General features: G+C 44.5%; 1 protein-coding gene across 1 annotated transcript; it reads left to right on the top strand.

Annotated features, from left to right (window-relative positions):
* The first annotated feature begins 23131 nt into the window (after positions 1-23131).
* On the top strand, positions 23132-105506 carry TRMT61A (tRNA methyltransferase 61A). Its single transcript, XM_068254345.1, has 4 exons — positions 23132-23450; positions 28599-28940; positions 52894-53160; positions 102910-105506. The coding sequence occupies exons 2-4, from the start codon at positions 28610-28612 to the stop codon at positions 103218-103220; spliced, it is 909 nt and encodes a 302-aa protein (XP_068110446.1). The 5' UTR covers positions 23132-23450; positions 28599-28609; the 3' UTR covers positions 103221-105506.
* The last annotated feature ends 22610 nt before the right edge of the window (positions 105507-128116 follow it).

The following is a 128116-nucleotide window of genomic DNA, read 5'->3' as shown; positions in this document are numbered from 1 at the left end:
GGGCACCCAGGAAGCCGACAGTAGAATATTGGTAAATTTACCGATTTCCTATCAAAGTGTATTATATACCAATATTTTACTGTTGCTAAACCTAACCTTACTCGCTCACAGAACCCTCCCGCCTGACGCCTAACCGCCCACCACCACCACACACAGACACAAACACCCTTCCCGACGCCTAACCAGCCCCCCTTTGCACAAACACCTTACCTGACGCCTAATCATACACCCATTCCCGCACAAATACCCTACTTGCTGCTTAACCGGCCCTACCACCTCCGCAAAAACACCGTACCTGGTGCTTAACCCTAACCGTCGCTAGACCCACAAGTTTGCCCAACATAACTTTACCCCAATATTTATCTCCAAACAAGTGTAGCCAGTTTAATTTCCACCCCACATCCATAAACAAGTGTGGCCAGTATAAGCATCCCACCCTCCTACTGCATGTGGGGCCAGTATAAACACCCACCCTCCCCATGGGGCCAGTATAAGCATTCCACCCTCCAGTACCAAGTGGGGCCAATATAATAAGCATCCCACCCTCCCATACCAAGTGTGGCCAGTATAAACACCCACCCTCCCCATGGGGCCAGTATAAAGGTGGGTACACACATCAGATAAAAGTCTTTGGAAAATGAAAGATCGCAGACCAATTTTACCCCCTTCCATGTAGTATGAGGGCCATACTCTACACAGTCTATTCTATGCAGCTTAACTCCTCATCAGATAAAACTGTTTGCAAGATGCTGTACACGAAGATGCTGTACACATGCAACAGATCAGTATGTGCAAAAGATCAGTTCCTGCAAAAGATCCGTTCCTGCAAAATGCATTCATAGTCTATATCTGCAGATCTCCTACACACTTTGTTTAACGGACAATTATCTGCAGATCCAGTGGCGGACACAGGCAGCAGTGGGCCCCTGTGCAAAATAGCAATAGCAAAAAATGGGCGTGGCTATAACCTACGACGCGCGAAGCACGCCGCAGCAAAAAATGGGCGTGGATAGAACCTGCGGCGCGCAGCGCCGCGGCAAAAAATGGGCGTGGCAATGACCGGATAAGGGCGGAGCTAAATGTAATTTAAAGTGATCCCGGGGTGAGAGTGATATGGAGGCTGCCATATTTATTTCCTTTTAAACAATACTAGTTGCCTGGCGGCCCTGCTGATCTATTTGGCTGCAGTAATAAACTGAATTACACCAGCAACAAGCATGCAGCTTAATCTTCTCAGTTCTGACAATATTGTCAGAAACCCCTGACCTGCTGCATGCTTGTTCAGGGTCTATGGTTGAAAGAATAAGAGGCAGAGGACCAGAACGGCAACCAGGCAACTGGTATTGCTTAAAAGGAGAGAAATATGGCAGCCTCAATATTATTCTCACCTCAGGTTCCCTTGAAAAGTGCAACGCAAAGACAGTGGGCCCAGGTTTTGGTGACCCTTTCCCCAGAAAATTCACATAATTGTGCAGGTTTTCTCATGAAAATACACATAATGTGAGCAGATTTGCCCAGAAAATACGTGCAATGATGTCGGCAGATATGCCCAGAAAATACGTGCAATCATGTCGGCAGATATGCCCAGAAAATACGTGCAATCATGTCGGCAGATATGCCCAGAAAATACGTGCAATCATGTCGGCAGATATGCCCAGAAAATACGTGCAATCATGTCGGCAGATATGCCCAGAAAATACGTGCAATCATGTCGGCAGATATGCCCAGAAAATACGTGCAATCATGTCGGCAGATATGCCCAGAAAATACGCGCAATCATGTCGGCAGATATGCCCAGAAAATACGTGCAATCATGTCGGCAGGTATGCCCAGAAAATACGTGCAATCATGTCGGCAGATATGCCCAGAAAATACGTGCAATCATGTCGGCAGATTTGCCCAGAAAACACATGCAATCATGTAGCAAATTTGCCCAGAACATACATGCAATCATGTGGCAGACCTGCCCAGAACATACACCTGCTAAAATAAATAATAAAAAAAACCATTTACTCACCTGCAGCAGCAGACCTCCTGTCCCAGCCTCCATCCAGCGCGCAGCTCCCATGGGTGGTTGGGTGGATAGGTAGCCTGGTGGGTAGGTAGGTAGGCAGCCCTTAGCCGGGTGGGTAAGTAGCCTGGTGGGTGGCTGGGTAGCCGGGTGGGTGGGTAGCCTGGTGGGTAGGTAGCCTGGTGGGTGGGTAGGTGGGTGGTTAGGTAGCTGGGTGGGTGGGTAGGTAGCCTGGTGGGTCTTTAGGTAGGTAGCCTGGTGGGTTGGTAGGTAGCCGGGTGGGTAGGTAGGTAGGTAGCCTGGTGGGTGGGTAGGTAGCCGGGTGGGTGTGTAGGTAGCCGGGTGGGTGGTTAGGTAGCCGGGTAGGTAGCCGGGTGGGTGGTTAGGTAGCCGGGTGAGTGGTTGGGTAGCTGGGTGGGTGGGTAGCCAGGTGGGTAGGTAGCCGGGTGGGTAGGTAGCCGGGTGGGTAGGTAGGTAGCCGGGTGGGTAGGTAGGTAGCCGGGTGGGTGGTTAGGTAGCTGGGTGGGTAGGTAGACGGGTGGGTGGTTAGGTAGCCGGGTGGGTAGGTAGCCGGGTGGGTGGGTGGTTAGGTAGCCGGGTGGGTGGGTAGATGTGTGGGTGGTTAGGTAGCCGGGTGGGTAGCCGGGTGGGTGGTTAGGTAGCCGGGTAGGTAGCTGGGTGGGTAGGTAGTCGGGTGGGTGGTTAGGTAGCCGGGTGGGTAGGTAGCCGGGTGGGTGGTTAGGTAGCCGGGTGGGTAGGTAGCCGGGTGGGTGGGTAGGTAGCCGGCAGGGTGGTTAGGTAGCCGGGTAGGTAGCCGGGTGGGTGGGTGGGTAGGTAGCCGGGTGGGTGGTTAGGTAGCCGGGTGGGTGTGTGGGTATCCGGGTGGGTAGGTAGCCGGCAGGGTGGTTAGGTAGCCGGGTAGGTAGCTGGGTGGGTGGTTAGGTAGCCGGGTGGGTGTGTGGGTATCCGGGTGGGTAGGTAGCCGGGTGAGTGTGTGGGTATCCGGGTGGGTAGTTAGCCGGGTGGGTAAGGTAGCCGGGTGGATGGGTGTGTAGCTATCCGGGTGGGGGGCCCGACTCCTATCCTCCCTCACTCACCTCGGGGCCCCCCTCCCGGTATGCGCGGCGGCGGCGGCAGCGGGCGGGAGAGCAGAAAATCCAGGAAGTCTCCGCCGGGGCTGCAGCAGACACTAGAGGCTGCTGCCGCTTGGTCTCCCATGTCTCCAACTTTGTACACTGCTCGCTACTAAACCAGGAAGTAGCGAGCAGTGTACAAAGTTGGAGACACGGGAGACCAAGCGGCAGCAGCCTCTAGTGTCTGCTGCAGCCCCGGCGGAGACTTCCTGTATTTTCTGCTCTCCCGCCGCATCGCATGAGGGGGAGGGGGGGGGGCGATGTGAGGGGGGAGGACAGGAGTCGGGGCCCCCCAGGTTAAAATAAAAGGTAAAATTTAAAAAAAAAACCTGCAATACTTAATGGGCCCCTGAAGCAGCGGAACTTCAGGGGCCCTCGTGCGGCGGCACGGCCTGCACGGCCGTATGTCCGCCACTGTGCAGATCAGATCCCCAGGATGGATCTTCAGATCGGCAGATAATTGTCTGATCTGCAGATGAATGTCCGTTAAACAAGGTGTGTATGAGATCTGCAGATATCATAGACTATCAATGCATTTTGCAGGAACGGATCTTTTGCAGGAACGGAACTTTTGCAGATACTGATCTGTGTTGCATGTGTACAGCATCTTGCAAAGATTTGTATCTGATGGGGAGTTCAGCTCCATAGAATGGACTGTGTAGAGTATGGCTCTCATACTACATGGAAGGGGGTAAAATTGGTCTGTGATCTTTCATTTTCCAAAGACTTTTATCTGATGTGTGCACCCACCTTAAGCATTCCACCCTCCAATACCAAGTGGGGCCAGTATAATAAGCATCCCACCCTCCCATGCCAAGTGCGGCCAGTATTAGTACCCCACCATCCCATAGCAGGCGTAGCCAGTATATACACCTCACCCTCACATAGCATGTGTGGCCAGTATAAGCTTTCCATCCACCCATATAAGCACCCCACCCTCCCATAGCAGGTGTAGCCAGTATAAGCACTCCACATTTCTATACCAAGTGGGACCAGTATAAGTACCCCACCCTCCCACGGCTCCAGACTGCTCCCAGTGCCATCATTCCACGCTGCTATTTCCCCCCAGTGCCCCCCTCTGTAGCACTGCGCTGGACACTGTGTGCCTGTTCCATCACGCTCCTGTAACTAGGAGCGCTCTGCGCATGCGCAGTATCAGTTTTTACTTACTGCCCAAGCACAAAGGAGGAAGGTATTGTAAATAGAGATGGCCCGAACGGTTCATCGAACCAATTTGTGCCAACATCACTGATTCACGTTCGCGGTGAACTGCGAACTATAAGTGAGTTCGACCCGCCCCCTATACTACATCATTAGGCTCAACTTTGACCCTCTACATCACAGTCCGCAGACATAGGGCAGCCAGGCTACACTCCTTCCTGGAGCCCCCCCCCCCCCCCCCTAATATAAGGCAGCTGCGTCAGCCATTATCTCACTCGGTGTGGCTGCAGTAATTAGAGAAGGGAGAGAGGTTGCTGCACAGATTAGGGAAAGCTTTGTTAGGCTTGTTAGCTTGCTCTTTGCTGATACTTATTGCTAAAAAGCACCCCTCAACAGCTCTTTTGAGAGCTAATGTTCTTGTGATCTGTTTTTTTGTGTGGCCCACTGACACTTGCATATACAGCCCTGTCAGTCAGTCGCAGCTGGCCCTTGCCAATTCCTACTGTGCTCCTGCCAGGCCCAGCACATTCAGTGCCTACCTTTTCACTGCACGTTTGTGACAGCTGCACATTTGTAATACCAGTCACTGCATACCTGTTCATGGTACCTGTGTGTTTGGCAGGCAGCTGCACATTGTATTGATACCAGTCACTGCATACCTGCTCAGTGCACCTGCGTGACAGCATGCAGTGTTACATTATATACCAGTCACTGCATACCTGTTCACGGTACCTGTGTGTGTGACAGCTGCACATTGTATTGATACCAGTCACTGCATACCTGTTCAGTGCACCTGCGTGACAGCACGCAGTGTTATATTATATACCAGTCACTGCATACTTGTTCAAGGTATCTGTGTGTGTGACAGCTGCATATTTGTAATATCAGTCATGCATATCTGTTCACGGGAGTACATTTGAAATCGGCGATGGTAGACTTGGGCGCAGGATACAGCCGGTATATGGCTGATCCTGCTGCTGCACAAGTCGGGACCGTTTCAATAACTATTCCCCCTCCAGGCCGCCATGGATAGTGGGGGAATGAAATAATTCGGCTTCCAGCGATTGCTGGAGGCCAAATTATTGTGTTTTTTAAGCAACCTCGGCTCCGTCTTCTGACGGCGCTAACGTTACTCACTGAGCGCTGCAATAGGAATGATTCCTATTGTAGTCTATGGAGGCGCCGGCTGCGCACAAATCTAGCAGCGCTGAAAAGCACTGCTCTGGTTCACGGTACCTGTGTGTGTGACAGCTGCACATTGTATTGATACCAGTCACTGCATATCTGTTCAGTGCACCTGCGTGACAGCATGCAGTGTTATATTATATACCAGTCACTGCATACCTGTTCACTGTACCTGTGTGTGTGACAGCTGCACATTTGTAATACCAGTCACTGCATACCTGTTCACAGTACCTGTGTGTGTGACAGCTGCACATTTGTAATACTAGTCACTGCATACCTGTTCACTGCACCTGTGTAACCACACATTGTTGTACCAGCAGTCACTGCAGCCTGTTCACTGCACCTGTGTAACCACACATTGTTGTACCAGCAGTCACCTTTTCACCGTTTCACCTGTTTTTTTGGCCCCTGCAGTATTCTGTATCCGGTTATAGTGGAAAGTGGGCGGACACATGCGTCAGTTGGAGACTCATGTGCTGTGGTCAGTGGGCAGGCTGGCATCCACCTGTAGCCTGCTTGCTATCTGCACACTACTGTGTCATTCAAGCTGCACAGACATGCGGACAAAAGAGCACACTATCAGTGCTGTATCTCTATTAACTGGTGAGACCTTTGCTTCCTGTGCAAGCTGCAAGCTTTTGCATGATTATTGCATGCAAATCCAGCTTAAACACTGACTGTGCTCGCTTGCTTAACTACTTGCTGACCGCGTAACGCTGATGGGCGTGGCCGCAGCATCATCCCCAGGACCGCCTAGCACCAATTGGCGTAAGGTCCTGCGGGCCTGTTTTGCAAGAGATCGCGCACGCCGATGCGCGCGCATCCCTGCTTGGATGGCGGAGTTCCACCTTCAGTCTCCCAGTGGCGATCGCCGCTAGGAGACTGTTAGATGGCCATCTATAAACACAGTACAGCACAACTTTTTAAAAAATAAATAAATCGTAACATTTATTTACAAAAAAAGAACATAAATATTTATAAAAAAATAAAAATAAACACTGGGGGCAATCAGACCCCACCAGCAGAAAGCTCTGTTGGTGGGGAGAAAAGAGGGGGAATCACTTGTGTGCTGAGTTGTACAGCCCTGCAGCGAGGCCTTAAAGCTGCAGTGGCCAATTTAACAAAAAATGGCCTGGTCTTTAGGGGGGGGGGGGGGGGGGAGGGTTAACACTGTGGCCCTCAAGTGGTTAAGCATTGAAGACAAAAAATGACTCCCAATTATTGACTGATTTAAAATCCAGTACTATACTTTATATGCTTGAGTATGACCAAATATAATGAAGTAAACTTCTACTTTTCATTCGGAGAATTGCATTTCTCATAAGGTTTTTTCATGTTAAAATAATCTACACTCACTTCACTCCCGCATCCAGGACTTCTCATGAATCACATGCCTCCTTTGGAACTCTCTTCCACATTTCATCTGCCTTGCTGCAAGCTTCCTGTGCACTCTCAAGTGCAGCACAGAGTCTGTCAGTCTTTTCGCAGATCTATGGAAACTAAATGCCCACCACAAAGATTGTGGAAGATGGATCGGGGGATACGCGGCGATGAACGATGTGACAAACGATTGTTCCCCAATCCATCTTCCGCAATCACGTACCTTGGGAACAGTAATTAGCGCGGGGGTCAATGGAGATCGGAACGACCATCCACGATTGGATCCGTCACGACGGTCGTTCCAAACGAATGATTATCTCGTGTAAACACCCATCATTGAACATCGTTTAACAAACCTTTGTTAAAGGATGTTACGTGATATCACGAAAACGGTCATTCATCACTGACGATTCAACGCAAAAATCTTCAGGTAGGTATGAGCCTTGAGGGCTCATTTTTTTTACACAGAAACACAATACCAATCGCGCTGCGAAGCATTTGCGTTTCCTCCTAATTTTCCCTATTGTGATTCTGACGTAATTGGGCTGCGATCCATAAGGTGTATGGGGCGATTGTGGTACATTTATGTTTGAGAAAAACAATGAGCTGGAAGTTGCCATATTGTGGTGAAAATCGTATATCGTTGCAATTGCTATGCAATTTTCTTGCGCTCCTATAAAGTATATGGAAAGTATAGGAGCTCTATCAAATAAAAAACACAGCAGGACGACGATAGGGCTTGGGTGAAAATCGCCCCGCAAACGGATTGCACTAATGAAAACAGTCACAGCGGTTTCCATTCGGTTTACCTATACCAGCTTTTTGAGATCCGCTAGCGATTGGGATCAGATGGCAAAAAGCTGGTAGTGGTAAAGCTAGTATAGGAAACAGAGGCGCCAACAGGATAAAAACAATAAATAAAATGTTTAAAAGCAAACACTAGAAACTGTCTATTCAAACAAATTATGATTGGCATACTTCAAAAATGGGGGGGGGCTGTAACGCGTTTCACAGGTTTGAACCCGCTTCTTCAGGCAATGAAAATAGGAGCATACAACAGTATTTGGTCCGGGTAACACCTGGTGCGTCTGCTTGCAGGAGGTAAGTCCACCACTGCCTCCTAAGCACTTTTAAACATTTTATTTATTGTTTTTATCCTGTTGGCGCCTCTGTTTTCTATACTAGCAAATATTATCTACCTTTGGTGGAGGGGGATACCCCTTTTCTCCTGTCTACAGAGAGCGACTTCTTAATCCTGAGTAAGGACAGGCTAATCTCCTCACCTGCCTACACAGTGGTTGCCTTGGAGGTAACCCTGCTTTCTGAGTATAACTACTGTACTCTTTTCATTGTTACATTTATTACAGTACTTACTACACTATATTGGGCTCTCGGTTTCCCTTTTCTATGACAGTGGAAAAGGGCCCTTACACAGGCAGGGAACACACTATTGGCAGTGTTTTCCCTGTGATTCCCTGCTTTCCATCATAGTGCGTTTTGCGATCGCGTTTCCTGCCTTGTATTCGTTCTGCGTTTTTTTTTGTTTGTTTGTTTTTTTGGGGGGGATGGTCGATGCAGTGGAATTCATTTTACTTATGAACATGTGCATCATGCAAAAAGCAGAAAGTTGTGGGAAAATGCGAATGCCAAACGCAAATGAACACTGACGCGCATTTCCCGAGAGGAGCCATTGACCTGATCAATGGCCAGTGCAGCCATGCAGGTTTTGCCGTCTGGCAAAATACGCACAATTCCAGCAAATGTCTAAATGAAGCTTCTCTATTTAATGCAGCCAAGGATGGATTTTTGCAAAGGCCACCCAGGCCATGACTAATGGGAAATCACTAATTAGTGATTTAGGGCTTGAAATCAATACAAATGAAGGCCATAACCAAAGGCACTCCAAGCCAAATACAGGCCACTTACAGATACTTCAATATTGGTTTCATTAACAACCCTAAAGGGAAAAAAACAACTCAAAGCAAATCTACTGTAATATACTTAAAAAAATAAAAACTGGCTGCCTATTCTACATACAAAGGATCCAGTTTAAACGCCTAACACTATCACACAAATCTCTACATGATCTGTCAACTCCGTACATTTCCTCACTAATCTCCAGATACCATCCCTCCTGGAACCTATACTTCTCCCACGGAACATTATTGTTGTTTAGCTTGGTCACCTCCTCTCAATCTTGCATCCAGGACTTCTCATGAGTGTCACCTCTCCTTTGGAACTCTCTCCCGCAACCTGTCCGTCATGCTTCCAAGCCTGGAAATCTTCAAATGCATCCAGAAAACATACTTCGTCAAACAAGCCTATGATTTGTTATAGCTAGATTTTGAGGCTCACTGCCTCATCCGCTAACCCCTTTGTCTCCTCCCCTAGACTATCCACCCAACAACCCTCTAGAATAGATTGTAAGCTCGTATGAGCAGGGTCCTCCCTCTAGTGTTTCCTGTTTCAGTGTATTTTATCAAATGAACATGTACTAGTATCGGTGCTGTTTTCAAACTAAACGTATTTGTACTATGTGTTGAATTGCCTATGTATCTATGCTCCCTCACTGTTGTCTGTTTTGAGCTATGTAAAGCGCTACAGAAGACGTTGGTGCTATATCAATAAAAATGAATAATAATATATAATAGATAAACTGGATATTTGGGGTAATTGGTAGCCAATTGGGGAGGTGGATGACACGGGCAGCGGAGTACATTGATGGTAACTATAGGTGGTGGACAGAGAAGGTGGAAATAACACAATCTCGGTTTTTTCATGTTAAAGAGACTCTGTAACATAAAAAAACTTTCCCCTGGGAGATACTCACCTCGGGAGAGGGAAGCTTCAGGGTCCCAATGAGGCTTCCCTCTCCCCTGTAGCTGCAGGCAATCCATCGCTGGCTCCCCCGAAGCGTCCCGCAATCCTGGCTCGACAAGCCTGACAAGGCTTGATATTTTTACCTACCCTTACTCCAGCGGGGGCGCTGTTGCGGCTATCAGCACGGAGATAGGCTGAAATAGCCGATCTCTGTCGGGTCCGCTATACTACGCAGGCACAGGAGACTTGCGCCTACGCAGTAGAGCGGGCCGACAGCGATCGTCAATTTCCGCCTATCTCCGAGTGGAGAGCCGATACTGCGCCTGCGCTGGAGCCGGGAAGGTACACATTTACATCCCTGCTGTTTGGAGGGGCACAGCGAAACCGCCGTGGGACACAGGAGGACGGGGAAGCCTCGATAGGATCCGGAGGCTTCCCCCACCCGAGGTGAGTACCCACCAGGGGAGCTTTGATTTGGTTACAGGTTTTCTTTAAGTTTAAGGAAATGGGATGTCATGAATTATACAGTAGAGACAGCAGATAGATAGTTAGGGACTCGAGATAATAGTGTAGAGGGGTCAGAGGCTGGGAAATAGATTTAAGTGTCGTCAGCAGAGAGGTGATATTGAAAAGCAAAAGAGCTTATTGATTGTCCCAGGCCATGTGTGATAAATGGAGAAGAGAAGAGGTCCAAGGACAGAGCCTTGTAGTACACGAACAGACAGCAGGCATGGAGAGGATTAGTATTGGAATAGATTGAAAGAACGTCCAGACAGGTAAGAGTGGATCTCGGATTGCACTAAGCCCTTGATTCCTAGTAACAAGAGGGTCTGAAGAACAGAGAATGATCAAAAGTGTCAGAAGGACTAAAGAGTATTACGGTAGTACAGCACCTCTATGGCCCCAGGGCTTGACGTTACATTAAGGGGCGAGGTTGGGGTGGGATTCATTAAGGCTGGGGAGGAGGGATCTTTCACAAATATATACCATATGTCTCAGTGACTCACAGTTACTCCCGTATCACAGCAATGGGAAAGACAGTCTTTAGATTGGATAGCATTCCAACGTTTGTATAGCTCTTCAGCTTAGTGTAGAAATTTACCCAATGCATAATTGAAATGCTTCTTTTTACAACTGAGAGAAGAATTTCAGGAATGACTCAATACACATGGGAGGAACTCTATCACCGCATACTTAACAATGAAAAAGACGCATCCTGACATTTTCTTAAACTTAGGATACAGAGGCTTAGGGTGAGAACATCAGCCCAGTCACTTTAAAGGACAACTGTAGTGAGAAGAATATGGAGGCTGCTACATTTATTTCCTTTTAAACAATACCAGTTGCCTGGCAGCCCTCTGATCTATTTGGCAGCAGTAGTGTCTGAATCACACCAGAAACAAGCATGCAGCTAATCTTGTCAGATCTGCCAATAATGTCAGAAAAACCTGATCTGCAGATGCTTGTTCAGGGTCGATGGCTAAAAGTATTATGGTGCCCATACACCATACAATAAAAACGTTTGATTTTCCCGTTTATTCGATCTAAATGATCGAATTGAATGAAAGTTGAAAATATTTTTTATTCAATCAAGAAATTTGAACGATTATCCCGTTTTTTCAAGAAAAATCTGATCGGACATGCTGGAAAAATCTTTATATTCGATCTAACGAAATAATCAAACTAAATTATCTAATTATCTATCAAAAATTGTACCATGTATGGCCACCTTTAGAGGCATAACAACAGCAGGATAGCCAGGCAACTGGTATTGTTGAATGAAAATAAATGTCAGCCTCCTTATCCCTCTCACTTCAGTTGTCCTTTAATTCCCATTCTGGAAACACACTGAGTGTGGTAAGGACCACATCATGCCGAGGGGCGTGACCGCGGCGGCAGCCCTAGGACCGCCTAACGCCGATCCGTAAAGTCCTGGGGCTGGCTTTTGCAGGCGATCGCGCGCACATCTCCGCTGGAGCTCCGCCTTTAGTCTCCCAGCGGCGATCGCCACTAGGAGACTGTTAGACAGCAAAACCGCCGTCATTTATGCCTGTACAGCGCTGCGATCTAAGGCAGCAATCTAATCCCCTCCAGGAGATCAGGGGTGATTGACTGGCGGGGGGGGGAGGGCGGGTTTTAAAGAACACAAAAAAAAATAATGACATTTATTATAAAAATATTACAATGAATACTTGTGAGAAAAAAACCACAACCATTGGGGGAGCGATCAGACCCCACCAACAGAGAGCTCTGTTAGTGGGGAGAAAAGGGGGGGGGGGGGAATCACTTGTGTGCTGATTTGTACAGCCCTGCAGCGAGACCTTAAAGCTGTAGTGGCAATTTTTGAGAAAAATTGCCTGGTCTTTAGGGGGGGGGGGGGGGGGGGGGTAAAGCCTGTGGTCCTGAAGTGGTTAATAAGGACAACTCCAGGGATCCCCCTACCCCAGGTATCTGCAGTTGGGATGTCATAAAAATAATCATCCAGAAAAACAGGATTGGATTAATGAAGAACTACCTGCGGATACGCAGAGCTGAGCAGATCAGGTAGCCACAAAAACTGCCACTCCCCGCCGCTCCTGTGGGCCGCAATGGCCCACTTTCACTTGCGTGAACCCTAGGTCACGATGCTGCACTGAGAGACTGTGTGTGTCTCATAGCGTGCAGTGAGACGGGGGTGCGGCAGGAGGCGTGGCCAGGGGGAGAGAGCTGCCCAATGGCAGCTCAGAAAACCCTTTAGGAACGCCCCTGGCGGGCGTTTTAAACAGGGAATTCCTCTCCCCTGTTTACCTCCGAGAGAGCGGCGGTGTGGGGACACAGAGACATGTCATTAGGCAGAGAACATGTCTCTGTGTCCCATCTGCCTTCCTAAGATCCACCTCTGGTTCTCTTTAACCATTACACAATCCAGCCATCATTTTTACAGCACATTTTCACCTACTTTGTTTGTACTTTTTCAATTGCAGAGTGCTGAACAGTTATGTTAACCAGAAGAATAAAAATTCCCTGCTAGAAGAAATCGTGAATTGGATCAGGTGTACAGTCTTATAAAATATGGGTATCATTTCCACTGAATTAGATTCACCAGACTTATTTTAGAAAAATGATGACCTCATATTTCCACACCTGCGGATATCAAACACTAATAACCTGATTCATTCCATTACAGAAACATGAAATAATGAATCTACCACATTTGCCAACATTAATTAAACACAAAAAACACCAGTACATACATATTATGATTCATATGTTATAGTTCCCTGGGTATTGTCCAGGTCCACTTGAAATAAGCTCTTCTGGTACCCACCCACGGTACAATAAAAATGTTTGATTTTCCCGGTTTTTGACCAAAACGATCTAATCAAATGAAAGTTGAAAAGAATCTTATTTTTTCGATCAGGAAAACAAACGATTATCCCATTTTCTATAAAAATCAGATATATTGGAAAATTCTTTATATTCGATCTAACGAAATAATCAAACTAAATGATCTAATTGAAAAAAAATGAAAAAATTGTACCATGTATGGACACCTTTAGCTTAGATATTGAAGAGGAAACATTGTTAGTAGTAGTTGCAGGTGTCTGGCCTTAGTAGCTAACTTTTACACCAATATAGCCCTTTGCACTTTATTTGGTAACGGAGGCAACCACAGTTACTGCATTATGGAACCATGGATGAATTTGTCACTGTGTAATCATGCATGTTGGCAACTGCCTCTTTATTGAGTAATTTCCTGAGATTATCAGTACTTTATTGCACTATGCAATCGGTTTGTTTTATCTTGACTGGTGGTTGGGTATTATAGGATACATGAATTATCTTGATGTTAGGTATTTTATTTGCAAGCACATATTGGGCCTGATTCACAAAGCGGTGCTAACAGTTAGCACACTGGGGAAAAGCCCTTTATCACGCCTAAACTCAGTCAGTTTAGGCATGATAAGTTTAGGCGTGATAAGTTTAGGCGTGATAACTATAGCACCAACTTGGTTAGCACCGCAGTGCACAGATGATCAAAAGTTTTGCACTAGCAAAGTCTGGTGCACTTCGCATAGAGTTTAATGGCGCTGCTTTGCGTGCGGAACTTGCGATCTAAACTTATCACGCCTAAACTGGCTTTTCACCAGCGTGGTGCAATGATTATCACGCCTAAAGTCTCTAACTGGTTTAGCACCGCTTTGTGAATCGAGCCCATAGAGTATTTGTCTTGTATGCTTTTTAAAGATTTTTTTTAACCTGTTTCTGTGTCTATGTACAGCAAAGCCGCTAGTATCCACCATCAGCGGGGAACGCCTGATCCCGGGTTCATGTGCTTGCCGGTTGCTTAGACAACTGGACGAAAAGCACAACCCCACCCCAATACTCGCTGAGCCTCCAGCGATGTCTTGCAGGTTAGCAAAACTTTCATGGGGCCATAAGATGTAGGCATTCTTGAGCAGTGCCACATGCCCCTACCCTATGGATATGAGTTAATTGGGCAATTTAAATTGTTATGCGATCTACACTGCATATAGTCCATAGGCACTTAGAGGAATGCAGAGGGTGGAGGAACACAAAGTTAATGGTGAAGACATCAAGTACCACCCGGGTCCCCTCTGCCCCAGGGCCCCATAGCAGCTGCTATGGCTATTGCTGTGATGCCCTTGGTTTCGGTTATAATGGGAAGTGTTCATGTTATGTGAAGTTTCTACTGGATTTACAGGCTGTCTTGCAGGCCACTGTCATAAAGTGGAGATTTCACTATCCTATTGTGTAGGGTGGATTTTTTAGTATGAGGGCCACAAATTTCAACAGAAAATAACATAACTTTAAAAATGCGGTATGCTCTAGTAATGAGCATTACAGGAAACAGAAGTTCTGTGCAGCATGTATAAAGGAAACGTAGGGCTGTGGTGTTCTACAGACTATAGTTCCCTAATGCAGATACGGTATTACAGGAAACCAGCAGACTGCTCAGAAGAGACCTTCATCTTTTCCAGTGATAATAATAGGACATTTTCAAGGAACTGGTTAAATCCTACTTGAAAACAAAACTGTGTTTACTGACTACAAGTAATGACAAAATATACCGCAGACCAGTCCTCACTAACCTCATGATGCAATACAGCAGGTCCTCAGGTCATGGCAGGGTCGTTTCTAGGAACAGGCATGCAATTCAGTTTTTGCATACAGGATCATCACCATTCACGAAATGTAAACTGCTATCACACCTCCCAACTTTTTCACATAAGAAAGAGGGATACTTAAAGACACGCCTCTGCCACACCTGTAACCACGCCCCCACCACACACCCCTGGCCATGCATAGCACAAAGAATTCAGAACCAAAACATGTTGTTTATCATTCAAACCATGTCATTCCTTCAACCACAATTCCTATCATCATTAGTTTTTCTCCATTTTAACATTTGAAAATAAGAAACTTTTATATATATCAAGTCTTCCCACGCAGCCTGGATCTTCCGTTAGGTGGCCCCAGGGCCGGTTCTCTCATGAAGCAAGGTGAAACACTTGCATCAGGCGCAGAGATTACAGAGGCAGCATGTTTGTAATGTGTTTACACTAACAGCTATCAGTCAGAGTTGGAGGCGAAGCGAGAAGAGAGCAAGGTGAAGAGGCCATCATTGGGGAGAAGCAGCTTGTTGTGCTGTGTGAGGAGTCTGACAGTGAGTGAGGAGGGGGGACGCAGGAGAGCAGCAGTGTTTCATTTGACTTGCACAGCAGAAGGGAGGAGGTGGCACTGCTGTCCGGACTGAAGAGGAATGAGGGTGAGCAGTGTGTTTGTCACAGACACAGCAAGCCAGTGTACTATTGTGTTGAGCTGCAACATGTCGAGTGAGAACATTTAAGAAGAACTTCAGCCTAAACAAACATACTGTCATTAAGTTACATTAGTTATGTTAATTAAAATAGATAGGAAATATAATCACTTACCCACCCTGTTTTAAAAGAACAGGCAAATGTTTGTGATTTCATGGGGGCAGCCATCTTTTTGGTTGAAAGGAGGTGACAGGGAGCATGAGACACTGTTCCAACTGTACTGTGTCCTGATCCCCTCTCCCAGTTGCTAGGCAACAAGATCAGCAACATCATGCTTTGCACAGCATCGGGAAAACCGCCTGGGCAGATTTCTTTGATAGGGCGGAGCTTAGCTTATGTGCAGCTAAAAATGAGGCTTGGGTAAGAAAGACAAAGTTCTAATGCTGTGAAACTGTTAAAGAAACAACAAGCCTTTTCAGTGCTGCGGAGTAGATTTTTAGATTTTAAATCAAGAAGAGTAAATTGTTGGGTGCTGTGCGATCATCCCAAATCGGGGAGGGGGGGAGGCGCATCCTCACATGTTTGCCTCAGGCAGCAAAAAGTCTAGAACTGACCCTGGGTGGCCCATTAATTCCACCAGTTGGGGAATACTGGACATGCGCAGCACAGTTGCGCGCACCCGTCGCACTCCCATTTCCGGGAGAATTCTGAGACTATGGAGTACTACTGTGCAGGTGCAAAACGCTCCTAGCCATGGGAGCATGACTGGGGAGCACGCGATACCGGACTGCGTCTGTGCAGACTGGCATAATTGCCAGGCCAACTAGTGGAGGATGCAAGCGGTGTGGGAAGACGACGAGGGACCAATCAGCCTGAAGGGGGCTGAAAGGAAGCCCCAGGTATGTATATATATATATATATTTTATTTTTTTTACTCACCTCAAGTACACTTCAAACTGAACAGGCAACCCAAGCCTGATCCAGCCTGTACTGTGCTGGTCTGACTCCTACGTAAAGAATGTTTGTTGCTACAGTTTATTACTTGTTCTAGGACTGACTTTTATAAAGCTTCTGCTTAGCAGAACCTTCTATAAAAACTTTTCCCATTGGGACCAATTAAATAATGAATCTGTTGCCAAAATCAGTGAAATCAATCTCAGTAATATGCACTTGTACATATTTTTGATGTGTTTTCTTCTCATCGTATAACTAACCGGCATAGTTCTGTGCTCTAACTACAAGCAAATAGGCCCTTGTTTGTACTTACAGGGGATAAAAAACAGAAGTACTTTTAGAATGCAATGCAGTCAGATGCTTCAGACATCACACATGAACTATCTCCTCATTAGTTACCAGATACCACCGAAGCAGGTCATTTGGGAGTGCGCATAGCGCCTGACCTAGGCGCTGCCATAGACGTAATGTTATTATGTCTATAGCAGCTCTCACACGTACCGCCCCCGAGGCCCAACACCGTCTGCTCATTCACCGGAGGACGCTGTCCTGGCAGACTTCCGGGATTGGCGTCCTCGGCCTTGTCTCACAAGGCATGCATGCGCCCTTAGTTCTTTTATTCCAATGCCGGGGGGCGTGGCTTCTGCACTGGCGCAATCAGTGCTCAGTGCTGTTGCCTCTTTGTGCCAACCGAAGTGTGCATGTCACGCCGTCCTCAGTCCTGTCACGTCAGTCCTTTCAGTTCAGCCCTGTCAGTTCAGCCCTGCCACGTCAGTCTTGTCAGCTCAGTCCAGTTAGTTAAGTCCTGTCACGTCAGCCCTGTCAGTTCAGTCCTGTCACGCTAGGCCTGTCAGCTCAGTCCTGTTACGTCCGCCCTGTCAGTTCAGTCCTGTCATGTCAGTCCTCCCAGTTCAGTCCTGTCATGTCAGTCCTCCCAGTTCAGTCCAGTCTTGTCACACTAGCCCTGTCAGTTCAGTCCTGTCACGTCAGGCCTGTCAGTTCAGTCCTGTTACGTCACGCCTGTCAGTTCAGTCCTGCCACGTCAGTCCTGCCACGTCAGCCCTGTCAGTTCAGTCCCGTTACGTCAGGCCTGTCAGTCCTTAATGTCACAGGAATCAATCCATTTCTCACATTGGCCGCAGCGCAGGGGCCACTTCGCACATTGGCCGGCCAGAACCCGAAGTGGCCGGCCAGAACTAGAAGTGGCCAAACTTCAGGTTCTGGCCGTAACATATACATCCTTTATTGAGACATCACATAAAAACACTTAAAATACAAAATGTAGGAGGTATGGCAAAATACCTTAAAGAGAATCTGTATTGTTAAAATCGCACAAAAGTAAACATACCAGTGCGTTAGGGGACATCTCCTATTACCCTCTGTCACAATTACGCCGCTCCCTGCCGCATTAAAAGTGGTTAAAAACAGTTTTAAAAAGTTTGTTTATAAACAAACAAAATGGCCACCAAAACAGGAAGTAGGTTGATGTACAGTATGTCCACACATAGAAAATACATCCATACACAAGCAGGCTGTATACAGCCTTCCTTTTGAATCTCAAGAGATCATTTGTGTGTTTCTTTCCCCCCTGAGGGGGGAGTGCAAAGCAGAACCACAACACTGAAGAACTTGGCAGCCTTCCAGACACAGGCTGACAAGTCTGACAAGGGAAAGATACATTGATTTATTACAGAGACTGTGATAGTACAAAGTGCTGCAGTAAGCCAGAACACATTAGAATAGCTTTTGGAACTTGTAGGATGATAAAAAACAGGATGCAATTTTTGTTACGGAGTCTCTTTAATACCATCAAATGTCAGAAATAAATGCAGAGCCCTCTAAGAGGGGAAAAAGGTGTTGATGATACAAAGTACATTGTGCAATCAATCTGTAAACAGTAATACTGAAAAAATAGGTGTGCAAACAATCAATCTTAAATTACAGGTAAAGTACACCACAACCGTGTTGTAAAAAGTCGCAAAGATAAAGTGCTGTGCTGAAATATAGAACAGAGACCGTCAACACACCGAGTGCATGAACCCAGCAATATACAATGAATAGGTCCCACAGCGGGGAGAAACCAAAGTGAGGAGTTGAAAAATAGAGTGCAAAAGATCCCTTAAGGCTAGTTACACACCAGGACTTTGCGTTTAGGGGACGTTATAGGGCACATGACGTGCCCCTAACGCAACGTCTGGTGCTCTCTGGTGTGGACGTCGGAGTGAGCCGCGTTGTGCAGCTCACTCTGGGGTCCGTGATGCCGTGATGCGTACTCTTGGACGCATGCGGCATCACGTGGTCCCGTCCGGCCAATCGCCGTACAGAGCGGCCGCTCCAGGAAGCAAACACTGCACGTCACTGAGTGCAGTGAATATTAATTAGCCATGTGCCTGGCCGCTCTCCCCTCCTCCCCAACATGACTGAGCATGTGCAAACAGTCTAACGCGGCTTAGCCGCGTAGAACATACAGCACTTTGCTGCGTTACAATGTAACGCAACGTGGGCAGTGTGAACAGCCCACTTGTGTTACATTGCTGTGCGTTGGGGGAGCGTTACAGGCTGCACCAACGTGCGCCTGTAACGTCCCTGTGTGCAAGAAGCCTAAGGAGAGCCCGCAGAAGCCCGTACCTCTTGCAAGAGGTAATGCACCCTGTATGTATCTGAATCACACCAGAAACAAGCATGCAGCTAATCTTTCTAATCTAATCTCTCAGATTTGCCAAAAATGTCAGAAATACCTGATCTGCTGCATGCTTGTTCAGGGTCTATGGCTAATAGTATTAGAGGCAGAGGATCAGCAGGACAGCCAGGCAACTGGTATTGCTTAAAAGGAAATAAATAGAGCAGCCTCCACATCTCTCTCACTTCAGGTGTCCTTTAAATTTTCTTCTGCATTTTCTCAGGCTCGGTGCACACTTAGCAGAAACCCTAGCATTGCGCAAAATGCTGCGTCTTTGCCGCTAATGGAAGTCTATGGGCCGCAGGAGAAATACGCATATCAAAAACGCATATGCGTTTTCACTGTGTGCGTTTTTAAAAACACTGGTTGTGTTGCATAATCTTAAATTCTCACGCATCAAAAAAAGCACTTAAATAAGTTGACGCATTTGCACACCCATATATACAGAATGGTGTGCAAGGTACAGAAATGAGAGTAATGTGAACAAAGGAGCAAGGCTGTACACAACTGCACCACCAAACCAATAATCAGAAAAATACAAATTTTATTGAACATCAAAAAACCATAAAAACACATAAAAAGGGGTCCTAAGGCTGCTTACACACCAAGACGTTACAGGCGCACGTTAGTGCGCCTGTAACGCTCCCCCAACGCACAGCAATGTAACACAAGTGGGCTGTTCACACAGCCCACGTTGCGTTACATGTAATGCTGCACGTTCGGTGCAAAGTGCAGCATGCTACGGCGTTGGAGCGGCTATAGCCGCGTTAGACTGTTTGCACATGCGCAGTGGGGGGCGGAGAGGAGGCGGGGAAAGCCAGCTACAGTAGCCGCGCACATGGCTACTTAATATTCACTGCACTGGCGGCAGCTGATTGGCCGGCGGGACCACGTGATGCGGAGTGTCTTGCTCCGCATCACGTGGCCCCGCTGGCCAATCAGCGCCACTCTGGGAGACATTATAGGAATCGAGCCGCCGAACGCGGCTCACTCTACCGTCGGCTTTTGCAGCACCATACGTTGTGTTAGGTGCACGTTATGCGACCTTAACGTGGCACCTAACACAACGTCTTGGTGTGCAAAAAGCCTAAAACCCACTAAGTCAAAAACCCATTATAAAGACACATGATAATGCCATGATAAATAATGCTTCACCTCAATGAAATGAATGTAGCCTGAAAGAACAATACACTTTAACCTGAGGCTCAAGATAAGAGCCCCAGGTAAAGAATGGAGACCCGGGTCATACACTGGAAACAGTTGCTAATAAAGTGTAAATAAAAGGAAAATTGGATGGTTGAAAAAAATCAATCACCTAAAGTGCAATAAGGCATATGCTCATAGACATGCTAGCAAATAACGTGATGCAAACAATGAGATGATGGTGAGCAGGTATACAGCTGGCTAACATGTGAATACCAAATGGTATGGCATACTGTACCGACCAGGGACTCCACGGAATGAAGGGTGATGATCTCAGGTGGAGGCATGTGATACTCCAAGCGTGGCGTGATCTCTATGATCACTTCATCAGGAGCTGAGGATTATGGGATATGGGATGCAAATATATCTAAAATTGAATGGCATCATCAGCCGCAGCCTATTAGTGATTACCTGTCTGCTGTGGAGCGCTCCGGCAAATGCTTCCTGTCAATGAGGCGCACGAAGAGCGGATGTACGTCACTACAGGCCGGAAATGCCCGGCCGGTGCACGAACAACTGAGCTACGGTGGCCAGGTGTGTGGGAGCCGCCAGTGCGCATATGTGGATGCGCTTCACAGCGCGGAAACCCCGCTGGAGCGCATAATAAAGGGAACTACGGTAGCCCTAAGGTAAAATTAATCCGGAGCGATCAAAAATGCAGACATAGCGCTACCACTGTGTAAACTTACACAGTGGAGCGCATAAATTAGGTGCGGTGGCCAGAAAAAGCTGAGTTCAACACAATTAACCTATTGTTACAAAAAATTAATTAAACATAAATCGAGGTTATAATAAAGAAATACATAAAGGAATACAAATTGGAAACCTAGATGAGAGTCTAAGACAAAAGCAAAATAAAGCATTAATATATATAGAGATCATTAAAGATATAACTACAATCAGCTGTTATGCATGCCAAGGGGGGCACGAAGGCAGTGTCCATGCATCGAGCAAGGGGCACTATATAAGTTAGCGTCCATATCCATAATATGATGCTTTCCAAAGGTAGTCCCCTTAATAGTAAGACGTTACATGAAAATCTTGTAGACATCTGGTACAGTTGAATAGGGAGAGTCTGTGAAGTACCAAAGGGCAGCAGAAAACGAGTAGGCACAGTCCATAATATCCTCAGAAGGCCAACTTGAGTCCCGTGATGAAAAATGGATCACTCAGAGTTTCTCTTTATTCCTGGATTCGTAACCAATAAGTGCGAGAAAGGATTAGGAGCATACTACTTTATCCCAAATCTGTTACAAATGTGGGTAAACAAATGATCACCAAAATGTGAACACATGGACACTAATCCCACTAGTCTGGGACCTACTCACCTAGGTCCAGACCAGAGGTAGTGATACACATAAATTGAAATAAATTAAAAAGTGCCAACACCCACACACCAAGTGTACACCTGTGTGAGAAGGGGGGGGGGCATCAAAAAAAGCACATAACGAAAAGCAATGGAAACCGCAATGGTATACGTTTTCTATGCGTTTTTTGGGGAAAAAAACACTTTAAAAACGCATCTGCTGTAAAAAAAAAAAAAAAAAAACGTTAACGCAAACGCACACAACATAAAATTAAACTTGACATAAAATGCAGCCTTTCATGTTATGTTATGTGTGCACCTACCCTCATGGATGTTTTTACCCTTGTCAATAAAATACATTGTTAGTCCCCAAGTAAGCAAGGAAATACTTAAAATAACTTTGTTACTAATTTTTTTTAGTACATTTTCAGGTAACCAGAAATAAAGTTATTTTGTAGACCTTTCCTGGGCGAAAACTCAGGAGAAAAGTTTTGTGAATATAGATAATGAAACTTATTTTTCACCTTCAAACAGGTGTAATGAAAAATATTGTAACCTGTAATATTTTGCAACCTGAATGGACTGTGCTTAACTGCGCATGCGCACTTTCTTTCACATTTTCCCGGCTGTCATTAATTGCAACTGCCGCTGTTTAGTTCCCTCCAGGGGGGGTTATTAGTTGCCCACTAGAAGAGGGTTCTGTGTGAGAATAGGGTTAGGTTGGGTTGCTTTTTCTGATACAAATACATTGAAATCAATGGTTAGGTTGCACTTTCTGAGGCCCCATTCACACTACAAATCGCTAAACGCTAACGCAAACGCTGAGCAATTTTCTAGCGTTTTTTTCCCTAGCAATTTCCTAGCGATTTTTCACTGTATAGAGAGCGTTTTTCCAGTGATTAGCATTTTGAGATTTCTAGTTCAATATAAGCCTGCAGAATCGCTCCAGAATCGTTCAGAAAATGCTGCAGGCTACGAGTTTGCGTTTCAGCAAATCGCAAATCGCTTAGATGAGAACATTTCAATATACTTTCATTGTACATAAGTTTTTCAAAATGCTAGCGATTTCCAGCGATGCTGAAATCGCCTGAAAAGCGCTCTAGTGTGAATGGGGCATGATAGCTATAAGTATAAATGATTGCAACCGGTTGTAAAATATTATAAAGTTGCAAAAATGTTCACCACACCGGTGGTAAGCAAGAGGTGTAAATAGATGAAAATGAATGGTTTGGTAACAATTATTTCCACTACTCAAGTGATCATTACAGTGCCAATAAAAAGCTAAAACAGAAAAGTATGTGGTACAGAAAATAGCATTATTATTTAAAGTTGTATCAATTTCTGTACAGCTGCTTTGGCAAACCGTTTACATTTCAGCCAAAAAGCCAGATTGTCTTTTTTTATACATAAAAAGCACAGTTATACCTCTTTCTGATCTGTACATGCGGTGTGAGCTTTTATAAGCACAAGCAGAATAGAGCTGCAGCATCTTGACAGTAGAGAGAACTCTTATGTCATCAAGCAGCGACCCGGAAGCGACTCCACGTGTATCTGAGAGGAAGCTGAAGCGGCTGCTGCTTTGTTGACAGCACCCTGTGTATACATTCATCAATTTTATTGCCATTATTAGCCTTTTACAAGAAGGGGGTGCAGCAAAAAATCAATATACTTGGATTAGACTGGAGGCTGATCTACATTTCCCTCCTGCTCCGAATTTACAGCTCCAGCTCTGCGGGCTGCTGAGCTGATAACAGAGGAGAGAGGAACTGCAGCAACCCCCTCCCACAGGACGACAGGGGGAGAAGAGGAGAGAGAAACAGACACGAGTGCACAGGAAACAGCGTGACAGAGTGCTGTGAGTTCAAAATACTGCTTGTATGCATTGTGTGCTGTATGTGAAGAGTATCTGTGTACAGTCAACCAACGTATGATCTGTATATAGAGGAGGTGTGTAAATGTATGGAGTATCTTAGTTTTTGTGATGTGCATGCAGATATGGACCGTCGGAGCAATGCTTTGCGGCGCTGCTAGATTTGGGCGCAGCCAGCGCCGCCATAGACTGTAATGGGTATCAGTCTATAGCGGCGCTCAGTGAGTAACGCTGGCGCCATCAGAATAGCTGGAAGCCGAATTATATCATTCCCCCACTATCCATGGTGGCCTAGAGGGGGAATAGTAATTAACATGCCCGGACTTGTGCAGATGCAGGATCAGCCATATACCGGCTGTATCCTGCACCCAAATCTACCGGCGCCAATTTCAAATATACTCATGGACAGTGTAGCACCTTCCTTCACCCCATGTAGAGCATTACCAGTAAACCCCCACCCTCCCCTTTAATATAATCACAGAAGTGGGTTCCCATTAGCCATCCTGACCACCCACCCCTCCCATAGTCGCACAGGGTTTTGTTACATCTGGTGTGGGTGTAAGAACATGGGGGAAGAGAGGAGTGACACCACGAAGCAAGTTATCTCAGAACCAGGCACGTAGCGAATGAGTTGAGCACTGCTATAGTCTACGGTATGCGCACAGGATAATTTGGGTGATGACACTCGTCAGACCCCAAATTACTTCTCCTCCTGAGTTGCTATGACTTGGAGGGGGGATCATATTTAGGGGCAGGCCCAACTCACCGGTGGCAGACTAAAAAGTGTGCTGACACCAACCCTAGTGACCCACCCTGGCTGCTCCTCAAAATAGCCCTGCTTGCGCTCTTTGAATGAACTGGTACAGGGTGGCACACAAAAGACCGGCCTTTCCCAGTCACCAGTGGCGTTGTGAGGTGGGTGTGGACCACACAGCTTCTGCCCGGGAGTCACCCCCGATACCTATCGAGGGGTGACTGGTTAAAGGACCGCTGTCACAACAGTCGCAGCCCATGCTCCTGAGGAGGGCTGGCTGTTCATACCTCCTACCAGGCTCTGCGAAACGGTTAGTGCATGTGCAAATATGGGGGATGCGATCAAGAAGGGCAAATTCTTAAGCGTGGGAGGGTGTGCAAAAAGCATATTGAATGTGGGGTAATCTTGCCTCACATTGGTATCGAAAAACTGCTATTGGGAGAGGTCACATTTATTTATTTTATAAAGCACTGAAATTTTCCGCAACACTTAAGAGTATATAGTCATGTAATTGACTGTCCTCAGAGGAGCTCACAATCTAATTCGACCATAGTCCTAGTATAATGTCCTACCATATTATGTATTAACTGTATAAAGCACTGTCATCTTCTGCAGCACTTTACAGAGTACATGGTCTTGTCACAAATTCTGGCTCAGAGGAGCTCACACTCTAATCATAGTCTAATGTCCCACCATATTATTATGTATTTATATAGGACTGACGCCTTCTGCAGCACTTTAGAGTACACAGTCAAGTCACTGACTGTCCTTAGAGAAAATCACAGTTTATTCCCTGCCATAGTGTACCATATATCAATCTGTCACCCACTTCTTGTCAGCAATTACCTACTGCTTTCATCTGTCTCCTGCTGCCAGCTTAAATGAAACCTTAACAGAGAAGGGATATGGATGTTTCCTTTTAAACAATACCAGTTGCCTGGCAGTCCTGCTGATCTTTGTCTGCAGTAGTGGCTGAATCTCACACCTGAAAGAAGCATGCAGCTAATCCAGTGTGACTTCAGTCAGAGCACCTGATCTGCATGCTTGTTGAGGGGCTGTGGCTAAAAGTATTAGAGACACAGGATCAGCAGGAGAGTCAGGCAACTGGTATTATTTTAAAAGGAAAAATCCATATCCTTCTCAGTTTAGGTTCGTTTTAAGTATCACTACCTGCTAGTGCTTACCACTAAAATCTGAGACTTAAGGCTCATACACACATCAGACTATAGTCTTTGGAAAATGAAAGATCACAGACCAATCTTACCACCCTTCATGTAGTATGAGAGCCATACCTACACAGTCTATTCTATGGAGCTGAACTCCCCATCAGAAAAATATCTTTGCAAGATGCTGCACACACAGATGCTGTACAGACACAAAAGATCAGTATCTGCAAAAGATCTGTTCCTGCAAATTGCAATGATAGTCTATGAGATCTGCAGATCATCATACACACATGATTTAACTGACATTCATCTGCAGATCAGATCCACCAGGATGGATTTTCAGATCTGCGGATGATTGCTTGATCTGCAGATGAATGTCAGTTAAATCATGTGTGTATGATGATCTGCAGATCTCATAGACTATCATTGCAATTTGCAGGAACAGATCTTTTGCAGATACTGATCTTTTGTGTCTGTACAGCATCTGTGTGTGCAGCATCTTGCAAAGATTTTTTTCTGATGTGGAGTTCAGCTCCATAGAAAAGACTGTGTAGAGTATGGCTCTCATACTACATGAAGGGTGGTAAGATTGGTCTGTGATCTTTCATTTTCCAAAGACTATAGTCTGATGTGTGTATGAGCCTTTAGCCTAGGCTGTTTATTATGCAGGCCCGCCCATCCCAAGCAGAGATCTACCTGACAGGACTAAAGCTGTCACCACCTGTGATAAATATCAGAGTGAGAAAAGGTTTTACAATGTGCAAACACGGGCTAAATAATCTATACATTTTATTCATCAAGTGATTTTTTTTTTTCCACTCTCTGCCCAGTCATCTTTTCCTATGGTTCCTTGGCTCGTAGCTTCTGGGGGCCCTCAATGTATAACATTTGCACTGGGGCCTGTGGATTTGTATTATACTACTGTATATTATCCTGAACTTGTCATGTCACAGTGTCATCCTTTACTCCTAGTATCAGTCAGCATTTTCTAGAGACTCTATCTGAAAATGCAATGGTTTCCTTTAAAAACATCTCAAGGCAAAAACCCTAAAATACCATCTAATTTCTTAATAAGCGGGTGCTCAAATATTACCTTTTCTTTGATGTGAAACAAGGCTTCTGCTGCTAATATTAATTTTCCACTGTAAAATGTTACGATGACCTTAAGCAGGCAAGCTGAGAAACTTCCTTTCAGACTCTGGGCAGAGCTGCTGCTTGGATTGTCTCATCCTGCTAAGCAGTCTGCTGTGGGTTGGGCACAGACTGAATCTCTCTGAAATTGCAGCCAATCGCACAGATGGTCAGTTATGTAAGATGTGGACAGTGTTTGAGCTCCTGATCAGGTAGTTTAAAAGCGATTCTCTTGAAGTCAGCTAAGCAAGGAGCTTCTACAGAAATAAAAACCAGCCCTGCAATTGCCTGTAGCCTATGATTGAGATACCGTTTTTAATCCCAAATAGCACCAGGAATCCAAGTCTTATTTTGTGTTTTTGTTTTTTTTTAAAGTTGTTTTTATAGTCCATCAGTAGTAGAAGTGGCCAGTGTAAATGGTGCCAGTGCATCCCGTCAGGTCCTTAGCAGGTGCACTTACCGCGCCATTTACACATATGCTGCGTTTTTGGAGTAGTGTGAACCTTGAGACTGCACATACACATTTATCTTATGTTATATGTCACGTAAGGTACATTTTAAACTAGAAAATATAATGCTTAAAGTGAGTCTGAAGCGATATAAAAAAAAGATAATCGCCTAAGGAGAGGGAAGGCTCTGGGGGTCAGATTTATCTAGATTTATCTAGGCTTGTCTGCACATTCTGAAGGAGGAGACCTGCCGTGGCTCCAAAACAATTGTCAATTCTTGTGTTGAAGGAGCAATAAAGGAGAACAATTGCACTTTGAAGCAGGTGTGCTAGCCTAAAACTTTATTGAAGTATCTAGAGTTTCTGAGACAACATATTAGTAGGTTTTTAGAAATGCATGCAGAACTGTCTCAGGCATCTTAAGAAATCATTAGACAGCAGATTCCTTCTAAAACTGTTGTAAAATAGGAGGAGCTAGGAAAGTCAGACAGTGCAGTGTGTGAGGGGAATTGCTGTTGCTGAGGTAACCAACACACCTGCTGTATTGATAGCAGCAGGCTCTGAGGAGGAATTCAGCAGGGGGGAGGGGCACATCACAAATCATGTCTATCCTGCACTCTGCAATCATGTCTAGCCTGCAGTTCTACATCTGTAGTAGTGCTATCAAGCACTTCTTAGGGCTGGTTCAGACGGACGTTTGGAGGAGTCGCGTTCGTTGGCGTCGCGGCGGCAATGCGTTCAGGCTTTCAGCAGCGTTTGGATGCGGTCGCGTTTTTTCTTCCCCTAGGGGGACATTACTCGTCGCGGTTAACCGCCCCTGGAAGCAACATGTAGCTTCCAGGGGCTCCTTGAACGCCAGTGAAAATCGGGACCCAAACGCCGCGTTCGTGCAAACGCGTGTAAAAGCTTGGTACAAACGCTCCCATTCACTTGAATGGGAGCGTTTAACGCCAAGCCCTGAACGCTGGCAGTAAACGCTCTGCAAGCCTCCGTCTGAACCAGCCCTTAATCTGCGCCAGTTTAGGGATGGATTTGCACTTTTCTAAACTGTAGTGCAGCTCTAGAAATCCACGCTAAATTGCCACTATTACCTAGGATTTAAGAAGGTTCTAATTATTATGCAGAACTGTTCTCCCTGCTGGTTAGAGCAGATTAAGAAGAAAAAACGGTTGGTAATGTGTTGTTAAATCTCCCCCTGGGTCCTATAGAGCCTTCCCGTTCTTCTCCTAGTCCCCTCGTTCCAGCACTGGCTCCTCCGCTAGCAGTGTTTGACCGATGCGTCAGAGACTGCTCTCTGCAGGAGGCTTCGGAAGTCTTTGGAAGCCCGAGTGCTCCCGAAGACGGGTGGCTCCATACTGCGCATGCCTATTACGGAACCACCCACCTTTGGGAGCACTCGGGCTCCAAAAAACTCCAGAAGCTCCCCGCAGTGGGGTATTTGAATGGGAGAGCCAGCCCTGGAACGAGCCGACTGTGAGAGGAGCTGGAAGGCTCTATAGGACCCAGAGTCTTCCTTCTACTTAGGTGAGTTACTGTTTTTGTTTTGTTTTTCATTTCGCCGCAGACTCCCTTTAAAAATATTATTTACTGATCACTTTCTTGTAATAATCTCTCCTGTTTTCCCCTCTTCCAAGGATCCCCAGGCATGAGTTTTGCGGAGTACAGAGAGCTGATACAAGATGGCGACACGGCCATTGTCTTCCTGGGTCACGAGTCCATGTTCCCTGTGACCATCCAGCAAGGAGGACAGACGCAGACCAAATACGGAGTCCTCAGACACTCTACTGACCTCATAGGGAAAAAGTACGGCTCCAAGGTGACCTGCAGCAAAGGAGGCTGGGTGTACATCCTGTATCCAACCCCTGAGCTATGGACCATGAATCTGCCTCATCGCACTCAAATCCTTTATTCCACTGACATTTCCATGATCACCATGATGCTGGAACTGAAGCCAGGCTCCGTGGTCTGCGAATCAGGTAATTGTGTTTTATTGCAGTGCATATAGGAAGGTTACTTTGTCTGTTCCATTACAAACATTGCTATATTTTCTGAGCTCTTACCGGAGATAATGGACATAATAGAGCTGTCCTTGGAAGTTAATGCTTGTTATTAAAGCCCGGCAACATTCTAAATATAACATCCTACAGCTTGATAAGTTGAGTGTCCAAATGTTGTGAGTCAAAAAAGGCTTCTGCTGATTAAAGTGTACCAGTGGCGACATCTGACATGATGTGTATGTACAGTACAAAACATATTAATAACCAGGCTGTTTTATTACAGGATCTTCTAAAAAAATTAGCATATTGTGATAAAGTTCATTATTTTCTGTAATGTACTGATAAACATTAGACTTTCATATATTTTAGATTCATTACACGCAACTGAAGTAGTTCAAGCCTTTTATTGTTTTAATATTTGATGATTTTGACATGCAGCTCATGAAAACCCAAAATTCCTATCTCAAAAAATTAGCATATTTCATCCGACTAATAAAAGAAAAGTGTTTTTAAAACAAAAAAAGTCAATCTTCAAATAATTATGTTCAGTTATGCACTCAATACTTGGTCGGGAATCCTTTTGTAGAAATTACTGCTTCAATGCGGCGTGACATGGAGGCAATCAGCCTGTGGCACTGCTCAGGTGTTATGGAGGCCCAGGATGCTTCGTGTTGGGTCTTGCGTCTCTCAACTTTCTCTTCACAATATCCCACAGATTCTCTATGGGGTTCAGGTCAGGAGAGTTGGCAGGCCAATTGAGCACAGTAATACCATGGTCAGTAAACCATTTTCCGGTGGTTTTGGCGCTGTGAGCAGGTGCCAGGTCATGCTGAAAAATGAAATCTTCATCTCCATAAAGCTTTTCAGCAGATGGAAGCATGAAGTGCTCCAAAATCTCCTGATAGCTAGCTGCATTGACCCTGCTCTTGATAAAACACAGTGCACCAACACCAGCAGCTGACATGGCACCCCAGACCATCACTGACTGTGGGTACTTGACACTGGACTTCAGGCATTTTGGCATTTCCCTCTCCCCAGTCTTCCTCCAGACTCTAGCACCTTGATTCCGAATGACATGTAAAAGTTGCTTTCATCCGAAAAAAGTACTTTTGGACCACTGAGCAACAGTCCAGTGCTGCTTCTCTGTAGCCCAGGTCAGACGCATCTGCCGCTGTTTCTGGTTCAAAAGTGGGTTCATGCTTCCATCTGCTGAAAAGCTTTTTGGAGATGATTTCATTTTTCAGCACGGCCTGGCACTTGCTCACAGTGCCAAAACCACTGGTAAATGGTTTACTGGCCATGGTATTACTGTGCTCAATTGGCCTGCCAACTCTCCTGACCTGAACCCCATAGAGAATCTGTGGGATATTGTGAAGAGAAAGTTGAGAGACGCAAGACCCAACACTCTGGATGAGCTTAAGGCCGCTATCGAAGCATCCTGGGCCTCCATAACACCTGAGCAGTGCCACAGGCTGATTGCCTCCATGCCACGCCGCATTGAAGCAGTCATTTCTGCAAAAGGATTCCCGACCAAGTATTGAGTGCATAACTGAACATAATTATTTGAAGGTTGACTTTTTTGTTTTAAAAACACTTTTCTTTTATTGGTCGGATGAAATATGCTAATTTTTTTTAGATAGGAATTTGGGCTTTTCATGAGCTGTATGCCAAAATCATCAATATTAAAACAACAAAAACCACTTCAGTTATGTGTAATGAATCTAAAATATATGAAAGTCTAATGTTTATCAGTATATTACAGAAAATAATGAACTTTATCACAATATGCTAATTTTTTTAAGAAGATCCTGTATATTCCTCCTCTTCCATTTATTTCCTTGCCTAGCTGAAACATTATCCTTTTGCTCACTTGTGTTTACAAGCAAGGCTGAGGTGACTGGAGGATAAGGCAGTGCAGTTCCTAGTATACACCTCAGTGGGAGTGTCTGAAGACTCTGGGAGGAGGGCAGCTAATAAATACACAATGGCCTCTATTCATAAAGCATTCCCGCATGCAGCAATGCTCAAAACAGCTGACTTTACCTACCATTTAGCAAAGTGTCCATTCATAAAAGCTGTTTCCGAATGAAAAGCTGAAATTCCTGAGCAGTGCGGGAAAGTACTGCCTTGTGCGGTGATTATCACAACACGTCACTACATGTCAATTCATAAAGATTAGAGCAAGCGGAATGGTAACGGAGAACACCGACTTTTTAGAAAAGGAGATAAGCCAACGATAACAGGCACACGCTAATGGAGACAGACCTCCCAGGCAGCAGCAGTAAGAGCAAAGCAAACAAGGCGTCCCAGAATACCAAGGCTGTGGGTTCTTTTTAACCCCTTGGGTACCTGTTTTCAGATAAATTTCACATCAGGAAGCCTGCATGTGTAACATTTCTTGAAGTTATTCTAAGCTGAAGCAATTAGATTGTTTAGAAAAGACTATTAGACAGATTCAGCGCAGATTCAGGGCAAGGAGAGGCAGTTTAAAAAAAAAAATGCACATGTAAAGGGATGCTGGGGCTGCCTCCTTTATAGTAACTCTCTCTGCACAGAGAAAATGTATCAACTCTGGCAGTACCGCTAGTTTAGTGTGGGAATTCCCCGACCTTTCATCGCAAGTGTAAACTTTTTTATGAATTGGCACACAAAAGTCTAAAATACAGATGCAATGTTTTCCCTCCAAGATTTTTTCCCCACAAATGTTTTATGAATAGAGCCCAATGAGCAAGAGAAGGGGGGGGGGGGGGGCACAAGAGTCAGGGAGGGTATGAAGTCAGTGTTAGCTTAGCAAGATGGCCACTGCCTAGAATAGGATTTTCTGCTTTTCCTTTTTAAAATTCGCAGGAATCATTACGTGAATAGCACAATACATCTGTTATGTAAGTAGAAGTAGTATTTATCTACTTATATATGTGTTTTTTATTTCTAGGTTAGCACGGGTGTCGCTTGTTCTTTAAAGGGAACCTGAAGCAAGTAAAATAATTTAAATTAAACACATAACGTAGCTGCAAATGGATATTGCATACTTACCTCACCATCAGTTTCGCTCAGAAGCTCACCATTTTCTTCTGACAATGATCCCTTCCAGTTTTGACAATATTTTGTCAGAACTAAAATATACCAGTTGCTGTCAGTTATATATCAGCAGCTGTTACAACTGAATGTGCAATGCATTGTCCATGTTTCCCTATGGCTCAAGTGGGCGATGTGACAGTTTAACAGTGTGCTGACCAGGAAGCTGTTATGGGGTAATGGCCATTTTTTTAAATGGAGGAAGGACAATTCCATTGATCAGTGAACAAATGGGACACAGAAGAGGAAAAAGAGATTGAGTAGTAGACTACACAGGTGGTAAGTATTACCTGTGTAAGGTTATTTAGATTTTTTATTTTCAGTTCAGGTTCTCTTTAACAAACAAAAACAACACAAGGACAGGCGGTATGTATATTACAAGTCAATGACAGTATGTAAGTATAGTGGCAGTAAGCAATGTGAATATTGCTCATTTTCAGTTCTGTGCTGATTATTTTCAAGTCCTATTGTCACGTCCATAGCTATCAGAATATCAGAAAAGGTAAATCCACAAAGCTATCTACAGTATCCATGTCTCCAGGCCACTATGTCGTACTTGATTGTATACCAAGAATCCCAGAGTTAAGGATGCCATACACTTATAGATTTCCAGCAGATTCGACCATCAGATAGATTTCTGGCAGGTGCCTGACAGGAAGCTATCTGATGTGTGCCACACACTAGGAACAGATTTCCAATAGATTTCAGAATTAAATCTATTGGAAATCGATCTAAATGCATTATTGGACCATTAGATCCAATGCAACTCTATGGGCCATCGATCTGCTGCCAGCAGGAGATCGACCTAGATTTTCCATCCTGTCAGATAGATCAAATCCATCAGAATCGAATCGGCTGAAAATTAACCTAATGGGGAATTTCATAGAATTGATTTCTGAATGAACGCGCATATCACCATTGAAAAGATTAAGACTGCGATTTCGTATTGCTATTCTATAGAATCAATCGTTTGATGGCTGAAATCGACCAGTGTATAGGCCCCCTTTAGACCACATTTCCCAATTGCCATGAAACGTAGGGATCGAATCATGCAGGGTATGAAATTGCTCCAAAGAAATCAGACTGCTTCCAGTTATGAGCAATTGCCCATAAAATAGAGCATATAAACACATTGTAAAGTCTCCTCTATTATTACCAGGTACACTCTCATTAGGAGTCAATAGAAGGACATGATGGGCCTCTAACTGAAAGGTGGTGGATGAGAGATTGCTCAAATCACTCCTAAATCGATCCCAGATCGATTTAATTATTGGACAAACCCCCAAAAATGAGGGGGGGGGGTGAGGCACCAGAAAATATTTTGTTAAAGGGACTCCGAGCAGTGCAGAAACTATGGAAAGATGCATATCATTTTAAAGCTCTCTTTCTCCTCTTTCCAATGATATATAAACCACCACCCTACGTCTTTTAGTTTTCGCTATTTTCGCGATTGAAATTGCCGCGGCCGCGATTTCGATCACGAAAATAGAGAAAACTAAAAGGTGTAGGGCAACGATTTAGGTGTCGTCAGAAAGAGGAGAAAGAGAGCTTTAAAATGATATCCATCAAGCCATAGTTATATTGTATTACACAGGACGACACTTTCCCCAGTGTCAGCAGCTCCATTTTGCTGAATGCAGCTGCTGCTGAATGCAGCTTTCTGACGACACCTAAATCGTTGCCCCACGCCTTTTAGTTTTCTCTATTTTTGCGATCGAAATCGCGGCCGCGGCAATTTCAATCGCGAAAATAGCGAAAACTAAAAGGCGTAGGGTGGTGGTTTATATATCATTGGAAAGAGGAGAAAGAGGGCTTTAAAATGATGTGCATCTTTCCATAGTTTCTGCACTGCTCGGAGTCCCTTTAAGTTTCAAAGTCGTTCTGTACCATCTGGTTTCTAGTTTTAAGAGCAGTATCTCTAATCATAGGGGTTTTAGTAGCATTCATCTCAACTACAGTTTTCAGTTAGTTCGCAAGAATGGTCCTATAATGAATAGACCTGTAGGTTAGTTTTTCCAGTGAAATATCTTCCATTTTAATGTATAATGTATAAACTCTAGGTTACAACTACACCGTTGTCACCTTGTGTTTTTTGTTCCTGTGCGTTTGATGCGTGAATCTGGGTTTTGTAATGTCCCTCCCGTCTATCCCCAGCCTTCTTAGATCCGCTCTGAGCGTACCATAATGCACCTCTGCATATTTCATTTTGATAATGGTCTGCCGCTTGCAAGCCTCTTGGTAAGCTGCTGTTCGGAAAGCTTAGTCAGGACATGTGATCTGAGCTCGGCTGGAGGTCACAGATGGTATCTCAGCAGCAGCAGAAAAAGAACATTTTATGAGCAGATTCTCCATCCCTCGCTTTGCTCCTTCAGCTGTGCAGACCTCTTAACCCCCGAGCTTCTGGAGCTGCGGCAGTGGCTGATTAGGTCTGATATGAAATCCTGTTAGACGTTATTTGCAAAGGCCTCGTCAGCTGTGTCAATGTCACGGCTCTCTGTGGAAAATTCCGCCAGTTAGTCAACCCTTGTAGTGTGAATGATGCATTGATTTTTACCTTCTGACCACAAGGCATTATGGGAGTTTCACTTTTTTTGTGGTCTTTTGTACAAAACATTAGAAACCTAATCGGTAAAGCGAAATACCGAAAAGAAAACCAACACTGGATGAGAAAGGAGGCCCAGTAAATGGCAGGTTCCCCTGAGTTGCATCTTTTGTAGACTCTTTTTAACCAACTGCCAGATATTCTTTTTTTTTTTTTTTTAAAGGCTACATGACAGTGCCAGCTTTGTATTAATTGTGTGTATTAAATATCATGTACCCTCTACATGTACCAAAGTCCACATTAGCCGGTAGGATTGTCACTAAGGTTTAAATGAATTCAAGATGTTCGAGAACTGCTATAAATTATGATACAGGATAATAGTAATTAGGAAAATCTAAAATGTTAGTGGACTAATCACATTTTTCAGTGGTCAATTTTCAAGCTGCACAAATTGGCAGAAACCTTTACATAACTCCACATTAGTTTGGCCCTAACCTCCAATTTTCGATTCGCGTACTTCTGCAAAAGTCCGGTTCGCGCGAACATTTGCAAAGCGCAATAGACTTCAATGGGGAGGCGAACTTTGAAAACTAGAAACACTTATGCTGACCACAAAAGTGATGGAAAAGATGTTTCAAGGGGTCTAACATCTGAGTTTTTGCATGGATGAGTGGGATAGATGGCAAAAGTCCTGGGGAAAAATCTGGATTTGACACAAAGCAGCGTTTTAAGGGCAAAAATCACATTGCATGCTAAATTGCAGGCCTAAAGTGCTTTAAAACATCTTGCATGTGTATACATCAATCAGGGAGTGTAATTAGAGTACTGCTTCACACTGACACACCAAACTCACTGTGTAATGCACCGCAAACAGCTGTTTGTGTAGTGACGGCCGTGCTGCACTGGTGTGCACCATGGTGAGAGTGCAGGCCGTGATGGTTTTCAAGCCCATATGGTCGCCGAGCTGTGGTAGCTCAGTGATAGAACAACCGTGACTGTCCAGCTGATCAAATTTGGTCTGTCCACAATAAAGCAACGACCTTCTTATCTTGGGTGTGCCCCCCCCCCCCCCCCCTTCCCCGAGACACTCCTATCACCGTCGGTCATTGCTTCATTGTGATATGCAAGCCCCTTCACCGCGGCAAGGTAATAACAAAGGGCAATTGGCACATGTACATGCCTTTTTGTTTTGTCGTTGCAGGTGCAGTACAGACAGAAAAATTAGGCAGACATGTACACGCACCTGAAAAATGTATTATAGCGGCCTTAAAAATTCAGGAATCTTCCTGGTGTCCTGGACCCTGTAGGTGGTGGCGGAGAAGGCAGTCAAGCGGCCTGCAGGCAGAGATGCTGTGTGCGGGGACTGACTTAGTCTTCGAGTGGGCAGTAGCCTCATTCATTTTGATAAAGATAAGGTACTGAACACTTTTGTGACTTAGGCGACTTCTCTTCTCAGTGACAATGCCCCTAGCTGCGCTGAAGGTCCTTTCTGACAGGATGCTTGAGGCAGGGCAAGACAGAAGTTGGATGGCAAATTGTGACAGCTCTGGCCACAGGTCAAGCCTGCGCAACCAGTAGTTCAAGGGTTCATCGCTGCTCACAGTGTCTACATCCACACTTAAGGCCAGGCAGTCGGCTACCTGCCGGTACAGGCGTTGGTGGAGGATGGATCCGGAAGGGCTAAGGCGAGGCGTTGGACTAAAGAATGTCCGCATGTCTGACATCACCATGAGATCGCTGGAGTGTCCTGTCCTTGCCTGCGTGGACATGGGAGAAGGATTACTGGCAGTGGTACATTTATTGCGTTGTGCTGTGACATCACCCTTAAATGCATTGTAAAGCATAGTTGCCAGCTTGTGCTGCATCTTTTCTGCCTTCTGCTGATTTGGAAACATCTCCGACACTTTGTGCCTATACCCAGGGTCTATTAGCATGGCCACCCAGTAATTGTCATTCCCCTTGAGTTTTTTTATATGGGGGTCCCTCAACAGGCTGGACAGCATGAAAGACAACATCTGCACAAAGTTGGATGCAGACGTACTATCCATCTCCTCTTGCTCTTCCTCAGTGACGTTAGGTAAGTCCCCCTCCTCCTTCTCCCCCCCCCTCCCCAGCCACGAACAATACCATGGGAACGATGAGCAGCAGAAGCCCCCTGCGACGCCTGCTGCGGTTGTTCTTTTGCCGCCTCCTCCTCTTCCAAATAAAGACCTTCCTCATCATCCGAGTCTGACTCCTCCTCCCCACACGACTCTTCCTCCTCCCCCTTCCTCTGTGCTGCCGCAGGTGTTGAGGAAACATCTGGTTCTGATGAGAATTGATCCTACATCGCTTCCTCCCGTAACTGTTCCTTTTCACGCTCCTCCACAGCTTGATCCACCACTCTACGCATGGCACGCTCCAGAAAGTAAGCGTTACGGGATCAAGTCGCTGATGGTGCCTTCACTGTGACTCACCAGGTTGGTCACCTCAAACGGCCGCATGAGCCTGCATGCATTTCGCTTGAGTGTCCAGTTGTTGGGCCAGAACATCCCCCATCTCCCCAGAGTGTGTCATTCTACTGTAGTTGTAGAGGTGCTGGGTGACGGCTTTCTCCTGTTCTAGCAGGCGAGAGAACATAAGGAGGGTCGAATTCCAGTGAGTCAGGCTATCGCAAATCAGGTGTCTCACCGGCAACTTGTTTCTCCGCTGAATATTGGCAAAGCGTGCCATGGCCGTGTAAGACTGCCTGAAATGCCCACACAACTTCCTGGCCTGCTTCAGGACGTCCTCTAAGCCTGGGTGCTTTGACACAAATCTTTGACTAGATTCAGCACGTGCCATGCAGGGTACACCGTACATGTGTCAGCTTTCCCAAATTCAAAGCGGAAATGAGATTGCTGCTGTTGTCCTACACCGCGTTGCCAATCTCCAGCTGGTGCGTGGTCAGCCACTGATCCACCTGTTTGTTCAGAGCAGCCAGGATAGCTGCTCCAGTGCGACTCTCCGCTTTGAGGCAAGACATGTCTAAGATGGCGTGACACCGTCGTACCTGGCATGCAGCATAGGCCCTGGGGAGCTGTGGCTGTGTAGCTGGAGAGGAGATCGACGACGACAGCGAAGAGGATGTAGCAGGAGGAGAGGAGGTGCAAGCCGTGGAGGTGTCACAAGTTGGTCCGCTGCACAGCCACGTACTGCCTGCTTGCCATCGGTCACCAGGGTGACCCAAGGGGCTGTGTAAGTAATGTACTTGCCCTGACTGTGCTTGGCAGACCAGGCATCCGTGGTCAGGTGGACCCTTGACCCAATGCTGTGTGCCAGAGATGACACCACTTGCCTCTCAACTTCATGGTACAGTCTGGGTATCGCTTTTTTAGAGAAATAATTGCGGCCTGCTATCTTCCACTGCGGTGTCCCAATGGGCAAAAATTTACGGAAGGCCTCAGCGTCCACCAGCTGGTATGGTAACAGCTGGCGAGCTAAAAGTTCCACCAAGCCAGCTGTCAGACGCTGGGCAAGGAGGTGACTGGCAGACATTGGCTGCTCAAAGATTTCCCTCACGGACACCTGACTGCTGCTGTGGGCAGAGGAGCAGGAACCGCTCAAGGTCAGAGGCGGAGTGGAGGAGGGTGGCTGTGAAGGTGCAAGGGAGAAAGCGGCTGAGGATGCTGCACCTGAAGGAGGAAGAGGAGAAGGAGGGTGGCTTTTCTTTTGTGTGCTGCTTTTCCTCAGGTGCTCTTCCCATTGCAGTTTGTGCTTTTTCTGCATGTGCCTTCGTAAGGCAGTTATCCCTACGTGGGTGTTGGCCTTTCCACAGCTCAATTTTTGGAGGCAGAGAGAACAGATGGCATTGCTCTGATCTGAGGCAGACGCATTAAAAAATTTCCAAACCGCTAAGCCCCCCTGGGGTGATGGCACTATGGTGGCATCAGCAGTTGACGTTGAAGGGCAAGTTGGCTGGCTGTCCATAGGTGGAGATACATGGCGCCAGACACTGCCACCAGCTGTTTCTGAGGACGAGCTCCCCCTGCTTTTTTCAGCAACTCGTCTCCTCCTACTCCTCTCTGACTCCCCCTCTGAACTGTCCCCCTGTTCATCTCCTCTATTGGGAACACACGTGGCATCCGTATCATCATCATCATCATCCTGCCCAGCTTTGCTTGCCTCAGACACCTCCAAAACTGCACCAACAGCAGATACTTCATCATCCTCCTCTCACAAGTTACGTCCGTAGTGTCGCCTAACTCAGATATATGAGGTGGTGTAACTTGCTTAGCGCCTTCATCTGGTTGTAACAATAATGGCTGTGCATCAGTGATTTCCCCACCAAATAACTCCTGCGAACTGTCAAATGCAGCGGATGTGGTGCTTTGTAGTAGCGCTGGTGGCTGCGGAAGATGAGGTGTTCTGTGTTAAATAGTCAACCACGTCCTGACAATCTTGGGAGTCTGATGGGACGTGCCTTCTTTTGAGCACTGTACTTTGGTCCAGGGCCGCACGAAATCACGAAATCACATCAGCACGACCTCGCACAGACCTGCCGGGGTGGCCTTCCTCTGGGTCTACCTCTGCTTCTACCTATTTTGTCCAAATCGGGGGGGGGGGGGGGGGGATGAAGTGAAAGGTATGCACTGACTTGAATAATACAATGTGCAGTTAATAGGTATGCACGGAGTGGTATATCGCACTGCGTGCACTCACGTAGGTAGGTGGGTGCACTGAACACATCAGGTAGGTATATGCAGTGATGTGTATTACAAATGTGCACCTGTCACACACACGTACTGTGAACAGGTACAGTGACTGGTGGTATTAAATATCACACGTGCACTCACGTAGGTAGGTGGGTGCACTGAAGTGAACCACAGGTAGGTATATGCAGTGATGGGTATTACAATGTGCACCTGTCACACACAGACAGGTTCCGGACAGGCACGGTGACACTGTGTGCGCTCACGTAGGTAGGTGGGTGCACTGTGAACAGGTAGGTATATGCAGTGATGGGTATTACAATGTGCACCTGTCACACTCACAGGTAGTCACTGAATGTGCTGGGCCTGGCAGTGGCACACACAGTAGGAATTACCAAGGCGGTCTGTGCAACACAAGTGTCTGTGGGACACACACACACACACACACACACACACACACACACACACACACACACACACACACACACACACACACACACACACGGATCACAAGAACAAGATTAGCTCTCAAAAGAGCTGTTGAGGGGTGCTTTTTTTTTTTTTTTTTTTTAGCAATAGGAATCAGCAAGGAGCAAGCTAACAAGCCTACAAGAGCCTAACTAAGCTTTCCCTATAGGTCTCTGAACAGCAACTTTCCCTTCTCTAATTACTGCAGGCACACGAGTGAGTGAAAAGCCTGACGCTGCCTGCCTTTTATAAGGGGGGGGGGGAGGGCCTCCAGGAGGGAGTGTAGCCTGATTGGCTACAATGTGCCTGCTGACTGTGATGTAGAGGGTCAAAGTTGACCCTAATGATGTACTATGGGGGCGAATCGAACTTCCGGAACCACCGAAGTTCGCCGGCGGACCGTTCAGGCCATCTCTACTCCACATCAGTTTGAAATTATTTTCATACCTTAAAGAAAACCTGAACGGAAAATGAAAAGCCAAACTAAACATACACACGTCATACGTACGTTCTGCATAGTCTACTCATCAATATCTTTCTCCTCTCATACTTCCTGTTTGTCCACTGTGATCAATGGAATTCTCTGTCCTCCGTTTTATAAATGGCAATGACCTTGTAACAGCTTCCTGGTCAGCTAACAGTTAAAGTGTTACATCATCCATTTGAGCCATAGGAAAACATGAACATTGCCTTGCACATCAGTTGTCCTTTCAGTTATTACTGGTAGCAACTGAATATATAGCTGACAGCAACTGATATATTTCGGTTCTGACAAAATCTTGTCAGAACTGGAAGGAAGTGTTGTAAGAAGAAAATGGTGATCTTCTGAGGGGACCTGACGGTGGTGTAAGTTTGTAATATTCATTTGCAGGTACATCATGTGTGTATTTTAAATCATTTGACTTGGTTCAGGTTCCCTTTTTTAAACACAGTCTAAAGCCTAAAAAGTTACCTGTTTTTAATAGCCAGTCCTCTTCAGCATTGCCTTAGCTGAAACGCCACATCCCCACGACAGAACGAGGATTTCATCACCCCAAAATCCCCAGGGCAAAATTCGGGGCTCCTTCCGGGAAGAGGCAGAGCTTTGTGCTGTAGCTCTGCCTCTACTCACGTCAATCTTCACATCTCTGCCTCCTCCCACCCCTCTGTCTTCTTTCACATAGAGGGGCGGGGAGATTGATGCAAGCTGAGGCAGAGCTACAGCGCAAAGCTCTTCCTCCCCTGGGCAGCAAAATGCATGCTTCTCTTTAATTCTCATAGAAAGTTGACGCTGAGCCAAAACATTGTACTAAAATGCCTTTAAACGTCTGTGGCAAGGGGATATGGGGAAACAAAAACACCGAAAGACATTGGCGGCAGGTGAAGGTAAAAAAAGAAACGCCTAAAGACGTCTGTAGCATATGGAAGCCCATTGATGTCCGCGGGAGTCCAAGGGTCAAATGACTCCATTTTAAATATCCCTTGAAATTACAAACATTTTCTTCTCACTCAATCATCTGAACCCTGCATGTAAGTAGTAAACACCCAGGAAGACGAGGGCTATTATCTGATTTACCAGCAGCAAATTCAAATAGAGGACCTTCAGAACTGGGCTGTCACAGCAGCAGGCCGGTGTTCATACTCCACAGACTATGGGGATGATTTAGAGCTTATTCTCACCATAGATTGCATTTGTATTCATTTTTTTTTTATACCCACTGCATTTCCATCCACACTTCTGTGGGGGAGATAATGAGAATTTCACAGTGATTGCGTCTTAGCACAATTTAATGCTTTTTTTTTTTTTTTTTTTTTTATCGACTTTCATGGTTTAGAATGGAAGCAGTAAAACACATCGAAGTGCAGCATGCAGTCATTTTGCGCAGTAACAAAAGATGCGGTGCGAGTGTCCTACTGCAGCAGAGCCCGGGGCAGGACGTTTGCATATTACCCTGAGGCAGAGTGCGCTGATGGGGTAATATGCGTAGCTCCGCCCCCGCTCAGTAACCTACTCTCAGCTGGACAGGAAGTACATCACTGAACTTTCATCACTATGTGCCTGCTATTCCTCACCACAACCGCGATTGCTTGTTCACACATAACGCGTCACCATAGACTTGCATTGCTGCATAACCCGTGCAGTAGGCGTGGATCATGTGGGAATGCACTGCTGGGTTTCCATCGGTCTTGCAGCAATTTCGCTACTTGCAGGGCTATGGAGTAGGAAATCATTCAACTTGGAACCAATCAATATGAAACCACTGACTCCAGGTACCCAAAAATTGCTCCGATTCCTTGACTCCACAACCCTGGTTCTGATGCTCACCTGTCCTTCAAATGAGCCCTCAAGACTCACCTTTTCATGCTCACCTACCCCCATACATCAGCACCATAATACGTTCTGCTGGGCACTAGAGGGGTGAGATCAATGAGATGCAAATTGTTCTGAAATTAAGCAAATGTATGCAGTTTAAAAATGGACCAATCAGTTTAAACCCAGGTTTAAATTGATTGGTCCATTTTCAAGCTGCATACATTTTGCATAAAAATTTGCATCAACTCTGAACAATTTGCATATCTGTGATCATCCCTACTGGGCACCCTCTCAACAGATTGTCTATACCCCCAACCTTTAGATTGTAAGCCTCTGGCAGGGCCCAGTCTCCAGCTTGATTATGCAAGCTTACTGTCTATCACCCCTCTTGAGGACTACAACAGTCTCTATTTTGACTGAAGACACTGAACTACTGTTATCAAATAATTTGCATGATCTTGTTTTGTTGTGAGCTCCTTGCATGTCCTACCTTGTATGTTAAACACCCATGTATCTATTGTGCAGCACTAGTAATATGTTGGCACTTTATAAATACAATAAATAATAATAATTATTGTTGATGCTTTCGGTGGTGGATGGTAGTGAGCCATGGAGGGGACATGGGCAGTCTGACTGGACTGCGTTTACACAGCCTCATATGCGGCAAGTGCCACAGTAACTAGGCAATCTGTTAGTTACTACATCTTTCAGGGCTTTTAAAGAGACTCTAACAAAATTTTGAGCCTTATTTTTTCTATCCTATAAGTTCCTATAGCTGTTGTAATGTGCTCTGTCTTACTGCAGCCTTTCCTAGTTGCACAGTGGCTGTATTATCTCTGTTAAATAATCTAATCTTCTCTCCTCTGTCGGGCTCAGGCAGCCAGACTGGAATGTGCTGTGCTGCTTGTGATTGGATAGAAGTTATACACACCCTCTCCAGGCCTCTGCACACTCTGGGCCATATGCAATTCACGTTTTCACCCGAGTTTTCTCCTAGGTGACATTTTGAAACTTGACAATAAAATGCCTTTTAAGCCACTAGTAAGCAAGAAAATGCTCAAAATAATTTTGATAGTACTATTTCACATACTTTTTGGTACTTTTTTTAGTTGAAAAGTGCTGAAAAGCTATTTTAAATCAGATGAAAAATTATCTCCTGGGAGAAAAGTCAGGTGAAAAAGTGAATTGCATATTGCCTCTGTATGACTCACCCACTGAGCTACTCTCAGCCTATCACTTGCTATGTCTTTTGTTTGTAAACCCTGCATAAAAATGGCAATTGCAAGCCAGGATCACAGCAGGGAGTGGCAGAAACAGCACAGAAGGGCCCAGGAGAACATAATGAATAGAATGGTATGCTTTTTATTGTAAGAATTTTACAGTACAGATTCTCTTTAAAGCGGACCCAAACCAAATTTTTTTTAATTCAAAATATTTAGTTGCACCACTCTGACACATACAATGATAAATAAACACTCCTTCAAGCCTATGAGCATTTCAGTGAATCCTTTTCACCCTTCTCTTTGCATAACTAGGGTTATACAAGTGGCAGCCATTAGCAATTCCTCCTTTGCTGGACACCACCTACTCCACCAGTTTGCTGGATTATTTCCCGGCAATATGAAAGGAAGGGAGGGGTTTCTCCAATAAATGTAAAATATTTTATATTTGTCATCATGCAGCTGAAAAAAGGCTGCTATTTATTATTATAATTTAGAAAATAGTATTTCTGAAATCTTGTATTTTTAATTTGGGTCCACTTTAAAAATCGTGGTTGAGTGTAGGTTATGTGCTGGTATTTCTTCTTTTTTAATGTAGTGATGAGCGAATGCGCAGTGTAAGTTCTTCACAGCTGAGCGCTTATTCTTAATTACGTGCAATTTGTCAGTGAGATGTGGCGGGGAGGAGGAAGCAATAACCGTTGAGTCAAAGTGCAATGTGTATAACCGTTATCTGTGCATGATTGCATAGGAGAAGCATGCATGCTGAGGTAAATGTGGGCTCCATGTTTAGCCACAGTGCGTCTGATTTTCGAAGGTTATCCTGGTCCTGAAAATATAAGTGATGCAGCAGAACTGACCCAGAGTTATTAAAAATGTATTTCAAATATTTTGCCGTTAGGTGGTAAAGTTTTGAAACCCTCAGATCAGTGGTAAGTAAAAAATGCCGATATTTTCGCATTAATATTTTCTAAAATGTTAATTTCGACCTTCAAGCCAAAATGCCATAGAAAATCATTTTGTTATGAGTTTGTGATTGTTCGCAAATTTTTTATTTTTTGCTAAAAATAGACGATTTTGCGCTTTTTGCAGTTTTTGGCGGTAAACATAAAGATTTTTCGCAAGTTCATTTCCTTTGACCATTTTGCAAAAATACAATTTATTTTAGTATTTTCTCGAAATCGCAAATAACATTTTATATGCGAAATTGACTGGCATTTTTTTCACAAGAAAATTCAAGGAAATGGGATCATTTAGCATCGCGCGGTCACAGTCTTCTACGGTCGATTGCACAAACCCGGCGTTCCGATCCCGATTTTCCCCGTAGTTTCAGGCAACCCTGGATGCTACATCACGAGGGTTAATTTACCGCCACGTCTTCATGTCCCCTTGCAGAGACAAAAAACGCAGATCAGGACGCCGATGATCTCCATAGCACCGCCCACCCCCCGAACAAGATGTCACAGGACGAGGCGGCTTCCGGCTTCCTGCCGTCCGTGTGAACCGGCTCTAAAAAAATATGTCAGCCTCCATATGTCTCTCACCTTGGGTACCTTTTAAAGTCACCAGGAGTGCATGAAAACAGACAGTATGCCTTTGAGTCAGTTGTCCATTTACTTTTGAGCCCCTGAAATGAAAGGATTGTGTTTAAAAAAAAAATGCTACAGTTGCCTCGCTTTTTTATGCAATCGCTTTGTTTATTCCACTAAAAGCTGAAAGTCTGCACTTCAACTGCATCTGGGTTGTGTTATTTAAAATTCAATGTGGTAATGTACAGAAACAAAATTGGAAAAAAAAAGTTGTCTCTCCAAATATTAATGGACCTAACTGTAAGAAGAAAGCTACAAACCCCCATGTATGCAAGCCCTGCAGCTAAAGAGTCAGAAGGCAATGTCACAACAAAGCAAGTTAAAGGGAATCTGAAGTGAAAATAAACTTCTGAAATAATGAATTGTATGTGTAGTGCAGCTAATAAATAAAACATTAGTCGCACAGATAGCATCTCATATTGTTTCCAGTACAGGAACAGTTAAGAAACGTCACTTATTATCTGTGCAAAAGAGCTTCTCTGAGCTCTCTGACTAATTTAGTCAGAGAGCAGTGCTATTTTCTGAAGCACTAATACATCAAAGAAACAGTGAAAGACCACTTTAGATAAGATATTACTGCAGAGAAGTTCAAAGGGTCATTGGCTCTGCTCTGTATCAGATTTTAAAATGCAGAGTGTTTTGTAAACTGCAAATATTAGAGAATGATGCAATATTATGAAAAAAATAAATAAAAAAAGCTGCCTGTATATACTTGCATATAAGCTGACCCATGTATAAGCAGAGGGGTACCCTCTTTTCTCTCAGAAACCACGAAAAAGTTATTGACTCGCATATAAGCCCCTGCCCCACCATAGCTCCCCTACACACAATAGCTAGATGTGCCCCCATTACAAGTCGTCCCTTCACCCCATAGCCAGATGTCCCCCAGGATCATACAGCTGTGTCTGAAGAAGCCACTAGATGGTGTCATAGATATGAGGCACATCAATTGCCACACAGGAAGAATCCCGATCATTGCACCGCTGACACATTGCTTGCATGCTCCGCTACACAAGCCAGTGACACAGGTAGTCTTAAGCAGCACACGCCGCGCACCATGTTGCAAGGGGCAATGACACAGCAGGGCGCAAGCGGGTAAGAGCAGGATCACTAGTGCACAATTCTTACGCTCCTCTGCCAGTAGCAAAACCTGCTCCACCATCTGTTTTTCTCAACTGACTCGCATATAAGCCGGGGGGGGGGGGGGGGGGTGGATTTTCTGCACATTTTTATGCTGAAAAATTAGGCTTATATGCAAGTATACAGTATATACCTGAAAATAAAACGACTGTTTTCTTTGCCACTAATTTTCTATTAATTATCGGTACTTACACATGCAATTCATAATATCATACTTTTTTTGTTCGCTTCGGTGTCCCTTTAATCCAGCGCCAGGAAGGTACAAGAACAATGATTGGAAAAGAGCCGTTATGGAAGGTGGAGCAATGAACATTTACTCAAACCAACGTCTTGGCATAGCTACAAATACATTTTTAAATCCTTATATACCGCAGCACCTTTTCACCATGTGATGACGCAACTGATTATGGGAAGATGCAGTTCTGTCGCCTTCCATAGGAGTCTTTCTTTTCTTGGCTTTAGTTCATCCTTAGCTTACATGTAAACTATCGGACAGCGGGGGATGTAGCAAGCTAGTGTGGCCATAATCCCGTCTTACAAATATAATTGGAGTTTTATAAATACTTAGTTACTGACCAAAGGGGATTAAACGCAAAGCAATGCTGGAAGATATACAATACGTATGCGTGATTGTAAACCTTGGCTGCTCTGCATCAGTGCTTACAAGGAGCCAATCGCAAGCTGAGGTGTCCACAGCACAAAAACACACAATGCTGGCAAAGACCAGTCTCCTAAGCCTCATACAAACCATCATGTTTACTCCAAACACTGCATTCGTGAATAGCAGAACTTGCTAATGGCTTTTTGCTTTACATGGGATTAATAGGTAGTTTTTAGCCTACTGCATCAAATAACATTAAAGAGGCCCTGTAATGACTTATAGTAGAATGCACTAAATTATTCTGGGTACCCACTTTTATGGTAATTTTCCTGGTTTTCAGTATCAGAAAGCCTCTATCTATATATTGGTATGTAACTGCCCTTGCAGTGATGTTTAGCCCAGGCCAGGGCTGAACAAACTTTGAGCTGCCCAGGCCACATGCTGTGGGCCGCATTCCTGCAATTCTGAAGTTTATAGTGTGCTGCAATTGCAGTTTGTTGGTGTAAAATTTGATTAAGGAGACTCTGTAAGATCAAAAAGTTCCCCTGGGGGGGTACTAACCTCGAGGGGAAGCCTCAGGATCCTAATGAGGCTTCCCACGCTGTCCTCTGTCCCACGGGGGTCTCGCTGCAGCCCTCCGAACAGCGGCCGACAGATCCGACAGCCTGTTCAATATTTACCTTTCCAGGCTCCAGCAGTGGCGCTGTTGCAGCTTTCGGCTTCGAAGTAGGTGGAAATACCCGATCTCAGTCGGGTCCGCTCTACTGCGTAGGCGCCGGAGACTTGCGCCTGCGCAGTAGGGCAGACCCGACGGCGATCGGGTATTTCCACCTACTTCGGAGCCTACAGCCGCCAGAGCGCCTGCGCAGGAGCTGGGAAGGTAAATATTTACAGCGCCGCTGTTCGGAGGGCTGCAGCGAGACCCCCGAGGGACAGAGGACTGTGTGGGAAGCCTCATTGGGACCCTGAGGCTTCCCCCTCCCGAGGTGAATACCCCCCAGGGGAGCTTTTTGACGTTACAGGTTTTCTTTAAAGGATACCACAACTGAAATGTGACATAATGAGATAGACATGTGTATGTACAGTGCCTAGCACACAGATAACTATGCTGTGTTCCTTTTTTTCTTTCTCTGCCTGAAAGAGTTAAATATCAGGTATGTAAGTGGCTGACTCAGTCCTGACTCAGACAGGAAGTGACTACAGTGTGACCCTCACTGATAAGAAATTTCAACTATAAAACACTTTCCTGGCAGAAAATGGCTTCTGAGAGCAAGAAAGAGGTAAAAAAGGGTAATTTCTTATCAGTGAGGGTCACACTGTAGTCACTTCCTGTCTGAGTCAGGACTGAGTCAGCCACTTACATACCTGATATTTAACTCTTTCAGGCAGAGAAAGAAAAAAAAGAACACAGCATAGTTATCTGTGTGCTAGGCACTGTACATACACATGTCTATCTCTTTATGTCACATTTCAGTTGTGGTATCCTTTAAGGAGCGCACTTCTCTGCTATATTTATAGTTTGTACACTTGTAGCGGTGTAATCGTCCTGTGCGGAGCCCAGGGCAGCACATGCGCACCGCACCATTCTCTGGTGCATAGTTCCCTGCGGCAGGGTGATATGCGTGGTCACACGCGCACACACACACACACACACACACACGCTCAGTGATATGCTCCCTGCTGGACAGGAAGTAGGTCACTTAAGTTTTGTCGCTTTGCAACGCCGTTACCGCGGTCACTCTTTCACACTTATTGTGTCACCATAGACTTGCACTGCTGCATAATCTGTGCAGTAGGCACAGACCATGCAGCAACGCACTGCAGAGTTTGTGGTGGCCTTGCGTCAGTTTTGCTGCTTCCTGTATTGCCATAATATGTAAATCTCTATAGACTTACATTGCTCTCACGTTGATTGGCTTGATGTCTGCATTTCTGCTCCTGGACTAACAACCGACCACATTTCACTCAATTGCCCTCACGAAGAGCTGCGACGGCTACAAAACCCAGTAAGTGTAAAAATAATCTAAACGCTCCCTCAAAACTATCCCTAACTGTAGGCGCTGAAAAGATCGACTTATGCGCTGTTTATATGTGAGATATGACCTGTTTTTATATTCAATTTTCTCGGTTGCTGGTAGAATTGGCCTTGTTTAGTTCTGGATTTAGTTGAGCTATAACTTTGGAAGTACCATATGTACTATTTGCATTGTGCAAAGGAGAGGATGTGGAAATCGTACTGTCTGCACTCATCCACTGCCAATTATCAAATGCGTATGTCCAGCTTTACTCAGGTCATTTATTGTTCCGCCGTGAGTGCTGGTTTACTCCCGGACAGAAAGCAAATTGCGATGATTTTTCATTTTAATTCCTGTTTAACAGAATGAGAATTACAACGCAATCGCCCCCCGAAGCAATGCATGCCGCGCGTTTGCGATTGATACAAATCACAAATGCTACGGTGAGAACGATCCTATAGTGATACATTAGTGGCAGCACTTTGCTGATCACCGACGATCAGCAAAGCACTGCAGTGTTCTCCCAGGATCCACCTAGCTAATTTTGGTAAGCACCCGGCTGCCAGCAACTCGTCCCCTCATCCTCTAATGCTGTATGCAGAGATGCACTGGCCCTGCATCCCCCATCCCCCCCATCGCACTCCACCTGGCTACTTTTTCATGGCACCAGGCTGGAAAAAAATACTGGGGAAAACGCTAACTTGAAAAGCACTCAAGTGTGGCCCAGCCCTTAGTCTGGATCTTTACATGCTATTTGCAATCTTCTAGCGTGACATCTCAGGAGTCACATCAGACATTGCTAGGCATTCTGAAAGGCTTCAGCATGATGTTTTGTGTTCCTCCAGTTATTGTCCTGAGAACAAGGGCCGGCCTGTATCTGAGCCACGCGTGTGTGTATGCAGAGCCATTCAGGCAGGCTTGGCCGTTGACACACAAACTGTCTTTTTGTTTAGCCAGTAAACAGATCGTTTAGTTCCATTAATTTGGCCATCTATATATTGATTCATTTCTTCCCCCGGCCTTGCCAAAGCAAATTTACTGCAGGCCTGCATATCTCTGAAGAAACCGTGGTGAGTGTATAAATTATGCATTCCTGGCTGATGAATAGAGCGGGGGGGTTAACTAGCGATGCCGGTCCTCCTCTCAGTCCTGCTTTTATAAAGGGTATTAAACTGCAGCTACACCCATCAATATAACATTATGTTAAATAACTCAGCCCCAGAGCAAACATTAATATTACAGAGACCTCTAATATGCTCTTCTCTGTCCTTGGATCCTTGGAACTGCTGTGCCTGCTTCTGGGCAGTGAAGGAATCTATTGACTGTAACAGTTAAAGAGGAACTTTAACCAAGGATTGTACTTCATTCCTATCAGTAGCTGATACTCCTTTCCCTACCAGAAACCTTTACTTTTTCTCAAATAGATTATCAGGGGGGCCTGTATGGCTGATATTGTGGTAAAACCCCTCCCACAGTGTGATGTCATGACCATGGTCCTGACAGTTTGCTTTCTGTGAAAATTGTTGCATTGTGGGAAATAATGGCTTTTTCCAACTGCCAAGCAAGCCGTATCTCTGTGCATAAAACTCTCAGTAATGGACATTCTGTACAGATCAACTGGCAGGACTGAAGATGACAGCACCAGCGATACATTTCAGAATGTAGATCAGGGAGAGGAAAGATTTTACAATGGGCAAACACTATCTTAAAATTATTATTGTAAAAATAAACATTTTAATTCAATGTTATTTTCACTACAGTTGTTCTTTAAACTCCAGAAAAAAACATAATATGCAACACTATTAGACTGGTGTGATGTCAAGCTTGAGTATTAACCCTTCCAGTACCTTGGAAACCACTCAAATGCTTTTAGCTGTTAATGTTCTAACGCTTTAGACCATAGCTGAAATTTGAGAGTAATTCCACTTGAAAGTGTTGTTGCGCTTATTCTTGCAGTGTACCTTTTTATATTCTCTAACATTTGTAACCTTTTACACAAACACACCCCTAACTGTCCTCTCCTCTCCTGCAGTGACCTATTTCTCACACACGGCTCTAAGACTCCAGTAGAGTGGCCTCATTCTCTGCTATTCCCTCCCGGGTCCCAGTTGGCTTGCTTCTATTATTATTATTTATTTTTTTTTAGTGTACCAATAACGTTTATTGCATGAGATACATAACGCAGCATATTTAGAAACCCCAAAGGAAAAAGTACCAAAATGGTATCACAATAATAATAATAAGTCAGCAGGTTATTGACTAGAAAACCACCATGACAAACGTTACACCTATACAGCGTCAATGTACCATATCTGCGTATGCATGCATAACAAACCAAAAAAATATAAAACCGCTATAAGAACCAAATATGAACATATGCTACCTGAATCTATAAATGAGAAGTGTACTAAACCTGACCTGTGACCTAGAAGGAGAATATTTATGTTCAGAATTCTTGCTAATAAAGTATTAAGGTGTCACACTGATCTGTCCCAGGGTCTGCTGTTCCTGGAGCACAGTGCAGACCGCTGTCTTCTTCCTCCTTTGTCAAAGCACAAGCCTCCTACACTCCTTTGTGCACGCAGCAGGGGGTCGGAGCTTCAGAACTGGGCAGAAGGCCAGGGTTATCTAAAACCTAGTCAAACAGAGCTCAGCAATGTTTTGTCATTTCAAACAGTCACAGCGTGTTGCAACACTGTTGTGTTCTGTCAGTCTAGTCAGCATTTGCCAGTTTGTCGGTCAGTTCTGTCAGTTGTCAGACCGCCGGTCAGTCCTGTCAGTTGTCAGACCGCCAGTCAGTCCTGTCAGTTGTCAGACCGCCAGTCAGTCCTGTCAGTTGTCAGACCGCCAGTGAGTGCTGTCAGTTGTCAGACCGCCAGTGAGTGCTGTCAGTTGTCAGACCGCCAGTGAGTGCTGTCAGTTGTCAGACCGCCAGTGAGTGCTGTCAGTTGTCAGACCGCCAGTGAGTGCTGTCAGTTGTCAGACCGCCAGTGAGTGCTGTCAGTTGTCAGACCGCCAGTGAGTGCTGTCAGTTGTCAGACCGCCAGTCAGTGCTGTCAGTTGTCAGACCGCCAGTGAGTGCTGTCAGTTGTCAGACCGCCAGTCAGTGCTGTCAGTTGTCAGACCGCCAGTCAGTGCTGTCAGTTGTCAGACCGCCAGTCAGTGCTGTCAGTTGTCAGACCGCCAGTCAGTGCTGTCAGTTGTCAGACCGCCAGTCAGTGCTGTCAGTTGTCAGACCGCCAGTCAGTGCTGTCCGTTTTCCATCCTACCCTCCAGACCCTGTTGCTAGTGTTTCCTGTCAGCTTCCTCCTACCTTTTCTCCCCTTACTGTGTGGTTCGCCCTTCTGTTCTTCCTGTTCTCAAAGTAGTAAAAGCAGTGTAGCTAGGTAGGAACTCCAACAGCAGTGCAAAGAGCTGTGGAAGGAAGGAACATACCACTGTTCCTGGTACATCCTTGTAGGGAGAGAAATGTTTGAAAAATGGCAGTTGCTTTTGTTGGTCCCCACCAGTGAATGAGCTGTTCGGGATCTCCGTCGCTAACTACACAAGATGAGATGCCCACTGATTAAGTTATGTGATGGTTCTACTTAGTTTTTTTTTTGAATTACCTTTTTTAAAATACTTCTACCCCATACTGTATATACTCGAGTATAAGTCTAGAAATGTAGGTCTGATTCACTTCATAAAAGTATAGGGGTCAACTTATACACGAGTCACATGCAACACTGAGCACACTGAGTGATGTGTGTACTAATCGTGACATTCTCATTTGCAGCAATGTACCCTGTGGTAAGTGATACTTTGAGGAAAGGAAATGCCAAGAAAACCCAGGTGTGAAAGTCCTGCCAACAACAATTAACAAGTAAAGGGGCGGGGGGAAATACTGGGCTGCATAAAAGGGAGTGAATAATTGCAGCACTTGGGGGCTTGGAGGAGGTATTGGCTGCACTTAAAGAACAGTTAATGGCTGCAATACTGTATGCAGTGCAGTCATTAACCCCTCTTGAGCCCCAAGTGCAGCCAGTAACTTTTCTGGGTAGACTTATACCTGAGTCAGTAATTCCAGCTGAAGAGGGATGAATATTGGAGTCGACTTATACACAAGATCGACTTGTATTCGAGTATATACGGTACTTGTTTTAGAAATCTTGTGACAAACTTAGATTTGTGGTGTCGGCCAGTGCAGTTTAGTGAGAGGCTGATAAGCAGCTAACTGTAATGTCTGTCTGGAGGTCAGCTGGGTATAGAGTCTCCTGTGTGTAAAAGCTGCATGACATGTTAGAGTTGCCTTTGTTACATCTTCTGTTCTTTCTGTTTAGGTACAGGAAGTGGCTCTCTCTCACACGCCATCATACGGACAGTGGCACCCACAGGCCACCTGTACACTGTGGAGTTCCATCAGCAGAGGGCCGAGAAAGCCATGGAGGAGTTCCGGCAGCACAAAGTGGACCATCTGGTCACGGTGAAGAACCAGGATGTGTGTAAGAACGGCTTTGGCGTGTCTCATGTGGCAGATGCCGTGTTTCTGGATATCCCGTCACCATGGGAGGCCATTGGTCATGCCAAGGATGCTCTGAAGATTGAAGGTAGGATGAATAAACATGAGTGGAGGATGTATGAAGAAGTTGCTCATGTCCAACAGACAGGGCAGGATTTACCATAAGGCTCTGTAGGCACATGCCTAAAGGCACCTGGTGAAAATGCAGTTCCTCCCTCCTTCCATATGCAGAGTCCGAAGGAAAGCATAAATGAGTTTACTCTCGGCATTCATCTGACGAAATCTCCCTTCAGTCAGGGGCACCACTTGCTACTTAACACTGAGGTTACCTTTGGCTACCTAATCCTAAGGGACACACGTAGCTTGCCTATGCCGAGAAAGGAAAGTAAGGGAGGAGTGACAGCTGGGACAGCCAGCACCCTTGCGGTGCGATTCTGCAGGAATTTGTGGGTTCATGGAGAGTGATATCTAGAGTGCCAGGACATCTGTGCCTATAAGCTGCAGTGATGTAAATCTGGGCCTGCCAACAGGTGTTTGCATTATAGGGCAATTGATTCTGAAAAAACACAGTAAATTATCAAGTTCCTAATACCATTGATAAAAAGTTTGTTTGTACCTAAACTCTATTCTCAAAGGTATAGGGCTCTCTTCCACTTTGATCTTGGCTGGGATCACCAGGCAGAAGGGATCAGAGGGCTGCAGCAGTCACCTGACCTGAAGTGAGTGGGATTTGGAAGCTGCCATATTTATTTCCTTTTAAACACTATCAGTCGCCTGGCCTCCTGCTGATCTCATGCATCAGTGGTGTCTGAATCACCCACCTGAAACAAGCATGTGGCAAATGCAGTCCAACTTAAGTCAAACCTATGATCTGCATGCTTGTTCAGGGTCTATGGCTAAAAGTATGAGAGGCAGAGGATCAGCAGAACAGCCAGGCAATTAGTATTGTTTAAAAGGAAATAAATCAGCCTCCATATCCCTCTCACTTCAATTGTCCTTTAAGCAATCTGATAAAGGAGTTAAAGGACATCTGAAGTGAGAAGAATATGGAGGCTGCCATATTTATTTCCTTTCAAATAATGCCAATTGCCTTGCTGTGCTGCTGATCTCTTTGGCTGCAGTAGAGTCTTAAAGCCAGTGGTTACCTATTTAAAAATAAAAAAGTCAGATACTCACCTAAGGAGAGGAACGGCTCGGTCCTAATGAGCCTTCCCTCTCCTCTCCCGGTGCCCTTGGTGTTGCGCTGGCTCCCCCGTTCGCGTCCGCCGCCGCAGGGACTTCGCCCTCTATGAGTGCGTCATAGAGGGCACTCGCGCATGCGTAGTATGGAGCAGCCCGTCTTCGGGAGCCCGAGTGCTCCCGAAGGCTTCCGAAAGCTCCCTTCGGCATGCGGAAGTGGCAGTATTTGACCGAACTGGTCGAATACTGTCACGGGGGATCCTGCGCGGGACCGGGCACCGGGAGAGGAGGGGGAAGGCTCATTAGGACCGAATGTCAGAAACACCTGATCTGCTGCATGCTTGTTCAGGGTCTATAACTAAAAGTATTAGAAGCAGAGGATCAGCAGGATAGCCAGGCAACTAGTATTTCTTAAAAGTAGATAAATATGGCAGCCTCCATATCCCTCTCGCTTCAGTTTTCCTTTAAAATAGGGCTTTGTGGGAGGGGTGTCAGCTGCCACTATACTGGGGATTCCCAGAACGGCAGAGCAGGGAATCCCACTGCCCTGGTTACTGTGATTCACAAGATATATGTACAGTGTAGATCACATGATACTGAGTGACTCCTTGTATATAAATGGATCAAAGTTTCCTTTGTGGTTTGTTGCAGTGAACATCACCTGGATATTTTTCAGAAACAAGCATACATCTTTGGTTTTATTTTTGTTTTAAAAAAGTGATTTTATCTTAGTGTGAGTAATGCCCATGGCACTGCTGTGGAGTCGAGGAGTGGGAGCCATTTTGGGTACCTGGAGTTGGTGGTTTCATAAACTGAGGAGTTGGAGTTGCATGATTTTTGTACCGACTCCACTGCCCTGGCCCATGGCTGGTCTAGCAATAAGGCACAGTGACATTTATACCACACCTCGCCTCATTTTTTTCTGTTCTGGACACCAATGAAGCCAGAAAGAGATGCAGCATTTGGATTTCTGGGCAGTTCCTCTAAAGTGTAGCTTTGCTGGAGAAGTTTATGCGATTCAGTGATTTTCGCAAACATTACTTCACCCCTTCCAATCCATTTTCCTGATCATCCACATCCCTCCCAGCACTTAAAGGGGCACTACAGCGAAAAACTGTAAAATGTAAAATATGTGCAAACATATACAAATAAGAAGTATGTTTTTTCCAGAGTAAAATGAGCCATAAATTCCTTTTCTCCCATGTTGCTGTCACTTACAGTAGGCAGTAGAAATCTGACAGAAGTGACAGGTTTTGGACTAGTCCATCTCTTCATAGGGGACTCTCAGCAAGGCTTTTATTCTTTATAAAGATATTCCCGAAAAAGGATTTAAACAATGATGCTGGCCAGCTTCCCTGCTCCCTACACAGTTTTTTGGCAGTTGGACAGAGCAACTGCCATTCACTAAGTGCTTTTGAAAAGAAATACATCCCTGAGAATTCCCTATATAGAGATGGACTAGTCCACAACCTGTCACTTCTGTCAGATTTCTACTACCTACTGTAAGTGACAGCAACATAGGAGAAAAGTCGATTTATGGCTCATTTTACTCTGGGGAAAATGTACTTATTTGTATATGTTGGGGGCCGCACGGTGGCGTAGTGGTTAGCTCTCTCGCCTTGCAGCGCTGGGTCCCTGGTTCAAATCCCAGCCAGGGCACTATCTGCAAAGAGTTTGTATGTTCTCTCCGTGTCTGCATGGGTTTCCCCCGGGCACTCCGGTTTCCTCCCACATTCCCAAAAAAACATACGGATAAGTTAATTGGCTCCCCTAAAATTGGCCCTAGACTACAGTACTTACACTACATAATATAGACATATGGTAATAGTAGGGATTAGATTGTGAGCTCCTTTGAGGGACAGTTAGTGACAAGATATATATATATATATATATATATATATATATATATATATATATATATATATATATATATATATATATATATATATATATATATATATATATATATATATATATATATATATATATATATATATATATATATATATATATATACTGTACAGCGCTGCGTAATATGTCGGCGCTATATAAATACTAAATAATAATAATAAAATAATAATAATATGTTCGCACATATTTTAAATTTCGCAGTTTTTCGCTGTAGTGCCCCTTTAAGTTTCTCCAGTGTGCTGTGAACTTATATCGGCATCATAGAGAAATTAAATTGATTATTCCATTTTACAAGGTGGGGGAAGGTGCCCCAGTGTGAGTGTAAACTACCAATTTGGGAGGTAATAAGGAACAGTCTTGAAATGAAGGTTAAAGAGTAATTGACTGGACACCAAAAACAAATAATGCGTTTCTCTAGTTTCTCCCGCTTCTTCGGGTTAATAACTCCGTGTCTTTATTCTCAGTAGTACGGGTAAGAAAAGCGCCTTTAATCCATTTGGATGAATAGTTTTTATAATTCTTTTTCAGGTACCATATAGGAACGTTCGATTTTTCTGAAAATCAGAGAAAAACAATAGAATTTGAAGCAAAGTTTTTTTTTTTTTTTTTTTTTTTTTTTTTTTTTTATTATCGAATAGTATTTTCTTACACAACCTACCATACACTATACGAATTCACAAACAAATTGCCCAGATTTTTCCAACATGTCTGATCAGATGTTTATTGAAAAATTCAGTCATTGTGTTTTTGTTTTTCCACAATCGAAAAAAAGAGTATTTCTGATTTTCTCTATTTGGTCGTTTTGGTCAAACGTGAAAATTGAATGTTTTTTAATTGTACCGTGTATGGGCACCATTAGTCCGACACTTTAATCTGAAGGGGCTGACACTGACGGATTTTATCTGGCAACAGGGCTATCTAGTGGTAGCTGGTTTCCCTATATTGGTATGTGTCCAACATCGGTCCTATGAAGGAAAATTCCAATAAAGTACATAGTCGGACGTAGGGTTGGAGAGATTGAAGCTTGGCTTTCCTTGCATCGTGTCGCCATGGCAGCTCCAGGTGTACTGGAAGGGAACTGAATTGGATGCGGCTGCACGGGAGCTGTGAACAGGTATTACATCTACCTAACTGCAAATAGTTGCCATGGCTGCATAATTCAGCAGGCCTAGAAAATGATAGCTTACTGTAAGCTGCGCTGGAGAGGAAATGTCAGGAACATTAAATGGTTACTATTACTTTGTATTTATATCGCATTGACATCTTCCACAGCGATTTACCCAGTGCAAAGTTATGTTATTAAATGTCCCTGAGAGGAGCTCACAGTATAGTCCCCACCATAGTCATTGCCTCAGACTCTCTCTTCACACTACATGGGAAAAAAGACTTTTTATTTTTATTTATTTATTTATTTTTGTCTTGTTTTGCATATCAGAGTACATGGCAAAAATGGATCTATCGACGGATTCTATCCATTAATAAAAAAGGAACCCAGCCTAGTTTTAACCACTTCTGATCATGGCGATGCATATCTATGCCCCTGAAAACTTCACTTGTGAATCAGGAGCCTAGATATTAGTCTCTGCTTTTTTTACCGTCGCCGTGCACAATCGTGGGAACCATCCCGCTTGCCTCCATCCCGCTGGCCCGTGATCAGTGAATAGGAACATGTGTTCCCAAAGCCAATCAAAGTGTCTGCAACAAATGATTACAGGCATCAGCAAGGGTTCTCTGATTTAGTCTAGTGCCCCTCCCCCCAATAGTATTCCCTGGTCATCTAGTGATCCACCCGGCCCCAAATATTTACCCCTAACGACACGTCTGACTCACACTGTACAGATAACATCCAGAAGCAACACGGAAACTGATAGAGTAGTAGCGGATTCTACACAGACCTGTGTGTGGCCAACTGTTATCAGAAGCAGCCCATTCAAGGTTAAGCTAATCCAAAGTAATACGAATCTTTAAGCTGTGAGCTTCGCTCTGCGTTTTCACGAATCCCAGAGACATAATCTGTTTTTTTTTTTCTTTATAAGTGCCATTTCCAGCAATGCTGAAATCTACTTTCCTCTCCACCAGCAGAATCCATTAAGGGAATACATTAGATTACAATGAGTCATCCAAGTCCCAATACAGATTAATTTCAGGCACTTACAGCTTTAAATAAAACACTGCGGGGCCTGAAAACTGTAAAGCAGGGAAAACCAAATTACTGCTGTAAGGAGGGGGAATACCGAGGCTCGGTTCCCACTATACTGCAAAACGCACCTTTTTTGTGTCCGTTTTGCTACAATGGAGAAACTGAAAGTCGACAGGACACTTGTCAGTCCACAAATAACCCATCGGATTTGTTGCATTAAATGGAACGCAAATTTGCAACCTGCAAGATTTCTCCTGGACAGAGGATGCATTTCCCATAGAAGCGTATGGTGGAAGCATATCTGCTCCAGTCTCAAACCGGACCACAATGCATCATCGGAGCGGACACTACACTGTCCACAATGTCCCACGTATGTTTGCATGTCATATTTTGGTATATTTTGAATAGAGATTAGGGTCATTAGGGTCCCTTCTGCGAAGATGACCTCCAGTGCGGTGGAAGGGTCTAGTACAAAATTGTCTGCATGCAAACTGTTTTGGAAGCTAGCATCCATCTGGATGTACATTGTACAATGTACACATCCACTGGTGTAAATTGGTAGCACCTATTTCAGATGAAATGGGTGTAGTTGTGGCATTATGAGGCTCTGTACACCTATGCTGATAGTCACTCATTCAAATGCAGCCTGGTTTAATAAGCGCTGCTATTCTTCTCTACTGACAACACTGTCCACTCCTTCTGGCCTTTGGAGATCCAGCTTACGTTACCTAGCATAAAGCCACTTAGAGCAGGAAAGGGATTCTGGGAGTGTTCTCATTCATTATTAGCCAATGTGGTCATTTTCACATTCCAAAAATTCTCATTAAAAAAAAAAAAGTCCTTTTTAGTTTTTCTATTCACATTTTGCAAAAATGTTCTACTCTGGTAATTTTTTTTTCTCTTTTTTTTCTTTTGCTTCGAAAATTTTTTTTACAAAGCGTCTTGGATTACCAGAAGGGCAAAAGCAAAGCCTCACATGGTGGAAGGAAACTGTTAGACATCACATCTATACTATGACAGATGGACAATGGTGCTCTTGGAACACCCTCATGTTCTGGGGTGGATATCCAGTAGTTGACGGGTGGTTGTGTTCTGTTTGGCTATGTTGGTGTCTTTTCAGTATTCTTATCTATTCAGGCTATTGTTAAAAGTAATGGCACCAATACTGAATGTTTTAAGGCAGTTTTACACTTATTTTATTTGTTGCGGTGGGGATGCTCCAGCCACTTTGCACCGCAACGCAAAAAGAGTAAAGTAAGTCACTGGGATTCCCATTGGTCCACGCATGTGCTATTTGAAGCACCGTGCGCCTGTCGATCATATTCCTGCGTCACCCATTCACTCCAATGACGTCCACCGCCGCGGAAATCATAAGATAGTGGACTGTAGATTTTGCGTTGGCTCGGCAGTGGTTCGGAAGCTTCTGGCGCGACGTAAATCGCGGCCGCATCAATTTCAATCAAAAATAGTGACAACTAAAAGGCGTAGGGCGGCGGTTTATATATCATTGGAAAGAGGAGAAAGAGTGCTTTAACCTCCCTGGCTGTATATTAAAAACCGCCAGGGGGCAGCGCTGCCGTTTTTTTTGGTTTTTTTTTTTAAATCATGTAGCGAGCCTAGGGCTCGCTACATGATAGCCGCTGCTCAGCGGCATCCCCCCAGCCCCTCCGATCGCCTCCGACGATAGGCGATCAGGAAATCCCGTCATGGACGTCGTGACATCTAAGGGAGTCCCGATCCACCCCTTAGCGCTGCCTGGCGCTGATAGGCCAGGCAGCGCAGTGGTCTAAGGGGGGGAAGGGGTCTGCGGATAGCGGCGGGGCGGCGGCGATCGGTGTGCTGACGCAGCTAGCAAAGTGCTAGCTGCGTTCAGCAAAAAAAAATTACGCGAATCGCCCCGACAGGGCCTGAGAGAACCTCCTGCGCGGCTTACCCCGAACTACGTTCGGTGTTACCGCCAGGAAGGTTAAAATGATATGCATCTTTCCGTAGTTTCTGCACTGCTCGGAGTCCCTTTAAGGATCACTTTAACTTCTTCTTCAAGCATGAAGCTGCACGTTAAGCCGTGCAGACCTTGTTCATGCCGAAATACAGGATATTATAATCTCCATGCCAGGGATGAATGATGGCTGGATGGGGGTTTGATTACATTACCCAGCATATGCTGCTTCTCTTTACCGGGTTAACCTTTTCACCCAAAATATAGGTAAAAGGCTGCGCATCCCTGACCCAATACTGTACAATTGAATGGTTAATCGCTGTGGCGCACACCGCCCCCCCTGGACTAAAATGTACGCCCGCATCCAAACAATGCAATACTGGTCTATGGAGAAATTTTAGCTTCCATCATAGTTTTGCATGCAAAAATATAGATATACTGGACATCTGCACCAACGTTGAGGTAAATCTCCAGAGCAGATGTCCTAACACTAAACTGACCTAAGTTAAAAGCAAATGTCTTTACCCTGGCAGCTGCTATGCTAAAATGTGTAACTTACATTCAATACAGACAGCAGGAAACAAAGCAAGCGCTCACCAATATGGGCCGCATCTGAATGACTCACCACCTCATATGCACCGCTTAAATAGCTCAAATACACACTCAGCAATCAGACAGATGCAAAACATATGCAAAACTAAACTAAATACTTACCATGCAAAACAGGATAGCACAATGGGTGCTGCTAGCCTGGTAGTTACAGAACTGTGGATACAAAATATAGGTAAAAGGCTGCGCATCCCTGACCCAATACTGTACAATTGAATGGTTAATCGCTGTGGCGCACACCGCCCCCCCTGGACTAAAATGTACGCCCGCATCCAAACAATGCAATACTGGTCTATGGAGAAATTTTAGCTTCCATCATAGTTTTGCATGCAAAAATATAGATATACTGGACATCTGCACCAACGTTGAGGTAAATCTCCAGAGCAGATGTCCTAACCTTTTCACCCGCTGAACCGTAACAGAGGCGCACAGACCCTCTGGGAATTATTCCTACTACTTCAGGCTTATTCAGGCTTTATATGGTGGTTAAAGGGAAGGTTCAAGCAAAAAAAAAAAAATGAGTTTTACTTACCTGGGGCTTCTACCAGCCCCATGTAGCCATCCTGTGCCCTTGTAGTCACTCACTGCTGCTCCAGTCCCCCGCTGGCAGCTTTCTGACCTCGGAGGTCAGGGCCACATTGCATACATTTTTACGCATTCCAGCTAGTGCAGGAACAAAAATTTACGCGTTGCACCACTAACGCGTAAAAATGTATGCGTTAATGTTCCTGCACTAGCGGGAATGTGTAAAAATGTACGCAATTCGGCCCTGACCTCCGAGGTCAGAAAGCTCCCAGCGGGGGACTGGAGCAGCAGTGAGTGACTACGAGGGCACAGGATGGCTGCATGGGGCTGGTAGAAGCCCCAGGTAAGTGAAACTCATTTTTTTTTTTTTTGCTTGGACCTTCCCTTTAACAATTAAAGTACACCTGTCATGAGAGAGATGCGACCCTGGCCACTGCTCACTACCTTCTGAGGGAAAAGGCTGTAATGTGGTTCTTTTGTCAGCAAGGTCTAAATGACCTCTCTGGAATGAGTATGCAGATCAGGTGTTCTAATACTCCCGGTCTACTGTACATATAGTTCTCTATACAAGATTTTGGGACGGGGTTTTTTTTGTTTGTTTTTTGCTACAGTAACAAGCTTATCTTGAATGAAAAAAAAAAAACAGAAACTTCCCATTTCAGATAAGGACACTATATCCAGAAGGTAATTTAATTCCGAAGAAGGTGCTTCAGGTGCACAGCGCCTGACTTGGGCCCCGCTTTAGCAGTAGTGCTATAGTGTGCTCCCTGCGCATGCATAATTTGGGGTTCCGGTGATGGCCAGACCCCAAATTACTTCTCCCTCTGAGTTGCTATGACTCGGAGGGGAAATAGTATTTTGCCTGGAATTTGAGCGGCAGCAGGGTGAGCCATCATTTGGCTCACCCTCGCCCAACTCACCTGCGCATGCAAGCCTAGTTTGCGCCTTCATCATGTCAAGGCTGGACTATTGCAATGCACACTATGCAGGCTTTCCAAATAAAGGCCTACACCACCTGCAACTAGTATAGAATGCTATCGCAAGACTGTTAACAAGCCAACCCCGGCATTGACACGTAACACTGATCCTCTGCTTACTCCACTGGCTACCCATAAATGCATTCAAATCCCTACACGACACTAGGCCCTGGAGATCTGAAGTGTTTGTTGCAACTGTGTCACACCTCCCACAACCTCAGATCACAATGATCCAATAACTTGACCACCCCCCAGAGTCCAACTAAAAACCTTTTGGAGCCAGAACTTTCTGTCATGCTGCCCCTACCCTGTGGAATTCCCTGCCAAACTTAATCAAGACAGCTCCAACCCTGGACATGTTTAAATGAAAACTGAAAAACCACCTGTTTAGTCTATTTATCAAATAACCTTTCCCTCCTGTACACATCACTATGTACTGATCTGAGACAAGCTTATGTTGTTTGGGTCCTACTGGAGATAATCGATTTGAAAATGTTTCGTGATTGTTTATGACCTAACCATGAAAAATGGAGTTTCTCTATACTGTTTGCTCGGTACAGCCAGCACATCCTTATCTTCATTAGTGCTGTGGCAAAGTCGACAATGTTGTAGCAATTTGTTGCTATGTGTGTCGTGGTGACAGATTGCCACAGCATTCTTAATTCATTTAAATGTAGGTTATTAGCTGTCCACCTCGCTAGCCGTTCTCCACTGAATCACTAACAAGTGCGAATCCGCAGCGGTCTGTGATGGCGACATTGCTTTCAGCAATGCTCCGTTCTGTTATTTCCTGAGAGCAATCCGTAGCCTTGAATCATTGCTACAGCAGCAACTCTAGCAAGCTACAGATCACTAGTTGCTGAGACTTTAGCCCGCTACTAACCTGTACAACAATTCAGTAAACTGAAGTCCACTTCATTATTTTTCTCTTTTTTTTTTTTTTGATAGTAAGCTTTTAAGGAAAGGACTCACTCCCCTATTGTTTCTTGCTGCTGACATATGTTTGGTTAGACAACTGTTGATGATCATTCATTCACATTTATGTGGTTTGTTACTTTGATTATGTTTTACATAGCATTTTAGTAGGGAGGCTTTTCAGCCCCTTACACACTCCTAGGAGTTCTGAAAAGGTTTCAGTATGAGCTTACCGGGTAATAATATAACTATTTTTTGTTATGCACCCATGTTTGTACATACCATGTAAAAAGATAGGGTACTTCCGTATTAGCCCATCGACCTAAAAGCTAATTGGCTGATTTGACAGCTGGTCAGCCACCAGTCAGGTCTGGATTTGTACTTTTTACCGCCCAAGGCCACTGTCACCAGTCGCCCCTCCAGTATAGTTAGCCAGATGACCCCTCCCCCTTCCCTCCAGTATAGGTAACCTGATAACTCTCCCCCCCCCCCCCCCAGTATAGGTAGTCATATGACCCCTCCCCCTCTTTCCTCTAGTGTAAGTAGCCTAATGACCTCCCTCAGTATAGGTAGCCAGATGACTCCTCCCCCTTTCCCTCCAGTATAGGTAGCCAGATGACTCCCTTAATCCCACCTTTTCCCATCCCCCTTTCAGTATAGGTAGCCAGCTCACCTTCACACTGCAGCAGCCATCAGTGTCACTTATTTCTCCACTCGTCTCTAGTGGAGAAGCTTCCTCTTCCTTCCCATCTCCAATGCACTTGGAACAAAAAGGAAAACCGAGAGCCCAATATAGTGCAATAAGTCTAACAATTGTTGGCGAAATAATTAACAGATGTGGATATACTCACAAACACGGGTTACCACATAGGCAACCACTTGAAATGCAGGTGGGGAGCATTAGAACCTGACCCCACTCAGGTTTAAGAAGTCGCTCTCTGTAGATAGAAAGAAGGGGACAGTCCCCTCCACCCAAGGTGGACTATATACTGTGCAAATTTGGACAGAGACGCCAGGCAGGTTAAAATGATCTAAAAACAACTAAAAAGGAGGAGTACAGGTGGACTTGCCTCTAATACGCATGTCACTATTGGACCTTTTTGAGCTTGCACTCCTTGCCTGATGAAGCGGGTTATACCTGCGAAACACGTTGCGGAGTGCCAAAATAAATTATCTGTGATTTGAATAATCTCAATTGTCCATCATTTCAGGAGGTAAGTCCACCTGTACTCCTTTTTGTTTTTAGATCATTTTAACCTTCCTGGCGCCTCTGTCCAAATTTTCCCATCTCCAATGCTTTGGTGCCCTTGCTTCTGTGGTGCCCTAGGCCATGGCCTAGGATGGCCTTGGCCTAAATCCGGCCCTGCCTCCAATAACTCCGCTCCTGACACATATCTGAATACACCATCTGTTGTGGTGTCGTCAAGCTCTCAAGAAGCTCCAAAACCCCAGACCACTCCCTAGTTGTCTCCAATCATCCTATGCCATGGGCTCCATACTCCTATCGAGTTGTACTCATTTGTCTTCAGGAATGCTTGCTAACTGTTCCTACACCATGTTCCCCGAAACCTTTGAGAAACTGTAACCAAGGATTAAACTTCATCCCAATCAATAGCTGATGCCCCCTTTCCCATGAGCGGGGGCGTAGCAATAGGGGTTGCAGAGGTAGCGACCGCATCGGGGCCCTTAGGCCAGAGGGGCCCCATGGGGCCCTTCCTAAACCAAAGTATTAGCTGTTCATTGGTCCTGTGGTGGTAATAATCACTTCTATAGATACTTTGAATGGTAGTAATTATTAACACACTGTTCCCCATCCCCTTCTTGCACCTCTAATACTGTAGATGATCTTGGCAGGTGTATCAAGTGTTACGTATAGAGTGCTTGGGGGGGCCCAATGTAAAACTCGCACCGGGGCCCCGAGCTCCATAGCTACGCCACTGACCATGAGAATAGATAATCGGGGGTGGGGAAGGGGTCTGTGTGGCTGATATTGTGGTGAAACCACTCCCACAGTGTGCATATGTATATCTAAACAACAACCTTTTAGCCCATTGCATTGTGTGTTGTGGTTATAGATAATGGCAGTTGGTGCTGTCTCTCTTTTTATTTTATTTTTTTTTCATGTCTGCCAGTAGTAAAAATGATGACCTGCAGGCTAATTGTGGATCAAACAATATAAATTAATAACCAGCACATGGCGAATATGAATCATTTCTTGATCTCTCTCATTTTTTAACTTCTCACTTTGTAATACATTGATTTATTTTTTTCCCCTGCTACTACTTTTTGGCAAAGTTCCTCTTTATGGTGGCCATACATGGTACAATTTTTTCATACAATTTTACCATTTCTATGTAATATAAGGGAACTGCCTGAATTATCCTTTTAGTATATTCATTTCATTTACCCTTATACTACATAGAAATGGTAAGATTGTATGAAAAAAATTGTACCATGTATGGCCACCATTAAAGTGAACCTAAACCAAGAAAAAGAGTTTCACTTACCTGGGGCATCTACCAGCCGCCTGCAGCCATCCTGTGCCCATGCCGGTCTTCAACGATCCTCCGTTCCCCCGCCATGGCTTAGTTTCGTTTTCTGGGCCACTGCGCCCGCACAGCCCTGGTAATGCGCATCCTTGTTCACGCTCCCATCTGCAAGATCGTCCTGCGCAAGCGCAGTACGAGGTTTTTCTCGTACTGCGCCTGTGCAGGACGCTCATACCGACGGGAGCGCGAACAAGGATGCGCATGGCCAGGGCTGTGCAGGTGCAATGTCCCAGAAAACGAAACTAAGCCATGGCACGGGAATGGAGGATCGCTGAGGATCGGCATGGGCACAGGATGGCTGCAGGGGGTGGTAGAAGCCCCCAGGTAAGTTAAACTTTTTTTTTTTTTTCCAGTTTTGGTTTAAGTTCAGTTTAACTTCCTCAAAGGAAACAAACTGATTTTTCCAGGATCTGGCAATTGTTTGCGTAGCAGCTAAGTTTACAAGTTTCTGCTGCTGTCTACTGAAATCTTATATTTTAAAATACAAAAGAGCAGCCTAAGAGTCTTTTGAAACTGTCTTACCTGTAAGTTGTCTAATAAGCCTGTATATTTGAGGCCAGAATCTCGTCTCAGCTATGCCAAAACTTTATATAAAGCTGTAAAATGCTCAATCTGCACTGCTTCATAGCACCGCTGCAAGTTTGGAATCCTAAGTCCTCCTTCCTGTTTGTAAATATTAAGGGTAGCCCAAGGTAAGTGGGAGCGGGACTTCTCCCAGACAAAAGCAAGTAACTTGTTCTGGAGAGTCCTCAAAGTGGGGGGGAACTAATCATTTGTCTCATTAAGGGATAATAGTTAGCCTGAAATAGCGTCAAAGAAGCAGTAAGGTGAAATCCTAAATACTCAATAGAGGACGCCTTCCAGGTTGCTCTGTTGTAGAGCCAACTGGATAGTGTTGCTCAGTGGATCATTGAGAGCCTCTGATTTGCCAAGATTAATTCCCAACCTAGAGGTTTCCAAAACCGTAAATGGTTCTGGGATAGAGTTCAAGGGGTCGGAAAGAAAGTCAAATCATCCATGAAAAGGCTTACCGTAATTTGTGATGCATGCAGGCAATTTTAATACCAGATAGCCTAGGATTACTACTGATTACCAGTGCTAGGGGCTCAATTGCTAATACAAAGAGGATCGGAGAGGGAGGCATCCTTGACGTTTTGTCACGATAAATATTAAAAGGACCTGCTGGAAGGTTTGGCGGGCAGAGGAACGATGGGGCACCATTTCAAGTACAGAATCGCTTGCCCAAACATAATCTGTATGGAAGAGTCATCAGTAGGGAGCCTTTCCTTCACACAAGTAAATCTCTGAGGTGTAAAAAACACCAGGAGCCTGTTGAAAACAAGAGGTCGAAACTGATGAAATAAATCTTTGCCCACAATCACCGAAGGTTTCTTTAGAAAAAAAATAACATAGTTTGATAGAATAAATGCCTCACTAAGTGTTAAACTTGGCAGTAAATCCATGATACATTAGGGTTGTGCGGGTAGGAAACCAATTACAGGTACAGGTAGGAATGGATGCCACAAAACATTAGCAAATTCTGGCCACAAAATTTTGAACATTCAGCCAGGAAGCTCAAGCTGAAAAAAGGATGGGTTCTAAAATAAGAAAATCTAAAAATACGCCATGAGCCGCTTGAAAGTAAACAAAAAAAAGAACTGAATCCTATTGAAGGGACCCTTGGCTGCATACAAAAGATGTGCTAATAGGGAGGTGATTAAATGCCACAATTTTCATTTGCGGTGCTCCTATGTTTTTGAAGTTCATAACCTGATACAAAAAGGTGCAGTAAAAAAGCCACATCAGAAATGTGGATCCAGGTAAACTGATGCAGAACTAGTCTTAGGCCCTAAGGATGCACATTAATTTCTCAATATTGCTGGCTGATCGATGTTAAGATTTTTGGCTTTTGTTTGCTGCCCAAATCCTGACCTCCTCAGGTATCCAGTATCTCTGTGAGCACCTGTACCATGTTGCGCCAGGCAGGCACGTGATATCACAACTACATGTGCCTGGTGCCGGTCACTCGCTGTGAGGAAGGGAGAAGGGGGGAGCAGCAGCAGCAGTAGTAGTAGAATTCCCAATAGATTTTATGCTGAAATATAATGAAAATTGCTGTGCAGTGTTTAATCTAGCCATTCATCAAGTAGTGTACGGCCAGCTTAAACAGGAACGTTAACTACTTGAGGACCTAGGGCTTTCTACCCCTTAAGGACCGGCCACTTTTTTTCCATTCAGACCACTGCAGCTTTCACGGTTTATTGCTCGCTCATACAACCTACCACCTAAATGAATTTTGGCTCCTTTTCTTGTCACTAATAAAGCTTTCTTTTGGTGCTATTTAATTGCTCCTGCGATTTTTACTTTTTATTATATTCAGCAAAAAAGACATGAATTTTGGCAAAAAATGATTTTTTTAACTTTCTGTGCTGACAGTTTTCAAATAAAGTAAAATTTCTGTATACATGCAGCGCGAAAAATGTGGACAAACATGTTTTTGATAAAAAAAAAAACCCATTCAGCGTATATTTATTGGTTTGGGTAAAAGTTATGGCGTTTACAAACTATGGTGCAAAAAGTGAATTTTCCCATTTTCAAGCATCTATGACTTTTCTGACCCCCTGTCATGTTTCATGAGGGGCTAGAATTCCAGGATAGTATAAATACCCCCCAAATGACCCCATTTTGGAAAGAAGACATCCCAAAGTATTCACTGAGAGGCATAGTGAGTTCATAGAAGATATTATTTTTTGTCACAAGTAAGCGGAAAATGACACTTTGTGAGAAAAAAAAAAAAAGTTTCCATTTCTTCTAACTTGCACCAAAAAAAAATGAAATCTGCCACAGACTCACCATACCCCTCTCTGAATACCTTGAAGGGTCTACTTTCCAAAATGGGGTCATTTGTGGGGTGTGTTTACTGTCCTGACATTTTGGGGGGTGCTAAATTGTAAGCACCCCTGTAAAGCCTAAAGGTGCTCATTGGACTTTGGACCCCTTAGCGCAGTTAGGCTGCAAAAAAGTGCCACACATGTGGTATTGCCGTATTCAGGAGAAGTAGTATAATGTGTTTTGGGGTGTATTTTTACACATACCCATGCTGGGTGGGAGAAATATCTCTGTAAATGACAATTTGTTAATTTTTTTTACACACAATTGTCCATTTACAGAGATATTTCTCCCACTCAGCGTGGGTATGTGTAAAAATACACCACAAAACACATTATACTACTTCTCCTGAGTACGGCGATACCACATGTGTGGCACTTTTTTGCACCCTAACTGCGCTAAAGGGCCCAAAGTCCAATGAGTACCTTTAGGATTTCACAGGTCATTTTGAGGAATTTCGTTTCAAGACTACTCCTCACGGTTTAGGGCCCCTAAAATGCCAGGGCAGTATAGGAACCCCACAAATGACCCCATTTTAGAAAGAAGACACCCCAAGGTATTCCGTTAGGAGTATGGTGAGTTCATAGAAGATTTTTTTTTTTTGTCAAAAGTTAGCGGAAAATTGATTTTTATTGTTTTTTCACAAAGTGTCATTTTCCACTAACTTGTGACAAAAAATAAAATCTTCTATGAACTCACCATACTCCTAACGGAATACCTTGGGGTGTCTTCTTTCTAAAATGGGGTCATTTGTGGGGTTCCTATACTGTCCTGGCATTTTAGGGGCCCTAAACCATGAGGAGTAGTCTGGAAACGAAATTCCGCAAAATGACCTGTGAAATCCTAAAGGTACTCATTGGACTTTGGGCCCTTTAGCGCAGTTAGGGTGCAAAAAAGTGCCACACATGTGGTATCGCCGTACTCGGGAGAAGTAGTACAATGTGTTTTGGGGTGTATTTTTACACATACCCATGCTGGGTGGGAGAAATAACTCTGTAAATATACAATTGTGTGTAAAAAAATCAAAAGATTGTCATTTACAGAGGTATTTCTCCCACCCAGTTTTTGTCACAAGTTAGCAGAATTTTTTTTTTATTTTATTTTTTTTTAACAAAGTGTCATTTTCCGTTTACTTGTGACAAAAAATAAAATTTTCAATGACCTTACCATTACCCTCATGGAATACCTTGTTGTGTATTCTTTCCAAAATGGGGTCATATGTGGGGTTTGTTAACTGTCCTGGCAAGTGGGCAGGGTGCTAAATTGTGAGCACCCCTGTAAAGCCTAAAGGTACTCATTGGACTCTGGGCCCCTTAGCGCAGTTAGGGTGCAAAAAAGTGCCACACATGTGGTATCGCCATATTGGGGAGAAGTAGTACAATGTGTTTTGGGGTGTATTTTTACACATACCCATGCTGGGTGGGAGAAATAACTCTGTAAATGGACAATTGTGTGTAAAAAAATCAAAAGATTGTCATTTACAGAGGTATTTCTCCCACCCAGCATGGGTATGTGTAAAAATACACCCCGAAACACATAATACTACTCCTCCCGAGTACGGCGGTACCACATGTGTGGCACTTTTTTGCACCCTAACTGCGCTAAGGGGCCCAGAGTCCAATGAGTACCTTTAGGCTTTACAGGGGTGCTCACAATTTAGCACCCTGCCCACTTGCCAGGACAGTTAACAAACCCCACAAATGACCCCATTTTGGAAAGAATACACAACAAGGTATTCCATGAGGGTAATGGTAAGGTCATTGAAAATTTTATTTTTTGTCACAAGTAAACGGAAAATGACACTTTGTTAAAAAAAAAAAAATAAAAAAAAAATTCTGCTAACTTGTGACAAAAACTAAAATCTTTTATGAACTCACCGTGCACCTCACATAATACTTTAGGGTGTCCTCTTTCCAAAATGGGGTCATTTGTGGAGTCTGTCCTGGCATTTTAGGGTCTCTGCAATCATTACATGTATGGCCAGTATTAGGAGTTTCTGCTATACTCCTTATATTGGGTATACGGGTAATGCACTCTGGGCTGAAAGGAAAAATGAACGGCAAACATACCTTGCTCCACATCAATGGCAGATCTTCCTCCACATCAATGGCAGTGATAACCTCAGGAGAGAGACACCCCATGCCACCCTGCACTCAGTGTGAGCCACCAACTTATGTGACTGGGCCTCAGAACTTTAGTATACAGCATTATGCCTGTAGGATACAGCAATATGCCTGCCAATAGAGATGACTCTGTGTGGCATTAAAGCATCATCATAGGCCCAAATCACATATAAACCGGGGGTGTCCACACTCGGGAAATTCAAACATGCCGTCTTATATCGCCAACCCAGGACAAATCAGCAATATCAAGCATGGAAACCGATCCTTCTTGCCACTTTTATGCTTACCCGTTCGGTTTTCAAGCTTACCTCTCCTCTCCCTGCGACAATGTGCGAAAGACCACTGAGTGTGTGCCTACTCCTGTGTCTGGAGTTCCCTAGGTTCTAATAGTGTACCTGCTCGTGGTCCCTCTCAAAACACGGCCCTACGCATAGGCCAGGCTGGTCAGGACAGCGGGGACAATAAAAATTGGTGTCATTCCTTCTTCCAGTCCTGCTGCAGACACGACAACGTTTTCTTCGGATGCGTTGACCTGGGGCACACGGAATCTGATAGGCGTAATGCCTACCATGCAGTCGGCTAGTTGCATCTGGGGGGGGGGGGGCTGGCACCTCCTGGATACAGGATGTCCAGAATGATCTGTTCCTGAAATTGGAGGAAAGATCCAGTTCTCCCAGCCTTACTGTAGAGAACAAAGCTGTTGTAAACTGCCAATTGAATCAGATAAAAAGACACTTTCTTATACCAGCGTCTTGTTTTCCGGGTAATTAAATAGGGCGCTAACCTCTGGTCATTGAAGTCCACCCCTCCCATGTTGACATTATATTCGTGGACGACAAGGGGCTTTACAATGACCTTAGTTGCCCGTTGAATTTGGACTGTCGTGTCTGTGTGAATGGTGGACAGAAAGTAAACGTCCCTCTTGTCCCTCCATTTCACCGCGAGCAGGTCTTCAGTACGCAAGGCGGCCCTCTGCCCCCGTTGAAGTCTGGTGGTAACGAGCCGTTGGGGGAAGCCCTGGCGACTAGGCCGCGCATTGCCACAGCATCGGATTCCTTCTAACTTTAAGTGCTGAAAGAGGGCCACACTTGTGTAATAATTGTCCACAAAAAGATGGTACCCCTTCCGGAACAAGGGTGACACCAAGTCCCACACAACCTTTCCACTGCTCCCCAGGTAGTCAGGGCATCCGACCGGCTCCAATTTTGAGTCTTTTCCCTCATAGACCCTAAAACGACATGTATAGCCTGTGGCCCTTTCACAGAGCTTATACAGTTTCACCCCATACCGGGCGCGCTTGCTTGGGATGTACTGTTTGATGCCAAGGCGCCCGGTAAAGCGTAAGAGGGACTCGTCTACGCAGATGTTCTGTTCAGGGATATAAGCATCTGCAAATGTTGAGGACAGGTGGTCTATGAGGGGCCGAATTTTGTGGAGCCGGTCATAAGCAGGGTCTCCCCTTTCATGACAGGTTTTGTCGTCGTTGAAGTGCAGGAAGCGCAGGATGGACTCAAATCGTGTCCTGGACATGGCAGCAGGGTACAAGGGAACATGATGTACTGGGTTCGTAGACCAATACGCCCGCAATACATTCTGTTTCATTAGTCCCAAGTGAAGGATAAGGGCCAAAAAGATTTTAATGTCGGAAACTTGGACTGGTTTCCACCCGAAAGGCTGGGCATACATGCTCTCCGGGTGCTCGGTGATGGGGGGGGTTGGGTGTGGCGGGAAGTGGGGTCTCAGAGGCAATCAAACAATCACGGGACAATCGAAGCCGATCACGGGACAATCAAATACAATCGCAGCACAATCGAATACAAGCGCAGCACAATCAAATCTGATGCACTCGGAAGGTGATGGGGGGTGGTGGTGGGGTGGGGGTTGGTGGGAAGTGGGGTCTCAGAGGCAATCAAACAATCACGGGACAATCGAAGCCAATCACGGGACAATCAAATACAATCGCAGCACAATCGAATACAAGCGCAGCACAATCAAATCGGATGCACTCGGAAGGTGATGGGGGGTGGGGGTGGTGGTGGGGTGGGGGTTGGTGGGAAGTGGGGTCTCAGAGGCAATCAAACAGTCACGGGACAATCGAAGCAGATCACGGGACAATCAAATACAATCGCAGCACAATCGAATACAAGCGCAGCACAATCGAATACAAGCGCAGCACAGTCAAATACAATGCACTTGGACGGTGATTAGGGGGGGGGGGTCTGAGGGCGATTTGAGGGGGTGGGGGGTTGATCAGGAGCCCGCACGGGGCAGACTGAGTCCTGATCTGATGAGAGGCAGACACAGGGGGTTACTGATCAAAGATCAGTTAGTGATCGCTGGGGAGGACAGATGTAAACAAAGAGCAGGGGATGTAATCAGGAGGGGGGTATGAGGGCAATCGAGGGCCTGGGCAGGTGATCGGTTACCCCCGCGGGGCAGTTAGGGTCTGCTCTGATGGGTTGGGTTGCTGAGGGGTGATGGACAGGTGATAGACAGGTGATCAGAGGGGGATCAGAGGGGGATCAGGGGGTAAGGTAGCTGTATACAGATGTATACAGTATACAGGGGGGTAGTCTGGGATGGGGTCTGGGGGTGATCTAAAGGTAGGGGGGGGGATCAGGGGTGACTAGGAGGCAGTTAGGGACCTAAACTAAGGGGCAGCGTCGCTAGTTAGTGGCAGGTGGGGGGGGGGGTGGGGGTTTTGCAAGGGTGCTAGGCAGGGGTCTGCTGGGGTGATCAGGGGGGGTATGAGGCCTGGGGTGGGTGATCAGGGGGGCTGTTAGGCAAAAAAACGCTGTGTGTGCTCTACTTACAAAGTGCTTCCGCCTCGCTGGTGGTCTCTGCAACAATGAGACCACGAGGCGAGGAGGAAGCACGTATAAGGCACTTTGTTTACCTAACAAAGTGCCTTATACATCCTGATTGGGCAGCTATGCGGATTCCTCCGCTCGCCGGCTCTGCTAAGTGGCCGGCGAGCGGAGACAAAATGCCCAAGTAACGATCCCGGGCGGAGGATCGCGTCACTGATGACGCGATCGCTCCGCCCATGCCCCTACAAGGACCGCCTCCAATTGTCAATACGGCGGTCCTTGCGGGGTGCACTTCCCGGCCGCCAATTGTCAATACGGCGGTCGGGAAGTGGTTAAACTTTAACCAGTGAGTGAACTTCACCCTAATCAGTAGCTGATTCCCCCCTTTCTCATGAGAAATCTTTACTTTTTCTCAAATAGATCATATGGGGGGGGGGGTGTTGTCTGTATAGCTGATATTGTGGTGAAACCCCCTCCCATACTGTGATGTCATGATCATGGTCCTGATCGTTTCCTGTCTGTGAGCCTTGTTGCATTGTGGGAAATGGCAGCAGTTTCCAACTGCCAATCAATCAGTATCTCCCTATGTGCATATATCTATATATTAAAAAGAAAAAAAATTATCTTTTAGCCTATCACATTGTTAGGGGGTGTGGTTGTAGATAATGCCAGTTGCGCCACTAGTATAGATGATTACACGCCGGCTGATTGAGGATAAAACAATATGAACGAATTACATGGCGAATATCAATTTCTTGATCTCTCTATTTTTTAACGTCTTACTTTGCCATGTATTCATTTCTTCTCCCCTTTGCCATGTTGCATTTTATCACCGTTTCCTGCAATAATTATTCACTACTTTTCATTTAGGGCCTGAGCACACTTGCATATTGCTGAGCAGATTTCAGCACCGCGTCTCAGTGTGCGATAGGGAGGGATATCATTGGACAGTCGACAAACAGCACTATCTGATTGGCACACTTCTGTGCTGCACAGCTGTGCGTGTACCCACAGTGCACTGCTGCATGCATTTCTTTGTGCACGGTTATATACGATTGGGGTCAGCGCTGCATCGCAGGTGCTGCACGCTTCCCTTATAACAGGTGTACTTCTATAATTCTATGTGTACGGATAGAAGTGGGTTGACTGTTTCCTCGGGCTCTGTTCTTCATCCGTAGACTCCCTCTTAATTAATGACTCTCAGCAGCGGACTTCTCTTTTTTGGCATCTGACCTTTTCACTGTAGTAATGCAGAATCTCTCCAAATTAATTCCCTATCAATCTTGCTAATTAGCTGCTCTGAGAACACTGAGCGGAGGAGAAAGTTGGCCTTACTTTTCACATGAGAAACAATTCCAGTATAGTGCGCAGCTGTGGGGTATGATTTTATATCATTTGCGGTGAAATAGCAGGAAGTTCATTACATGTGCTTTGATATGAAAGACGCCACACTGATCGAATGGAAGAGAGCAACGCTATTCCGGAATCACTTAAAGGGAAGTTGCGTTTTTAGTACTAAATTGACATAAGCAAAGATCTGTTCTAAACACTTCTCGTTGCGGTTTAACCCTTTAGCAGCCAATTTATTTAAAGCGGTAGGATCAGCCATACTATGCAAGGGAAAAAAAACACGTATATAAGTAGATAAATACTTGATCTACTTACATAGCACATGTATTATACTGTCCACGTATTGATTTCAGTGAATGTTATACAGTAAATTACGAGAATTCTGTTCCTGGTGGGGGCCATGTCTTTTGCCCACAGTTACGGCTAACTCGTGATGTCATTTCTGCCCTTTACTTTTTTTCTTGTCTCCTTCAATTGCTGAGTCACCTCAGCCTTGCTTGTAAACACAAGTGAGTAGGGGATTAGGTTTCAGATAAGAAGCTGGCAGGGAAATAAAGGGAAGAGGAGGAATAGATTATAGATAAAAAGAACCCCCAGCATGCAATTCTTTGGCACGACTACTAAAGGGCCAGTGTTCCTTAAGTATGTGATAACTCCAAATCATAACAGCAGAAAAACTTTTGAAAGTTTTGAATGCAGGATTAGCATCTTTATCACTTAATACACTCAAACCAGTTGCTGTTGAAATTTGATTTTTATGGTGACGATACCGCTCTCCAGTTTTTTTTTGTATTTCTTATTTGTTGCATTTCCTGGCTTCTAATTGGTACTGCTGTAATGTATATTTATGGCCACTTATCACTAGGGGGCAGTGTGAGACAATAACAGAGGACTTCTGCTTTCAGTTTCAATATTTTCTGCTAACAGAGAGATCAAAGCATTCCAAGAATTTGCAGCACATCGAGTTCTGCCGACTGAGGTCAAAAGTGCGATCATCTCAAATGAGATAACTCTTTTGAAGCTGCTAATGCATTAATATCCTTAAAGGGATCCTTGGGTGGAGAGGAGTATGGAGGCTGCCATCTTCATTCCCTTATAAAGCATACCATTTGCCTGGCTGTCATCCTGAACATTGGGCGTTATATGATTTGAGTCACACACCTGCAACAAGCCTGCAGCCAGTGAAATCTGAGTCATATTATCTGATCTGCATGCTCATTATGGGCCAGTGACTTACACAATATATTTAGCATAGCTTTTTTAGTTAGGGAGCTTTTTGGTCCCTTTTTAATATCCTAGTGCAGTTCTGTCTAACTTGAGTCCTCCACGGTCTGGGTGCCCAGTAGGTTGATCGCGACCGCCTGCTGAGAAGATTGCGGCTGCCTGCTGAGTTGATTGCGGCCGCGTCCCGTCATAAGATTTTGCTGCCTTAGCAGTATCGGGGAGAACAGGGGAGAGGCGCGGCTAAAGGGGAGACGTGGCTGAAGGGGAAAGGAGCGAATAAGGAGACAGGTCTCATCCCCTCCAGGCTGTGTGACTCACGCAGTGCCACCTCCCCTCCAGTCTGCCTGCGTGCGCAGCGTCTCCTCCCCTCCAGGCTGTGTGACTCACGCAGCGTCTCCTCCCCTCCAGGCTGCCTGCGTGCGCAGCATTTACCCCCCTCCAGGCAGCCAATCAAGTGTGGAGCAATGTGGGCAAATAGCTTCAGGAGGATTCTGAAGCTATTTGCTATGTTTAAAGGGGAAGGATTGTGGAGCTGCAGCTAATCGCTCTGATTGGCTGGCGGTGGGGGGGAGCAGGGGAAAAGAATAAAAAAAGGCTTTTTTTTTGTTGTTGTTAAAAGTAAATATTTACATAAAAAAAAACACAAATGTGGAGCGATCAGACTCCACCAACAGAGAGCTCTGTTGGTGGGGGGAAAAGGAAGGGGGGAGGGTGAAATCACTCGTGTGCTGTGTTGTGCGGTCCTGCAGCTTGGCCTTAAAGCTGCAGTGGCCAATTAGGGGAAAAACAGGCTGGTCTTTAGGGGGGTTTAACACTGTGGTCCTCAAGTGGTTAAGTTCCATCCTTGGTTAAAGTTCCTCTTTAAGCCCCTGTTAATATCCTAGTGCAGGGCTGTCACACTCGAGTCTTTGAGGGCCATATCCATGCTAGGGTGTACGATAGACAGAAATGTGTTCTACTTGACCTTTCCTAATTCAATCCATCCGTCAATTAATTTGAGCTGGAATGGAAAAAATGTGTGAGGACCTCGGCCCTTGAGGAGTGGAGTTGGGACATCCCTGTCCTAGTGGTTCTTGGTCACCATGAACTATCTGGGTACTCTGTGCTACATGGTCCACCTCAGTGTTCCCCAACCCTGTCCTCAAGGCCCACCAACAGTGCATGTTTTGTAGGAATCTACAGAGGTAGTTAATCCGCTCTTCTGAGACACTAATTACCCCACCTGTGAATGTTTGTGGTTTCCTGCAAAACCTGTACTGTTGGTGGGCCTTGAGGGCCAGGTTGGGGAACTCTGGTCCACCTCATAGAGCCATATTAATCCATGCCTTCCACTGAGGAGGAGCAGTCGCTCCAAAACGATATGCTTTCTGGATTAGTATAAAATCTTTGCGCTCCCAACAGTTGTGGATGTGTGTTTGGCTCTGAGGGAGTTACTGGCCTATTCGGCAGTGATGCTTCACATCAGATTCTTCTTGCTCACATAAAACAGAATAACAGCAAATACCTGCAAGTACCTTCTGAAAGAGCTGCAGGCCACATAAATCCCAGCTGCTATCCTGAATCTCTGAGAGCTTTGTGAATGTACAGGGAAGGCTCTGCAGTATGTCCGCTGCTTACAGACACCTTGCAGCAGCGGCAGGGGGGTTTATTTATAAACCTCACCCACCCCAAGAGCTTTCCTTGTATGCAATAATGGAATGTTAGGATATTTGCCAGGGGAATGTTGTTCTGAAATGTACAGGTGATAATCTCCTCAGCATCCTCCACACGTTTCCCGGGACGTCTGTAATCCTTGACGCCGTGGAGATGAATAGACAGCTTGACATTTCCAGCACGGCAGACATTTTGGATTGGTTGTCTTCTATTCAGCTGCCTTTTCACTATATCTCACTAAACAGAAGATGGAGCATGCGTTGCTCCAGCAGGTTCCTTGTATTGTTTTCTCAGGGCTGGTTGTCTGTATTTATCAGCTGCTGATGGCTTTTGGTTTCCTGTGTACCTGACCGCAGGTGGTGCGGCGAATCAGACACATTAAAACGCTGCTACCGATGCCTGCCTCTATAATCGCCCTCTCAGAGGCTTTCATCAGACACTTGTCATCTCAGAGCCATATCAGCCTGATGGGGCCAAATGTCTGAACTGTCACTTACGCCATGAGCTCAGTCTAGAGAGCATCTGGGGAGAAGCGGCGACAGTCACCCTCCTGGCCAATCTCATCACTGCAAAGGTCACGCGCTGGTTTGTAGAGCGTTACAGAGATAGAGGTCAAAAAAATAAAATGGAATATTCCATGCAGACTGCTCCATACACAGGTATAATGCAGTAGGTGCAAAAAATGTCTCCAAGTGGAACGAAGGTGAAATAAAGTGGTCAGGCTAGCATAAAGAAATTGCATTAAAATGTTAAAGTCCTACTTATCATGATTTAACTGCAACATCTGACAGTCTCTGAATGACCTTGTAAGCTGCTTGCTGGCATTTTCCTGTTCATCTCAGTGTTATTTTTATGCAGAGGAGCTCTATTGCGGAAAAAAGCCGGACTATTTTCATCAAAAGGAGTGGGGGAGTGATCAAGAATGATCCACTACATGTTCATCTTTCTACCCAGAGGATACCCATTTAGAGGGTTAAGACTGTGTAGAGTCACCTGCCAGTTCATGAAAAGGATTGTCTGTCAACTGAAAGGATTGACAGACTGCTTATCTAGAGGAATGGAGAGTGTGAAAAGATGGCCCTCCTCCTCACTCCCACCTTGCGCAGTGAGTAGCGCAGGGAGCTGCATAGAATGTACCTGTTCAGCATTATGTCCGGTCTTCTCTTTCTCCTGGCAACCATTCACTCTATGCTGCTATACTCCAGCTCCTGAAGCATGTCCTGTGATCAGGAGCTGGGTTTATACAGCATAGAGTGGCTGCTAGGAGGAAGAGGAGAACACAGCAAGAACAGGTAAATATTACACGGCTACCTGTTCTACTCTGCAGGGGAGAGGAGGGAGTGGTTAACTGGCCAACAGGAGGGTGGGGATCCAGGGGCAACAATGGCAATGCTACTGGGAGGCTTGGGGGGGAGGGGGGGGGACAGGAGAGAGGGTGTTTTTATGCCCCTGCTCCAGCCTCAAACCAATACCGTCGTCTCTAAAAGTGGGAGAAAACTAGCCTATTGAAAGACAGTCCATTGTTGGATGCAGCTCTCTTAAAAAAGAAACTCCAACCGAGAATTGAACTTTATCCCAATCAGTAGCTGATATCCCCTTTTACATGAGAAATCTATTCCTTTTCACAATCAGACCATCAGGGGGGGCTGTATGGCTGATATTGTGGTGAAACTCTGAGTACATAGTCTTGGCAGTGTTCTGTCTGTGAACCCTGTTGCATTGTGGGAAATAGCTGTTTCCAATTTGCCAAAACAGCAAGCAGCAGCTACATCACCTGCCAGCAGTGAAAATGTCATCATGTGATAAATGTCAGAATATAAATCAGGGATTTAAAATATTTTACAATGGACAAACACTGACTAAATCATTTATACATAATTATTGTAAAAATGAAGCACTTTTTTGATTACATTATTTTCACTGGAGTTCCTCTTTAAAGGACCACTATCACAAAAACAAGTAGGCATTTCAAATCTGACAGAACCGACAGGTTTTGGGACAATCCATCTCCTCATAGGGTATTTCAAGGGTTTGCTTTGTTTTCAACAGCATTTCCTGAACAGCAGTTTAACTGCCAAAATAGCAAGATACCTGCCGGCCTCCCTAATCACTTGCACACTATTATGTCAGTTAGATTTTGCAACTGTTGTGCAGGAAATGCTGTTGAAAACAAAGAAAGCCCTGAGAATCCCCCTTAAAAAGATGGACTGGCCCAAAACCTGTCATCTGTCACATTTTAACTGCCTACTTTTTTTGCGATAGTGGCCCTTTTAGCCTTGTACACACGTCAGATAGTTCTTGGCCAAGGCGGGTGGATGGGGCCACCTGCTGCAAGTGTAGCATGTGTACGGTGGCCCACAATTCTTTCTGATGTGTTGGCAAGACAAGCTGATGGTTGTGTTCTCCTTACCTTACCTGCTCTAGGTCTCTTCATTGTGTGTCGAACTGTTGGCCCTCCTCCCCCTTACATAGCTATACATTGTGCCACAAGTTCTGTAGGGTATCAGTGCGTATGTACAGAACTTGACACCGCTCTCTGCCGAATAACTGCCCATCGCCTTCCAGTGTGTTTACAAATCCCCTTCTTTCGGGTACGGTCTTTTGGGTAGGTCCTCACTTGCCCCTTAAAACTGCTTCCGTCCATTGAGATGTGTATTCCACAAGATATAGGAAACTTATCCAGGAGATTCTGGGCCGGGTGGAAAGGATTATTATTAATTAGTATTTATATAGCTGCATCATCTTCCGCAGCACTGTACAGAGTATATTGTCTGGTCACTCAGTCTAATCCCTACAATACTCACATGTCTATGTATGTATCATGTAGTGTATGTATTGTAGTCTAGGGCCAATTTTGGGGGAAGCCAATTAACTGATCTGTATGTTTTTGAGAAGTGGGAGGAAACCGTAGTGCCCAGAGGAAACCCACACAGACTCCGTGCATATAGTGCCTTGCCTGGGATACAAACTAGGGACCCAGCGCTGCAAGGTGAGAGTGCTGAGCTGACCACTACACCACTGTGCTGCCCGGATTGGGTCAGATACTGGAACCCAACATGATCTGACATTTCGGGGTGAATTCATTATGCTTGACTCATTGAATGCAGCGCGATAGTGATATATCGCTACCGTGATACTCCACTAGCGCGGACACTGCTACGTTAATTATTGCACCGCATTTACAAGTATCGGCCATTGCTGAGGACCGCAGGCTACACTGTAGCGCACATTGCATGCCCTCGCTACATTGTCACGTTACTTTCATTAAAACGCATACGAAGATTTAACTTGCACTGTTTCAGCGCATTAAAGGGGAATGAAACCCAGCATTTCTTTTTTACTCTAAAAGATGATTTACAGCATATTCTATACTACCACCATTTTTTATTTTTTTACTAGAGCAGTATTCAACTAGTTAAACACATGACTTACAAGCTCCCTGCAGGGAAAGGGGGACGCATCTGAACTGGAGATAACATTATCTTATGTTTACTTAATTGTATCAAGTGAGGAATGTAAACAAGTCTCTGACTGTGCAGACTTTCCTGGACACAGACAGACACTCAGAAAGCACGTCTGCCTACATTACAAGATGAATAAACCAGCTATGAATAACATGCAAAGGCAGCTCTCAGAGCAAAAAAATTGTACTTTGGGAATTTGTAATTACTAAATGAATGATACTTCTGCACCGAAGCAAATATACCTGTATGGCATATAAAAATTAGGAAAACCATTTTTTTATTGAATATTATGTCAGAGTTTTATACCGATTTAAAGAGAACCTGAGGTGGGGTTCTGACAATGCTATTTGCACACAGAGACTGGGTCTGCCTATACTGCCCAGCCTCTGTTGCTATCCAGATCCCCCCTAAGCTCCCCCTGCGCTCTGCTATCCCACATAAATCACAGCCACGCTGTGCGGGCTGTGTTTACCTTTGTACTGTCAGTCTCTGCGCTTTCCCCGGCTCCTGCATAGCTCCGGTCCCCGCCTGCGTCCCTTCCCTCCAATCAGCAGGGAGGGAAGGGATGCGGGCAGGGACCGGAGCTATGCAGGAGGCGGGGGAGCGCGGAGACTGACAGTACATAGGTAAACACAGCCCGCTGCAACACGCTGCGTGTCGACAGCGCGGCTGTGATTTATGGGGGATAGCAGAGCGCAGGGGGGGCTTAGAGGGCATCTGGATAGCAACAGAGGCTGGGCAGTATAGGCAGACCCAGCCTCTGTGTGCAAATAGCATTGTCAGAATCCCACCTCAGGTTCTCTTTAAGTATAAAGAATCTGCGCCTATATGTAGGAAATTGATCAAGTCATTATGTTTGCTATTCCTTGGAGCTTGCAATCTAATCTCTGCCATGGACAGATGTCCCTACTAAAGAATGACGTTTTCCTTTTCATTTTATTTTTTGAGGGCGGTTAGGGGGCAATTTGTTTTTGATAAAACACAAAAACACTTCACATTATTTTTCAGAATAAATGACTCACAAATGAATCTTTAATTGCGGAAGATAACACGTGTATTCTGTGATGGGAACAGGTTTAGATAGATGTAGATGAGTTGTAAAATAACAGATTTTCCAGGCTGTGGTCAGTAAAAGGCTGGCGTCCATCCACTAATACTGAACGCAATGAATGCTTCAATTCCTCCTCATAATTAATGCAATTCTATTAAGACAAAGAGAGCATTGTATTGTGATATTTAAATCGGGCGTTTCCTACAAGCCTTGTAACCCGCTAATGATTGTGCGTCCGCAGGGTGTCTGCAACATGCAGCGGCACTTATCACATTCACTTAGGCCTTGTTCATTGGTGTTAGAAGACTTTCTCACCCTCGCCGAATGCTAAGTGTGGTGGAATGAATTAGGCTGAATAGTTGAGGTTACATCTTGGCATCCTATGATGTTTGGGTAGACTGAGCTTCCAATGATTTTTTTTTGTTTATCAAAGCTTAATAATCCTCTGTAATAAAATCCCTGTGTCCCTGTGTAGCGCTGTCCCTGTGTAGCTGAGTCCATGCTTTTTGCTACTGCGCATGTGCGCAGCACGGACCCGGACAGCAGTTGAGACTGGAGGACGGGGCCAGTGAGCCGTGCGGGCGTGTGCGCGGACAGATGGGTGCGAACAAGTGGCGGGTGTGCGCACGGGCGTGGTTGGTGCGCACGCATGCGAAGTTTAAAAAAACAGACCTAGAGCCTGTTTTTAAACGGGCTTGGGTCTACTAGTATACAATAATATAACATTTGTAAAGCACTTTTCTCCCATAATAGTTATGTCTCAGATCAAGACAAGGTTGCAGGCTGGGCTGTGTAAGGCTCCCTGCACACTGCAAATCGTTTTCGATTTGCAATTCCGATTTTCCCTGAATGCAATCAACAGAAAAACAGAGGAAAAAACGCAACATGCAGTAATGATTAAAAATCGGAGTCGCATGCAGTGTGCAGGGAGCCTTACACAGGAAATAGTCAGGTCTTTATAATGCCAGACAGAACAGGTGGTTTTTCAGTTTGGACTTACAGTGCTGCCCATAATTATTCATACCCCTGGCAAAATTTGACTAAAGCTACTTTTATTCAACCAGCAAGTCATTTTTTGAAGGGAAATCACATAGGTGCATACCTCCCAACTTTTGGAGCCAGGAAAAAGGGACTCTAAGACACGCCCTGCCACACCTTTAACCACGCCCCCATTTTTCAAAACCACGCCCCTTCCTTATACAGTTTCCCCCTCCATCCTGTGCAGAGATTGGCGCATGGAGCAATGTCAGGCAAGCTATTTAAAGAATAATCACAGCACACATATGTGATAAAGGATATAAATTATAGTAAACTGCTCTACATGAAGAGTTATAAATATATTAAATAAGAAAATAAAGACTGACACGTGCAAAATATTAAATACTTTATTTCTGGCAAAAAACTTCACGTCAGAAATGTTCACAGTGCCTACAAGTGCATAACTCTAGTCCCAGAACTGTAAATGCATAAAATCACACAACTATCCCTAATTAAGGATCTTGTATAACCCACAATATGGGTTATTAATAAAAGCAATAGCACAGAGGAATGCAACCAATATGATTGATCCATACAGTTTTTCTAGCACTTCACAAGTATATTGAAAGATAAGATATCCACCCCACTATTCAGATGCAGATAGCCAGGGTAGAGATCCCTGTCTCGCTCTCTCTACACTTCACAGAAATTCCTTGATGAGCCTGAAGTTTTATGTTTTTGTGCTGCTGATGAAGTTCAGCGTGAGGCAAAGCTGCAGAGTGTGATGTAATGCATTTATTTTAGTGTTCTCTGCATAGACTCTGGGCAGTGAAATCGTTAACTGCAAACTCTCCTGCTTTGTGAAGAGGTTGGGACATTTGACCAGTGTCCCGTGATAGAAGCTGCAAATCGTTAGTGCCACAGGGAAAACGTGACACTTTGCCGGTCTGTAGGTGATAAGATGATGTACAAGAGGCATTATTGTGGGGAAAAAATAACCATTTTTCAACTTATTTACATTTGAGCAAAAAATGTCCAGTCCAAAATTATTTATAACCTTCACAAACTGTCACAGTCTTTGGGAAAATTCAAAGTTCGATACCATTCCAAATAGCCCAAGCAGTTCTAAAGCATCCTAATTAATTGGGAACAGCTGATTTAATCAACACAACAGCAGCTGGTGAAAATCAGCAGGATGTCATGGATAAGACAAAAGAGCTCAGTGAGGCTATGCGGCTGCGCATTGTGGCTGCTCACAAGTCAGGAAAGGGCTGTGAGCGCCTGTACCTGTAGTGTAATGGTTAAGGCATCTGCCTCTGACACAGGAGACCTGGGTTCAAATCTCTGCTCTTCCTGTTCCAGTAAGCCTGCATTTATTCAGTAAGGCTTGGGCTAGACTCCCTAACACTGCTACTGCCTACTGAGCGCGCCCTAGTGGCTGCAGCTCAAACGCTTTGAGTTCGCCAGGAGAAAAGCGCAATATAAATGTCGTCTTGTCTGCCACGTGGCGTATGTGTGATGTCACTAGACTCACCTGGTGACACCTAGTACAGGCAATCGCGGTGAAGCTGAACACCGGAGGTGGCTAGGACAGGTTCCTGGGGGAACAATATAGAGGCGGCCAGGCAGGCGACGGAAGCGGCAACAACCCTATGCTGATTTTTGATAGATTTTTATGCTGAACTCTATCGGAAATCGGTCTGCAGTGTATGGGCTGGCAACATCCCTCTCTGTTCAGATTGATCAGTGAGGGATCCGCCTCACGGCCGATCTGCCCATTCATCGAGAGATTTACGGCTACCTCTACAGCATACGCTGCCTTCTGTTCTCCAGCACATTTTCAGTGGAAGGTTGTGGGGAGGTGACTCAGTGGAATCACGAGACCAGTCACACACACACAAGGACAAGACACAGAGAGGGAAAACGCAAGGAGACGATAGTGTCACGTGTATGCTGTTCACCTTACCTTTGTTATTGATTCTTACACGCTTGTAAAAATGGGTCATGTGACCTCAGGAGGCTGTCTAAAGACAGAGCTGTGCTGTCCTTGTAATTTCAGCACAAAGATTAAAGGGATTTATAATATTTGTTTCCACTGCAGCTGTCCTCTATTTAAAAAAAGATATCTTCCTCTCAGTTCACTGCAGTTCTGTATAATCAGCTGCACAGTGTGGATGTAAGGCCTGCTTCACACTGCAGTCAAAATCGTTGTGCGGTACATTATAATTCTGGACTCCTGGACATATTATACGTACATAGGACGTCCTATGCAAAACAGACTCTAGTAACCCAGGTTTATTGTCATTGACAGCCCATCCGCTGCCCTCATGCGCAGCAGAATTCCGGTGCTATGTAAACCAAGCTTTGTATGTCAGATTTGTCATAGACATCTGGTTTAAAGGATACCCGAGGTGACATGTGACATGATGAGATAGACATGGGTATGTACAGTGCCTAGCACATAACTATGCTGTGTTCCTTTTTATCTTTCTCTGTCTGAAAGAGTTAAATATCAGGTATGTAAGTGGCTGACTCAGACAGGAAGTGACTACAGCGTGACCCTCACTGATAAGAAATTCCAATTATAAAACACTTTCCTAGCAGAAAATGGCTTCTGAGAGCACGAAAGAGATAAGACGGGTCAATAGTTCATAGATTTTAGCTCTGGCATACTTCAATGAATGTGTCATTGAGCAAAAACAATAAAAAGGTTAAAACTTAAAAAAGTAGATTTAAACATAAAATAAAACTGTGGAATATCTTAAAAAGTCATTAGGAGACGGAAGATAGATGCAATCGATTATTTCATTGGTTTATTTTCGCCTCAGGTGTCCTTTAAAGAGAACCCGAGATGCTATCTACACACAGTCTGCCTATACAGCTCAGCCTCTGTTGCGATCCAGATCCCCCTTAAGTTCCCCCTGCGCTCTGCTATCCCCCATAAATCACAGCTGTGCTGTGCGGGCTGTGTTTACATCTGTACTGTCAGTGTGCTGCTTCCTCCGCCTCCTGCATAGCTCCAGTCCCTGCCCGCGTCCCTTCCCTCCAATCAGGGAGGGACGTGGGCAGGGACCGGAGCTATGCAGGAGGCGGAGGGAGCAGTAGACTGACACTATAGAGGTAAACACAGCCTGCTGCGACACGCTGCGTGTCGACAGCGCGGCTGTGATTTATGGGGGATAGCAGAGCGCAGCGGGGGCTTAGGTGGGATTGGGATAGCAATAGAGGCTGAGCTGTATAGGCAGACCCAGCCTCTGTGTGCAGCTAGCATTGTCAGAACCCACCTCGGGTTCTCTTTAAAGTATTAGAGGCAGAGAATCAGCAGGACAGCCAGACAATGTGCATTATTTAAAAGGAAATAAACATGGCGGCCTCCATTTCCCCATAACCATCAGTTTTCTGTTATGGGCATTTATTGCCTAAGTTTGCGTTTTTTCAGGTGCATTTCCGTTTGTGTTTTTTAATCAATATTCATATATAACAAGTAAAAATAAATCATTTTCAAATTCGTTTTCACTTTCTGTGGGCAAAAAATGCATGTGTGTTTTTTTTTTTCACCATAGGAACGCATTGCATGCAGAAGGCACCATCAACAAGTACATGAAAGGCTTACCAGCCCACAATAGCTTGAACTCCAAGGCCATAAATGTCTGTAATTAATCTAGGGCTCTCCTCTGGTATCTCTGGTCCCCAGTCAGATCTTCAAATGATGTCACAGGTAGCACAATCAACATTACTCAGCCCAGTACGTTAATATAGGGTGAATAAAACAAGCATAATGGTCGAAGTGTAGACTGTTTAATAATTGACTTCAAATATACACAGTAAAAAGAAATAAAAATCACATATGGGGCCCTATGAAATTGGGAACCCCAGAAGTAAGGTGCGCTTTATAACAAGGCCACAACAGGCAATGGTAAAAGGTGTCTCCCGTCTCCTTCCCAGTTTAGTGATTGGCTCAATGCTGGTGCAGTGGTCCTGACCGCTAGACCATCGTTGCCGGTAACTAAGTGGGCAGCCGTGATTGGCAGGTCTGCACTCCGCTCAGCAGCAGCCATGCTGGAAGCCTCTCTCCTCCGGCTCTCTGTGGCATCGGCAGCCTGCCCAATCAATAGCCTGCCGATGCCACCCTCAGCCTGGTCAGCTGCCAAGTCACAATAGCAGTGACTGGAGGTAGCAGACCTAGGCAGTTATGGGGGGTTCGCAATCACAATGTGGGCAGACAGTGGGGCTGGACTGAATTGTATTATTTATTTGGACCATAAAAACGCACTGACTTTTCCCCCCACTTTTGCATCTTATGGTCCGAAAAATACGGTATATGCTGACATTTATTATATTTGATATCTTTTATGCATGCTGTTGATTTCATACAGTTTTCCAGTTTGCAGTTGACCCATCAGATCTTCATACATATGGTGTGGTTGCTGCAGGCCACAGACTCCTGATTTTTGTTCTCTTGTACAGAAATGATCTGTGAATAAGTTCGGTTAGAATGTCATCGTCCCACCCATCTTGGTGGAAACAAACACTTCGCTCTCTGTTCCTTCTCCATCTGAGCCTCGGGAAGAATTAGTCATTATGACTTAAAGGAAAGCTTTCATAGTATAAATATTCTATGTAGACTCAGTTTTGGTGTTTTTATTAGTTTAAGCAGAACTCAGAACCATGTGATCTCTTTTATCTGGTAGGCTGTGATTTTGCTGTAGTAGTTTCCTGATAGCACACCTAAGAGAAGTGACACATGATTATGTCCTGTGTGGCTGCACAAAACAGCAGATTATTTTTACTGAGATTGGAGGGTTAATGGGCTATACATCAGACGATGTATGGGCAGATTGACCAAGAGATGGATCTCTCTCTGATTTGAATACAATTAGAGAGAGATCTGTTGCTTACCCATACACTGCAGGCCAATTCCAGAAATTTCTCAGGAATTGGCCTTGATGGCCTTGATGGGATTGGAGCATGATCCTTTGGGCGAAAGTTTGAGGTCGAGTTCTGTGCATACGCTTCGCTAGCCTAGAGGCTAGTGACACCTCTGTTACTATGAAGGAACAACACGTGGCGCATAAGAGTGACTTCTGATGGGCTGGATGAGTGCCAGAAAAGTACGCACAGGGGTAACTTGGGAATCGGATGTCGGGGGGTGGCTCCCATACGTAGGGTAGAGTATTACCCACGGTGGTCCTGATCAGTTATCCCGGCTTAGTTCAGTCTGGCATGTGTATGTAGCCTTAGGTTAAGGTTAGCCTAATTAAGGTGGCATAAGGTTAGGTGTTTATAAAGAGGATTAGCATGAGGCATTAATAAGAAAGGATTGAGCTAGGTTCCAATAACAATGTATAGGGAAGCATTTGCAAACTTATGTCATTGTCAAAACCAGAACTCTACATATGCTGGGGAATAGCTTAAAGAGGAACTCCAGCCTAAACAAACATACTGTCATTAAGTTACATTAGTTATGTTAATTAAAATAGATAGGTAATATAATCTGTTACCCACACTGTTTTAAAAGAACAGGAAAATGTTTGATTTCATGATGGCAGCCATCTTTTTGGTTGAAAGGAAGTGACAGGGAGCATGAGACACAGTTCCAACTTCCTATGTCCTGAGCACCTCGCCCAGTTGCTAGGCAACGTGAATAACAACATAAGAAATCCCATCATGCTCTGCACAGCATCAGGGAAAAAAAGCCCGGGCTTTTTTTCTTTGATGGGTGGAGCTTAGCTAAAAATGCAGCTAAAAATGATGCTTTGGTAAGAAAAACAAAGTTCTGATGCTGTGAAACTGTTGAAGAAACACCAAGCCTTTTCAGTTCTGCAGAGTAGATTTTTAGTCCGGAGGTTCACTTTACCCTCCCTTTGTGTGGGGAGAAAGCTATGGCAGAAGTAATGTTGGAGAGCATGGCATTCTGGGATCAGTGCTGGGGTTTCTGGGATGGACAACAGGTGGATGAGGGAGGAAGCTCAGACAGCCTGCTGCTTACTCTCCCTCTCCCTCCTATTCCTGTACTACAAGCAGCTTGTGTTGTCTCTCCCATCCACCAGTCATGTCCAGAGCTGCCTGACAAGGACAGGAAACAAGATAAGGCCAGCATAAGATGCAGCTATAACACTGAAAAACAAATCATTTTGCAAATTAAAAATTATAAAGTTTACATTTTTTGCTGAATGTAAAGTGTTAGAGACACTTATACAATATCTACAATATTAGACTTGTGTCTCTGCTCCTAATGTTTTATTTCTTAGCTGTACTACACATTCAAATCATTACATCATAATTTTTTTCCGCTTCAGTGTTTCTTTAAGGTACACACAGGCCCATTTTCACATATGGGCAGGGCAGGTAATCACCCAGGGGGTAGTGGCAGAAGGGGCAACAAGGGTGGATGCAAAGGGCAGTGGGGAGCTCCAGGAGCAGCCCATGTTCTTCCTCCTCCCAGGTGTCACGTCTCAAAGAGAACAGCGCCCCATGTGTTGACGTGACGTATTACACCATCATAGAGGGTGCTGTTACCAGTGATATGGGACGCTGAAGAGGAGAAAGAACATGGGCACATATGGGTCCCCAGAGAGGTGAGTTGCTCAAGAAAAGCCTGATAGCGATGAAAATTCAAAGGGTCATTACTTCTGTTTGTATTGAAACTGAATAAACAGATTTTACATCAGACTGCCATGGCTATTGTTTTGAATTCAATCTGAAAATCACATGGCCCCTGGAGCACTGTAGATAAGTATGGCAATTTTTGGCTACATGCGGGTCTTGCGGGTAGGAGATGAAAGAAAAACAACATTTTGTGAAAATTGTTTTGGCTTAGAAAAGTAGCTACCTGACGAGTGGGAGATGTTATTGGCGAATTACCCTGGTATTGCTGCATTTTTTTCCATTTAGTCACTTGGCGTTAATCTAGATTGTTTCTCAACGGAGTAGAAATGTGATGGGCTGAACAATCATTTCCTTGATTAGACCAGCAACAAATCTGTGGATTAGACTTTGATCAAAAGCTCACGCTAATATAAGTAGAATAATCCAGCCCCTTCCTAAATTGTTTCCAAAAAACCTAATTAAAAATGTTTCTTACTGCTTATCACAAAATATACCTTAATATGTTTTAAAATGCCTATAGATATCTTATAAACTACAAAAGTTATTTAAAGTGAACCTGAGATGGCACGGGGGGGGGGGGGGGAGGGGGATCATACCTGGGGCCACCTCCCACCCCCTCCAGGCCAGTCGCTCCCTCGCCGCCCTCCTCCCCCTCCTGGATCCTCCAGTGCAGATAGAGTCCTGCCACGCATGCATTCTGTGCCTGTGCAGTGGCACTGAAAGTTCTTGACTACGGGAGCGTGATGGGGGGAGGAGTCGTGCCGCACATGCGCAGTACACCTCAACTGGTGAAATATAACGGGGCATCTGCCGGAGGATCCAAGAGGCGGAGGATGGTGGCGAGGGAGCGATCAGCCTGGAGGGGGCTGGAGGAAGTCCCAGGTATGTATAAAACTTTTCTCTTTCCTTTCATCTCAGGTTCTGTTTAAGAACACAAACTCCACACCCATACATATTTGTTGAACATTTTAGTTCAAAACCATAGGAAATATGGAGATATTTCCACCATTGCAGCTATATCGATCTCCAGACCTTCCTGTAGACTTTGCTCCCATTCACAAGATCAGCAGAGAAGTCAACCACTGATGGTCAGAGATTGGATCTGGCCTGCTGCCAGCATTGCAGATAAATGCCAAGAGTTTTCCATGTGGTTCAGGTCTGGTAGGTGCAGGCCATTGGAGTTATTCCATACCAGACTCCATAAACCATTTACAGTTTTGGCATAGAACTAAAAATATAGTAAAGTGGCCTTAAAGGGATACTGTAGGGAGGTCGGGGGAAAATGAGCTGAACTTACCCGGGGCTTCTAATGGTCCCCCGCAGACATCCTGTGTTGGCGCAGCCACTCACCGATGCTCCGGCCCCGCCTCCGGTTCACTTCTGGAATTTCAGACTTTAAAGTCAGAAAACCACTGCGCCTGCGTTGCCGTGTCCTCGCTCCAGCTGATGTCACCAGGAGTGTACTGCGCAGACACAGACCATACTGGGCCTGCGCTGTGCGCTCTTGGTGACATCAGCGGGATCGAGGACACGGCAACGCAGGCGCAGTGGTTTTCTGACTTTAAAGTCTGAAATTCCAGAAGTGAACCGGAGGCGGGGCCGGAGCATCGGTGAGTGGCTGCGCCAACACAGGATGTCTGTGGGGGACCGTTAGAAGCCCCGGGTAAGTTCAACTCATTTTCCCCTGACCCCCCCTACAGTATCCCTTTAAGTACTTAAGTACCAGGCAGTAGAATTCTGACAGAAGTGACAGGTTTTGGACTAGTCCATCTCTTCCTAGGGGATTCTCAGCAAGGCTTTTATTCTTCATAAAGATATTTCCTAAAAAGGATTTAAACAATGATGCTGGCCAGCCTCCCTGCTCGCTACACAGCTTTTTGGCAGTTGGACAGAGCAACTGCCACTCACTAAGTGCTTTTGAAAATAAACATATCCCTGAGAATCCCCTATAAAGGGATGGACTAGTCCAAAACCTGTCACTTCTTTCAGATTTCTACAACCTACTGTAAGTGACAGCAATATAGGAGAAAAGTAATTTATGGCTCATTTTACTCTGGAAAAAAATCTACTAGTTATTTTTATATGTTTGCACATATTTTACATTTTACAGTTTTTCGCTGTAGTGCCCCTTTAAGAACCAGAGACTGCTGGTACAGAAAATGCAGAAGTCGATGAATCGCTGCACATACCTGCCGCCGCACGTAGGGAACCTAGGCCACCCAGTCTGCCGTCTCTATGACGGCAGAGTCGTGACTTTAGAGAAAAGATAACTGGGTCTCCACCTGGATTTTGTGCAAATAGCTTGTGTTTTATTCACATCAAGAAGGCAGTCATGTGAGCCAGTCAGGTGCCGCTTTCATTGGCTCCTGACCGTGTCTATCAATGTAAGCCTATGGGAGCTTACATAGATGGACATGGCCGGAGCCAATGAAAGCGGCACCTGACCGGCTCTCAGGGTTCTGCAGTCATAGAGACAGGCAGGGCGAGCGAGCCGCGTCGGGAGACCGCGGCGAGATTGGCGGATGTGCGCACCGACGGTGAGTTGAAATCTACGCCCTGCCAGCCAGATCCGCATCAAAACGGCATAGATTTCAAATAGCGTTGTCCGAAAGTATTTAAAGCAAACCTGAAGCGAATATAAACTTATGACATAATGAATTGTATGTGTAGTACAGGTAAGAAATAGAACATTAGTAGCAAAGAAAAGTCTCATTGTTTTCCAGTACGGAAAGAGTTAAAAAAATAAACTTAAGACGTTATCTATGCAAAAGTTCTTCTCTGAGCTCTTTGACCCCTTACAGTCCTGTTTTCTGAAGTACTTAAACAGCCAAGTAACCGTGAGAGACAGCTTGAGACATGGTTTTACTGCAGGAAACGGCAAAGGGTCATTATTTCTGCTTTGTTTTATAGATTAAAAGACAGAGTGTGGTTTCTAAACTGCAAATATGACAGAATGATGTAATGCTATTAAAAAAAAAAAAAAAAAAAGCTTCATAACTCAAAATAAAAATGGGACTCTTTTCTTTGCTAATAAAGTTCTATTTGTTATCCGTACTACACATACAATTCAAAGCACACTGTACTGTAGAATGTAGAATTGTATGATGTAGTATTAAGATTTCACGTTTCTCCACATTGAAATGATGGGACCTAAGCGACCCATGATAAACATCAGACCATTATTCTCTAGAGCTGGCACTTTGCATGTCAGCAGATGGTGTTTTCCTAGCCTTCACCAAATTCAGATTCTACAGATTCATCTCCCAAGGCTGATGATTCATCACTCCAATGGTGGTGGGCGCTTCACCCCTCCAGCAGATGCTTAGCAATGTAAATGTAACTCTGGGTGTTTCAAGTCCTGCCACATAGAGCCACATTAATTCATGCCATGAACCAATGAGGATCAGTCAATCCGAAACAGTCTGTATACATTATTGTGGCTCTATGAAAGTAACAAGCCGACACATCATTGCACTCCAGCGGATCTGAAGGTGTGGCTAGCTTACAAGGACAATAAAGGATGATTTGCTTATTCAGCAGTGATGCATTGTGGGAGACCTCATATGCTCACTCCAACCTGAATTATCGCAAATACATTCTTTTTTTAAGAAGGCAAACTTTTGTTTTAAAAACGATGATTCAGTTGTTGCTGCAGGCAAAGATGCGAGAGCCATGCAACACTGATCCTGTAGCTGGAGGGAACTCTGCTCTCGCCGCCAATTTTTACACAATCCCAGTTGCCTGGCGTCTTTCTGATCTTTCTGGCTGCAGTAGTATCTTAATCGCACACCAGAGAAACAAGCATGCAACAAATCTAGTCAACTTTCAGAGCTCGTTCACACTAGGGGCGTTTTCTGCCTTTTTTCAAGCACAGGGGATTTTTTAAAATCGCCCACAAAACGCCTGTGCAATGATTCTGAGAAGGTTCATATCCGTTCGTTTGCGGAACGCAAAGCGGTGCTTGTACCATTTTTGGGGCGATTTTGCTCTAATGGAAGGTATAGGAAGAGCACCGGTTTGTGCAGCGATTGTGTTCGTGTTTTTAAGAAGAAATGCATTGTATTTCTTTTCTGCTTCAAAGAGTTCACTTCCTGACTGATGTCAGGAAGTGACAAAACGGAATCGCTCTGCAAAAGCGCTATGCACAAAATCGTAGTGCGCAATGGAGCGTGAGGAGGGGGAAGAAAAAAACGCTAAAATCGAAAATCGCTGCCATCAGCGATTTCAATTTTAGATGTGAACAAGGCCGCAATCAGAGATCTTATCTGCATGCTTGTTCAGGGGCTATGGCTAAATGTATTACGTTGAAGCAGATAATCAGTATGACAGTCAGGCTATCTGCATTGTTTAAAATGAAATATATATGGCAGCCTCCATATCTCTTTTACTTCAGATGTCCTATAAACAGACTTTCAGAGGCTTTTTCACCATCTGCTATGTTAACATCAGTTTTCAGCCTCTTCCATGCATTGCATTGTGCCTGAGGCAGGGGCGTAGCAGTAGGGGTTGCAGAGGTAGCGACCACATCGGGCCCCTTGGGTCATAGGGGCCCCGAAGGGCCCTCCCTCAAGCACAATATTAGCTCTTTATTGGTCCTGTGTTGGTAATAATCACTTCTGTGGATGCTTAAAATAGTAGTAATCATTATTAACAAACTGTTCCCCAATCCCCATCCCTTTCTTGAACCTCAGACGCTGTGGTAATCCTTGGCAAGTTTTGGTGCGCCATATCAGTCGTTATGTATGGAGTGCTTGGGGGGGCCCATGTAAAACTTGGACTAGGGCCCGTAGCTCCGCCACTGGCCTGAGGGAAGAAGGATATGGAGGCTGACATGTTTATTTCTTTTTAACCACTTCAGGTTTTGGGGCTTTTATGACAATTTTGGTATCAGCTGTGTCGCTTTTGATACAGCAATACATTTTTATTACCTATGCCATAAAAGTGATACGTATATTTTTTTCTTTCAGGACAATCTAGGCTTTCTTTGGGTAATTTTTTTTTTTTCAAGTATTCTTTAATTTCACAGGCAATCTGTTAGAGAAAATTAGGCGTAAATGCAAAAATGACACATCTTTTCATGTTAACCGCTTCCTAACTTTTACATGTCAAATGCCAAAGTTTTAAAACACCTCAAACTACATTATTTGGCTCGTGCCGGTTTAAACAATACCATACATGCCATATTTCATCTTTACTTGGGCATGTAGCGAACCATTAGCGATAGCCTGTGCGTCCGTAGCGACTGCATGCGATAGCTAGGGCGCACAGTTTGGGGACCCCAGTGCTGTGTGTATATGTGTATATATATATATGTATATATATATATATATATATATATATATATATATATATATATATATATATATATATATATATATATATATATATATATATATATTTTTTTATCTATCATGCATTGCTAGGCAACAACATAGCGATGCATCTATACAGCGTGGTGTCCCTGAGCTATTGCCATAGTGATCGCATCCGATCGATATTGGCGGCAGTCATTACAGGTGTCCACGAATATTACGCTATAGCTAGCGCAACGGTTTTACTGGTTTGGTAGGGGTTAAAACGTTTTAAGTTGTTATAATGCACATTGTCCGGCTGTCCCGCTGATCCTCTGCCTCCAATACTTTAAAGAGAGACTGACGCAAATTAAAATCCATGTTTTTAACATTTATTTATGTTAAGCACTATAGCTAGTGCTAAAAAGCTGCCTCCCCGCGGCAAAACGAGTGGTTTATACCCCCCAAATCCCCTGCGGGGAGCGCTTCCTGAGTGAGGCAGAGCTTAGGGCTGTAGCTCTGCCTCTTGTCGCATTAATCCCTGCTGATTGCCACCTCTCCCCACCCCTCTGTCTTCTTTCACTCAGAAGGGCGGGGGAGAGACGGGGATCCGCGGTGGATTGACACGAATGGAGGCAGAGCTACAGCTCAAAGATCTGCCTCCCTGGGCAGCAAAATCCACAACCAAGAAAGTCGTGGATTTTTGCCCTGTGATTAGGAAGATATAAACCCCTTCTTTTGCCGCAGGGATGCGGCGTTTTAGCACTAGCTATAGTGCTTAACATAAATAAAAGTTAAAAACATGAATTTATACTCCCTTCAGAGTCTCTTTAAAGGACAACTGAAGTGAGAAGAATATGAAGGCTGCCATATTTATTTCCTTTCAAACAATACCAGTTGCCTGGCAACCCTGCTGATCTATTTGGCTGTAGTAGTGTCTGAATCACACTAAAAACAAGCATGCAGCTAATCTTGTCAGATCTGACAATCATGTCAAACACCTGATCTGCTGCATGCTTGTTCAGGGTCTACGGCTGAAAGTATTAGAGGCAGAGGGTCAGCAGGATAGCCAGGCAACTGGTATTGCTTAAAAGGAAATAAACATGGCAGCCGCCATATCCCTCTCGCTTCAGTTGTCCTTTAAGCCATAGACCCTGAACAAGCATGCAGATCACGTCTATACATGTCTATGTATCTGACAAGATGAGCTGCATGCTTGTTTCAGGTGTGTGATTTAGACCCTACTGACCAGAAAGATCAGTAGGACAACTGGTATTGTTTAAAAGGAAATATGGCAGCCTCCATATACTTCGCTTCAGTTGTCCTTTAAAGGGAACCCAGGTTGAGAGACATATGAAGGATGCCATTTTTTTCTTTAAACAATGCAGATTGCCAGTGTCTATTGCTTAAAGGGACACTTAAGGGTAAAAAAAAGTTTAGGTTCCCTTTAAAGGGAACCTGAGGTGAGAGGGATACCCTTAAGTGACCCTAGTATTAGAGGCGGGAGATCAGGACAGCCAGGCAATGTGCATTATTGAAAAGGAAATAAACATGTCAGCCTCCATAGCCCTCTCACCTCAGGTTGCCTTTAAAGGGAACCTAAACTGAGAAAGATATGTTTTTTTTTTCCTTTTTAAAATAATACCAGTTGCCCGACTCTCCTGCGGATCCTGTGTCTCTAATACAGGATCTTCTCAAAAAATTAGCATATTGTGATAAAGTTCATTATTTTCTGTAATGTACTGATAAACATTAGACTTTCATATATTTTAGATTCAAATACACACAACTGAAGTAGTTCAAGCCTTTTATTGTTTTAATATTGATGATATTGGCATACAGCTCATTAAAAACCCAAATTTCCTATCTCAAAAAATTAGCATATTTCATCCGACCAATAAAAGAAAAGTGTTTTTAAAACAAAAAAAGTCAACCTTCAAATAATTATGTTCAGTTATGCACTCAATACTTGGTCGGGAATCCTTTTGCAGAAATGACTGCTTCAATGCGGCGTGGCATGGAGGCAATCAGCCTGTGGCACTGCTCAGGTGTCATGGAGGCCCAGGATGCTTTGATAGCGGCCTTAAGCTCATCCAGAGTGTTGGGTCTTGCGTCTCTCAACTTTCTCTTCACAATATCCCACAGATTCTCTATGGGGTTCAGGTCAGGAGAGTTGGCAGGCCAATTGAGCACAGTAATACCATGGTCAGTAAACCATTTACCAGTGGTTTTGGCACTGTGAGCAGGTGCCAGGTCGTGCTGAAAAATGAAATCTTCATCTCCATAAAGCTTTTCAGCAGATGGAAGCATGAACTCACTTTTGAACCAGAAACAGAGGCAGAAGCGCCTGACCTGGGCTACAGAGAAGCAGCACTGGACTGTTGCTCAGTGGTCCAAAGTCCTTTTTTCGGATGAAAGCAACTTTAACATGTCATTCGGAAATCAAGGTGCCAGAGTCTGGAGGAAGACTGGGGAGAGGGAAATGCCAAAATGCCTGAAGTCCAGTGTCAAGTACCCACAGTCAGTGATGGTCTGGGGTGCCATGTCAGCTGCTGTTGTTGGTGCACTGTGTTTTATCAAGGGCAGGGTCAATGACAAGAGAAGACAAATAACATTTATATTGCGCTTTTCTCCTTGCGGACTCAAAGCGCCAGAGCTGCAGCCACTAGGGCGCGCTCTATTGGCAGTAGCAGTGTTAGGGAGACTTGCCAAAGGTCTCCTACTGAATTAGTGCTGGCTTACTGAACAGGCAGAGCCGAGATTCGAACCCTGGTCTCCTGTGTCAGAGGCAGAGCCCTTAACCATTACACCATCAGCCAATTGCAATGAAGCTAGCTATCAGGAGATTTTGGAGCACTTCATGCTTTCATCTGCTGAAAAGCTTTATGGAGATGATATCATTTTATTATGGTATTACTGTGCTCAATTGGCCTGCCAACTCTCCTGACCTGAACCCCATAGAGAATCTGTGGGATATTGTGAAGAGAAAGTTGAGAGAAGCAAGACCCAACACTCTGGATGAGCGTAAGGCCGCTATCGAAGCATCCTGGGCCTCCATAACACCTGAGCAGTGCCACAGGCTGATTGCCTCCATGCCACGCCGCACTGAAGCAGTCATTTCTGCAAAAGGATTCCCGACCAAGTATTGAGTGCATAACTGAACATAATTATTTGAAGGTTGACTTTTTTTTGCTTAAAAACACTTTTCTTTTATTGGTTGGATGAAATATGCTAATTTTTTGAGATAGGAATTTTGGGTTTTCATGAGCTGTATGCCAAAATCCTCAATATTAAAACAATAAAAGGCTTGAACTACTTCAGTTGTGTGTATTTGAATCTAAAATATATGAAAGTCTGTTTATCAGTACATTACAGAAAATAATGAACTTTATCACGATATGCTAATTTTTTGAGACGATCCTGTACTTTTAGCCACAGCCCCTGAACAAGCATGCTGATCAGGTGCTCTGACTGAAGTCAGACTGGATTAGCTGCATGCTTGTTTCAGGTCTGATTCAGCCACTACTGCAGCTAAAGAGCTCATCTGAACAGCCAGGCAACTGGTATTGTTTAAAAGGAAACATCCATATCCCTCTCAGTTTAGGTTCCCTTTAAAACCTGTGAGGCTGATAACTTTAAAACGACCACATTTGAAAAAGATGTAACCTAGAAATGTCTTACGTTGTTTCAGTTAAATTCCCAAATTAAGGAGAGCCCTTTAAGGGATAAGGTTTTCAGAAGAACAAAGCTCATTTCAGGAAAACAAAACCAAATCACTTCTGACTATGGCTCAGTAATTAACAATAATTCTCGCTGTTCCTTTGCTGTTTGCAGGAACAGAGAGGCTTATAGTTCATTTTGGAAGCGCTTTGCTTCCTAGCAGTGCACAGCGGCTGAGACATTCTTCCCTTGGTTGGCTCTGTATAGTCATCTAATTAGCAGTCGGCTGCAGATTGATTGCAGTGCATGCTGGGAGAATCAGTCACACACATAATGTTATATCCTCAGAATGTGCTGCCGCACAGCTCACAGCGGCGAGGCGTCAGGATCCGCCGCTCTGCACAGCAATGAAGCCAATGATTTTGTTTAGGTTTGTTTAACTTCTGATCCGACTCCCAACATAAGAGGCCAGGCACTAGTACCGGTATACACTGTTAGATTAAATGGTAGCTCTGATAAACATCTCCCTGATATTGTTTACCGATAACCACCTTGCATGAATTAATATCTAATCAGATTTCAGCATATAATCTAATTAAAGCAAACCAGAGCTGAAAATTAAAAGTAAAAATAAACATATACACTTCATACTTGACTCCCTATATTGTCCACTGTGATCAACTGAATCCTCTGTCCTCCATTTTGAAAATGGCCATTACCCTATAACCGCTTCCTGGTCAGCGCACTGTTAAACTGTAATATTGCCCACTTGAGCCACAGGGAAACATGGACATTACATTGCTCATCAGTTGTCCTTTCAATTATAACTGACAGTAAGGGCCCGTTTCCACTATCACGGTTTCCACCGCGATTCCGCAGAGTTTCCATGCACATGAATCGCACGGAGAAACTCTGCCATAGGGGATAACGGCGCCGCGGCCGAATCACTTGCAGGAGCGATTTGGCCGGAACCCCCTGCAGAATTCGCGGCGGCACGGCTCATGGGATTCGCCTGCGATCCCGCTCAGTGCGGCGTGCGTCTGAGAGACGCACGCCGCACTAGTGGAAACGAGCCCTAACTGATCTATTTCAGTTCTGACAAAATCATGCCAGAACTGGAAGAAATCGTTGTAAGAAGAAAATGGTGAACTTCTGAGAGGAACTGACAGCGAGGTAAGTATGCACTATTCATTTGCAGGCACATCATGTCTTTTAAATAATTTTACTCAGTTCAGATTCCCTTTAATTATTGTTAGGAATTTACCCCCCCCCCCCCCCCCCAGCATTCTTCACATTTATGCATCCCTATTCTACCCCCTCCCCTTCCTACTATGTATCTCCATACTACACTCCTTGGCCCTATGTAAATCTATCTGTGCATCCCTTTTCCTTTACACCCTCAGGCCCTGCACACACTACCTTTGTTTTCCTGAAATTAAGACACCCCCCATAGGTAAGCCCTAGCAGCAATTGTGAGCATCCTCGAAATGTAAGCCCAACCCCAAATGTAAACCCTAGCGGCAGTAAGGGGAAAAAGTATGGCAACTTGTGTCATTACTGGAGCCAATGGTTTTGCGGATGGGACCATGGCTCTGTTATTGGGCCAATCGCTGCACTCGCTGATGCTCAGCAAGTGCAGTGATTGAACCGATAACGGAGCTATGCTCCCAAGTGCAAGACCAATCGGCTCCAGTAATAAAACAAGTTGCGGTACTTCTTCACCGCGGTACTTCTTCACCATAGGTTGAAACTCGGGGTTAGAGGAGGATGCAGGGAGACAGTAGAAGACAGCGGAGGACAGTCATAGGGGGTAATCTGGACACAGGAGGACAGGGGATAGAGGAGTACACGGGTGGAGAGAGGGATACCAGGACACTAAAGGTACAAGGGGAACACCGGAAGACACAAGAGGTGGATCCAGCAGAGGAAGAGGTGGCACAGTGGGTAAGACAGGAAGAGGCAGGAGGACACACACTTGTGTTCATAGAAATATAACACCTCCCCTAAAAATAATCCCTAGCACATCTTTTGGAGCAAAAATTAATTTGAGACACTGTCTTATTTTCTGGTAAACACAGTATGCATCCTCTCTACTTTGCCTATTTAATCTTGCATGACTTCTAACAGCCATTACACAGTTAATGCAGTCAGATCATTAAAAAGACTGTTAGGAGAGGGATTACTGTACCCATCAGTAAACCTGGTGACAGATTGGTCATTGTCCAAAATTGAAATGTACCATTTTGATGTCTGGGAGGTGTTTTTTTTTTTTTTTTTTTTTTACAACATGCCAAGCTATAGTAAAACTTGCTGATTACATTATAGAGAAATGGGGTTTTAGGGCATTTTTGGGAACAAATTACATAGAAATTGTGTTGTACTGCTATTACATGAATTACTTGGGGAGCATAATGTGAAACTTTTCACTGTATTGTTGTATACAGTATATATAAAGGTTAAACTTAAATACCAAGCGTGCATACCAGCAGCTAGTGTAATAATCTATACTGAGTACTGACTGGCCGGAAGTGTGGGAGGAGCTGCAGTCAGAGCTCCTAACCAATAGGTGCTGGGAAGGGAGGACCTTGCACACAATTAAACTATGACCAGTTATAGCTCTGACAGGTGCAACATGCAGGGCACTGCTGAATATGTCAGCACTAGCACTGCTGTTTGCTTTTAAAGGGAGTTGTAACATCCAAAACTAAAAAAAATTACCAAATAATTGTTAGTGCCCCAAAAATATGTCCCTACATCTTGGTGCCTTTGCCTAACTGTGGCAACTGAGCAGTGTCAGTAGGACTGTGGGGAGGTTGTATTTTTTTTTTTTTTGTACAGTAACAAGCTTATCTCAGCATGCAAATAAGCTAAAGAAGGTAATTGAATCGCCCTTCTCGTGGAAGAGTTTACACAGTAATGTAAGCCTGTTGTCTAGGTGAAAATGGATGGACAGTAAGTAGGGAGGGAAATTTAACATTAAAGTTTCATTCCACTTTAAGGACAGAAGGAAAACAGAGAAATCCACCCTGTATGTATTTAGAAAGTTTAATGTGTCTAATTCCCCCTCATGTGTGACTAAGTTATAATTTGATCTCTTAGCTGTGACAGCTGACTGCCACGGCAGAACATCTAATTTGTAAACACAGGATGTTTACAATATGTCTGCTTCCATGAAAGCAGGAAGAAGACACACTGCAGATTTATTTTAGGATTTGTACAGTATCAGCTGTAACAAATGTTTTTTGTTTAAAGAGGAGCTGTCAGCCATACTATCTCAGAAAAAACAACAACACGTATATAAGTAGATGAATACTTGCCCTATTTACATAACACATGTATTGCACTGTTCATGTTTTGATTTTCGTGATTTTTCTACAGTAAAAAAAGAGAAAATCCTTCTTAGCATTTCCCATTTTAAAAATGGCTATTTGAAGCCAATCCTGATGTCATTTCCTCCCTTTTCTCCTCTGCCTAATTTGCCCGCCCTTCACTATAAAAAGTGCTTTGTCTCAGCATGAGAAATATTGGCCAATCAGAGAGGAACAGGTGTGGGGAGGGGAAAACAGGAGGGAATGAGGCTTCAGACAATCAGACTGTATTAGTTAAGTCTGAGGGAAAGTAGAGAGGCAAAAAAAGGACAACCCTGCATGCCCTGCAACTTCCTTTTTGTGTACCAAATAAGTCAGGTAAACTGGGAAATGGTCCTTTAGCAACTAGAAAAGTCATAGTGATTTTTAACTTTTAGCTTGCCTGGTTAGCATCCTTATTTGTTTACCAGATAAAAATAAAGAATTGATTTTTTATTTTATGCCTGACAATTACACTTTAAAGGTCATTTTGCTGTTGCATAGCTTTTAGAGCAGAGAGGAAGTTCTGAGTTCATATCCACTTTAATTTTGGTTATTGTGGGCTTTCATGTGAGCAGATGTAACTAGAATTTGTGAATCTGGTTTGTGGATGTAACCTTTTAAATGTTTTTTTTTTTTCCCAGGTGGCAGAATCTGCTCCTTCTCACCCTGTATAGAGCAAGTTCAGAGGACCTGTCTAGCCCTGGAGGAACATGGCTTTACGGAAACCAGCACCCTGGAGGTTCTGCTTCGGGTCTACGACGTTCGGACTATCAGCCTGCAGCTCCCCGACTTCGGAAAGCCAGCAGAGGTGGAGAAGGGGGACGGCCCCGATAAATCCAGACCGGTACCCACTCCTCAGCCGGGTACCGCTCAGTTTAAAAGCGGGGTATCCCCCAGAGACATGGTGGGTCACACCGGGTACCTGACCTTCGCCACCAAGAGCTTATCCTAGGAGTCACTCTGGCAGAAGCAGCTCATCTTTGAGTGAGAAGCTCCATATATAGCCAGACGCAGCTGAAGAATGCATTTATGTAAACAGCATACTGGCTGTGAATGGCAGAGACAGAGCTGGAAGAGTTTCAGCGTGCCTGGGCTGCTCTGCCAAGCACTGAACACACACGCTGCATCCTTCTCTCCTCCTGTCATTAATAAAATGCCTCTTGTTTTCTATTATGTCAGTTTGGTGGTAACTGTGGCTAAACCCTTAAAACCTGATGATGCTCCGGTACCTCTGAGACGGGCTCAGTGCCAGGCTGTTCACCACTGCACTGCAGATGTCTGTACACTGCTTCATCCTGCGCTGGCCTGTGTTTGGCTCTGTACACCTGCAATACTGTCTAATATTAAAGGGTCACCCCAATTCTAGCTTTTGACTTTGACTTTTGAGTGCTGAAGGCAAAATCACAATTATTAACCTTGTTTAGGAGGAGACTGACTAACTAAAACGTAACTTTTAAAGAGACACTGAAGCGTAAAAAAAAGATGCTATAATGATTTGTATGTGTAGTACAGCTAAGAAATAAAACATTAGGAGAAGAGACATAAGTCTAATATTGTTTCAAGTACAGGAAGAGTTAGGAAACTCCAGTTGTTTTCTATGCAAAAAAGCCATTTAGCTCCACAACTTTCAAAGTCGCAGAGAGCTCTGTCTTCTTAAGCTTGTTATCTCAACTGTCAGTCACTGAATTTTCTTATTTTCTCCAGAGGACAGGTCAATAGTTCACAAGACTGCTCTGTAAAAACATTTACAATGCAGAGTAGTGTGCTAACCTCAAATATTAGAGAATGATGCAATGTTATAAAAAACACTATATAACTGAAAATAAAAATGAGAATATTTTCTGTGCTACTAATGTTCTAGTAATTATCTGTACTACACAACCAATTCATTATATCATAATTTATTTATTTTTTCGCTTCAGTGTCTCTTTAATAAATATGGAAAAAAAAATTTTTTGCTAATCATTGACAAAATGAAATAAATGGGCAGTGGGTTGGGAGTAAGTCTGCATCTAGTATCCCCGTCACTTAACTATTTCCATCCCCTTAAGGACCAGAGACTGCTGGTACCATAAAAGGCCGCCTCCTGACAAATCGCCGCACGTACCTTCCGCTCTCACCGGTCACATCGCTCTTTCATCTCTGCAGGTCCCTCTCTATGACAGCAGAGCTCTGTGCGCCACTCAGGAGCCGCTTTCATTGGCTCCTGACGCTGTCCATCAATGTTAGCTAATGGTATTGGCTTACAGCGATGACAGGGTCAGGAGCCAATGAAATCTGCTCCTGACTGACTTATACAGCTCTGTTGTCATACTGACTCAGGGTGAGTGGGTTGCGGCGGGGACAGAGCGGCAGGACAACGCAGCGACGATTGTTGAAATCTACCTCTTGTCAAAGCCGCGCAGCCACAAGCATGACGTAGATTTCAACCTTGCAGGTCCAGAAGCGGTAAAGCATGCATGTCAAACCGCAGCCCGCGGGCCAAATTTGGCCCTCAGAGCCATTAAATTTGGCCCTCAGAGTGGTTTCCCCACTTTGCATTATGTATGGCCCACTCTAGACCATCAGGGAAGCTATATTGGAGGTGAAGCCCTAGAACACCAGGGAAGCCATATGGGGAGGTAGTGGGGAAGCACTAAACACCAGGGAACTTTATAGGGGAGGGTGGGGGTCTCTAGACACCAAGGAACTGTATAGGGGAAGGAAGAACCACTAGACACCAGAGAACTTTTATAAGGGAGGAAGGTGGCCAGTAGACCTTGAGGTTGGCCTGCGACTAGATCCCAGTGTGCAGTGTTTGGCCCACTTTGTATTTGGGTTTGACACCCCTGGGTTAAGAGGTACCTTCACAGCTCACACTGCCAAATGTAAACAAAATACAACACCCTACATGGGAAACTACATGTTTCACCCCCTCAAAAGGGGGGCTTTGTCAGGGGGTAACAAATCTGCTCAGTGCCAGGGTGCCTAGTACTAAAGTGCAAGAACAGTACAGTACATTCACATAATATCACAAAGTAATAGTCTGTTGGCTTAATCAGCAGCTAGAAAAGTTATGTTTTAGTTTCATTCTCCTCCTAAACAAGATCAATAATTGTGATTTTGTCGAATTCAAGAAGCTTGTTTTGATAGAGTGCTGAAGGCTTCAGCCCTTAGATGTATTTTTATTGTCCTCTTTTTCCCTGTTGAGAAGTATTCCCTGTTTTTTTATGTTCAGGAATAAAAACCTCACACGTTGCCTAAGCTTTTGTATTGCTGTCTGTGTCCCATGGAGTTTGCCGTGACATTTAGTGATGGTCCTAATATTTGACCATTATGCAAATTTCAGTTTGAGAGGAAATGGGACTTTGCAGGGAAGAATCATACATTTCCAGAGCTAATCCATTACCGGTACTGCTGATCTGTCGGCCAATCGTGTAGCAGCACCTGAATCTGATTGGTCCTATGATTTCTCAATATTTGCAGTTCTGTGCACCAATACTTGAAGCAACAATTTATAATGTAGCAAACTAATAAAAGGCCACAACTTAAAGCAAACCTTGAAGCTAAAATAAACTTAAGAGATATGTATGTACCGTACAGCTAAGATATAGTTGCAAAGAAAAGTGTTTCGTGTTGTTTTCCAGTACAGAAGGAGTTTTTAAAAAATCAGTTATTTATGCAAAAGAGCTTCTCTGAGCTATTCGATCCAATTTGGGTCAAATACAGTTCTTTTTTCTGAAGCACTTAAAGGGAACCTTAACTGAGAGGGATATGGATGTTTCCTTTTAAACAATACCAGTTGCCTGGCAGTCTCTTTGGCTGCAGAAATGGCTGAATCACACACCTGAAACAAGCATACAGCTAATCCAGTCTGACTTCAGTCAGAGCACCTGATCTGCATGCTTGAGGGGGTGTGGCTAAAAGTAATAGAGATACAGGATCAGCAGGAGAATCGGGCAACTGGTATTATTTTAAAAGGAAAAATCCATATCCTTCTCAGTTTAGGTTCCCTTTAAACGGTCAAGAAACAGAGAGAGACAGTTTGAGATAAGGTTTTACAGCAGGAAAGTTCAAAGGTCATTATTTCTGCTTTGTTTTATAGCTTAAGAGTGTGATTTTAAAAATGCAACTGTGACAGTACGATGCAATGTTTTAAAAAAGCTATATAATTGAAATAATAATATGAGACTTTTGTTTGCCAGTAATGTTCTATTTATTATCTGTATTACACATACTATTTATTATATCATAAGTTTTTGTTTCACTTCAAGCTTGCGTTAAGGAGAAAATCCAAGTATTATAATCTTCTCTTGACTGAAAGATGCCCCTAAACCATATATGTCAAACTCCGGCCCGCGGGCCAAATTTGGCCCTCAGAGCCATTAAATTCGGCCCTCAAGTGGTTTCCCCACCTTTCATTATGTAGTGGCCACTCTAGACCACCAGGGAAGCTATATTAGAGATGAAGCCCTAGAACACCAGTGAAGCCATATGGGGAGGTAGGGGGGAAAGCACTAAACACCAGGGAACTGTATAGGGGAAGGTGGGGGGGGGGGACTAGACACCAGGGAACTGCAAAGGGGAGGGAGAACCACTAGACACCAGAGAACTTTATAAGGGAGGAAGATGGCCACTAGACATTGAGGTTGGCCTGCGACTAGGTCCCAGTGTACAATTTCGGCCCGCGACTAGATCCCTGTGTACAATTTTGGCCCGCAACTAGGTCCCAGTGTACAATTTCGGCCCACTTTGTATTTGAGTTTGACACCCCTGCCCTAAACCCTCCATTATACTAAACTACAATGTCATCCCTTGGGTCACACCTGACGGCTACATCCTTGTTCCCATAGACACAGAACATTTATATAGCGCTTTTCTCCTGGCGGACTCAAATCGCTAGACCTGCAGCCACTAGGGCGCGCTCTATAGGCAGTAGCTGTGTTAGGAAGTCTTGCCCAAGGGCTCCTTACTGAATAGTTGGCTTACTGAACAGGAAGAGCCAGGATTCTAACCTTGGTCTCCTGTGTCAGAGGCAGAGCCCTAAACCATTACATTATCCAGCCACTGCCATAGGCAGTTTTCCTGTGTTCATGTGCTGCGTGGCTACATACCATATATCCTCGAAAGTCGACCTCGTGTTTAAGTCGACTCCCAACATTTGACCCTCTTAAGCTGGATTTTTTTATTGACTCAAGTATAAGTCTACCCAGTAAAGTTAATGGCTGCACTTGGAGACCAGGAGGGGTTAATGACTGCATTGTATACAGTATTGACAGTATTGAAGCTATTAACCCCCCCCCCCTGCCCCTTTCCTTGTTAATTTGTTGTGGCCAGCACTTTCAGACCTGTGTTTTCTTGACATTTCCTTCATCAAGGGTAAATTGCTGTAAATGGGAATGTCATTAATAGTTACACACATTACTCAGTGTTGCCTGTGACTCGTGTATAAGTCGACCCCTACACTTTTTAATTTAGTGAATCAGACTTAAATTTCTAGACTTAGGCTTTGTTCACATTGCGTTCCTTCCGCATGTCCGTCCGTGTTGGCCGGTTTTTGAAGTGTTTTTTTTTTTCCATTTCTCACTTTTCAAACCACTTTAGCAGAGCAATTGCATTTTTCCATTTCCTGACATTAGTCAGGTAGAAAAAAAACAACGTTTTGTAAGAAATAATACCTTTTAATGGTTAACTAATAGAGTTAAATGATGCAAGCTTTCTGGGATCTAGTCCCCTTCTTCAGGCATATGTCCATCTGGAAATATGCCTGAAGAAGGGGACTAGATCCCAGAAAGCTTGCATCATTTAACTCTATTAGTTAGCCATTAAAAGGTATTATTTCTTACAAAACGTTGTTTTTTTTCTACCTATATAATTTGTTTGGCTAACACGGTACAGAAACTTTTTTGCTACTGACATTAGTCAGGAAGCGAACTCTTTGATCCGGAAAAGAATAAATAAAATGTATTTATTCTTAAAAATACTCACGCAATCGCTGCACAAAGCAATTTTGTAGTAGTTTGCGTTTTCTTATACCTTCCATTGAAGCGGAATCGCCTCAAAAATGGCCCAAGCACCGCTTATCTGAGCGGATCGTAAAAGATGTGACCTCTCTCATAGGGAATCATGACACAAGCGCTTTCAGGGAGATTTTGAAAATCGCCAGCACTTAAAAATTGTCAAAAACGCCCCTAGTGCAAACGGGCAATCATAGTCGAGTATATACAGTAAGTCAGTGCAGTGTCCCCATTCCCTCAGTCTTGTGTGATTAGACACAGCACCTGACTGTAGCTGCACACAGCTGGGACTTGTCTTTCCCTCCTCTCTTCCTTATTTAGAGAATGAAGTCGCAGCTTGTACAATGGCCACATATGGCAGCGTGCTGGCTGCGAGTTTCTCCATATTAGTATATACAACTGTAGTGTGTTTGGGGCCGCTGTCATTTGTTATATGTTCTGCGCCTGGAAACACAGTTATTTCTGCAGCCAGGTTGTGTTGTCAAGCATGGGAACGCCACGCACGACGGGAATACTGCGCCTCGTTCAATAGCACCATTTATTGCACCGTAGCTGACAATTAATCTGTACAACTGAAATCCGGGCTGAGCTAATCTGAGCCGAGGTTAAGCCCATCCCTTTATCTTAATGGAGAACTTTTGCAAGTTAATGTTATAAAAAACAAAAAATGTCCTTCCCATTAAAGTCTGAATTCAGGTAAGAATTTCCAAATCTGACAGTAAGCTCAAATTGCTTTTTTTTTGCCATCATGACATCAGTACTTTATTAAGCCTCATACTCACAACTGACTTAAAGGACAACTAAAATGATAGGAATATGGAGGATGCCATATTGATTTACTTTTAAACAATACCAGTTGCCTGGCAGCCCTGCTAATCTGTTTGGCTGCAGTAGTGTTTGAATCACACCTGAAACAAGCATGCAGCTAATCCAGTCAGATCTGATAAAGTCTGAAACATCTGATCTGCTGCATGCTTGTTCAGGGTCTATGTCTAAAAGCATTATAGGCAGAGGATCCACAAGGGCTGCCAGGCAACTGGCATTGCTTAAAAGGAAATATATATGGCAGCCTCCATATCCCTCTCACTTCAGTTTTCCTTCAGGGCTAATTCACACTTCTTTTTAATTTTATTCAAGATCTGGTTCTAGTAGACAGAATACAGAGTAATGTAGTCATCTTTGCAGATGATAAAACATTATGCAAAATTATCAACACCAAGACTAATAGTGACATATTACAACAGGACCTTCACAACGTGGCCATATGGGCAGGCACATGGCAGATAAAATGTAATGTTGATAAATGTAAAATCATGCACCTTAGACGTACCAATGGTAGATCATCATATAAAATAAATGGCATACAGCTGGGAACATCAGACTTGGAGAAGGACTTAGGAATACTGGTTGATAACAAGTTAGGTCATCGTACACAATGCCAAGCAGCGGTAGCTACAGCAAACAAAATTCTGGGATGCATAAAAAGGGAAATAATATCTTGAGATGCTAGTATGCTACTCTCTCTGTATAAATCACTTGTGAGGCCACATCTGGAGTATGGAATACAGTTTTGGGCACCACACTATAGAAAAGACATTGACCTTCTGGAACCGGTACAAAGACGGGCAACTAAATTAATCAGAGGGAGGGAAGATCTCACTTACCAAGAAAGGTTGGACAAACTGGGCTTATTTAGCTTGGAAAAAATGCGAGAGGTGACCTGATTAACATGTATAAATACATCAGAGGGCAATACAAAAGCTTGGCAGATGAGCTTTTTGTCCCTAGGGTTGTACGACGGACAAGGGGACATGATTTGTGTGTGGAGGAAAAACGTTTTTTGTCATCTATTTAGAAAGGGGTCCTTCGCAGTGAGAGTGGTTAAAATCTGGAGCGAGCCGCCAAACAGATCTACTCAACCCCATTATTCACGCTGCTCCCCCACCCGCCATATGACGTCACACATGCGCCGCTCGTCATCCCTCTTTGGTGCCTCTGCATAGCAACACAGCGTGTCGTCAGCTGACACACGTGTGTGTGTGTGTGTGTGTGTGTGTGTGTGTGTGTGTGTGTGTGTGTGTGTGTAGTGTGTGTGTGTATAGTATGTGTGTGTGTGTGTGTGTGTATAGTGTGTGTGTGTGTGTGTATAGTATGTGTGTGTGTATAGTATGTGTGTGTGTGTGTGTATAGTATGTGTGTGTGTGTGTGTGTATAGTATGTGTGTGTGTGTGTGTGTATAGTATGTGTGTGTGTGTATGTGTGTGTGTGTGTGTGTGTGTGTATAGTGTGTGTGTGTGTGTGTGTGTGTATAGTATGTGTGTGTGTGTATAGTATGTGTGTGTGTATAGTATGTGTGTGTGTGTGTGTGTGTGTGTATAGTATGTGTGTGTGTGTGTGTATAGTATGTGTGTGTGGGTGTGTATAGTATGTGTGTGTGTGTGTGTGTGTATAGTATGTGTGTGTGTGTGTGTGTGTGTATAGTATGTGTGTGTGTGTGTGTGTATAGTATGTGTGTGTGTGTGTGTGTGTGTGTGTGTATAGTATGTGTGTGTGTGTGTGTGTGTGTGTGTGTATAGTATGTGTGTGTGTGTGTGTGTGTGTGTGTGTATAGTATGTGTGTGTGTGTGTGTGTGTGTGTGTATAGTATGTGTGTGTGTATAGTATGTGTGTGTGTGTGTGTGTGTGTGTGTGTATAGTATGTGTGTGTGTGTGTGTGTGTGTGTGTATAGTATATGTGTGTGTGTGTGTGTGTGTGTGTGTGTATAGTATATGTGTGTGTGTGTGTGTGTATAGTATGTGTGTGTGTGTGTGTATAGTATGTGTAGTGTGTGTGTAGTGTGTGTGTGTGTGTGTGTGTGTGTGTGTGTGTGTGTGTGTGTGTGTGTGTGTGTGTGTGTGTATAGTGTGTGTGTGTGTGTGTGTATAGTGTGTGTGTGTGTGTATAGTGTGTGTGTGTGTGTGTGTGTGTATAGTGTGTGTGTGTGTGTGTGTGTGTGTGTGTGTATAGTGTGTGTGTGTGTGTGTGTATAGTATGTGTGTGTGTGTATAGTGTGTGTGTGTGTGTGTGTGTGTATAGTATGTGTGTGTGTGTATAGTGTGTGTGTGTGTGTATAGTGTGTGTGTGTGTGTGTATAGTATGTGTGTGTGTGTGTGTGTGTGTGTGTATAGTATGTGTGTGTGTGTGTGTGTATAGTATGTGTGTGTGTGTGTGTGTGTGTGTGCGTGTGCGTGCGTGCGCTGCTCAACGACTGTCAAAGGGATGTAGGCACTGCATGAGTGATTGGCTTTACAGGCAAGAGACAATGCTGCTAATATTCAAGACCTGATGAATCTGATTAGAGAGGGATCTATTGCTGGCCACACTCTGCAGACGGGTTTCAGCATGAAATCTTTTTTTTTTTTAAATTGTCCTAACGCCGCTGCCTCTGAAGTGTATGTGTGGCCTGTGGTGAGTGTTACAGGCCCACCGGTCACACTGGTGCAACTCCTGGGCTCCTCCTGTGTCCAGTGTCTGTCACTGCGAGCGCATGGAGTGATGTCAGTAATGGTAATTCTGGTTCATCCTTTGAACTTAGGGCCGGTTCACACGGCCACTTGGCGACTTTCACCGCCAAGCGTCCAGGACTCGTCAAAGTGATTTATACAGAGAGAGCAGTATACTAGCATCTCAAGATATTTCTCTTTATGCATCCCAGAATTTTATTTGCTGTAGCTACCGCTGCTTGGCATTGTATACGATGACCTAACTTATCAACCAGTATTCCTAAGTCCTTCTCCAAGTCTGATGTTCCCAGCTGTATGCCATTTATTTCATATGAGGATCTGCCATGTTCTGCCTGCTCCAGAAACAAAGCAAAAAGAAGATCCATTCGAGCCCCTTCCCCTCACACTTTGTGGCAGTAGCCAAGTATGATTTGTACTTTATATAAATAATGGGCAAAAGTTAATCAAAAGGATCGATTCAATTGGAGATTAAAACCACAATATTTATTGACATAATAGCAGACTCTGCATGCCATATACAATTCATTAGACAACCAGTAATAGCATCTGACAATCAGGAAGTGAGGAGCACATACAACCATAAACCGCAATAGCAAAATCCATATATTGGACAGCAGATGAAATGCATCGGACATCTCTACGAGGACCGCCTATGAGAATATAGCTCATGGTGCTGCAAGTAGAAACTGTCTATATGGTGCATTATTTACTGCCACTTCTCTTGCATCCACTTTTTTCACTTCATTTGAATCTGCTGATGTACTCCGTAATGGCCACTGTGTAATTGGGTTCAGCAGGGCATTTTCTAGGCTAAGTTGCAGCCAGGACGAGGGTGTAAAAATTGCGCCCCCACCCCATGAACTCGCGAACCCTTACTCTTTATGGACAGTCACACAGCCACAGGTCACAAGTAGATCTGCCTACTTACTAGTGACTAGGGTTGATCAAAGTGATGCAAATACTTCCAAATGTTTGCAAATTGTTTTGGAAATGTACAGGGCCGGATTTAGGCCAAGGCCGTCTAGGCCATGGCCTAGGGCACCACAGGAGAAAGGGCACCAAAGCAGCAGGATAAACTGGTGTAGCATTTGCAAGCTTGCAAATGCTGCAATGCAGGGCGATCAAGCAAGCGCCTGACTGTGGTACTCTGCTGCTAACCACCTGTGCAGCAGCCACCTTGCTCTCTGTGCATGTTTGCATTGTTGCTGGCGGATATGGACTTGGGCAGCATTGGAGATGGAAAGGAAGAGGAAGCTTGTGCAGTGGAGATAAGCGGATACATGAGTGACACTTATGGCTGCTGCGGTGTGAAGTCGAGCTAACTACCTATACTGAAAGGGAGGGATTAAGGGGGGATTCTTGCTACCTATACTGAAGGGGGGCGGCTGGTGACAGTGGCCTTGGGTGTTAAAGATTACAAATCTGGCCCTGGAAATGTATGCAATTTGAAAATGAACCAGTCAATTTAATCTAGGGTTTAAATTGATTGGTCCATTTTCAAACTGCATACATTTGCATACAAATTTTCATACATTTTGGAAGTATTTGCATCACTTTGATCAACCCTACTAGTGATTAGCCGCTCATCCAGGAGGCAGCAGGGACCAGGAAAACACACAGACGAAGAGAGCCCGGAAAGCAGACTCCTCCATGAGCGCCGCGCACTGAAAGCCTGCAGTACCGCTACAGGACATCAGGTGTCATCACGCGGTGGTGATGGGATGATGACTTGATGTCTGATGCAGGCAGCCCATGAGGAGTCAAGGAAGGTGATCGAGCTGTTAATCTTCTTCTTCCATTAGGCTGCACTGCGTGTCACCAACTCCCTAGCGGTTATGTCCTTCTACCTGCGCCACCCTTTTTCGACTTGCCAGTTTGTGCCCAGGGCGGTCGCCCTGCACTGCCCAAGAAACGGCCCTGGGGTTCAGTGAGTCTTATAAAGTAAGCCTGCCACTTCCTTCATACAGTATACTATCCTCATACAGGGTGGTTCTTAGGCGCGAAGTAGCGCCTGACGACACTGGAAATTTGGCCACAGACGGCGCAACAGGCTCTAACAGACAGTGATTTTGGCGCCATCAAAAGACTGAGCCCAAATTACTTTAACCACTTGACGACCGCAGTATTAAACCCCCCTAAAGACCAGGCTATTTTTTACTTAATTGGCCACTGCAGCTTTAAGGCCAAGCTGCAGGGCCGCACAACAAAGCACACAAGTGATTTCCCCCCCCCCCCTTTCTCCCCCCACCAACAGAGCTCTCTGTTGGTGGGGTCTGATTGCTCCACAGTTGTTGTTTTTTTTTTTATAAATATTTTTTTAATAAAAATGCCTTTTTTTTTTTATTTGTATTCCCCTGCTCCCTCCCCCCGCCAGCCAATCAGGGTGATCAGCTGTCATAGGCTTCAGCCAATCACTGCCTAGCCTATGAAGGGGACAGCCGTGTCAGCTCCGACCCCCAAGCAGGAGATGTGCACCCAGCCAGCGTGCGATCTCCTGCATTAGCTGGCTCCAGGACCTGACGCTAGTTGGCGTTAGGTGGTCCTGGGGCTGCCGCCGAGGCCACGCCCATTGGTGTGGAGTGGCCATAGAGTAGTTAAAGTGTACCTGAGACAAGAAGCGTCTCCGGTTCCATACTTACCTGGGGCTACTGTCATCTACTTCTGTCCCCTGCAATTCAGTTTGAAAGCCTGGCCTAATGGCGCTTCATCGAGCATGTGTGGCCCGGCCAGGCGCGCTTCCCCTTTGCACTCCGGTCCCTGGGAGTGTTCTGCGCCTGCACAGTTGTTGTTGTTGTTGTCGGCCTTTCTCTTTCTCCAATTAGAGAAGCGCAAATGACGTCTTGTGCTAGGGGGCGGGACAATGTACAGGAAGCCGGACTTCAGGAGACCCAGCAAGTATGTTAAACTTTAAAATCGCCCACAAAGTCACTGCATAATAGCACTAGAAAAGCGATTCAAAAGTCATTTTGCAGCACTCCTATCTCTTGTATTCAAGTGCAATCACTCCAAATATGCTGCAGGACCCACAATTGTGATTTGGCCAAATTGCAATCACGGTTGTAGGTTTACTACCATTGGCTTTTACCAGTGTAGCGCCTCTGAAAATGCTGTAGTGGGCCTTAGGCCTTAAGCCTAGTACACACCTTCAAATTTGATTGGCTATTTACTGACCAATTTTACCACCTTCATGTAGTACGAGAGCTTACCTATACAATCTGCTCATAGTACACTATTCAAAATCTGTTGACCCTCATAGTACACGAAGGTGGTAACATTGTTCAATCATTGCCCAATCAAAATTGAAGGTGGGTACCAGGCTTTAGGGTCCATACACACATTCAATTTTGATTGGCCAATTACTGTCCAATTTTACCACCTCCATGTAGTGTAAAGGCCAATGGAGTCTAAGGGAATCTAAACTGAGACGGATATGGATTTTTCCTTTTAAAATAATACCAGTTGCCCGATTCTCCTGCTGATCCCGTGTCTCTAATACTTTCAGGCACAGCCCCTGAACAGGCATGCAGGTCAGGTGCTCTGACTGGAGCCAGACTGGATGAGCTGCATGCTTTTTTCAGGTGTGTGATTCAGCCACTACTGCAGCTAAAGAGATCAGGACTGCCAAGCAACTGGTATTGTTTAAAAGGAAACATCCATATCCCTCTTAGTTAAGGGTCCCTTTAAATACTATGAACAGATCGTGTAGGTAAGCCCTCATGCTACATGGAAGGGGTAAAATTGGCCGATCATTGACCAAACAAAATTGGATGTGTATACCAGGCTTCATGCTGGGTACGCACAATACGTTTTTTTTACTCGATTTTCCACCCGATCGATTTTTCCGCTCGATTCTGCGCTTGATTTTCTTATCTTTAACTCGTTTTTCTTATCTTTTTCCATTCACTTCTATGAGAAATCGTGTGCAAAATCGGAATATCGGACATGACAGGAATTATCTATCGAGCGGAAAAACGTATCGTCTGTACCCAGCATTAGCTTACATTGGAGTGAATCAAAATTCATTACAGTAAACTATGGAAAGTCCTACTTGCTGCACAGAAGTCGTGTCTCATACATGCGGTTTACGGCTCAAGTATTACTGAACACAGTATTTCTGCTGCTGAAGATGCAGTTTGTGATGGTCAGAGATAAAGGAACTTTTTCTTCACACCTCTTGTTATGTTCCGACTGATAAGCTGCTTTGCTCAGGCATCCATGTGTTCACAGATAATGCCTTACTCATGGCAACTGTTATGCAAAACATCCTTTTCCCCTGTTCCCTCCAAATTCATTCAGATAAGCTGGCCAGCTTGCGAGAGAGAGCTTCTACAGCTAAGATCTATTTAAGAATTTTTATGAAAAAATATTAATATATATCTCACATCATTCTCCTTTTAAGCCGGTTTTAAAGTAGAAAGATGCACAAAACTAACATATGACGCTGCAGCAGAGTGCGCCGACAGGGTCATATGCATAGCGCCGCTCGCCCCTCGTTGCCCGGTAATGTGCTCCTTGCTGGGCAGGAAGTACGTCACTGAGATTCCTGGGTTTCCCCAGAGTTGAGTGCCACACCGCCGCTGCCAACATTTTACAATTCCTGTGTTGCCCATACACTTGCATTACATTACTCGCCGCAGAAGTCAGCTGGTAACGTGCTGTTGACTTTACGGCGGCTCAGCAGCCGATTGGGCTTTTCAGACGGAACATGACGCCATAAGTGTGCTAGGCCCCATTGCCTTGCATTGCTGTTGCATTACCCTGAGGTAAAACAGGGTAACGAAATGCAATTTTCCAATGCAAGTGTAAAAGGTGCCTGAGGGCTCTTACACAGTGGGACGTTGCGTTGCAGGGGACGTTAAGGTCGCATAACGTTCCCCTAACGCAATGCATGGTGGTGCTAAAGGTGGACGCTACATAGAGCCGCGTTATGCAGCTCTTGGTGCGCCGTTTTCGTTCGATAGAACCGGCAATGATTCATATGAATAATTGCTAGCAGGCAGAGAACCGGCAATGATTCATATGAATCATTGCTAGCAGGCAGAGAATCGAGAATGATTCATATGAATCATTGCTAGCAGGCAGAGAACCGAGAATGATTCATATGAATCATTGCTAGCAGGCAGAGAATGATTCATATGAATCATTGCTAGCAGGCAGAGAATGATTCATATGAGTCATTGCTAGCAGGAAGAGAACCAGCATTGCAGTGCAGTGAATATTAATTAGCCATGTGGCTAGGCAAAATAGCGGACTCTCCCCTCCTCCTCTCCTGCACACAAAAAACAATAAAACAACATTACTGAGCATGTGCAAACAGTCTAACGCGGCTAAAACCACGTACAACGCACAGCATGCTGCACTTTCATAGAACGTGCAGCGTTACAATATAACGCAACGTGGGCACTGTGAACAGCCCATTGATTTTTCATTACTGTGAGTTGGGCTGCGTTACAAGCTGCTCTAACGTGCGCCTGTAACGTCTCACTGTGAAAGCAGCCTGAAAGTAAACCTGCAGGGCAAAAAAAAAGGTCCAAATTTGGGTACTTACCTTGGAAGAGGGATGATTCTGGGTCCTAAAAAGGCTTGCCCCGTCACCCTTTCTCCGCTGTTCCAGTGCTGAGACCCCCACAGTGCAGACAGCTCGCATCCGCACAGTAGCACAGAGACTAATAGCTTTTTCCTCCAAGCCCGAGCAGCGGCTCTGTGCTACTGCACAGGTGTGAGCCATCTGAGCCTGCACAGTGCAGGCGAGCTCCATGAAATTTCGGGGGTCCCAACACTGAAACAGAGAGAGAGAGGGACGGGAAAACGGAGGATTCAGTGAACCTCAAATGCTAGCAACTTATAGACTTGTCTGAAAAGATGTTTTGAGAGTATGTTTGAAGGTCTCCAGGCTCAGAGCATGAAGGACAGGCTGTGGGAGAGAGTTCCAAAGGAGAGGGGCAGCTCGTGAGAAGTCCTGGATGCGAGAGTGAGAAGAGGTGACCAAGCTAGAGGACAAAGGGGTTCTCCTGGGAGGAGCGGAGATTCCAGCGGGGAGGTATCTGGAGATTAATGAGGAAGTGTGCAAAGGTGACAGCTGTTAGAAATACATAGATATAAATTAACTACTTGCGGCACCAAGTAAGACAAGAGTCCCCATGTCAATGATCGCCAGCATCAATGAGATGCCTGCAGTCATTGTAATAACTGAAGTAACACGTCCACGCATTACTTCCTGTTCAGGTACTTATAGTACACTCAGGAAAATAATACCCGAGAAATAAAAGACCTACACATACACCTACACATACATTTAAAATTAACCCCTTACCTCCCACACTCTCCCATAGTTACCCAAATTAAACTTTTGCATAAAAAAAATGACAATTAAAAAAAATACATAAATGGGTACCTTGGGGGTTGAACTTTTTTTTATATGTACTGTATGTGAAGAGGGTATATTAATGTTATTTTTTAAAATATGGGCTTGTAATTAGTGATGGATCTAAAACTGAAAAATGTACCTTTATTTCGAAATAAAATATTACCCATACATTATACTAGGGAAATATTTTAAATGTAGCAATATATGGGCAAATAATGTGTGGGTTTTATCCACAGTTTTCTTATTATTCCCATTAAAATGCATTTAGAATAAAATAATTCTTAGCATAATGTACCACCCACAGAAAGCCTAATTGGTGGCTGAAAAAAACAAGATATAAATTATTTTGTTGTGATAAGTAGCTATAAAGTTATTGGCGAATGAATGGGAGGAGCGTTGACAGGTGAAAAGTGCTCTGGTCCAGAAGGGGAAAAACCCCTCAGTGGTCTATTGGTTAAAGAGACACTGAAGCGGAAAAAAAATTATGATATTATAATTTGTATGTGTAGTACAGCTAAGAAATAAAACATTAAGATCAGATACATCAGTCTAATTGTTTCCAGTACAGGAAGAGTTCCTCCAGTTGTTATCTCTATGCAAAAAAGCCATTAAGCTCTACGACTTTCAAAGTCGTGGAGAGGGCTGTTTTCTGACTTTTATTATCTCAACTGTTCCTGAACTATTTACTTTTTCTCTGCCAGAGGAGAGGTCATTAGTTCACAGACTGCTCTGAAAGAATCATTTTGAATGCTCAGTGTTGTGTAATCTGCACATATTAGAGAATGATGCAATGTTAGAAAAAACACTATATACCTGAAAATAGAAATATGAGAATATTTTCTTTGCTGCTAATCTTCTAGTAATTATTCATAGTACACAACCAATTCATTATATCATATATTTTTTTTTTCGCTTCAGTGTCTCTTTAAGTATTTACAATGCCTCACAAATGTTGATGCATTTCCAGGAGGGTTAGAATAGACTTGAAGCGTTTGACCTTTTTATCCTTTCATCTCTTTAAAAGCCAATTGATTGCTTAAAAAAGGAGAGAAATATGTTTCTCATTACACGCAGCTACATTTCTTTCATCACAAAATCAAAGGTTAGGACATTAGCATTTGTATGGAGCTCTTCTCGGTGCTGCCTCCCTTCCGGGGACTCCTCAGGATAGAGAATGAGGTGTTGCCAGAGTTACGCAACAGCAGATGAAGGGGCTGCAGTCAGAGCAGAAAGCAGGCCGGAGGATGGAGAGCCCAGCCTGGAAAAAGCTGCTTATGCAACGCAGAGAAGAGGCTTCACCTAACTGCGCACTGTTATATAAGCCGGGATTATTATGCTCTGCGGTCATCGGCAAGCTGACCTTTCCTGACTGCGTCCGGCAGCCCGGGACATGAATCCGGCCTTGGGGCGGAGGTGTCCTCCCGCTACATGTGTCTGCTGAAGAGCAGCTCTGACACAGAATAAATATGATGTATAACAGATTGACAGTGTATGAAAAGCTTCCCAGATATTTCTGCCTTCAGGACATTCCCTTGCTTAATAAGGCAAATAGAGCAGATCTGAAATAAAAAAAAAAGCAAAAAAAAGTTAATTTTAATCGGTGCCTCAGAAGTGCATGATCTCAGCAGAGTTCAGAAAACGTCTGTGTGGGAGGGCACTCTGTGGAACAGGAAAAAGGGCACTGCCATAGGCACCCCTTATAAAAGCCGAGATTTGCTGCAACAAAGGAAAATTTGGGTGCCAAGAGCCTCGGCATAGGTAGAGGGAGGGTTAAGGGTTAAGCATTGGTAGAGGGACAGTTAAGGGTTAGGCATTGGTAGAGGGAGGGTTAAGGGTTAGGCAAAGGTAGAGGAAGGTTTAAGTGTTAGGCATAGGTAGAGAGAGGGTTAAGGGTTAGGCATTGGTAGAGGGAGGGTTAAGCATAGGTATAGAGAGGGTTAAGGATTAGGCAAAGGTAGAGGGAGGGTTAAGGGATAGGCATTGGTAGAGGGAGGGTTAAGGATAGGTAGAGGGAGGGTTAAGGGTCAGGCATTGGTAGAGGGAGAGTTAAGGGTTAGGCAAAGGTAGAGGGAGGGTTAAGGGTTAGGCAAAGGTAGAAGGAGGGTTAAGGGATAGGTATAGGTAGAGGGAGGGTTAAGGGATAGGCATAGGTAGAGCGTGGTTTAAGGGTTAGGTTAAGTTAAGGGTTAGGCATTGGTATAGGGAGGGTTCTGTGTGAGAATATGGTTAGTTTAAGACATAATAAAGTATTGGTAAAGATTGCTGATATTTTACTATTAGAATTAAGTAGTAGAATATTGGTAATTTTACCAATATTCTACTGGCAGCAAGCCCCACACCCTTTTTGCCATGAATGCAGCATTCTGACGTCTCTCCCCCTCCCAACTGACGGCTGGTTTTCAATCACAAGCAGAGACATTTATTTAGACAAGAGATGTAATAATCAGAGACGCATTTTACAGCTCTGCATGCGATTCTGCATATGGCCAGGAGGGGGGCGGGGGGCAGGGGCACACCTCAAGGCTGTGCTCCCAGAGGCTGGTGCCTTCTAAGCCTTTGCCTCGGCACGGCTCAGATCAGAGGTGTAGATAGCAGTACATTGCTCTGACCCTGAATTTTCTACAGGAGCAAAGTCAGTCACTGGTGTCAACCAGGAGGAGAACATACAGCAATCTGAACATCAACATTTCAGAATATAATTAAACCAATGTGTAATTATAATAGGCTATTAAACTCAGGTTGGCCAAACGGACAGCAATACTGTTCCACTTCAGTGACCGGAGATACATACAGTATTAAAGAATAATTGCTGAAACAATAGTCTGGGCACTATACACCTCCAGCACTGCTGTGGCACTGCCCGTTGGTCTGACACCTTCTCCAGTTAGTCTCTGCAACCCTCCCCCTTAGGTGTGTGCAACAGGATTACTCACATTTATTTTCTTGATCTGTTATCGGCTCGTCATGTCTGATGAACAGTGAATTGGGCTGTCTTTTTTTCCCTGCAGTAACTAGCTTTGAATTTCCCACAGCAGGAAGCTACTTCCTTGTCCTCCCCCCTCCCTGCTCCATACAAGAGAACAGACCGCTCGGCTGTGTGAGATGCACTGTACAGTTGAGCCCAATTGCTGAGCCCTGCAATTGTTTGCTTTTAAACTACAATAACACTCTTCTTTGGTATGGTTCACATGGACGCTTGCCGGACGGTAAACCCCCACGGCGCTCATTGTTTAAATGCTGCCCATTCAAGTGACGCTTGCAGAAAAGCACTGTGGGACGCCGGTTTAAACCAGGCCACTTGGACGGCGGTCCTACAACGTGTGATTTGGTTTCTACATCACTATGTTCATATGTATACCATGTAACTTGTTTTTGGTACCATCTTTTAAATTAAGAATCTTGGAGAAAAAAAAAAACTTACATTTTTGGGAAAAGGAATAAGTGCAGTGCTACGAATCAGACCGAGAGGAATACAGAGAGCAGAGAGGACAGGGACACCTAGTGGCTGCATGGAGGGCCGGAGAGACCCAACATGGAAAGAGGCCCCATTACTGCAGCCGCACTGATCTGTAGCTCTGAGTGGCAGAGCACAGGAGGGGGGTCCGGGGAGGAAGGAAGAAGTCCGGGCCCCTTATAGCTGGGCATGGGTATAAGGGGGGCTGAATGTAGGGAGGGGAACCCTCCTAAAAGTTTTGCAGGGGGCCTGTTAGGTGTAGTTCTCAACAGCCCTGGGATGTTCATTGGGTGTAGAGTAGGGATGGTCAGTGAGTTGCAAATCATTTCGAGTTGATGCAGCATTATGCACATTTTCAGTGTAACTTTATGCAGCTTGAACATGAACCAATCAAATCCTGCTGAGGTAATATTCGACTGGTATGGACCAGTCGAATATTACCTCAGGTGCACAAATTTGCATACAAAATTTGCATAATCCTGCTCAGAAATTATTTGCACCTCATTCACCATTCTTAGTATACTGATTTTAATTAGTGATGAATCACGTGATCAAGGCTATTGTAGACCAAAATGAAAAAACTTTTTTGAAATTTATCAGCACAAAAAGTAGGTTACTACACACCTGCCTGTTGTCTGTCTTTGATAGAATGTAGCTAAATAACACAAGTGACTAACGGCAAGCAATGCTGAAATACTGTAGTCCTAATGGCAGTTTGACAAAAACCACTTCCCTTCTGCAGAATCTAAGATGGGTCTCTAAGGTCTGAGTAACAGGAAACCAAGGATTTGCTGACATATAAGGTATAAAATATCTCACTTTACTAAAAGGCTACATAGTGAAACATAAGCTTTGTATATGGACAATTCTATCTATAGCTTTTTCAGTTTTTACTTTAAATGGGCTTATCAGTGTGTACAAGGCCTACATGAAAATAGTAAAATTGGTAAATCAAAATTGGATATGTGTGTACCTTTTGAGCTATCCCATAATATACAATCTTTAAAAATTGAGTGAATATAATTTGGATGGATACTTTAGGTAGCTGGTGAAGCCCTGGTTGGAGAGTGATACATGTTGCGGAGGCCAGCGTGTGGAGCCTCTCTAGTTGTAATTAGGAAAACTGGGATACCAAAAACCATATCCTTAATGGTGTGCATCAACACCAGCAATATAACCATGTGTGAACAAGGATATATAATAGAAAATATTATTGAAGAGACAAAAAAGTTTGAAGATGATCTTAAATGTTAATGTATCAAAAAGTTATTTTGTAAAAACAGAATTCACAGATCTTCAAATGGATTCATCTTTGTAAACAACATCCCATTGTTAGATACAGAAAACATATGATGAAGTATGCAATTGTTTAGAAAGGCGACAACGTCGACTTGTATCGCAAAAACCTTCTTCAGGCCTTTAGAAACAATTGAAATAATCTGTAATGCACAGGGCAAAAATACATACAATGGATACCATCTGGGCAAAATCAAGCCAGGAAACACCACTTAGACTACTCTTGGACACAGCACACAGGCAAGATGGACCACGGAGGAGTAGACCACATCTCCCTGGTCCATCTTGCCTGTGAGAAACTTCTCCTTCCATGCTCACCACTCTGCATGGGGGAAGGAGGAGGGCATTGGGGGAGGGAAGAGAGCAGCCTCTCCATCATTAGGTGCCTGTAGGCTCGAGCCTCAGTGCCTACATACTACATTTATTCCTGCTTTCAGTACTGTATTTGGAAGGAGGCTATCAATTTTCTCAGGGTATATATTAATACATCAGGTCTTGTCTGTCTTGTGATTTACTATTCCAGTGAAATCTGTGGATGATGTAATGATGCTTATTGTTGTTCAAGGGCTGAGCTGTGTGGACTTTGCCCAGACAAACTGCTGCTGAGTTACACAGGGTGTGTTCTGCGGTCTGTGTTCACTCTGAAGGAATGGTATGTTGTGCTAGTCCAGCTAATTCCAGCTTACACAGCTGCTTTTTGGTTGGCCCTTCTCCATGACCACTGAGCACCCAACAGCTCTTTGTTTTGCATTGACTTTATGGCTCTAGACTTCAGTGTAATTCTAACCAGTTTTCTCGAACATGAAATGGAGTTGGGTGGGGTGAGGTTGGAACCTCTACCAGGTTCTATTTCTGTCTGCCCAGCTTAGGCACAGTTTCCATCACTTCCTGTTTTGACCTGGGAAAGCTTTGTAGTGGTGGCATAAACTTTGTGAAAAGCTTCACCGATATTCAAACCCTTCACCACTAAATGAAAAATGATTCCTCTTTGTATCCCCATCTGAGAGATTTTGCCTAACTTCCTCTTCTCTGTGACCCTATAGGTAGGACAGGAAGTGAGGTAAAATCTCAACCGGAAGACAGAACTTCTTCATGTTCTCTGTGACCCCATAGGTAGGGCAGGGAGTGAGGTGAAATCTCAGCCAGAAGACAGACAGAAGACCTAACCATGTGTTAGAATGGCCTGGTCAAAGTCCAGATCTAAATCCAATCGAGAATCTGTGGCAAGATCTGAAAACTGCTGGTCACAAACGCTGTCCATCTAATCTGACTGAGCTGGAGCTGTTTTGCAAAGAAGAATGGGCAAGGATTTCAGTCTCTAGATGTGTAAAGCTGGTAGAGACATACCCTAAAAGACTGGCTGCTGTAATTGCAGAAAAAGGTAGTTCTACAAAGTATTGACTCAGGGGGCTGAATAATTACGCACACCCAACTTTGCAGTAGCTGATACCCCCTTTTACATGAGAAATCTATGCCTTTTCACAAACAGACCGTATGGGGGTGCCGTATGGCTGATATTGTGGTGCAACCCCTCCCACAAAGAAATTCTGAGTATGTACTCTTGGCAGTTTCCTGTCTGTGAACCCTGTTGCATTGTGGGAAATAGCTATTGTGGGAAGTAGCTGTTTTTCCAACTGCTAAAACAGCAAGCAGCAGCTACATCACTTGCCAGCAGTAAAAATGTCACCATGTGATAAATGTCAGAATATAAATCAGAGATTTAAAATATTTTACAATGGGCAAACACTGACTAAATCATTTATACATAATTATTGTAAAAATGAAGCACTTTTTTAATTACATTATTTTCACTGGAGTTCTTCTTTAACCACTTCAGCCTTCAGTCGTTTTTCACCTTATGCATCTGAGCAATTTTCACCTCCCATTCATTCGCCAATAATTTTATCACTATGAATTGATCTATATCTTATTTTTTCCACCACCAATTAGGCTTTCTTTGAGTGGTACATTTTGCTAAGAATTATTTTTTTCTAAATTCATTTTTACAGGAAAATTAAGAAAAAAAATGGAAAAAACATCATTATTTCTCAGTTTTCAGCCATTATAGCTGTAAAATAATACATGCTACCATAATTAAAACCTACACATTTTATTTGCCCATTTGTCCCGGTTATTACACCATTTAAATTATGTCCCTATCACAATGTATGGCGCCAATATTTTATTTGGAAATATTTTCCTTTTTGCGTCCATCACTATTTACAAGCTTATAATTTAAAAAATATTAGTAATATATATCCTCTTGACATGCATATTTAAAAAGTTCAGACCCTTAGGTAACTATTTATGTTTGTTTATTTTTTTATTGTTTTTTTTTTTTTAGTTAAAAATTGTATTTGGGTATCTTTTGGGTGTGGGAGGTAAACCATTAATTTTAAATGTAGTTTATTGTACATATAGTTTTACCATTTGGCCACAAGATGTAAACAGACATTTATTTAAAATTCCATCCTATAAGTGAGCACTCTCGCTTACAGAAAGTATAAGGAGGACGTGATTTTTTTTTCTTTGTTCAGAAAGACCATGGCTTCTCATAAGAAGCTGTCGGTCTTTCTACCGGGACTTAGAGCAATGAATGGCAACCATGTTCCCATTCATTGATCTCTGGGCTAACTCCCTGCTGGCGCGGGCGTGATCGAGTGTGGAAGCACACAGCAACGCAGCAGCAGCCTTTTGGATGTGACAGTCATGTCCAAAAGGCTAAAAGGGTTAAGCTAGGCCCATGCCACACTCCTGATCACGCCCCCACCACGCCCCTAGTCACGCATACCATAAAGATTTCATAAGAAAAATATGTTGTTGGATCCTTGGTCTGCCATCTTCCACAAACCCCTCCCTCAACTCACTAAAGCGCAAAATAAACTCCTGGGGCAAATATGCAATGCTGCTGAAACTCTCCTGGCAAAGAGCTGGAAGTCACTCTCACATCAAGATCCGAGCTAATTAAATATATATATATATATATATATTTATATATATATATATATATATATAAAGAGGGACAAAGTCCTGAAAGAGGGACAAATGAGGGGGACAGAGGGACAGGGCTTCCAAAGAAGGACCGTCCCTCCGAAAGAGGGACACTTGGGAGCTATGTAACCAATTTTGGGGTGGGAAGTGTCTACCGGGGTAATCCTATAGTATAAAACCCGTGTCTCTGCATCCCCTCCTGTCCCTGTGTCCGTGCTTTTGCACTGATGCGCATGTGTGGCATGCGGGTGGCCATTGGGTCAGGTAGAAGACGGGGCCAGGGGGCAGGCGCGGGCGCGTGTGTGTGTGCATGCGCGCTGACATGCGGCGGCGGTCACAGGGGTGTGAGGGGAGGGATGTGAAGGTGGCCTAGAGCCCGTTATGTTAACGGGCTTGGGTCTGCTAGTATCTATTCTAAATGTACCCATACACGCATAGATTTTCACACTCGATTCCCTCCAGATTCAATCCATCTACCTGAAATCGATTCCTCTAAAATGCTTGATCAAACAAATTTTGACCAAAATAAATTGAAAGTATCAGTTAGACAGGAAATGTAATTCAATCGGGGCAGGACAGGCCTTAGTTTTTCACTGCATCTAATAGTGCAATGCTGCAGTTCGATGGATTTTAAATAGATTCCCTGCTTGAATCTATTGAAAATTTAAATTCCAACATCTGTATAGCGCTTTTCTTCTGTAGGACTCAAAGCTCTCAGGAGGCAGCCACTAAGGGCACTTAGTAGGCAGTAGCAGTGTTAGGGAGCCTTGCCCAAGATCTCCTTACTGAATAGGTACTGGCTGAATATTGATGTACTGCGTGTAGTAGGAATTGATTGTTTTTTTAAACGATTCCCATCAAAAAGGAATCAATTGTTTTGCCACATTGGGTGGCAGTCTGTAAGTATATGGCCATCTTAAAGGTGCAGTGTAGCCTAGATAGATAGTGTATGCTGGAATTTATAAGCCCTGGTTTAGGAACACATTTGATATGTGAATTCAATAGAACTTTGTTTTACATGAATTATGTGCTGAGGTACAACTTCAGTGTATTCTTCAGTTCCAAGTATAGTCATATTCACTGTCACCTCAGCAGTCTTATGAATGGTGCCTTTCATTAGTCTGAGGAGATGGAGGAGAGTTATTACTATATCTGGATGTGAGGAAAATACTGAGGTCGCAACTCAGAACTTTTTTTTTAAAGGGAACACGGTACAGGGATATGAAGGCTGACATGTTTATTTCCATTTAAATAATTCACATTGCCTGGCTGTCCTGCTGATCCTCTGTCTCTAATACTTTAAGCCATAGACCCTGAACAAGCATTCAGATCACATGTCTATGACAAATCTGACAAGATTAGCTGCATGCTTGTTTCAGGTATGTGATTTAGACCCTAATGACCAGAAAGATCAGCAGGGCTGCCAGGCAACTGGTATTGTTTAAAAGGAAATAAATATGGCAGCTTCCATACGTCTCACACCCTCGAGTTCCTTTTAAAGGGAAGCTGTGGTACGAATGCTATGGAGGATGCTATATTTAGTTATTTTTAAACAATACCAGTTGCCTGGCAGTCCTGCTGACCTCAATAGCTGCAGTAGTGTCTGAATCACACACCTCAAACAAGCATGCTGCTAATCCTGTCAGACTTTAGTCAGAGCACCTCATTTGAATGCTTGTTCCGAGACTATGGTGCAGTGCGGGAAGTCCTGATGCAGTAAAGCACTGTATGCAGTGCGTTAACAGTGTTTACCACTAAGTAAGGCATACAGTTATTGTACTGTATGCCTGACTGTATGCAATGCGACCATTCAGGGTCGTTGCAGTGGGATTGCAGAAGAACCATGCTTTTAAAGTGTGGAAGGAGCTTGAGGTCCCGTTCACAGTGCCCATTGCGTGCCCTATGAGCAGGGGAGGTTCTTCTATGAAGCAACGTGAATCATGTGCCTCAGGGTGGAAACAATTAGAGGGCGACAAGAGACGGCCCCCTCCCCAAATGTCCCCCTCCTCGCACTCCCCATCTTCCCCTTCCTAAATGCATGGCGTCACTTCACTCACCTGCTCTCAACGTTCCAGCAATGGGACCTTCATCCGCCCGTCTAGCGTCCTGTTTCCATGGCTACAGTGGTGCCTCATGTGACTTGTTACGTGCTGCTGGGTCACATGAAGCGCCACTGTAGTCAGAGAGGAAGCAGGACTTGTGTGGCTGGTGATCCCATCGCTAATCTGCTGAGAGCAGTT

This window comes from Hyperolius riggenbachi, chromosome 9, assembly GCF_040937935.1.
Source record: "Hyperolius riggenbachi isolate aHypRig1 chromosome 9, aHypRig1.pri, whole genome shotgun sequence".
Lineage (NCBI taxonomy): Eukaryota > Metazoa > Chordata > Amphibia > Anura > Hyperoliidae > Hyperolius > Hyperolius riggenbachi.
The sequence above is the reverse complement of the archived record's forward strand: the minus strand, read 5'-3'. Positions and strand labels throughout refer to the sequence as shown.

Coding starts and splice junctions, on each gene's coding strand:
- TRMT61A (XM_068254345.1), top strand. CDS start 28,610: ATGAGTTTTGCGGAGTACAGAGAGCTGATACAAGATGGCGACACGGCC. Junction 28,941..52,893: donor CTCCGTGGTCTGCGAATCAG/GTAATTGTGTTT, acceptor CTTTCTGTTTAG/GTACAGGAAGTGGCTCTCTC. Junction 53,161..102,909: donor GGATGCTCTGAAGATTGAAG/GTAGGATGAATA, acceptor TTTTTTTCCCAG/GTGGCAGAATCTGCTCCTTC.